We start from the raw sequence: 144,179 nt of genomic DNA on the forward strand, positions 1-144,179 counted from the left end.
TATTGGAATATAATTGCTTTACATTGTTGTGTTAGTTGCTGCTGTATAACAAAGTGAATCAGCTGTACATATACATATATCCCCATATCCCCTCCCTCTTGCATCTCCCTCCAACCCTCCCTATCCCACCCCTCTAGGTGGTCACAAAGCACTGAGCTGATCTCCCTGTGCTATGCAGCTGCTTCCCCTAGCTATCTACCTTACGTTTGGTAGTGTATATGTGTCCATGCCACTCTCTCACTTCTTCCCAGCTTACCCTTCCCCCTCCGCATGTCTTCAAGTCCATTCTCTAGTAGGTCTGCGTCTTTATTCCTGTCCTGCCCCTAGGTTCTTCAGAACCATTTTTTTTTTAAGATTCCATATATATGTGTCAGCATACGGTATTTGTTTTTCACTTTCTGACTTACTTCACTCTGTATGACAGACTCTAGGTCCATCCACCTCACTACAAATAACTCAATTTCGTTCCATTTTATGGCTGAGTAATATTCCATTGTATATATGTGCCACACCTTCTTTATCCGTTCATCTGTCGATGGACACTTAGATTGCTTCCATTTCCTGGCTATTGTAAATAGAGCTGCAATGAACATTGTGGTACATGACTCTTTTCGAATTATGGTTTTCTCAGGGTATATGCCCAGAAGTGGGATTGCTGGGTCGTATGGTAGTTCTATTTATAGTTTTTTAAGGAACATCCAAACTGTTCTCCATAGTGGCTGTATCAGTTTACATTCCCACCAACAGTTCAAGAGTGTTCCCTTTTCTCCACACCCTCAACAACATTTATTGTTTGTAGATTTTTTGATGATGGCCATTCTGACTGGGGTGAGGTGCTACCTCATTGTAGTTCTGATTTGCATTTCTCTAATGATTAGTGATGTTGAGCATCCTTTCATGTGTTTGTTGGCAGTCTGTATATCTTCTTTGGAGAAATGTCTATTTAGGTCTTCTGCTCATTTTGGATTGGATTGTTTGTTTTTTTGATATTGAGTTGCATGAGCTGTTTGTATATTTTGGAGATTAATTCTTTGTCAGTTGCTTCATTTGCAAATATTTTCTCCCATTCTGAGGGTTGTCTTTTGGTCTTGTTTATGGTTTCCTTTGCTGTGCAAAAGCTTTGAAGTTTCATTAGGTCCCATTTGTTTACTTTTGTTTTTATTTCCATTTCTCTAGGAAGTGGGTCAGAAAGGGTCTTGCTGTGATTTATGTCATAGAGTGTTCTGCCTATGTTTTCCTCTAAGAGTTTTGTAGTGTCTGGCTTTACATTTAAGTCTTTAATCCATTTTGAGTTTATTTTTGTGTATGGTGTTAGGGCAGCATACATCTTCACAAAAAATTCGCTCTTGACTCTACACACTCCTGCAGCTTCTGCTTCATTACTTTATTTTTATTTTGAAAACATTTTTAAAATTTTTATTTATTTATTTTTATTTTTGGCTGTGTTGGGTCTTCTTGCTGTGTGCAGGCTTTCTCTAATTGCAGCGAGTGGGAGTTACTCTTCATTGTGGTGTGCGGGCTTCTCATCGCGGTGGCTTATCTTGTTGCGGAGCATGGGCTCTAGGCATGTGGGCTTCAGTAGTTGTGGCACATGGGCTCAGTAGTTGTGGCACACAGGCTTAGTTGCTCCACGGCATGTGGGATCTTCCTGGACCAGGGCTTAAACCTGTGTCCGCTGCATTGGCAGGTGGATTCTTAACCACTGTGCCACCAGGGAAGTCCCTTCTGCCTCATTTCTTTGCTCTTAATTGCAACAAAAGTCTTTTGCAAACTTATCTATATTCATTGTCTCCAATTTTTCCCTTTTTGCTCCCTTTTGCACTTATTCCAGTGAGGTATTTATCACCACCAGTCCACTGAGGCTGCATTTTCAAGATCACCAATGACCGGGCCACCCCTGATGTGCAGGAACTCGGAAAGATATTTTTTAAGGGCTCTTGTCTACCTAAACAATTTGATTTTAAAATGTATTTCAAAATTTATGGGCCCATGTGAAGTGTTGATATTTAATCAATGAAGATTTAGAATCATCAATAGAAGTATTTACATATTTGTTCATTGTATTAAGACTGCACATGAAGACTCTTCATAGAGTCCAGGCACCAATTATTCCTGTTCAGGTGCAGGAAACATCTTTTTATGCTCTTTTGGCTTATGTTACATCTCTCACAGTGAGAAAAAGGCAGCAACACAATAGCGATAGTAATTGCTCACAATGCCAGAGCTCTTTGAAACCTGTTTGTATTGAAACAGTATGGTTTTGGGTTTGGGTTTTTTGTTTGTTTTTTGTGCCTCTTCAGTCCTCTAATCCCATGTATTTAATTCTGGTTGTATCATTACTCATGACACTGCAACATGGATCATGGCATCTGTGCATACTCTCTCAAAGGGTGTCTCTGTGCTTCATTGATGATGACCAAAAAATGCAAGCCTTACCAAGCCTTGTATGCATGAAAGTATGAATGATAATCAATTTTCTGATTATGTTAAATTTTCTGCTTGAAATTTTATAATGTTAGCATAGAACAACACATCTTCAAACCACATATTCTCTTGAATTCTTTAGGCTGTAATCACTGCATTTTTAAAATGTAATCATTTTTAGTGTTGCCTGCAGTTCTGCTTCCAAACACTACCATCAACAGGGAGGAGAGGTAAGGAGACATGAATAGAGCAAGAAAAACAGTCCTGGTAAAACAAGAAATGTTTATTCCTTGTTGGGCATAGCTTAAGACTGACCTGGGAAAGCACACTATCACCATACCATTTGGAGGCAAGAGAGGACATTGGTTGGAAGAGCCTGTTGGCATTGCAACGCAATAGTCTTAAAAGCCTTCAGAGGAGGTATGCACATCCACCCCAGGAGGACTTTCTGATGTATGGTACAAAGCTTGAGGAGGGCAGGGGATGACAACCCACAGTGGCAAAGGGGTATACAGGGTAAAGAATGCCTGCCACTGTCCCACACCTTTGAGTGCTCTAAATCAGAGATGACACTATGGTTAGAACACAGATGGGTGACAGCTGAGGTATGGGCCCACACATGCAGCTCAAGTCTGAGTAGTGGCAGTGGGTCATTAGTAGCCCAGTGCCCTGTGTCTGATGTGAGAGTCACCCTAAATCAGTGTGTCAGTTCCATTCTGGTGACTCAATCTCACACAATTCCATATCAGCCAGTAGGAGCAATTTAGTTGCCAGGCTGCCCTCCCAGACCAGGGCCCAGCCAAGAGTCCTCAGAGGACCCTATTGGCACAAATCTTGGGGTTTCTCAAGACAACAGGTCAACCCTACAAGTGGAGTAGAGGTTGAGAGAGTGCCCCCACAGTGAAAGAAACCAAGGATTGGGGTCCACACATGTTCCTGTCTAAAGACAGGGGCTGTCATTTGTCCCCAACCCCTGGGGTCTACCATGACTAAGTGAGCCCTACTAGAAGAGGAGATCAGATAACCCCATTTATATTTTTCCACTTGCATTGTTGCCCAAGCTTTCTCTCCAGGGATCCTCATTTTTGTTCAAGACTTGACCTTACCCTTGATCACTTTAAGGCCCAGATATAAAATTCCTCATTGTGGGGTTTCCCTGGTGGCGCAGTGGTTGAGAGTCCACCTGCCGATGCAGGGGACATGGGTTCGTGCCCCAGTCCAGGAAGATCCACATGCCGCGGAGCGGCTGGGCCCATGAGCCATGGCCGCTGAGCCTGCACGTCCGAGCCTGTGCTCCGCAATGGGAGAGGCCACAACAGTGAGAGGCCCGTGTACCGCAAAAAAGAATAAAAATTTAAAAAAATTCCTCATTGTGAAGAATTAATTTTTATAGTCTTTGGAGATATATATCCCAATGATTCATTAGGAAGTTTGTTTTTTCCAAATATGCTATAGAGTCACAGAATTTCCAAGCTTGAAGGGATTTGAGACATTCATAAAATCATAGACAGTCAGATCTGGAGGAGCTTTAGGGTCATTCAGATCAATTCTTTGTTTCTGAATTCCCTCTTTCTAAGACTCCTTTCTTGGTTTCCATAGCATCCAATACCCTACTTTCCCTCCTATCTTTCTAGTCACTCTTTCTCAGTCTCCTTTGCAGGCTACTTTTTCCAGAGGTAAACCTTCATACTCTTCTGCTCACTCTAGATCCCTAGGTGAGCTCATCCAGGCCCATGGCTTTAAATACCATCTATATGCTAATGATTCCCAAATTTATATTTCCAGCCCCACTCTCTCCAAGAAGTTTCAAGCTCATATATCCAACTGTCTATTCCTTGCCACTAGTATATCTCTCAAACGTCTCAAACTTGAAACGCTTAAAAATGGACTCTAGAGTTTACCTTTCACACATATCAATGAGTTCCTCCCTTAGTATTCCAATCAAAGGAAATGACTCCACAGTCCATGTAGATACCAAAGCCTGAAACCCCAGAATCCTTATTCTTACTTACTTTCTTTTCCCTCAGTCTCACATCCAGTCTGTTAATAAATTCTTTCCATTCTTCCCACCTTCTTTCAAGTACATCTATTTCGCTTAATCTCCAATAACATTCTTATCCAAGCCATCATCATCTATATCTCCTCTGGACCACTCCAGTAGTGTTCTAACTGTTTTTCCCTGTTCCAATATCACCTCAATCCATGCTCTGTATAGCAACTGGAGGATTCTTTCAAGGTGTGAATTTAAATCTTGAATCATCGAATGATTCCCACTTACCCACAATAAATTCCAAACTCATTACTGCTTCAGATGGCTCTGTCACCTCTAACCTCATCTCATACAGCCCCTCTTGCTCACTGTGCTCCAGTATTGCTGGCCTATCATTGCCTTGAACACACCAAGCTTTTTCTACCCGCAGGGACTTCACATACTAAGACCTCTTCCTGGAATATTCTTCTACTAATTTCTTCTTTAGGTCATAGCTTGTCATGGTTTTAAACACATCTACAAATTCTTGGGCTTTAACCTATCAAAAGGTCGAATCTGATTTTCCCTCCCCTTGCTTCCAATGAATAAAATGCTGCAGAAGTGACCCTGTTTAAAGTGACTCTTGACTTCTAAAACTAGGTCAAAAAAGGTGATACAGCTTCCAACTTGGTTCTCTCTCGGGAGACTCACCCTTGGAACCCAGCCACCATGAAAGGAGCCACGTGGAGAGGCCACATGCATGTGTCTTAGCTGACCGCCCAGTTCAGGTCCCTAGCAACAGCCAGCATCAACTACTAGACATGTAAATGAGGAAGATTTCAGATGAGTCCAGTCCCCATCCTCCACGCTGCCCCAGTTGATGCTAGGTAGAACAGAGACATGCTCTACCAAGCCCCACCTAAATAACAGATTTGTGAGCAAAATAACAGCTACCATTGTTTTAAGCTGCTAAGTTTTGGGGTCGTTTGTTGCATAGCAATAGATGTCTGGAATACAGCCGATATGTCCCCTTCTCAGAACTGCCCTCCCTGACCATCCTATCTAAGTGTCTGCTGATTCCATCCACCACTAATAAATGATTAATCATTATTATTAACTTCAATGCCCAGCCTAGTGCCTGGCACATAGGAGGTGCTCAGTGAATATTTGTGGAATGATCGATTAAGTGAGTGGATACTCTTGTCACATTTGAAGCTATCAGTCATTAATAAGATGGAAGTTTGTTTAATCATTTGCAGGGTGGTAACATCAAACATCAACTCAGATAGAGGGAAGGGGAGTTACAGAGCATGCTCTCCTGGTGCTGCTGCATGGGCAGGGTGGGCAGACTTGATGGCCACCACTCAGGGGCCTAGATAACTAGAAGTCACTAGGGCCTGGGAAGTAGAGAGGGAGCCCCAAAGACACTAGTCCTGGTGTCGATGTAGCAGACAGTCTGCCTTATCTGCTATTGAGGAAACAAGTGACTCTCCTTGTTATTTGTTATGCCTGCCAGCACATGTCTTTCTCAGAGGTGGCATATTCCCAATTTGGAAAACAGAAGACAGGTGGACTGAGGCAGAAGAATTTCAGAGAATCATTCTTGCAAGAGATGCTTCACTTTGGCAGAGTTGATAATGACAAACCTCAGATGATTGAGTTTCAGGCTGGTTCCTGGGGGCCCTGTTCATTGCTTTCCACTCCAACTTGTGGTTTCCTTGGTGACAGGACAGCTGCTGGGCAGATGGTGGCTTTGGGACCACCTGACTAGCTTTGAAGCTAACTGACTCTGACAGCTTTGATTGGAATGAAAAGATTTAGGGTTCCTACCGGCTTTCTTAAATTAAACCCTCCCTCCTGGAGTGAGTTTGTTTATAGATGTTGCATTAGATTAAGGGATTTTCCTGTGACAAGAGAGTTCCTTTACCATAGATGTTGACTAGTTGGGGTTGCTGGCAGGTTTTCTGAGGTTGGGCTGAGCAGCCCAGCCAGGCAAGGCTACACCCTCATCTGTTCCCCCAAGCAATGCCTCTCAGTGGTGTGTACCAATCAGGTCTCAATAGGAAAACAGAAACCACACCAGTTATTTTGACAGAAAGAATTTAACCTAGGCAATAGGTGATACAAGTACTGGAGGCTGAAAAGGTAAAAAACGAATTTCAAGATAAACACAGAGGCAGTAGCTTCATCAGGCAGCTCCATCTCTGGGACTGCAGAGCAAGGGGAAGAGATTGGGGTCCTAATCCTTTAGGAGTTTGGCAGATGGGCTCTGCAGAGCTGGACCTCCAAGGAGGGGCAACTGCCTAGCATCTGTGAGGCTGGTGCTGGGAGTGTAGAAAAAATTGGAAACTGGAACACATTGCTATTAGAAAGAACAGTCATTGCTAGAGTTATGCTCATGGGAGCAAGAAGCAGTGAGGAAGGAGCGATTCCCTGCTCCCTCCTCCAGCCTTGTAACCCACCTTGTTGACAGAGCCTAACCTGGAGCTAGCTGGCCACAGAGAATTGTGGTTTTTAAAGTCACAGCCCCAGTGTCACAGAGTAGAGTGTAAAAGGGTGGGTCTGAGCTGAGAGACATTAGCTTCATAACCAGCACAGGATTCTGAACAAAAGGATCACAGTAGATGACAAGATAGAACACCCAGGCCACAAATACCCACACCTTCTCTTTCACTGGTGGAAATCACCCATGTTTACTTAGTTCTTTGCACATTACAGAGAACTTCTTACATTGTCTTATGTAAGACCTCCAGGATCCCAGCATGACATGTGAAGGAGGTGGGCTCTCCACAGATGGACACTGGGCCACACCCTGGCTGATGGTGGGGGCAGGGGGAAGGTGAAGTGGTAGCTGCTTACAAACTAACTCTAGAAAAGCAGAAATATGATGTTTCTTCACTTTGTTGTGCTTGTCAGTTTTAAGTCTTTTCCCAGTTCTGCCCACCACCACCATACTCTCTTAAGGTTCAGAGTTCTTGCATTTACAACCCTTCATTTTAGTGCCTAATATATCTTTTTTAAACTTTTCATATGGAGAAATTCAGTGAAAGGTAAAAGTAGATAGAAGAGTACAATGAACCCATATGTACCCATCACCCCAAACTTGTTCTATCCAAAATCCCATCTATTTCTCCCCTCCTGTGTTATTTTGAGGCAATCTCAAGTATCATTTGGTTTCATCATTTAATATTTCAGTGTATATCTCTTTAAATTGATTCTTTTAAAAAATTACCTCAATGCCTCTATTAAGGAAGATAAAAATTCTTTAATATCATCAAATATCCATTCAGTGCTCTCATTTCCTTGTCTCCTAAATATCGCTTGTGGTGCTTTGGGAGGGACCCTGGCAGGAGCACAATGTGAGACAGGACAACAGTGGACCTGGCTGTGGCCCAGACCAGGTGAGTGCTAAAGGTTCAAATGGGGGAAAAAATGGTAGGAGATGCCCAGGGAGCATGGGACCATGAACCAGCACTGAGCAGAGGGGACAGAATCCTCTCCTGTTCCTTCCCAACCAGAGGGAAAGGGGAGATTTGAATAAGAAAGCACTGTCAGAGAACAGCCAAGTTCATTTTCCTCCCTTCTCTCCTGGGAACCTTCCTGGCATACTCACTCCCAACACTTTTGTCTCCCTTCACAGCCTGGAGGCTCCTGAAAGGGAGACAGTTTCTCCTTCACCTGCTCATCTGCAATGCAAACAAGGTACTTGGTAAATAGTAGGTGCTTGAGAAATGGTTTGCTGGGCACTACCTGGCCATTGTTGGAATACAGGGCAGGCTACTGCAAAATGTGCCTCAATGTCCTATTGGTTATTTTGAATTAAAGTTACTTAAGAAATGCCCAGTGTAAGAGGGACACTCTGTCCCTCCCTTCTGTCTCCCTGAGGGCAGGAAATAAAGGTGCACTCCTGCCTCTGAAGGTAAAGTTCCTTATCTCCAGAGACAGGGAATTTAGGCCCAGAAGCCTATATAAACAAACCTTGTATGAGTGAAAAAGTGTTGCCTGCCATATCAGTAGACAAATGATATTGCAGCCATCAAGCCGTGACCTTACAGTCACCCTGATGGTGAACCCTGAGGGAACTCAGAATAGAAACAGGATGCCCGCCATCAAGCCATCAGCCACTGCAGCCACCCCACAAGTGTGCATCCTGAGGAGACGCAGGATGAGACACACAGGATACTGGCCCCAGATAGCTGAGGTCCATATCAAAGGAATGATTTCAGTGAGCCCAGATTCTTGCATCTTCCCATACATAGAAAATTGCTGAATTCCTTAACTTGAGATGTCTGATTTTCTTTAATTAACAGTAATCTTTTGATGTCCCGACTACCTGGTCTTTGTTGCAGATCTCCTGTGTATCCTGGCTCCTCCCTCACCTCTTCAGGGCAGTCCCTCAGAGACATCTGAGAGGCTGAGACCCAGGCTGAAGTCCTCAGTTTTGCCTGCCAAATAAAACATATTTCGTAACTTTTAGGTTGTGCACTTTTTCAGTTGACACTTATTACTTCTTTAATTTACTACCCCAAGCCCAAACTCTGTATAGAGATTTTTCACTAATTGGGCACCCAAAACCTAACTTTTTTTGTCTTGTCAATTCCTCACAAATGTATTCTTTCTTTGTCTAAAAGTATTAAAGCTGCCTGCTTTGGCCACTTCTTAGGTCCCATTTCAGTGAGACCTCCATGAACATTAATTAAACTTTATTTATTTTTCTCCTGTTAATCTGTCTTGTGTCAGTGTTATTATTGGCCAGCCACAAGGACTCAGGAGGGGCGGAGGGAGAAATTTCCCCCTCCCCCACACTGCTCAGCTCAACAGAGGGAAACAGGGTCGCCAAGTTGGGAGCCTGCAGATGCTGGCGCCAGACTGCCTGGGTTCTAGCCCTACCTCTGCTACTTTCTAAATGAGCAATCTTAGACCTCTGTACCTGGGTTTCTTCACTATAAAACAGAAATTTATATTTTAAAAATTATTTTATTATGTACCTTTGAGGTAATGTGGATAAAGTACTTAGAACAATTCTTGACACCTAGTAAGTGTGCTGGAAAAGCCACGCACTTGCTGGTATCGTTATTATGATAGATGTCAACTGAAAAAAAAAAATGCACAACCTAAAAGTTGAGAGCTGTGTTTCATCTGGCCGACTTTCTGAGGACTCAAGCCCAGGAAGCAGTCTTTCAGCTCTGAAGGACTGCTGCAAAGAGGTAAGGGAGGAGCCAGGTTATCTAAGACTTTTTGAAACAAAGACCAGGGAGTCAGAACATCAAAAGATTACTGTTAATTAAAGAAAATCAGACATCTCAAGTTAAGAAATTTAGTGCCTTCTATGTATGGGAAAATACTAGAGTCTGGGCTCATGGAAATCATTCCTTTGAATGATAGCTAAGGCCCCACCTTAGCTATCTGGGGCCAGCACCCTGTGCTTTCCCAATCTGAGTCCCCTCGGTGTGCACCACTGGGGGTGGCTGCAGTGTGTGACCACTGGGCAGCCTGTTTGTTTCCATCCTGAGTTCCCTCAGGGCTCACCTTCAGGGGTGGCTACAGTGGCTGATGGCTTGATGGCTGCAACATCCTTTATTTACTGATATGTAGGTGGCATTCTTAGTCCACACAGATAAATAACATTTTGTGTGTGGGCGTGTTGTAACTGTCAGCCATCAGCAGAGGTGTGACTCCTTCACCTGTTGGCATGAGAGGCTTAGATATCACCCAAGAGGCACCGCAAGGCAGCAGTCCCCTTCTCCCTCCCAACTAACATTCCAGAGCTATCTGCAAGGAGGCCCAAGAGCTCGGGGAGGCGAAGTCCCCCTGCCACAGCTATGTTTTGTCCCAGAGATGGCAGTGCGTCCACTGGGGCCCAGGCTGCTCTCTTGCCAGGGACCTGCCTGACGCCGGCTGTGCGCCCCGCCGGCGCAACGGGGACTACTGCCCAGGACCACCTGTGAGCACCGGGCGCCATCTGGAGGCCACCTCAGAATCTGCGGGGATGCCACGTGCACTTCGGGTGGTGGCAAGGTCCTTTCATTCTATTTCATCCTCTAAATCATTTATTAAGCCACTGCTGTGTGTTAAGCTCTGGCAATGTAGGCAGAAGTAAAGATAACGTCTCTTCTCCCATGGCATTCATGGCATGATGGAGAAGACAAACCCTCAACAAATGTGCAATACCAAGGGCTGGAAAAGAGACAGATATAAAGGAAGGAATAGCTAACACGGTCATTCCCCGAGAAGTTTATTGGTGCCAGAGACAGTCCAAGGCAATAAAAATAAAGAAAGGAACGAAACAGTGCTCCTGCTCCCAGGGAGCTCATTGTGTGGAGGACAGACAAGCAAATTTAGAGGTAAGGTGTAATAGGAAACAGCAAATCTGACTCCATATTAGATCTTTTTTTTTTTTTACTTTAATCTTTGTTTTCTGATGGTTTTGCTACAAGTTAATCACTAAAGGGATGTTGTCTATACCTTAAAGTATACATATGGCCCATCTCTGGAATCCTGCCCCCATGCCTGAATGTTAAACTAAAATATCTTTGTTCAGCTCACAGAAAACTTCCTGACCCTTCCCACCTGTGAATGGCTGCAGGGAAGAAGAAATTAATACATGCCCTCCTGGAGTCTGGCCAAAACCAGGAAATAGTTGCAACAATTTATGGCCTTTTCACTGTACCTCCTCATCTCCCCACTTTGTTCTATAAAAGAAACTAGAATCGAGACCCTGGCAAGATGATTCTTCAGTAATGTCACAGTCCACCGTCTTTTTGGACTCCTGGCTTTCCGAATAAAGTCATGATTCCTTGCCCCAACACCTTGTCTCTCAATTTATTGGCCTGTTGTGTAGTGAGCAGTAGGAGCTTGGGCTTGGTTGCAAGGGACAGAGCTAAGAAGGAATTAGAGGTGTCCAGAGGGAGGTCAGGGAAATTTTCCAATTTTCCAGTCTTAAAGAATGGGCAGGATTTTGCCAGGTTGGGAGGTGGGGGAGGAGTATCTTCTGTAAAATTGTGGAAGCAAAAAGATAGGATATGGGTTGGAGAGAGGCAAGTTTCTGTGTCTGAAGAAAAGAAACACAGAAGAGAAGTAGTGCTGGACCTGGGACTGGAAAAGGAGGTGTGGTCAGGTCCTGAAGGGCTTGGTTTGACAGGTGAAAATGTTCAAACCTGATCCAAAGGGCAGCAGGGAGGTTCTAAAGCAGAGCTCTGTGCAATAGAAAGCTCACTCCGAAATGCAGAAGTGAAGATGGGAGAGAAAGCTAAGAGCTCAAACCTATATGTGCCAGGGACATGCAGAGAGAGCGCTTGATATCCAGTTTTATTTTTAATCCTCTAAATTGGTCTATTGGTTAAGAACTATCATTATTCCAATTTACCAATGGATAAAAGAGGCAGCCATCAAATGCCCACTAGATTCAAGCTAAGTTCAAAGTCAGCCAGCTGTGGAGCCTGAGCTCTTCAGCGGATGAGCAAAACCAGGGGTGCTGGTGAAAGGGGCAGCATTGCAGTGGGTAAGAGTAGAGTCAAGGCCTGCTTGGTAGGTGGAACCAACAGTATTTAATGATTGTCAGATCTGCAAGATGAAGACTAGGAAAGACTGACAATGAGACTCTAATAAAAAGTTTGTTTTTGAGATAATTTTTAGACCTGAAAAAACTAATTGGTCATCCAGAACAACCCCCTGTTCTACCCATGCTCCCGGCACTGCATCAACCCCCATGCATCTGTACCTATATTTCTGCCTCCCCCGACCCTGCCCAGGAAGGATGAGGCTGCAGTTCCCAAATGCAGGCCTCCATTGGATCCCAACCTTGTGCCTACTCACGGCCACCACTTCATCCATTGGCTCATCTCAGACCACCTGAATAATTTTTTATTTTTCTACTGAATCATATCCCAAAACATACGCCCACTATAATTTCCCCCATCCTAAAACAAACAAACTTCCTGACCCCAAAATCTCACCCCACCATCACCACTCTATTTTACTCAGACTCCACTTTCTCTCCTCTTATTTTTTCTTGAATCCATTTCATCAATTTCATTCCCACAACTCCACCAAAATTGCTTTTCTTGTGATCAATAATCACTCCCCATTGAGAGTTTTCATCTTAGGTGACCTGTCAGCAGCATTCAACACACTTGAGTCAGTTCACTCTCCAAAATGAGCTCAAACTGGGCTGTCACAGAACCTCACAAAGGCACACTCTGCTGATCCATGAGTCCTAACACCAAATGCGTCGTAATTAACCTGATCATGAACCTGTTTTGGGCTCACATGGAAGATCCAAGACCCCCAGCTAGCAATTTCCCTTCCCTCCTCCATCATTATTTATTCACTCTCTGTCTCTACTGGGTCATTCTCATCATATTAAAAACATGCTACAGCTCTATTTACAATAGACAGGACATGGAAGCAACCTAAGTGTCCATCAACAGATGAATGGATAAAGAAGATGTGGCACATATATACAATGGAATGTTACTCAGCCATAAAAATAAAGGAAATTGAGTTATGTGTAGTGAGGTGGATGGACCTAGAGTCTGTCATACAGAGTGAAGTAAGTCAGAAAGAGAAAAACAAATACCATATGCTAACACATATATATGGAATCTAAAAAAACAAAAAAATGTTCTGAAGAACTAGAGGCAGGACAGGAATAAAGACACAGATGTAGAGAATGGACTTGAGGACACAGGGAGGGAGATACGTAAGCTGGGATGAAGTGAGAGAGTGGCATGAACATATATACTCTACCAAATGTAAAATAGATAACTAGTGGGAAACAGCTGCATAGCACAGGGAGATCAGCTCGGTGCTTTGCGACCACCTAGAGGAGTGGGATAGGGAGGGTGGGAGGGAGACGCAAGAGGCAGGAGATATGAGGATATATGTATATGTATATCTGATTCACTTTTTTATAAAGCAGAAACTGACACACCATTGTCAAGCAATTATACTCCAATAAAGATGTTAAAAATAAATAAATAAATAAAAAATTAAAACATGCTGCAATTCTTCCCATCTTGAAAAATAACCTGTCAGTCCTATATCCCACTCACTTCTCTGTCTCATTTCCCTGCTGCTGTCTTACAGAACTCTTCTAAAGACTCAACTATGCTCACTGCCTCTAGTCTCCTTCTCTGCCTTCTGGAAAACACCTCACCCTCCCTCAAACTGCTGCGGACCATCCAGATCAGCAATGACCTCCCTCTGCAAAATGCAATGGTCAGCAGTGCAGCTCCTTTCCTACCTCATCTTCCAGGCCTCTCAACTTTGGAAATTCTTAAAATTTAGTCTGTAACGTCTTTTTTCTCTCACGTTTTATTCATTTTTAAGGTGATCTCATCAAGTCCCATGATTTTCATATATTTATTAATTTAGGACTTCTTAACTGTTGTCCCTCACCTTAACTGTCTCCAGAACTTCAGTCCCACATACTCAACTACTGACTCAACATCTCTGTCTGGATAGCAAATTAGCAGCTCAAACTCCACATGCCCAAAACAAAACTTATCTCCTTTCTTCCCTTTCTTCCTTACCTCTTCCCTTCTTCTCTACCTTCTTCTCTTTCTTTCTTATCTTTTCTTTCTTTACTTATAATAATAGGGAATTTCAATCATCCACAAAAGTAGATAGACAGACTGGTATAACAAATCCCCACGCACCCATCACAGAGGTTCAACCATTACTAACTTGTGGCCAATCTTGTTTATCTTCCCTCCAGCCCTGTATTATTTTGAAGCCAATCCCAGACATAGATACTGCATCATTTCAACTGTGCTTCTTTCAGTGTTTATCTCTAAAAGATAAGGCCTCATTTTTAAACACAATCATCTTACCAATAGGCAGTCATAGAAAATAACAATTTCTTAATGTCATAGCCAGTCAGTATTCGCATTTCCAATAGACTAATAATTTTTTGGTAAGTTTGTTTGAATCAGGATCCAAATAAGACCTACACAGTGTGATTTTTTTAAACATCCTTATTGGAGTATAATTGCTTTACAATGGTGTGAGAGTTTCTGCTTTATAACAAAGTGAATCAGCTATGCATAAACATATATCCCCACATGTCCTCCCTCTCGCATCTCCCTCCCTCCCACCCTCCCTATCCCACCCCTCTAGGTGGTCACGAAGCACCGAGCTGATCTCCCTGTGCTATGCAGCTGCTTCCCACTAGCTATTTTACATTTAGTAGTACAAATAAATCTATGCCACTCTCTCACTTTGTCTCAGCATACACTTCCCCCTCCCCGTGTCCTCAAGTCCATTCTCTACATCTGCGTCTTTATTCCTGTCCTGCCCCTGGGTTCTTCAGAACCAATTTTTTTTGATTCTATATATATGTGTTATAATATGGTATTTGTTTTTCTCTTTCTGACTTACTTCACTCTGTATGACAGTCTCTAGGTCCATCCACCTCACTACAAATAACTCAATTTCATTTCTTTTTATGGCTGAGCAAAATTCTATTGTATATATGTGCCACATCTTCTTTATCCATTCATCTGTCCATGGACACTTAGATTGCTTCCATGTCCTGGATATTGTAAATAGAGCTGCAATGAACATTGTGGTACGTGACTCTTTTTGAATTATGGTTTTCTCAGGGTATATGCCCAGTAGTGGGATTGCTGGGTCATATGGTAGTTCTATTTTTAGTTTTTTAAGGAACCTTCATACTGTTCTCCAGAGTGGCTGTATCAACTTACATTCCCATCAACAGTGCAAGAGGGTTCCCTTTACTCCACATCCTCAACAGCATTTATTGTTTGTAGATTTTTTGATGATGGCCATTCTGACTGGGGTGAGGTGCTCCCTCATTGTAGTTTTGATTTGCATTTCTCTAATGATTAGTAATGTTGAGCATTCTTTCATGTCTTTGCTTGCTATCTGAATATATTCTTTGGAGAAATGTCTATTAGGGCATCTGCCCATATTTCGATTGGGTTGTTTGTTTTTTTGATATTGAGCTGCATGAACAACTTGGAAATTTTGAAGATTAATCGTTTGTCAGTTGCTTCATTTGCAAATATTTTCTCCCATTCTGAGGGTTGTCTTTTCATCTTGTTTATGGTTTCCTTTGCTGTGCAAAAGCTTTTAAGTATCGTTAGGTCCCATTTGTTTATTTTTGGTTTTATTTCCATTTCTCTAGGAGGTGGGTCAAAAAGTATCTTGCTGTGATTTATGTCACAGAGTGTTTTGCCTATGTTTTCCTCTAAGAGTTTTATACTGTCTTGTCTTACATTTAGGCCTTTAATCCATTTTGAGTTGGTTTTTGTGTACGGTGTTAGGGAGTATTCTAATTTCATTCTTTCACATGTAACTGTCCAGTTTTCCCAACATCACTTTTTGAAGAGACTGTCTTTTCTCCATTGTATATTCTTGTCTCCTTTATCAAAAATAAGGTGAACATAGGTGCATGGGTTTACCTCTGGGTTTCTATCCTGTTCCATAGATGTGTATTTCTGTTTTTGTGCCAGTACCATACTGTCTTGATTACTGTAGCTTTGTAGTATATTCTGAAGTCAGGAACCCTACTTCCTCCATCTCCGTGTTTCTTTCTCAAGATTGCTTTGGCTATTTGGGGTCTTTAGTGTTTCCATACAAATTGTGAAATTTTTTGTTCTAGTTCTGTGAAAAATGCCATTGGTAGTTTAATACGGATTGCATTGAATCTGTAGACTGCTTTGGGTAGTAGAGTCATTTTCACAATGTTGATTCTTCCAATCCACGAACATGGTATATCTTTCCATCTGTTTGTATCATCTTTAATATCTTTCATCAGTGTCTTATAGTTTTCTGCATACAGGTTTTTTGTCTCCTTAGGTAGGTTTATTCCTAGGTATTTTATTCTTTTTGGCACAATGGTAAAGGAGAGTGTTTCCTAATTTCTCTTTCAGATTTTTCATCATTAGTGTATAGGAATGCAAGAGATTTCTGTGCATTAATTTTGTATCCTGCTATTTTACCAAATTCATTGATTATCTCTAGTAGTTTTCTGGTAGCATCTTTAGGATTCTCTATGTATAGTATCATGTCATCTGCAAACACTGACAGTTTTACTTCTTCTTTTCCGATTTGGATTCCTTTTATTTCTTTTTCTTCTCTGATTGCTGTGACTAAAACTTCCAAAACTATGGCGAATAATAGTGGTGAGAGTGGGCAACCTTGTCTTGTTCCTGATCTTAGTGGAAATGGTTTCATTTATTCACCATTGAGAACGATGTCAGCTGTGGGTTTGTCATATATGGCTTTTATTATGTTGAGGAAAGTTCCCTCTATGCCTACTTTCTGTAGGGTTTTTATCAAAAATGAGTGTTGATTTTTTTTTTAATTTTTGAATTTTATTTTATTTATTATTTTATTCAGCAGGTTCTTATTAGTTACCCATTATATACATATCAGTGTATATATGTCAATCCCAATCTTGCAATTCATCACACCACCAGCCCCCTCCCACCTCTTTCCTCCCTTTGTGTCCATACGTATATTCTCTACATCTGTTTCTCAATTTCTGCCCTGCAAACCAGTTCATCTGTACCATTTTTCTATGTACAACATACATGCATTAATATACAATAATGTTTTTCTCTTTCTGACTTACTTCACTCTGTAGGACAGTCTCGAGATTCATTCACATCTCTACAAATTACCCAATTGCATTCCTTTTTATGGCTGAGTAATATTCCATTGTATATATGTACCAGATCTTCTTTATGCATTACTCTGTCAATGGGCATTTGGTTGCTTCCATGACCTGGCTATTGTTAATAGTGCTGCAATGAACATTGGGGTGCATGTGTATTTTTTAATTATGGTTTTCTCTGGGTATATGCCCAGTAGTGGGATTGCTGAGTCATATGGTAATTCTATTTTTAGGTTTTTAAGGAACCTCCATACTGTTCTCCAAAGTGGCTGTATCATTTTACATTCCCATCAACAGTTGAAGAGGGTTCCCATTTCTCCACACCCTCTCCAGCATTTGTTGTTTGTAGATTTTCTGATGTTGCCCATTCTAACTGGTGTGAGGTGGTACCTCACTGTAGCTTTGATTTGCATTTCTCTAATAATTAGTGATGTTGAGCACCTTTTTGTGTGCTTCTTGGACATTTGTATGTCTTCTTTGGAGAAATGTCTATTTTGGTCTTCTGCCTATTTTTGGATTAGGTTGTTTGTTTTTTAGATATTGAGGTGCAAGAGCTGTTTATATATTTTGGAGATTAATCCTGTGTCCATTGATTCATTAGTAAATATTTTCTCCCTTTCTGAGGGTTGTCCTTTCATCCTGTTTATGATTTCCTTTGCTGTGCAAAAGCTTTTAAATTTCATTAGGACACATGTGTTTATTTTTTTTTAATTTCCATTTCTCTAGGAGGTGGGTCAAAAAGGATCTTGCTGTGATTTATGTAAAAGAACATTCTGCCTATGTTTTCCTCTAAGAGTTTTATAATGTCCAGTCTTACATTTATGTCTCTAATGCATTTTGAGTTTATTTTTGTGTGTAGTGTTAGGGAGTGTTCTAATTTCATTCTTTTACATGTAGTTGTCCAGTTTTCCCAGCACCACCTATTGAAGAGGCTGTCTTTTCTCCATCATAGATTAGTTGACCATAGGTGTGTGAGTTTATCTCTGGGCTTTCTATCCTGTTCCATTGATCTATATTCCTGTTTTTGTGTCAGTACCATACTATTTTGGTGACTGTAGCTTTGTAGTATAGTCTGATGTCTGGGAGCCCGATTCCCCCAGCTCTGTTTTTCTTTCTCAAGATTGCTTTGGCTATTCAGGGTCATTTGTGTTTCCAATAAATTTTAAAATTTTTAGTTGTACTTCTGTAAAAATTGCCATTGGTAGTTTGATAGGGATTGCATTGAATCTGTAGACTGCTTTGAATAGTATAGTTATTTTCACAATATTGATTCTTCCAATCCAATAACATGGTATATCTCTCCATCTGTTTGTAACATCTTTAATTTCTTTCATCAGTGTCTTATAGATTTCTCAATGAAGGTCTTTCATCTCCCTAGGTAGGTTTATTCCTAGGCATTTAATTTTTTTGTTGTAGTTGCAATGGTAAATGGGAGTGTTTCCTTAATTTCTCTTTCTGATTTTTCATCATTAGTGTATAGGAATGCAAGAGATTTCTGTGCATTAAATTTGTATCCTGCAACTTTACCAAATTTATTGATCAGCTCTAGTAATTTTCTGGTGGCATCTTTACGACTCTCTATGTATACTATCATGTCATATACAAACAGTGACAGTATTACTCCTTCTCCTCCAATTTGTACTCCTTTTATTTCTTTTTCTTCTCTGATTGCTGTGGCTAGACTTCCAAAACTATTTTGAATAATAGTGGCAAGAGTGGACATCCTTGTCTTTTCTTGATCTTAGAGGAAATGTTTTCAGCTTTCAACCATTGAGAATGATGTTTGCTGTGGTATGTCATATATGGCCTTTATTATGTTGAGGTAGGTTCCCTCTATGCCCACTTTCTGGAGAGTATTTATCATAAATGGGTGTTGAATTTTGTCAAAAGCTTTTTCTGCATCTACTGAGTTGATCATATGGTTTTTATTCTTCAATTTGTTAATATGGTGAATCACATTGATTGATTTGCGTAGATTGAAGAATCCTTGCATCCCTGGGTTAAATCCCACTTGATCACTGTGTATGATCTTTTTAATGTGTTGTTGGGTTCTGTGTGCTAGTATTTTGTTGAGGATTTTTGCATCTATGTTCATCAGTGTTATTGGCCTGTAGTTTTCTTTCTTTGTGACATCTTTGTCTGGTTTTGGTATTAGGGTGATGGTAGCCTCGTAGAATGAGTTTGGGAGTGTTCCTCCATCTGCTATATTTTGGAAGAGTTTGAGAAGGATAGGTGTTAGCTCTTCTCTAAATGTTTCATAGAATTTGCCTGTGAATCCGTCTGGTTCTGGACTTTTGTTTGTTGGAAGATTTTTAATCACAGTCTCAATTTCAGCGCTTGTGATTGATCTGTTTATATTTTCTATTTCTTCCTGGTTCAGTCTTGGGAGGTTTTGCTTTTCTATTTTCAAATTTAGCAATTTGTCCATTTCTTCCAGGTTGTCCATTTTATTGGCATAGTGTTACTTGTAGTAATTGCTCATGATCCTTTGTATTTCTGCAGTGTCAGTTGTTACTTCTCCATTTTGATTTCTAATTCTATGGATTTCAGTCTTCTCCCTTTTTTTCTTTATGACTCTGGCTAATGCTTTATCAATTTTGTTTATCTTCTCAAAGAACCAGCTTTTAGTTTTGTTGATCTTTGCTATTATTTCCTTCATTACTTTTTCATTTATTTTTGATCTGATCTTTATGATTTCTTTCCTTCTGCTAACTTTCGGGGATTTTTGTTCTTCTTTATCTAATTGCTTTAGGTGTAAGGTTAGGTTTTTTATTTGAGGTGTTTCTTGTTTCTTGAGGTAGGATTGTATTGCTATAAACTTCCCTCTTAGAGCTGCTTTTGCTGCATCCCATAGATTTTGGGTCATCGTGTTTTCATTGTCATTTGTCTCTAGGTATTTTTTGATTTCCCTTTTGATTTCTTCAGTGATCTCTTGGTTATTAAGTAGTGTATTGTTTAGCCTCCATGTGTTTGTATCTTTTACAGATTTTTTCCTGTAATTGATGTCTAGTATCATAGCGTTGTGGTCAGAAAAGATACTTGATATGATTTCAATTTTCTTAAATTTACCAAGACTTGATTTGTGACTCAAGGTATGATCTATCCTGGAGAATGTTCCATGAGCACTTGAGAAGAAAGTATATTCTGTTGTTTTTGGATGGAGTGTCCTATAAATACCAATTAAGTCCATCTTGTTTAATGTATCATTTAAAGCTTGAGTTTCCTTATTTATTTTCATTTTGGGTGATCTGTCCACTGGTGAAAGTGGGATGTTAAAGTCCCCTACTATGATTGTGTTACTGTCGATTTCCCCTTTTATGGCTGTTAGCATTTGCCTTATTTATTGCTCCTATGCTGGGTGCATAAGTATTTACCATTGTTATATCTTCTTCTTGGATTGATGCCTTGATCATTATGTAGTGTCCTTCTTTGTCTCCTGTAATAGTCGTTGTTTTAAAATCTGTTTTGTCTTATATGAGAATTGCTACTCCAGGTTTCTTTTGATTTCCATTTGCATGGAATATCTTTTTCCATTCCCTCACTTTCCGTCTGTATGTGTCCCTAGGTCTGAAGTGGGTCTCTTGTACACAGCATACATACGGGTCATGCTTTTTTATCCATTCAGCCAGTCTATGTCTTTTGGTTGGAGCATTTAATCCATTTACATTTTAGGTAATTATCGATATGTATGTTCCTATTACCATTTTCTTAATTGTTTTGGTTTTGTTATTGTAGGTCTTTTCTTTCTCTTGTGTTTCCTTCCTAGAGAATTTCCTTTAGCACTTGTTGTAAAGCTGGTTTGGTGGTGCTGAATTCTCTTAGCTTTTGCTTGTCTGTAAAGGTTTTAATTTCTCTGTCGAATTTGAGTGAGCTCTTTGCTGGGTAGAGTAATCTTGATTGTAGGTTTTTCTCTTTCATCACTTTAAATATGACCTGCCACTCCCTTCTGGCATGCAGCTGTTAACCTTATGTGGATTCCCTTGTATGTTATTTGTTGTTTTTCCCTTGCTGCTTTTAATATTTTTTCCTCATATTTAATTTTTGTTAGATTGATTAATATTGTCTTATCATGTTTCTCCTTGTATGAATCCTGTATGGGACTCTCTGCGCTTCCTGGACTTGATTGACTCTTTCCTTTCCCATATTAGGGAAGTTTTCAACTATAATCTCTTCAAATATTTTCTCTGTCCCTTTCTTTTTCTCTTCTTCTTCTGGGACCCCTGTCATTCGAATGTTGGTGCATTTAATGTTGTCCCAGAGGTCTCTGAGACTGTCCTCAATTCTTTTCATTCTTTATTCTTTATTCTGCTCTGCAGTAGTTATTTCCACTATTTTATCTTCCAGGTCACTTATCCGTTCTTCTGCCTCAGTTATTCTGCTATTGATTCCTTCTAGAGAATATATAATTTCATCTATTGTGTTGTTCATCATTGGTTGTTTGCTCTTTAGTTCCTCTAGTCCTTGTTAAATGTTTCTTGTATTTTCTCCATTCTAATTCCAAGATTTTGGATCATCTTTACTATCATTACTCTGAATTCTTTTTTAGGTAGCCTGCCTATTTCCTCTTCATTTGTTTGGTCTGGTGAGTTTTTACCTTGCTCCTTTATTTGCTGTGTGTTTCTCATTTTGCTTAACTTACTGTGTTTGGGGTCTGCTTCTCACAGGCTGCAGGTTTGTAGTTCCCGTTTTTTTTGGTGTCTGCCCCCAGTGGCTAATGTTGGTTTAGTGGGTTGTGTAGGCTTCCAGGTGGAGTGGACTGGTGCCTGTGTTCTGGTGGATGAGGGTGGGTCTTGTGTTTCTGGTAGGCAGGACAGCCTCTGGTGGTGTGTTTTGGGGTTTCTGTGACCTTATTATGATTTTAGCAGCCTCTCTGCTAATGCATGGAGCTGTGTTCCTGTCTTTCTAGTTGTTTGGCATAGGGTGTCCAGCACTGTAGCTTGCTGGTCGTTGAGTGGAGCTGGGTCTTAGTGTTGAGATGGAGATCTCTGGGAGAGTTCACCATTTGATATTCCGTGAAGCCAGGAGGTCCCTGGTGGACCAATATCCTAATCTCAGCTCTCCCACCTCAGAGGCACAGGCCTAATACCCAGCCAGAGCACCAAGACCCTGTCAGCCACACAGCTCAGAAGAAAAGGGAGAAAAAAAGAAAGAAAGAAGGAAAGAAAAATATAAAATAAAAAGAAATAAAGTCATTAAAATAAAAAATAATTATCACAAATAAAAAATTTTAAAGTAATAAAAAAAAGAGAAAAAGAAGAAAGAAAGAAGAGAGCAACCAAACCAGAAAACAAATCCACCAATGATAACAAGGTCTAAAAGCTATCCTAAAAAAAAAAAAAAATGGACAGACAGAACCCTAGGACAAATGGTAACAGCAAAGCTGTACAGACAAAATCACACAAAGAAGCACACACATACACACTCACAAAAAGAGAAAAAGGAAAAATATATATGTATCGTTGCTCCCAAAGTCCACCGCCTCAATTTTGGGATGATTCCTTGCCTATTCAGGCATTCCACACATGTAGGGTACATCAAGTTGATTGTGGAGATTTAATCCACTGCTCCTGAGGCTGCTGGGAGAGATTTCCCTTTCTCTTCTTTGTTCGCACAGCTCCCAGTGTTCAGCTTTGGATCTGGTCCAGCCTCTGTGTGTAGGTCGCCTGAGTGTGTCTGTTTTTCACTCAGACAGGACGGGGTTAACGGAACAGCTGATTCGGGGGCTCTGGCTCACTCAGGCCAGGGAGAGGGAGGGGTACAGAATGCGGGGCGAGCCTGCAGAGGCAGAGGCTTGCCTGACGTTGCAACAGCCTGAGGCGTGCCGTGTGTTCTCCCGGGGAAGTTATCCCTGGATCATGGGACCCTGGCAGTGGCGGGCTGCACAGGCTCCCAGCAGGGGAGGCGTGGATAGTGACCTGTGCTTGCACACAGGCTTCTTGGTGGCTGCAGCAGCAGCCTTAACGTCTCATGCCCATCTCTGGTGTCCGTGCTGATAGCCGTGGCTCGCACCCGTCTCTGGAGCTCGTTTAGGCGGTGCTCTGAATCTCCTCTCCTCGCGCACCCCGAAACAATGGTCTCTTGCCTCTTAGTCAGTTCCAGACTTTTTCCTGGACTCCCTCCCGGCTAGCTGTGGTGCACTAGTCCCCTTCAGGCTGTGTTCACACAGCCAACCCCAGTCTTCTCCCTGGGGTCTGACCTCCGAAGCCCGAACCTCAGCTCCCAGCCCCCTCCCGCCCCGGCGGGTGAGCAGACAAGCCTCTCAGGCTGGTGAGTGCCGGACGGCACCGATCCTCTGTGCAGCAATCCCTCCGCTTTACCCTCTGCACCCCTGTTTCTGAGCTCTCCTCCGTGGCTCCAAAGCTTCCCCGTCACCACCCCACCCCCACCCCCAGCCCCCACCCCTTGTCCGCCTGCAAAGGGGCTTCTTTTGTGTGGAAACCTTTCCTCCTCCACAGCTCCCTCCCACTGGTGCAGGTCCCGTCCCTATTCTTTTGTCTCTATTTTTTCTTTTTTCTTTTACCCTACCCAGGTACGTGGGGAGTTTCTTCTCTTTTGGGAGGTCTGAGGTCTTCTGCCAGCGTTCAATAGGTGTTCAGTGGGAGTTGTTCCACATGTAGATGTATTTCAGATGTATTTCTGGGGAGGAATGGGATCTCCAGGTCTCACTCCTCCGCCATCTTGAGGCTGCCTTGTGATTTTTTGATGTATATTTTAAGCCTTTTTTAATCTACAGGTTCTTCCTCTTGTCCTTTTTCTTTTCAACTTACTTGTTGAAACAAGGCCATTTCTTCCACAGAAGTTTCCTCATTTTGGATTTTGCTGAATGCACCCCATGGTTTAGTTTAACATGTCCCACACTCTTCTGTATTACCTGCAAATTGGTATTTGGATTCTAGGCATGGAGGTTCAGCCTTCCATCAGGAGGCACACAATGTCTGTTTCTCTCTCTTTTTGTCATATTCAGAGCAGTTTATGCTCATTGCCTGGGCCTAATACCTCATTAATATTGTCAAATGGTTATATTCAAATTCTATCATTCTTTTTCATTCATTAGCTGGGATACTTCTGTGAAGAGAAACTTACCCTCATCTACTATTTTGTTACCCTATGGTATAGTTTATATAGGAAAAGCAGGATAAATGCTTGATTCTTTCCTTTTATTAACCACTTTTCAGAATAATGGGTTGGTCCCCTATCATTTTCCAACACAAACAAGTTAAGAGAACAATTTTCATATCATCATAAACATCTTTGTTTTAAACATCTTTGATGATGTTTAAATCCATTGCAGTCTGATCCTTATTGATGCTCCCATTATCCCACCTTTAGCAAATGGTTTAGTCCTTCTGCCAGGATCATAATTGTCTTTGATAACTTCCTGGCTACCTGATGTTTCAAGATGCCCCAGGATCATCTGCATTTCCTGCCCCTGATCTGGGATCAGCAAACCTGGGACATGATGTTTGAAGACCATAATCTGGGTGCTAAGGTGACTGTTGCTCCTGAGTTGGTTCAAAATAGATCTCTTTTCTCCTCAAAACCTGCCCCTCTCCTAGTGCTTTCCCCATCTCAGTGGATGACAACTCCATTCTTCCTGTTACTTAGGCCAAAATCCTTGAGTCAGCTTTGATCCTCTCTTTCTTTCACATTCCCTATCTATTCTACTAGCAAGTTTATTGACTTTATCTTCAGAACGCATCCAGACTCTGACAGCTTCTCACCTCTGGCACTGCTACCTGCCTGGTCTATCATCTCTCACCTGATTTATTTCAATAGCCTCGTAACTGTTTTTTCTGTGTCTGCCTATTCTCTACATGGCAGCAAATGTACTCTTTTTAAAAACATAACTCAGCTCTTGGCATTACTGTGCTCAAAACCATTTCCAATGACTTCTCACTTCACTTGGAGCAAGTTCCAACGGCCTGACAATGATTTGTAAGGTCTTCTTTTGAAAATATTTTCACTTTATTTTTATTCCATATTATATTCCATATTTTTATTCCCATTATTATAAACATGACTTGACCTCATTTCAAAATGAAGAGAAAAGAGTGATCATGATTTGTCTCGAGAAAGTAAAATTGCTAAAATGAATATTTTAGAATTCAGAATTTGGTACTTTCCTTAGTGGTCCATGAAACACAAAATAATTAGAGATTATGCATTACCATTGGAGCTGAATTCAGAATGAAGATCATATTCCATAATTGAGTGTCTGGTGCAGACAATGCATTGTATGCATTGTCTCTAATTAGTATTATGCTACGGGGAAACTGCATTATAGAACTCAATACAGTTGTATGATTTCTGTCTATCAAGAAGTTTTATAATTTAGTCTTTATATTCATTTAGATAAAGGTAATATGCTTGTACAAAACCTTTTTATCTTCCTCTTCATAAAGTAGCTTTATCATATAATTTATAAAACATATAATTTTTTCATGTATTAAATGATATTTATTTTTTAAATATAGGGGAAGGTGGCTACATTTATTGAGAGGCTTAAAAGGTAAAATATCTTTAATTTAATAATCATTTTTAAAATGTTCTTAATGTCAAAACTCATGCTCTTGATTTCTTTCTTTATGCTCTTGTTTTCTTAAACAGAGTACATCAATAATCATCTCATTTCTTTTGATTCTTTGTAATTTTCATCATTTAGTGGCACATTTTCCACCCTAATTTAGTGTAAGGATAAGTTCAGAACCTAGTGAGCTATATAAAGTGGAGCTGCTTGCCACCCCTCCCCTCCAAAGTGTCTTAAAGTCCTTTGCTTTGTGGTGTCCATGTGCCTGAGTTTTTGACTTTTGTTTATCACCCTTCTATTTGCTATAGGGCTGTTATCTGTCCTTCATTCTTTCTTGTATCCATTTATCCAGTTTTTAAAAATCATGCTGAGAGACTGGAGAGAATCCTCAGACAGAGCATCCCTCTGTAACAGAGCTCAACTTAGGCAAATCACTTCTGCTATAATTGTGTGGGGACAGGGTGGAGGCAGTGTGGTTGACAGGAATAAATGGAATGGCATATGGCATATGAAAAGTACCTGGCTTCCAGCGATACCCTACTGCATTTGTATTGACTGCCCGAAGGCTTTCCTTATCAGTGACAGCTATCCTCCTGGATAAATGAAATTATTTGCCAAGTATTTCAAAATATCACTGTATTTTGATTATTATATAACCAAGAATCATACATCTGAAAAGTTTCACAGCCCCACACTCAAGGCAAGGAGTAATGCCTGTTGTGTGCATTCATTTACTCCATAAGAAGAGGCAGGGGCTAGAAAGATGATTACATGAGCTATAAAATATAATATCATCACAACTACCACAAAGCCCGTTCATTCAAGGTATGAGACTGAGTTACTAAATCAAGTTTCATATGCAGACATTGCATATCACCTGAAGGTTCTCTAACCTGGGTGTTGAATGACTGAATGAATGAGTGAGTTGAGGCAAGAGGGAGAGGGAACATCTGGATATGAGGTTGGCCATCTGGAGTAATTTACTGGTTGTGGAGTTCCAGGGGGCCTAGAGGAAGGGTTGAGAGGAGGAAGGAGTGAATGATTAGATCAGAGAAAGAAAGTTCTGGGCAGTCTGAAGATGTTGGGGCTATAAAAGAGAAAAGAACTCTAGGAAAGGAATGTTTGAAACACTGACTGATGAAATCAGAGTTGTCATGTGAGGTGTGTTTTCCCACTGACCCTACACAGGGTGGATACTGGAGCTAGTGGACAGAAGATTTTGCTCTGCCTATTTGGGGCAGGCTCTGCCCAGCGACAGTGGACTTGTGCAGTGAGGGGCCTGGAGGCCTCTCCTTTAGCTTTTGGTGGAGGTGGTACTGATCCCTGACCTCACTCTGCCTAGTGAGGTGTTGCCAGTGGGAAATATTACATAGCTCTCCCCGTTCCACACTCTGATTAAATGTCCTCTCCTAGCCTTCTACAAAAGTATCCCTCATCCAATTTACAGATAAGTAAGGATTCAGCATTGAATCATCAGCAAAAAAAATTTATTCTAGAGAGCCAGAAGAGACAATGATATAAAGGCGAAAGAAACAGTGTGAGCAGGAGAAAAATGAGAACTCTAGGGTTTCCACAAACACAGAGGGAAGAGAACTTGAAAGTCTCTGTATTCAAAACAAAGCCAGGCGAGGCCCCAAGCACGTCAGTGAGAGGCTAGGCTACCCAGGCACGAGTTTCACAGAGTGCACTTCTTCAGAGCCAGCCTGCTCTCTGCTCCCACTACAGCATTCAGGTGGGAAATCTAAATTATTGAGTTACAATAAACCTAACTGACTATTGAGTTGTTATTGATTTACAGTACACCACTGTGGCTTTTCTTTTAGACTGTCCAGGGTGAACCACCTACCTTGAGAAGTCTGGCCATCTCTTTAAGATATTCAGTCCTCTCTAGCTGTAGATGGGTGCTGTTGGGAGCACCTATGCAGGATGGGGATATGCAAAATGGGAACCCAGAGGTACTAGAGTTGACGGTGGAGTGAGCAGCTGCACAGTGCCCTGAACACACATGGCAGACAAAGCCCTCTGCCCACTCTCCCTATACCTCACTACTCTCACCAGGAGGGGACAAGCCTTCTTAGCAACTTCTTCCTCCCTCCCCCCTTCTCCATCCCCTCCTCCTTTGAAATCTTGTCTATAATGTAGGAAGCAAAGGAAACACACACAATTTTAAATCAATCTGCTTGTTTGGAGAATCTAAATAAAAAATATCCATCCAGTGCCTAAGGCTGGAGCAGCTTCCAGTCTTGAAAGTGAATTAGAGACCCAAAGAGGAATTTTGGGACAGGAATCATCAGGAAGAGAATGGTGGGATGGTTCCCGCAGTGGGGCCAGTCCCCACATGCCCCCACAGCCAACCACACAGGGTGTCTCCGAGGCAGAGCTCCTGACAGCCCAGGCATGGGGTGCCAGTATGTCCTCCAGGGCTGCCCTATGTTCAGCAGGGTCTGGGCAGCATCTGGTGCAAGATGGGATGGGTTCCTGGACAGGGCTGTGACAGGCTCCAGGTAGCAGGGGTTCTTCAACAGGCTGGGCTGGCTCAGAAAGCAGTGTGCTTAAAGACTAGAGGCCTTTCTCAGGTGACACTGGACTGTCCCCTCCCAGGGATTCCTGCTTCATCCTTAGGAGGGGAAAAGCACCCCAATAATACTTGACATTGGACATCTCATTCTCTTGATGAGGGAGGGCTCAGAGCTAATTTCAGTACTGTGACATTTCTTGCATCCAAATGTTGTGAAGAAAATTCATACTTGCTTCTGCATAATGTATATAAATTAAATAATGCAAATGTACAAAGGTCATTTTCCAGATGTTTTTGCTGTATGGAGCATGGGGAAATGGCCTTACGGCAACATCTGAGGCCTGGAAATTTGTAGAAAGTTGCCAAGGAAAGCGTCACTTGGTCCTGCTTGGTCCCACCCAGATAGAAGGCAGAGCTGGTCCCCTGGGGCAATTCTGGCACCCCAAGGTGAGGATATTTCTGGCATGACTGAGTAAACTAAAAATAGAGTCTCAGAAACGCACCCTTCCCAGTCCCCAGGGTCAGCAAGCAGCTGCAGATTGTTCTGGCATTTCCCACTGCTTATTAAGAAGGAAAACATTTAATAAAACAGAGAGTACACATTTGTTCCTCAGCGGACCTGAAGTCCCAGCACTGCCAAGGGTACTGATTCCTGTTTATTTCCACGTTCCAATTGGCACCATTCATGCCTGCATTCCCTGGAAAGGGTTTTGCAGCCTGGAGAACAGAGACCATCATGGGAGAAAGAAACGTGTTTATCACTAAATGATAGGAGGCAAAAGGCCACATCATCTCCTGCTAATGCAGAGAGGAATGCCTCCTCCCCGCCCCCACTGCCTGTGGGTGGGACCCTGAGGGCCTGTTTTGTGAGGTTTCCTACGATGCTTGTACCTAAGCCTGGATGACCACCAAGGTGCAAGTATTTTCGGGTAACCACACCAGCAGCAGACGGAGCTTACAAACAACAGAACACAAAAGTTCAAGCTGAGTGAGGAGCTTAAATCCCCTTATTTTACAGAGCAGGATGGCAGGCCAGATGAGTCATCCACACAATCTACAGTGGCACATGTCATCCTTTGTCCATACCAGTGCTCTTACCAACCTAGGGCAGTGAGTGCCATGTGAAATCTTTGACATTCATTTCAATATTAGGAAACAGACAAACAAAAACTGCTGTCCAAGAAGAAAACAAAGGCCATCTATAATTTACCACCAAGAAACTCAGAAGTAACTTATGTTAATCATCTAGAACTTATCCACAGTCACTCTGCCTCTGTGCTTGTGCCTCTCTCTCTTTGCTTAAGTTTATGCACTATACCAGAGAAATACAGAGTTTTTAGATACCTCTAGAAGGGTTACAGCATTGCCCATATACTAGGACACAAAGGAAGACTTGACAAATTCCAAATATTGAATATCAAACAGACCATGTTCTCAGACCATAATGCAAAAAAATTAGAAAAGAATAACAAAAAGATAGTTTAAAAAACATATTCCTGGAGACTTCTCTCGTGGTGCAGTGGTTAAGAATCTGCCTGCCAATGCAGGGGACATGGGTTCGAGCCCTGGTCTGGGAAGATCTCACATGCCATGGAGCAACTAAGCCCATGAACCACAACTGCTGAGCCCACGTGCTGTAACTACTGAAGCCTGCATGCTACAACTACTGCAGCCCACGCACCTAGAGCCCACACTCTGCAACGAGAGAAGCCATTGCAGTGAGAAGCCTGTGCACCACAATGAAGAGTAGCCCCCGCTCACCACAACTAGAGAAAGTTTGCACGTAGCAACAAAGACCCAACGTTGACCAAAAAAAAAAAAAAAAAAAAATACTGGAAACTAAATAAGAGAGTATTGAATTTTATAAGATGAAAAAAAAAGCATATACCACATTAATTACTTAGAATTCCAGTGAAATGGCAATGTATTAAAATTTGTGGGACTTAAAAACAGTAGATGGAGGGGAATTTATAACTTCAAATATAAGCTGAACAGTTCACTTAAGAAGCTGAAAAAGGAGCAACAAAGCAAGCTCAAGAAACAAGAAGGAAAAAAATACGGTGAAAAATAAATGAAGGAGAAAAAAAATTAACAAAATTCATAAGCTAATTATTTGGAAAGATTAATGAAATAAAATTCTGGCAAGATTGATCAAGAAAAGGGGTGAGAAAGAGACATTATACATTGAAATATGCAAATATACAATAAAAGGGGAACAATTACAGACACATAAAAATAAAAGAATAATGCAAGAACCACTCTGAAGTAGTCTTGCTAAAATACTGAATCTATCAATACATTTGATCAAGAATTAAGATTAAACTACCAATTTACAGGAATACAGAGAACAGGGGAGCATGCCAAACTAGAGATGCAATCATGAGAAACTCTAGACAATGTGATTTCTTCAGAAGAGAGGAAAACAGAGTTGGAAGGGAGCAGAAGGCTATGAGAGATTAGAAGACAGGTGACCAAGCACAACATGTAGATTTTGTTTGGATTCTTATTTTTAAAAATTGTATTGACATTTATGAGACAATTGGAAGTCTAAAAACTGACTCGGTGTTTCTTGACATTGAGGAATTATGAGTATTTGGGGAGGAGGTGATGGCATTGTGGATAGGTTGGAAAAAGAGAGTTCTTATCTTTATACCGGAGCATTTGTAGTGGTCATGATAAAATGTCTGAGGTTTGCTTCAAAATAATATGAGGAGATGAGCATGCGGCTATAGACCAAATAAGACTGGCCATGAGTTAATAACTATTGAAACACAGAGGATTCAGTAATCTATTCTGCATACTTTCACATATGTAAATGAAAAAAGAGAGAAAACTGCTCGGCCTTTTTTGTGAAGTTATGTAATTTTTATTTAAAAGCAGATCAGGACAATACAAAAGAAAAAAATGATAGCCTCATTTCACTTATGAATAAGAATGCAAAAAATAATTCACTTATGAATAAGAATGCAAAAAATAAAATACCAGGTGAACTAATCCAACAATGTACTAAAAGATATAATTTATCCCAGCAATAAAGGAAGATTTTCCAGAGAATGCATTGATGCTATTTATTACAGTAAAGCCTAAAGGAGAAAACACATGCATCTCTTTCAATAGATGCAGAAAAAGCCTTTAATGTTGTACAACATCTGCTTAAGATTTTATAATAAAAAAAAATCTTAGCAAACTAGGAATAGAAAAAAGAAGTTCCTTAAATTGGTACCCTAAAACCGACATCAAACATTTTTCTCAATGGAGAAAATTTAGGCACGTTTCTTTTAAGATTGGGAAGGAGACAAAAATGTACTACTGGGACTTCCTTGTTGGTCCAGCGGTAAAGAATCCACCCCGCAATGCAGGGGACAGGGGTTCCATCCCTGGTAGGGGAATAAGATCCCACTTGCCGCAGGGCAACTAAACCTGCGCGCCACAACTACTGAGTCTGCGTGCCTCAACTAGAGAGCCCGCTTGCTGCAAACTACAGAGCCCACGCACTCTGCAGTCCATGTGCCACAACTAGAGAAAGGAAAACCCACATGCCACAACTAGAGAGAAGCCCATTCACCACAACTAGAGAGGAGCCCACGCGTCACAGCAAAGAGCCTGCGTGCGGCAGCAAAGATCCCGTGTGCCACAACTAAGACCCGACACATCCAAAAATAAAAATAAATAAGTAAATAAAAAAGAAATTTTTAAAAAGTGTACTATTACTGCTACTGTACAGCAGTGCTAGAGATCCTAATCAATGTGGTAAGAAAAGAAAACAAAAAGTTTTAGCAACTGAATGGAAAAATAAAACAAATTATTTATTTAAAAGTATGGTAATCTACATAGAAAAAAACAACAGAATAAATAACCTACTGCAATTAATAATAAAATTGAGCAAGTTTATCAGAAACAAGATCAACATACACAAATTCCTAACTTTTCTCTACACCAGTGATTCCCAGCAAGGAGTGATTTTGCCTCTCAGGTAGGACTGATAAATTGGACAAATAACATTTAAAAGGATACCCAGTTTAATTTGAATTTTAGATAAGAAATAAATAATTAAACATGTCCCATACAATAATTGGGACAAAATATTGGGTTCAGTGTTTTATGTGGGTATCTCACTCCCACAGGACTTTCGGCAATGTCTGAAGACATTTTCAGACATTGAAGGGAAGGGTTGCTATGGGCATCTGATGGTGTAAGACAGGAATGGTGCTAACACCCTACACCGCACAGGACAGCCCTCACAACAAAGCCCCAAAGCCCTCACATCCAGCCCCAAATCTTAACAGTGCTGAGGCCAAGAATCCTTGTAATAATCAACAAGAACATATAATAAAAATAAAGGATTTGGGGCTTCCTTGGTGGCACAATGGTTGGGAGTCCACCTGCCGATGCAGGGGACACGGGTTCGTGCCCCGGTCTGGGAAGATCCCACATGCCGCGGAGTGGCTGGGCCCGTGAGCCATGGCCGCTGAGCCTGCGCGTCCAGAGCCTGTGCTCCGCAACGGGAGAGGCCACAACAGTGAGAGGCCCACGTACCGCAAAAAAAAAAAAAAAAAAAAAAAAAAAAAAAAACCACGAAAGAAATTGGGTCATTTGTAGAGACGTGAGGAACGGTAGGGGGGTGGGATGAATTGGGAGATTGGGATTGACATATGTATAAAATAGATAACTAATGAGAACCTACTGTATAACTCAGGGAACCCTACTCAGTGCTCTGTGGTGACCTAAATGGGAAGGAAATCCAAAATAGAGGGGATATATGTATACGTATAACTGATTCACTTTGCTGTACAGTAGAAATTAACACAACATTGTAAAGCAACTATACTCCAATAAAAATTAATTTTAAAAAAGCACGCACACAAGACACACAAATAAACTGCACATCAATACAATAACATGGCTGCCACTTGTGAGTGGAGAATGGACAAGAGGATAAAAGGCAATAAGAAAATAAAAAAGCAAGAAGGCTCCTTGCAAAGACTAGAAAATGCCTTGAATTGAGGGGGGGCGGGGTGTGAAGTAATCTAGCCTTCTGCCCCTGGTGCCCCCCAAAAATGAAAACAAAGCAACAAAGAAGGGAGTGAAAGGTAAGACAGGCTGGCAGAGGCTGGAAAAGCTATTTCCAAGCTGGAAGCAACCTGGGTGCAGGAAATAGATTTCCCAGTGGTGAGGAGCCCTACAGAGGAGGTGGGAGTTGGGTAGGGAGAAGACTGTGGGAAACCCATGAGTACGGGTGGCCCAGAGGCTTTCAGGGTCTCTGAGCGCAGAAACCTGAGAAAACTCCCTTCTGAGCATCTTGTCTAGTATTATAATCTATGGGGAAGTAAGGGTCTATGTCCACCCAGGAGCCCCACTGGGAAAAGGGAGGGCTCTTCTCCGAGGCTCTGTGATGGAGCAGCAGCGACCTAAGGAGGGCGGTGCTGCCAAAGTTGCCCTGAGCAGCTGGCAGCTGAAGCTGGCAGGCCCAGCAGAGTGGCCGGCTCCAGAGCCCCACAGGGGTGCCCAAGTCGCAGAGGTGGGGAAATCTGACGGACGGCTGCTGAGGAATGGGGCTAAGGCCCCATACTGTTTGTAACATACTTTCAGCATACTGTCAACATTTTCTATGATACCAAATATCCTTCAGTAACACAGTAATGGTTTTACAGGGTACATGCACCTCACTTATTATTAGCTCCAGGTCCCACCCTCCCCTGCCTCACAGGTAGGGTCAGTCAACGGGAGACACTGCAGAAAACTAGAGGGTGGGAGGGAGAAGACAGGGTATTTCTAACCACCTCCCACTCCAGCTCTGTGGTTCCAGCTTTCGGAATCTGGCCCAGCCGTTGGGATAGAAGTGGGTTTTTTTTGATGTTGCTAATCTCTGGGTTGCTCCTCTATACTGTGGGACTTCTCAGCTCTCCTATCACCTGCATAACCAAGTCCTTGTGTTAAAATCTGTTCGAAATAACTGGAGTCGATTGTCTTCCTGACTGGACCCTGGTACAAGGTAGGCAGACCCACGGTATGGAGTTCCCCTATTTTGTTATTTTAAGTTATACAGTCGCCAGTACCCTTAAAGCTAAATCTTGATCTCCAACTATGTGTACTTCCTCTGCACAAATTTCTAGAAAATTACACAAAACATGGATATTGACTATTTCCCTCCTAAATAATTATACCTTGCATTTCCACCAATAGTATATGAGAATGCTCCTATAATCTCAGCAATTTGAAGTCATAAAAATAGGGTCTAATTTAAATTTCTTTTCCTTTACCACTAGCTAGGTTGAATTTTGTGTTTTGGCTATCTCTAGCATTCTGTTAGCCTTGATCTGCCTCCCCCTTCAGTTATTGTCAAACAGGGCCATGTCAAAGTCAGTGGGTATCACCAGGAACTTGTGAGAAGTTTATTTCCTAGGTTTGTATTTTGCTTATTAAGGAGAGGGTTTGAAAGACTGTAAGGATAAGACAGAGGCAAGTGCTTTTTAGATGCTCATATAAGTAAGGGCTTTACATCCTGAATGTGAAACACATATGCCTATATGGAGACTACCCAGAGTCTCTGAGGGTTCTGCTACATCTCAGCCAGTAGACTGCTGGGCCAGCCGTGGTTCTTCAGTGGTGCTTGAGATCTAGGGGCTCAAAGACGGCCTAGGAAAAGTCACCTACTTTCCCGTTCCATTGGGACTGTGTTTCTGGAGTGAGAAATATCTGGGGTCAAGGCCAAGAGTTAGCTACATGCCTGTCAAGCACATATAGTCAAAATCAAAACACTCATCAACTACTCAGATGGGCCAGGAAGTACTAATATGCTCAAAAGATGACTGCACTCTTGAAAAATGCTCACGAATCACACACTGAATATTTTGAAAAATGTTAAAATTTATTAATAGTTAACATCACACAGTTAATTCAACTAGTTCTTTATTGTACATGACAACATCTTCACTAGACTGAGGGCTCAAGGATTTGAGATGATCTGCTATTGAGCACATCCCAGTCCAAGACTGAGAGGCAATGTATTTACACGGGCAAAGCAGCGTCAGCAAGGAACTGTCACCTAACTGTGGGAACACAAACATTCAAACTGCATTTTCCAGCTTTCCTTTTTGGAAACCAAGGACACATCTTAAATAGCCACACACACAGCTCTACCTTTTAGAAATGTGCAATTTCATAGATGGTGCCTAATTTTCAAGTTTAAAAGTTAAGGTTCATTTCTATTTCTTGGGCATCCTTTAATGAGACACAAATCTAGACACTGTTCCAGTACAAGTTTGATAAATGTGCAAAAATTGGGTGCTGTTGAGTTGCGTCTTTCCTTTTTTCTGTTTTGATCCTCGTATCCTACTCAACATTGTTAAAAGGCCATCCCCTCTTTATTATGAAGTATTCAGGTTTAACGTGTGGGGGTGTGATCATTTTAGGGCAGAAGTGGGCTTTCAGATTCAGAATTAACTGCACTCTAAACAGCAGGGTAAGGAAGGTTTTATGTCTCCCCTCACCACCACCCCAACCCCGCACCAAGCAGTTTGAAATAAACACTTCTTGTAAAAACAGCTCAGTGTAAGGAAGTCTGTGGACAACACCTCTTGTAGAACATTTACAAAACAAATTGAAGGCGAACTTTGCTAGGAGGGCACAAATCCACCAAAAGTGTTGTCCCTGAAGTTTCGTTTGTTTGATTGTTTGTTTTGGTTCGGTTTGCTATCAACAATTAGACAATTTTTTCAACGTTTTTGGTGGCTTCCTTTGTATTGTTAGAGAGGTTTAAAATACTAATAACTGCCCTAAGGATGAAGATTTCTAAGCAGAGTCTATTTGAAAGGATTCCTGTTTCCTTTGTTAGCATCTCATGTAATATGGCTCCAGGAAAGTCCCTAGACTGAGCAGCCAGTTAGCGTGGTTTCTTCAATCCATAGCCCCAGCCTCCTTCACTCTGTCCCCAGCCACCTTCCAAGTTTCTGAGTCTGCAGGGAAAGGAGCTGGCAAGGAGCTGCTTGGCCATTCGCTCACCCTAAAGAGGCTTTCCTTCTTTTCCTGAAGATGAATGAGGTATTTCTAGGAACCAATCAGTATCTTCATCTTCCATCCTTTAACTACACTGATCTACTAATGAGACCCTGTGTATTTACAGACATAACAAATTAACATATAAATACGTTACATACAACCGACCGTTACGTACAGTGTCAAAATGAAGGAGCAGATGTACTTCATGAACTAAATAAATTTCAAATATAAATTAAAATGAAAATACAGTGTTTCCACCTCTGCAGGAAAAAATTTTTAAACAGACCAAAAAGTCTTCCCTTCCCCAAAGGTCCACTGCTTATGGATGACTTGTGAACCCACAAGGAGATGTGACAACAAGCCCACTCACAGGACTCTTAGCTTTGGTTTTGCTTGCTCAGACTCAGGATGCTTTGATTCCAGGAACAGCATCCACTGGAACCCACTAGGCAAACGCTTAAAGATGAGGTTGAAGAGGGGCTGCCACATGGCTATCCATGGGTTTCCCCTACATTACCGCCCCTCCTCCCTGCCTATGGGAGAATCAGGCTCAAGTCAGTGGAGACCTCCCAGATCTCTGAGAGGAGAAATAGCATCAGCTTCCATGCTGGGGGATGCTCTCCACCTAGAAATGTCATGTTCAGGCTCCAAGGTGAAGCAACCGTAGTTTTTCATTAGTGTCCCCACCCTGTAGGGTTATACAGGGACATGGAATTTGGCCAGGGGGATTACTAAAGGTTAAATTTTTTTTCAAGTTTTAAGAGAACCCATGGTAATGGTTGTGACAAGTGGGAACAAATCCTTACTTCAAACTGTATTATCTCAGGAGGGCTAAGCCTTGGGTACCAAACTCTACAGTGAGTAGACAGAGACAAAACCCAGTCCGATAAGGTCCTCTCTGCCAAGGAAAAGCCAAGGGGTCCGTCTCTGACACAAGGGGATCAACTTATAATTTAAAGCAGGAAAGAAGGGAAACCAGAGGAAGTCCTTCCAATTTCAGGGGCTCTACCGCTGTCCAGCCTCTCGGATGCGGCAGGCCACAGCAGTGATGAGAGCCGCCCCCTTCCCGCTGCCATCCTCCGACTCCAGGAAGGACACATCACATTTTGGAGCCAAGTCCTTCACCGTCTCATGCATGACTTTGGCAAAGCTGGAAAAGTTGGGAAGGAGACAGAAAAAATACCTTAGTCACAATTGATTTGTATCCTCAGAGATGGGACTCTAAGAAGTGATGCTGGAAACCCAGGAATAATTGAGATGGGAAAGAGGATGACAGCTACCATGAATGAAACATTATGTATTGTGCTTCAGAAAACTGAAACTTGGAGAGACCAGCAACATGCCCAAATTCTATGTCACAGTGGGCAAGTGGGAAGCTAAGATTCAACTCTAGGACAAAAGTCTGAGATTCTGGCAAGCTGTGTTCTTAAAACTAAGCAGTGAAAGAGAAGTTCAACAGTCGTGGACGCCACAAGCATACCTTGCAGAAGTGTATATATAACCTGTTCATCAACTCTGGAGGGAAGGGTGAAGCGCCACATGTGTGATATTCTATTATTTTCCAGAGGTATTAACTCACATCAGACTCATATCTAACCCAAAATGTCATTAAAGGCAAAAGGAGCAGACTTAGGAGGGTGTGTTGAGAACAGAAATCAGAGATTCTTCCTGATATGGGACTAGAGGAAGAAACCGTTCGTCATCATCTCCCCACCAGAGCAGGGACAAGTTGCTCCTCCCCATCTGCAGAGCTGAGAACAGAGGCTCCTAACACCAAGCCCCAGTGCTGGTGGCTAGACTTCTGTCCCCCTTCTGACCCTCACTTGGGACTGAGGTTCCTATTTTCACAATGACACTGATCATCAACAAGAGAAACTTGGAACTTCTCAAGGTCCAGTCTTTTCACTAACTGTGTAGACTCTGGGCAAGTTTCTCATCTCCCTGAAACAATCATGGTGACAGCAGGTGACAATTCAATCGATGAGTCTCTCCATCCTACCTCATGTCCAGGCAAGGGGCACAGCTCTATTCTTTTAACTTTTAGTTGAAGAGCTTCTAGGGGAGAGGGACTGAGGCACTTCCTAATTTTAAAACAATTTATTCAACATATGCAAGTGAGGGAAGAAAGGAGAAGAGAAATAGTGATGAGAGGAGAAAAGGGAGAAGAGATGGAGAAAGACAGGAAAAAGAGTAAAAAGAAAAGGGAATTCAGTACTTCCATACCACAGGTGAGGGTGGAAAACTTCTTCTACAGAGGGCCAGACGATAGGTATTTTGAGCTCTGTAGGTCATATGGTCTGCTGTTATAACCGAAAGCAGCCATAGACAGCACATAAACAAGTGGGTGTGGCTGTATTCCAGTAAAACTTTAGTTACAAAAACACTTGTGGCTATAATCTGCCAACCCCTACCCTAGACTGTAGAAAAAAATCTTGATCCAGAGTTCCGGCATACATTTACTAGAATGTTGACAGGAGCACTGCTTGTAATAGTCAAAACCTAGAAATAACCCAAATATCCATCATTAGAATAAATTATAGTATAGTCATTCAGAGGTATGCTATACAGCCTTGAAAATGAATTAACTATGATTGCAGACTTCAGTGTGGGTGCATCTCAAAACCATAAATGTGGTGTGAGAAAAGCCAGTCAACAAAAGAAAAGATGTCATATGGTAAATTCAAAATTAAGTAAAACTAAACAATGTAGATGCATACGTAGATATATGGAGGGGGAAAAGAAAGCAATAGACTTAATCACCCCAGCACTCACTCATGGTAGGGGGGAGTGAAGGGTGCAATTGGGAGGGGCTCACAGGGGGCTTCCTAGCTGGGTGGTAAAACACACACCTACTTCTAGTTATTAATCTTTAAACTATAATATATATATATTATATACACTCTTTGGAACGTCTGATAATTTGCCATAAAATAAAGAGAGAGCGAGAGAAAGGAAAGCAAGGAAAGAATGGTGAGAAAGAGGGAGAAAGATGGGCAGGAAGAGTGGAAATCAGGCACTCACTGAGGATGTAGCTTGTAGAGGGTCCCATCCACGCCCACTGTCACTTTGAGGGTGTCCAGCCCACGGTTCTCTCGTATCTTGTCCACCACGGCGGCCATGCCTGCACCACAGAGTTGGGCTGCCCGCCGCGCCACCACAGTGCACACCTCCTTGACAATGATGCTGTCATCACAGGTGCTCTCGAGCCCTAAGTGGTGCAGGATGGCACGGACCTGCAGCAGGGCCAGGCAGTCACTGGGCCAGGAGGAGACAGTGAGTGGTCAGTCACATACCTAGAGGGCATGGTGGCCTGCCACTCCGGGGCCTGGCTCCTTCATCAGAAGTGGTTCTGGGGGACCTGGCCTTCTGAGAGCTGGGGGTAAAAGCCACTGCCCCTGAGAGGTGGTTCCATTCTTAAACTCAGTTCAGGAACTAGTGCTCATCTCACTGACCCTCACAGAGAGAACACGAAGAAACAGCTCCTGATGCCACTTTGCCCAGGCAAGGTAGAGCACTGCTGCTACAAAACTGACACTCAAAACAAAAGGAGATTCACTGTCCATGTATTCCACTTATCTGGAAATATTGACAGTAAAGACAGTGATGGTGCTCGTATGCGACAGTTTTCAGTTGCAAAGCCCTTTCCTGTCCAATCTCTCATTGTTCACAGGTCAGCAGAACAGGCATCACCCACCAACATTAAATGCCTGTTCTATTTCTCCTCCCCCACTCTGGGTTGTCTGAAATCTACCTGTGCACTATTTATGAAACAAAGATAAATAAAACTATAAGAAGAAAATAAACAGACATGCAAACTAGAACAATATTCTATTCACTGGTGCAGATGCCCTAGGGCCCCACTCATGTACGCCAACCAGTTCCTGTTTTCCTATATGCATGAGAGTAATAATGACACAGCATTAATTTTTAAAAGGCTCTGAAATTCAGTATTCTAATTTGGAGCAGACTTCTCCACCATTAGACTGGAGGAAGAAGGCTTTGCTTTAATGAGCCGCCACAAGGCATGTTTCTGCATTGCCTGACATGCCAACCTCACTCAATCCTGGTTGCCTTATTACAGCAGCCAGCAGTTAAGAAGAACCCTTTTGCCAAGCATAAAGTGCTTTAGTGGGTTATCTTCCTCTGTGCGTTCCAATTTACATTCTATGAGCAGCTATATTTCTTTCTACCTTTGAAATTGGTCTAAAACCCAACAATACTTCTTTGCACAGGCTCATCCAGCTTACCATGATTTTTCATGAGAATATTATATATTTTCCCTTAAAATGCCAACTGTTCATAACGTACTTTAAAACAACACTATATAGATACAAACATGTGAACTACTAAACTGACCTTTATGTAAGCCACACCCTGATCTTACTTGAACTGTGGAAATCCCAGCTTGTCTGTCCATGAAAAGGAGGATATACAGTCTATCCTATTCCAGGCCCTAAATTCTCACCTCTCAATCTGAGACAGGAACTTGGTTTCAAAGATTCCCCGTGTCTTGAGCCGCTCCGAGATGCGGCCACGGAAGAGCAGCCCATGTTTGGTGAAATCGATGAGGATGTTACGAACAATTTCGCCCAAGTACATGCCACTGATCATTTTCTCGAACCTGCAATGCAGGTAATGTTCATGGAGGTTAAGAAGGAAGGTGGTGGGATGTGCTGAGATACACCAGCTCCGTCACCCCCATCGCATTAGAAGGTAGAAGGCATACAAATTCCCCTTCGTGGGAAGGAAATGCTATTTGACTCACTGAGGCAGGATTCCTGGCATCCACACATACTGACTCATAGCCTTCAGTAAAACGTGTCCTGAGGCCCAAGGGGTTCCCTGAGATTGACCCCATTTTGTGGTTTCATTTCCCTTCCAAGGCTTATTCCCAACTCCTCAAGAAGGAACGCACACCCAAACCCCACCACACTTCCAGAAGGGTAAGATGCTGTCTTAATCCCCTGCGTTGCTGAGAATTTAGCACGCTTTCTCTTCAGCCTAATCACTTATTGCTCAAGTAACTAGTGCCAGCTGGAGACCCCTGTTCTGGCCACTAGAACGAAACATGACTACTCAATGGCATGAGGGTCTTCTGGCTCTACCTAGTGCCTTTAAAAAGTCAATGTTCTCAGTTTCAACCAAAACCCCATCATCATTCAATCTTGTCTTACTCCAGCCTGTTTCTTTCATTAATGTTGCCTGCCTGGCTCCTGGAGGCATTTTAGCCTGTGACCTCTACTATAAACAAATATTTTGCAAAGTATATTCTGCAGAAGTATGGTCCCTGATTAATCTAGTTAGGAAACACTACGTGCAACCTCTTCCTAATGAGATCCCACCATACCAGGGGCTTTGTGATGCTGGGGCTACCCCCTTGTCCAGTATGACAGTAAAGGGTGCTATATACTGGATGGATGGAGGAGAAAGAAGTTTGCTTCTATTGCTTCCTATTCCTATCTGCCTCACCCCAGCAATGCTTCTTCACCCTGATGGCAGCAGGTGGTTCAACTGTCTGTTTTTCCTCAAGTTCCAGATCTAGGTTTTAATACTCTCTCCCACCTGTTCTCCTAGTCCTCAGGGTAGGAGCTGATTGCTACATGTACTAACTGCTCCTCAAAAAGCATCCCCTTTTTGTCTTTTCATCCCTCTAAAACCTGTGTGACCAGTTCCCTATATGATATTCTCCTTGCAACATAACTGTTGTGATTTGTTTTCCCAATTGGACTTCAAGAGCATCACAGTCCAGCAGGGGGAAAAGGACTTAACCCAGAACTTTCCAGATGTATTTGACAAGAAGCCCTTTCCAAAGAAATCTCTTCTATTAACATCTCAAGAGAATGAGTGTCCCGGGATTTGCTGTTGTGGAGGACCAGATCACTCATCACTGTTCAGCTCTGAGATGAACAGACCAGGGCCTACATGCAGTCGGGTACCTACCTCTGTTTGCCAGGGTTGAGGGAAAGTTCATCCACAGCTGCATCAAATTCTGTGCGGAAGTCATCTAGGCATCCATTGTCCCCGAAGGCCCCCCACTCCATGTTGACACACATCCGCCCCTCTTCCCCTTCCACCAGCTCAACATTCCGCATCTCCTCCATGTAGCAGGCATTGCTGCCCGTGCCTGCCAATCAAGAGATGTCAGTCAGGGCCTCACTCTGCACTTGCCATCCTCCCACCCTGGGTTGTGTGTCCCCACACAGGAAGGACAGCCCGAGTCCTTACCAACAATGAGGCCAACTTCACAGTGAGGGTCTTCATAGCCACAGGTCATCATAGTCCCAACTGTGTCATTCACCACAGCAACCACATCCAGGTCAAACTCCTGAGAGCAACAGCAGATCCCAATCCACAAATGAACCACAATATTCTCCCTTCAGACCCTTGCAAGGGAGATTTAAATGGATCTAAAACTTATAAGGCAGGGCTCATTTTCTCTGCTCAAATATCACCTCTTCAGAGACCTTCCCTGGTTATGCTGTTTAAAAGACTGCCCTTCCCCAGCCCACTCACTCTGTCCTCACCCAACTTCATCTTCCTTCATAGCTCAAGAGCACCTGACATTAGCTCATGGGATTGTTTATATAACAAGAGCGTTCTGTGGGCGTTCCTGAATCCCCAGTTGCCAAGAGCAGGGCTTGACACACAGCGTACACTCACCAACTGCTGAAGAACTAGGTTAACTCTCCCTTTGACCAACACAACTGCACTTAACACTTCCCCCAGCTCTGAACACCCAGATCACTTCGGGCCTCATGTCACGCCTCTCCCACCTCTCGCCGGTGGATGGCTTCCTTCAGCAGTGTAACCACGTCCTCACCCTCGCAGCCAGATGCCTTGAAGCCTTTAGTCCACTTGAGGAGGATGCTCTAAAAATCACACATGGGCAGGGATGTGGATATCAGAGAAGGGCTCCTGGGTCATTTTCTAGTTCACAACCTCACAGGTTATACAGATGCCCTTTAAAAACCAATCATCTCACCCACAAATTATTCTAAACCTGTTTCACCTACTAGGAGTGCCTACTATGCAACAGGTACTGGGCTAGGCACAACCCATGTGTTACAACGTTTAATCCTCACAGCACTTTCGTGGAATGTTTATCATTATCATGCCCATTTTACAGGTAACGGTAGCTCTGGAGTAACTTGCCCAAGGCCCACAGCTTGCAAGAGAGGAGGACTCACCCCCAGGCCCAGCAATTCCAATGGATGGGCTCATAAGCACCATACGATGGCCCCTGCCAAGGAACTAAGTTCTAGATGCTTGTTTCTTTCACTGGGAAAAGGAGTCTGCCCTGTACATCGTACAGAGGGGCGGGTTTGTGTCTCTAAATTTTCAAACTCTAGTACGAAGTGAACAAGTACCCTTCGCTGTGTCAAAGGGCCCTCCAGGAGCAGATACATGGCGGCTTTGAATATGGAGGACTGTTTCCTATACTGTTCCCTCATTCCCTCTTTGCTGCCATAGCCTATCAGGGAACAAGCACCAAGGACCCCCAGGCCCCCTTCCTGAGAGATCAGAACCTATAAGTGGGCTGTGTGCTCACTATCCACCCCCCTTGTATTGTTTCTCCATGACTTGCTTGGTTGTTTATACCAACCAGCTTGGCATTTCATGGCCCAGGAGTTTGGTCTTACAAGTCCCGCTGTGTTCAGATCCCAGGAAATTTGGAAAAACAAAGTACAATCTCAGCAGTGGCCTGGTTTACACACCCACATCCAAACAACTATGTGCTTCTCTCCACCTGATTTTCTTGTCTACAAATTAGCTTGACGTCTCCGATGAAATTTTGTATTTGGCACTTTCAAGCGTACAGAATGTTCGAATTACATTATTGCAGGTGGTCCTTAATAATAAGACATGGAGAGGCCCCAACAGCTGAGGAGAACTGCCCGTGGCCACCAGCTAACCCAGGCAGCTTGAGGCCTCTGGACCTCAGCACCTGCTGGTTTTCCCATCAACAGGGTGATCTCAGCAGAGCAGAATCCAGCTTACAGACAACAACAGACAAAACCCAGCTTCTGCTTCATTTGTTCTTAGTTTTCACAGTTCTAGACTGAATACATGCTCCTTACAGAAACTTAGAACCTATGGTATAAAGTCCAATACAATGACCTGGAATTTTACAATTCAAGCACTAACAGAAACAGTTAACATGCCTTGGGAGCCACTAGATAAATATATAAACATATATACATGTTGCTATACTTGAAAAGTAAGATAGTGCCTGTTAAAAATATTTCAGTAGGAAAAGTCTGGAAGCATATACACTGGAATGTTATGTTTTTATCTTCCTATTAATCACGTTTTGTATATTTCTATATTATAGAGATTATACTTCGATTAAAAATATTTTTTTAGTCTTACCACGAGTGTTCTCCCAAATCATTGAAATTCCTTGAAAAAACTAGTTGCTGATATGAGGCAGTGAATGACTCATGATTTAACTATTTCCCACTGTTGGACAACTTGGTTTGTTTCTAATGACTGTTATAATAAGCAATGTTTCATTAAATATCACATAAATATTTATACACGTTTGATAAGTCCTTTTGGTAAATTGATGCAAATGTGAAGGCTTTAAAACCCAATGCATTGACACTGAAAAAATATATGTTGAGACAAAGAAGTTGGAAAAGCTAAAAGCAATTCTGGACTAGCTAACACTGGACAAATGTTAACAGCTGTTGGGAAATACTGGATTAGGCAGGGTTTTTATTGCGGGACTTCCTAAAACCATAGGAAGTGCACGTGCTAGTGCACGTGGTGAATTTAACCCTCAGAAGGGAGGAGTAAGAGGCATTTACAAAACTCAGCTGAGCAACGTAAGGCCTCCTGTTCCAGGGACGCTGTTGGAAACGCAGGCCTTTTCCCGCCACTGGGCCAAGCCCACTGTACCTATGACTGTTCCCACCTACATGCCTTTCTCCATACTGCCAGGCCTGCCTGCCTTTCTTCCTCAGCAGCTCATTCTTCTGACCAAGTATTCCTCATGCCCTCCGGGTATGTGCTCAGATTAACATCATCCTCAGGGCTTCATCATTCCACTGCTGCCACATTCCAAAGAGCAGCTCTTGCTTTTCTGAGCTTGCTTCCTCAGTCCAGTTTGTTTGTAGGCACCTATAGCAGGAACCATGCCCTTTGTACCCTGGTAACTCCATCCACAGCATATGTCCACCTGTACCAAGCATGTAAGCTTCTAGAACACCGATCGAGACAGAGAGAAACAACTGCTTAAATAAGAGTATTCTGATATCTAACATACCAATTATCTGCCCTGAGTAAGCCTAGGCGTTGCCTACTCAGCTCTCCTAGGCTTCAACACACCCATGTCCAGAATATGTGGGAGCACCAGCTCTTCAACAACCTGCTTCATTCATCCGAGGCAAGGTGACAGGGAATGAAAAGCAAAGGTGACACTAGAGAAACACCAGGGCAGCCAAGGGAGATGGAGTGAAATGTCCTGAGCCCAAAACAGGAGCCTCAGGAGCAGCTGAGCATAATGGACAGCATGGACTCAGGTGTCAGGAAACCGGAATGAAATCATGACTTAGCCACTCCCAAGCTATATGACCTGCAAGATAGTTGGCATCTCCGCAGACATTGTTCTCCTTTCTGCAAAACGGGTATACAAACACCTACCTTATATGGTTGCTCTAAGGGTTAAATGAGATTACGCACACAGGAAGCCTAGGAGTACCTCGCATAAAATGCTTTAAAAATGTCAGTTGTTGATATTATTAGCATCATCATCATTATTCCAAAGATTGTTACCTGCTTGACCTCTATCAGCTCTGACTTGCTCATTCCCATCAACAAGCCCTTCCCCATGATTGGTCACTCATGCCCTTGTTTTCTTCCTCTCAGCTCAGCATTCTCCCCTGCTCGAACCTCTGGCTGGTTCAGAGTCAGTACAGCCCATAGGAGAGTCCTCCAGGAAGGCACTATTACCTCGTCCAGGCTGTTCTGCTGGCAGGGGAAGGAGAAGGTGAAACCCAGAGGCAGGGACACGCCCTTCATGCCCATGTACTCAAGGAAGTCGGCAATGCACTGGACAATGTGGTCAAAGAGCTGCAAGCAGAAATTGGGCTCTGAGAGGAGGAACCCTGGCCCGGGCGTGCTGCCCCACCAGGGTCTGAGCACCAGCTCGAGGCCTCCACCCAGGAGAAACGCCAGCTCAGGCATGCACCTAAGCAAAGGCCAGCCCAGGGCCCTAGCCCATGTAGCCCTCCCCAGGACCACGGGTGAGCAGAGAAAGCACTGTCCTCCCAGGTGAGAAGTGGGTGTCTCCTGGGGTCCCCTCCCAGAGGTGCCACCCTGCCTCACCTCATCCCCTGTGCCATGCATGACCTCCCGCGGGATAGAGTAGATCTTGTTGTGCATCTCCACTCCACGTCGCTTCCCATTCCGCACGCGCACCAGCAGGACCCGGAAATTGGTACCCCCAAGGTCCAAGGCCAGGAAGTCACCTTTCTCTGGAAAATAAGCCCAGGAAGATGGTGGGTTGGGGCTGGAGAGAGTGACAGTCTAAACACCTTCCCCTAATGGGGAGCTCTCCCAGGAGGCCCTGGACAACCTCAGGGTGACGGACTGTGAGCTCCACCTAATGATAAAGAAAATAAGATCCCCGGGGCCAGAACCCTGCTGGCTCCTTAGTGGTTCTCAAATGAATTCAAGTTGTGGGGCCCCAGGAGTCACAATGAGCTCCAGAGCTCCAGAACACAGGAAAGAAATGGTGATACAGTATACTCCAGGATATCCAGACACGCCACCTGTACTAAATCAAAGGCCACCTCACATAAGTCTCTAGAATACAGAAGGAACAACAGAGTCCAACTCTTTAAAGGAAACTGAAGGGAAATGTTTCTAGAATGAGAAAACCCTCCTTTTTAGGACAGTCACAACGCACTACGTGTGTCACACACAGTTTCCATGCAACCCTCAGGCAGCCCTAAGAGGGAGGCATTGCATTCCCCTCTATGGAGGAGAGAGATCTGGCTGTGCTCAGGGCCACACAGCCTGAAGATGGTAGAGCTGGGACTGAGTCCCAGTCTCCATCTCTGGAACCTGTACCAGCTGTACCACACTGGACTGGTCAGTGATCATTTTTCTGAATTGGGAAAAGACCTTCATTTCTTAGATTGCAAGACCTAGAGCAGGGCTCAGCAATCTTTTTCTGTAAAGGGCTGAGCAGTAAACATTTTAGGCCTTACGAGCCACAGTCCCTGCTGCAACCATACAACTTGGCCATGATAGCGCAAAGCAGCCATAAACAGCATGTAGGCAAATGGGCGTGGTTGTGTACTAATAAAACTTTATTTACAGAAATAGGCACTGGGTCAGATTTAGCCCATGGACCTCAGTTTGCCAACCCCTGGCCTCATAAGAGCTAACCCTGGAACCAAAATTCCCGATTTGAATCCCAGCTCTGCCATTTTTCTAGCTGTGTGAAGTTGGGCAGATTTCTTAATTTCTCTGTGCCTAGGTTTTGTGCAAAACGTAGTAGCTTGTTAACAAACAAAATGAACTACTAATCTCTGTTAACGGTTAAAAATTAAATGAATTAATATGTGTAGAATGCTTAGAGAAGCACTTGACACATAGTAAGCCTTCATTAAGTATTTACTATTATCACCATTCAGTTTTAGCAGAGGAATGCCTTGGTTGGGACCCCTGAACACTAGAATTTCCCAGTACTAGAGCTGAAGAAACATGGTCAACAGTCTGGCCTGAACACCCAGTGCTAAGGCTAAGGGAGTCCTCCCACAGCGACTGAACCCTGTGGTGAGCTGGGTGGCATACCTGTGCCATCAGGGGTGGCACACACATAGGTGGGCAGCATCTTGACGGGGGCAATGGTGTGAGTCTCCTTGCTCAGACCTCGCTCCATTTCTACCTTCATCCTCCTCTTGACCTCCAGCAGCTGCTCACGGCTCAGCTTCAGAGACTCCAGGGTCTTCTGGCGGGCTCGGTGTTGATCGGCCAGCCGGTAGGCCACTGCTGTCACCATGGCTGCCCCCTTGCCACTGCCGTCCTCAGAGCGGAGGAACCGGATGTCGCAGTCGGGCACCAGGCGCCGCACGGTCTTGTGAAGACGCTTGGCGAAACTGCAGTCACAGACGTGGGGTAAGAGGTGGGTGTCCACAGTTAGAGTCAATGGTACAAATGGTGGGGGCAGTAGCTCACCACCTCAGCCCAAATGACACCCTAAACATCCTCTCCCTACTCTTTCCCAAGTTAAGGGTCACTGTATAAAAGCTCAGCTATTCAACTGCGACCACCCTGCTAAAAGGAAGGGTGGCCTTCTGGGAAGCCAGTGTCGCCTGCATGCACTCACAGAAGACTCCCTTCCCATAGGCCACAGTTCCTTTGCCCAACTTATCAGCCTCAGGTGATTCTGACACCAACTACTATTCATATTTCATCCTTCATTTCATTAGATGCTGCTTATGAAAGACCCAAAAAGGAAAAAGTCAAGATGCTCTTCTGGACTTTGGCCTCTCTTTGGCCCATTTCTGCCAACAATCCTAGAGGTGTCTGAACAGCTAAAGATAATAGGTGTGTTCAGCAAGAAATTCTCGTGCGGTGGTTGCTTGGAGCCATGGTCCCCAGGGCCTACTCCAAGTGTGGCCTATAGGCCACCAGCATCTCTGGGGGCTGTTCGAGATACAGGATCTCAGGCTGAACACAGACCTTCTGAATCAGAATCTACCTCTTAACAAGATCCCCAAGTAATTCGTGTACAGCTTAAAGTTTTAGGAGCTTTGGACTAGGAGCCTAGGGAATGGAATGGCTGAGACCGTCCACATCTACCTTCAGTTAATGAAGGCCCACTGACCTGGCACTCATATTAGGTGAAAATGATGGGATAGTAAGTGGGCACAATTGAGAGAAATCCTTCAAGTCCCAACTGAAATTTGAGTATTTCAGCACTTATGACCAAGGGATCAAACCATGGAGGGCAGGGCAGGATCAAATCAATACCCAGGTTAGCCAGAGAAGCTGGAAATAAGAGGGTGCAGAAAAAGAGCCCCTAGAAGCCAGGAGAGCTCTGAGTAAAGCCCTAGTTGGCAGCCTTCAGAAATAGCCTCTACCCATGCCAAGGAAAACACACTCATAGCTCCCGCTTGCCCCACTGGGAGCTTTTATTCTACAAAGAACCTCAACTCTGTGGTCCATCTCCACCACCCCACAGTGCAAAACCGGGTTCCTGTGGAGTCAGGTCTATCAGAGGCCCCGAATGCTGGCTCACTGGGGATGCTTCTTGTAGACAGAACCGTCCACCCCGATGGTGGAGCGCAGCCGCTCCTCGCCCTTGTTCTCCTTGATGCGCCGCAGGACGGCTGCCAGCGTAGCCGCGCACAGGCTGGCTGAGCGTGTGGACACGATCTGGCAGACCCGGTGAGTGGCCACACAGTCCTCCTGTGTCGGGTCCAGGCCCAGCCGCACCAGGATCTCACGGGCCTTCCGGATGCCATCCTTCTCCCTGGGAAACAGAAACAGCGTGTGGGCAGGGGTCCACTCACTGTGGCCAGTGGGCGGGGTATGTGGGCCGACATAGAAAGCCCTCGGCTCCAGCAAACACTATGTCCCAGGGAGGGCAGACACCCACCTCACTGCTCTGTCCACCTATGGGGGCGGCGGTGAGCAGTGAATAAGGAGGAGAGGAAAGCACAAGCTGAGTTCCTCTCCCAGACACACACACACACACACACACACACACACACACACACACACACACACACACACACACACACACACACACACACAGTACTTCAGGTGCCCATAATTAATTTTTCTCACACACATCCTACGGGAGGACGAGGCCCTGGTCTTGGGGCTTTACGCACCAAGTTGTGCGTGTGTGAGTTTGCCTTTCTCAGGTTAGTGGGAATGGTTTCCCTCTGACCACAGGAACCCAGCTGTGGAGCCCATCCTATTTTCTCTCTATAAGGCAGTCAGAGTCTATTGCACTTCACAATGGAGTCAGCACTGCTTTACTTTGCATCTAAAGATGGCGATAAAGGGTTGATGCTATGAGATTAGCCCTCTTCTTAGGGGAACTAAGAGCCACACAAATATGAAGACTGTCATCCCCTCCAACTTTAACAAGTAGGTACAGTTCCTTCAAGAATTCCACTTAAAACAAAGTCATTTGAACTGTCTCACTGCTCTCTTTAGCACCAAAATCACCTCCTCTCCACCATCTGGTCCCTGAGACAAGGCCTCATCAAGCGACAAGTGGAAGTCTCAAGGACGGGAAACCAGGCCCAACACTTTGGTTATTGTTAACTGAAAAACAAAAATCAGGCCATCCTCACTCCCACTCCTGCCACTCTGTGAAGATGTAGGTAGGCCTCAGCCCTACCTTTTGGAAATAAATGGGTCCATCTCAGGGCCACACAAGGACCTATTTTTCTGTTATGAAGCAGGGGTCAGGACAGAGCCCTTTTTGAAAATCACCAATAGGGAATGAAATGTCAGAGCTTCAGGAGAAGGGAAAGGAAGTAGATGCAAGTGAGTCATTAAAAGACCCACAGGGAGCCTCCAGCATTAAGCTTAGGTCCCTGGGCCAGGCAGGAACACAAGTGCAAAAGCACGAGTCCCTGCGTGGGGGCCAGCTGTCCCCAGCACCATGAGTCACTTTGGTAGTCAACACGTTCAAAACAGACAAGAGTGGAGACTATCTGGCTGGTGACATCTAGCCACAGGCCTGCCATGTGAGGCCCAGGCCTCACCACTGGGTGAGACCCTCCTGCCGTCCACATTTGAAGGATCAAGGGTCCATGCGTCTTCCTCATTCCACGGCCACCTGTCCACCCTTCTGGGGTCCCAGTGAACAGAGAAGGACCCGAAGCTTACCCTTCAATATCTGAAACATCTTTGGTCTCAAAGTGGCCCGTGGCGAGGAGCTCAGGGCTGAGCTTCCCCCCGAAAAGCAGCTCCTCCTTGGCCATCTTCACTAGGATAAGCCTCACGAGCTCCCCCATGTACATTCCACTGATCATCTTCTCAAATCTGCAGGGAGAGACACACCAAAAAAATTAAGTCTCTGCTGCCAATGAACTCGCTACTCCCTTGTGGAAGCAACATGCACACACGTGAGGCTGATGCAGGACAAAGCGCTAACTTGTGTGGCACTGACTAGGAGTGAGAGATGTAGAGAAGTGATGGTATTTCCTTCTCTAGCAAGGAAATGCTCTTTTAAAATGAAATCTTATGTAGAACCTCAATATTTATTTACAAGAGGAAAAAAAAAGGTCAATCTGATTAAATTTGGGGCACAGGGCCAGCAACTCATAACCTCACACTGTCCCTCCCCATGCAGGCCATTTGTGGATTCCTGAGAAAACTGTGAAAACAACCTGGGGTGGGAGGACGATGAAAAAGAGTAGAAGGACAGGTTGGGACAGGTGAGAAGGAGTACCAAGTGTCAGGTGGTCTTGGGAATCTGGGAGTGAGACATGTTGGAAGTTTCCGAGGAGGAAGGTGACTGGATAGCTGAGAGGGCAGTTGGGTAATTTATTTTTTCAACGCTAGGTGACACTGTTTTCTTTACAAGATCGTCTTTCTGGCTTAGATATGTGACAGGAGAAACCAAGCCCTTACAATTCTTTCTAGCAAAAAAGGCCCTTTCTTGGTATCTTAGAAAGGATCTAGGTCCTAGAGAGAGGAGGCACGCAGGGCCTTGGGCCACTAATCTACGCAGGCCTTCAGAGGAGGCCCAGAGCAGGGGTGTGGATGGGATTCCGATGTCACCTGGTGCAAACCAAAGAGAGGAAGCCGGGCCCTCGGGAAGTGACTTGCTCAAGACCCAAAGCCAGGTATGGCAGAACCGGAGCTAAGTGGAGAGCTGGCAAAACTGCCTGAACAGAAGGTATGTTTAAAATGTTTAAGCACCAGCACAGGCACGCTGCCTGAGAGGTAGCCCAGCTTCAACAGTAAGGAACCCACAGGTCTGCTTCTGCACCTGCTCCAAAATAGCTGGTTCTACGACACATAGGGGAGGGGGCCAGTGGGGCTCTGAAGTGTGAGTGGTAAAAGTTTTTATTTCAGTTTTTAAAAACACTTTGTTTCAGTCAATGTTTGGAAAATATTTATTTAGAAACATATAAAGAGTGAAAAAAAGTTCCTCCTCAAGCCCAGTAATAACTTCAGGGACAGCTGACACGTTGGTACATGTCCTCCCAGCATTTCTTTTTTTCTTTTTGAGCAGTTTTTTCAGTCCATGAATTTCCCACCAGCCATGGCAGACACAGCCAGTCTATGAAATGGACTCATGTTTCAACATGTGAGAGAAGCTTGTGACTTAAATAGACTGTGCTTTGAGGAAGCAAGGACTCCCCCTGTAAAGAAAAGGCCTCTCTTTTATAAAGCTGGTTTATAGGTTGGATTTTCCTCTCCAAGCAGGGATTGGTACTAGAAGATTTCCTACAACAGTCACAACACCAGTAAGACCAGAGTGGGCATGGGAATTCCCTGGTGGTCCAGTTGTTAGGACTCCACGCTTTCACTGCCGAGGGCCCTGTTCAGTCCCTGGTTGGGGAACTAAGATCCCGCAAGCCTCGAAAAAAGACCAGAGAGGGCCTGATTGCTCAAAACGTTTTGTAACTGCCTTCAGAGCTTGCAGCAATCCCTGTTTCAAGATCTTTAATAAGGACATTGGGCAAATGTTTGTGAGAGTGAAATAATGTTTTGTAAGAATCAAAAGTAACTAGAGGGCTTCCCTAGTGGCGCAGTGGTTGAGAGTCTGCCTGCCGATGCAGGGGACACGGGTTCGTGCCCCGGTCTGGGAAGATCCCACATGCCATGGAGCGGCTAGGCCCGTGAGCCATGGCCGCTGAGCCTGCGCGTCCGGAGCCTGTGCTCCACAACAGGAGAGGCCACAACAGTGAGAGGCCCGCGTAACGCAAAAAAAAGAAAAAAAAAAAGAAAAGTAACTAAAACCCAAGTCTGACCAGGTTGGAGAGACTTCAGGGGTCCAAAATGCTAGAGCCCCTCCTCCAGGCCACTCCAGGATCCTGGCTGGACCACAGGTCCAGGGAAGGTGGCCGAATGGGCTCCTTAACCAACTTTTCTACATGCCTTGGGTCTGGCTACGGCTGGAGCAGGAGGCCCTGGGACTGCTGCGACCCAGCCTAGCTCATAATAGGCAACGCTGCAGGAGTCTGAGTCAGAACCTCAGCCAGTAATTAGGAGCCAACTCTCACAGCTTCATCCCCTGAGCAGTGACAGAGCTGGGAACTACAAAAGGAGCTTTCAGATCCCTAATCTTTGCCATCTCAACATGACTTTTCTTATGTGGTGCACAAACTGTTTCTATGGACAGCTTACAAACCGAAGGTGGAAAGAAAGAGCAGGGCCGCACACTTCGAATACGAAGAATACGACCTTCTAAATTGACTGCTCTGAGAGATCCAGTCAAATCATTACCCATAATCTGTTTTGTCCGCTTGCTCTATCTTTTTTAGAGCGCTCTCAGCAACTGATAGTCACAATGTATTAGGAAGCACAACATTCCCATCAAGCAGTGGGTGTCTTGGCAACTTTTGGGGGCTATGAGGTTGTAAAGTAAAAATGACAGCCACCCCCGGACCTGGCCAGCCCCCACCTCGGCTCTGGAGCCCACCCCCCGAGCCCACCGCACACAGGGCAGCCGCTTACAGTTGCTTCCCGGGGTTCAGAGAGCCCATGTCGATCTCCTGGTCAAACTCCGTGCGGATGTCATCAAGCACGCCATCATCCCCAAAGGCTCCCCACTCCATGTTGATACACATACGGCCCTCATCACCCTCCACCATGTCGATGTGGCGCATCTCTTCCATGTAGCAAGCATTGCTGCCCGTGCCTGGACAAAACAAGGGACTGCTCGGCACCCACCCGCACCATCCTCCCCCCAAACCCCACATCTCTCCTAAACCTCCGTCCTGAGACCACCCCAGGGTGGCTGGGATTCCTCAGTACAGACCCCCAACATCCCAACATGGTCCAACCCACTACCACCCACAACTCCACAAGTCCTGGCTCAGCCCTCCAAAGTGACCGCACCATTATCTTCCAATATGAAGTATTCAATACAAAGGAACATCCAGGCCATGGACCCCTCCTCTCTTTGCAGCCCACCCCCGCAATCCATCGGCCAGCACTGCTCCTCACACCCAGTGCTCACGCACCCACAATGAGACCAATCTCGCAGTTCTGGTCATCATAACCACAGGTCATCATGGTCCCAACTGTGTCATTCACCACTGCCACAATGTCAATATCAAAGTCCTGCAGGGATAAAAGGGGGGCTTCTGACTTTCACTGTCACAGAAAGGTTACAGATGTGAAGATGAAGAGAAAGAGCAGTAAGACACACAGCTCAAGTGCAAGGCTAGAGCTGGAAACTGGGTCCAGATCCAGTCTAACAGCAGCATCTCACTTTCCACCCTGCTGGTCCTCATCTTGGAGGGCTTCGCTGACAGCAGCCCTGCAGTCTAGTTCACAGCCATCACTGCACTGAGAAGAGCCCATCTTATCATTTTCTTCTCATTCTCTTTTTTCTTTTCTTTCTCTCCCTCCCTCCCAGAAGGTCTTGTCCTTCTGTGACAAGACCTTTATCATGTCCTTTCTCTACCTTGTTCCACCCTGATATCAATATCATCCCAACTTTCTCATTTGAAAATGATATTCGAGTCTTCTTCAGATTAAGAACTAAAGGGTTTTTCTTGTACCAAGGCTAAGATTAGTTGTCCATCACGCTAATATGAAAACCCCAAAGGCATTTGATCATATATAAGATCACTGGCGTGCTAACTCTCTCAATATAGGTATGTCATTATGCAGCACACCTTAAACTTATACAGAGCTGTATCTCAATAAAACTGGAAAAAAATAAAGATTATTGAGTAACATAGCAGAGAAGAAGACAAGAAAACTTCTCATTAAGAACCACAAAAGATTCTCATGCTGATTTGAGGACAGACAGGGAAAGACTTCAGAGTGAACCCAAAAGAAAGTAAAGAGCCTCCAGACCCCAAGCTCCTGCCTCCCCATCTCTGCTGCCCTACTCACCCCTCTCCTCTGGATGGCTTTCCGGATCAGAGTAACCACATCTTTCCCTTCCACACCACTGGACTTGAACCCCTTGGTCCATGAGACCAGGAAACTCTGCAAAAGGACCAAGGAATATTGATTCCCCACAAAACTCAACCACACTCCTCATCATTAGGAGACCTCGTCCATGGGGCTAAACTAAAGTCATGACTGAATTTGTATATTTCTTCCCGACTAGTCTAGGAAGGAGAAACTCTGTCAATGACCAAGAAAGGAGACTAAATGAATGATTTATTGCCCCCAAGAAGTGGAAAGAGCAGGTTGTAGAAATGCCAAAATAAGACACTTGTATCCTAACGTCATTAACTTTCAACGATGTCTATCATAACACTTTAGAACAAAGGAGTCCCAGACTAATATCTCACTCCTTCTTCCCTAAGAGGGATAAGGATAATGTGCAATGTATATGGTCCTGCAAATTGCCATTTGACAGTGATAAAGACCCCCTCTTCTCCGATACCCCTTTACCATCGCTCTCACACATACCTACACAAACTCTCCCAGAAGGACAGAACTCCCAATACTCAAACATTGTCCACTCAATCCATCACAGCAACCTCCTTTACAACCTCCATTGTAAAGGTAGCAGGTGGCTCAGAGTTCTTCCCAGTCCTCCCAGTCCAAAGAATGAAGCAACAAAAGTGTCTGAAGAACTCATCTTACCTCGTCTAGTTTTGTTTGGAGACAGGGGAATGAGAAGGTAAAACCCAACGGGAGCTTCTTGTCTTTGATTTGTAGCTTATCCATGAAGTTGGCCAGGCATTCAGCAATGTGGTCAAACAGCTAAGGGCATACAACACAGGAAGATGAGCAGGGAGGCAGAATAGCTTAGAGATTAAGAGCATGGACTTTGGGCTCAGAAAGGAACTAGCTTAGCTGAATGTGTGCAAGATATGTATCCCCTCTGAAGTTTTAATTTGTTCATCTATAAAATGGGGGTGATAATTGTACCTGCCCATGAGTTACCAAAAGAATTAAGCGAGTCAATACATATAAGGATTTAACACTAGTTAGTGATTATTAAATACTGTCTTCCACTTACACCATTTATCCAAACCACCGTCAAAATAACTGCATTAGGCAGGGTAAATCATAGCCAAAGCTAATCAGAAAGTCATCGCGAGCCCTGGTAACGGAATATCCTTTGGTGGCTCTGTCAGAACCTCCCTTGACATGGATGCACAGCTGATTGTCTTACCAGAAAGGGCAGCCCATCTCACTGCCAAGAAGTATTTTAGCATCCCTGTCTCTTGTGATTGGGGGAGGGGATGGGACATTCTCTGTTAGCATTCTATAAATGAACTTAACGAAAATAAGTAACTTTTATATTTTTCCTCCCTCTAGAAAACCAGTTTCCTGGGGGCAATTCCAAGAAGTTAGTTTTGTTTTCTAACTTCAGTATGGAACACCCCAGTGAGTCCACAAAAAGCACTGAAGAATAAATAGGGTTTTATGAGTGGGCAGCCTCACAACCGTGACTATTCTAAGGAGGACCCAAGGCCCCTAAGAAAAATCCTAAGCCTAAGAAATCATCCAGACTTTCAATCTGCCCCAAAGCTCGCAGCCCCATGGCTTCCTTTTTGCCCACTCAGCATCCCCGAAGAGAAATTGGTGACCATTCCAGACACTTAGAGACTGAGGCCAGGAACATTCTGACGCAAAAAGTAAGCAAAGGTCAAAAAGACTGAGGAGCAGACATAGAGAATGGACTTGAGGACATGGGGAGGGGGAAGGGTAAGCTGGGACAAAGTGAGAGAGTGACATGGACTTATATATACTACCAAATGTAAAATAGATAGCTAGTGGGAAGCAGCCGCATAGGACAGGGAGATCAGCTTGGTGCTTTGTGTCCACCTAGAGGGGTGGGATAGGGAGGGTGGGAGGGAGGGAGACACAAGAGGGAGGAGATATGGGGATATATGTATATGTATAGCTGACTCACTTTGTTATAAAGCAGAAACAAACACACCATTGTAAAGCAATTATACTCCAATAAAGATGTTAAAAAAAAAAATAAAAAAAGACTGAGCAGAATCCAAGGGCCAGGTTGACCAGATGGCAAAATCTAAAAGCCAAGGGAGGTGAAAGTGGACAACATTCCTTTCCTTCTCTGGGCAGAAGCAAGGAAGATTCCACTAAACCTGGGGTCCCCAAAGTGTGGTCCACAGCAGCATCACCATCATGTTACAAATGCAAATTCTAGGGCCCAAAGCTAAACCTCCTGAATCAGAAGGTGTGGTAGAGCTCCAGGTGATCCTGAAGCAGTGGTTTGAGAACCACTGCACTAAACCAAAAGAGGGTTTGCATTTACAAAGGAACTGAGAGGCTCGGGGTGGCAGGGTAGATTGAGAGATGCACTGGCTCCCCAGATGTCTGGGGTATGCTCCGTAAGAGGCTAGAAAGACAAGCCCCTCCTAGAAGGGGGCCAGCTCTAACTGAACTTCCCACATCGATCCTGTCTCTCTGTCTGATCATGTGCAAAATTAACCTCAGGTGATGCTGAAACTCTCAATTTCCAAACCAAAACATTCTCAAGAGCAAATACTGGGCAATGACGGGGCTCTCTCACTAAGAGGATCCCCAATGCAAAGTGCCAACTCCCTTGAGCAGAGATCAAGTATTTTAATGTGGAAATAGGGTTTCTAGACAGATACTCAGAGAGTTCTGTTCCGTTGGGAAGTTGATCAGAGACAAAGTTTACAATAGGGTTAAACAAATTCCCAGCACCTTCTTCCTGGTACTCTAGTCAAAATGATCTTTAGTACAATAGTTTTTATCTAAAAAAAGGAAGTTGCAGAAGCTGTGCAAAGAGATAAGGCCAATCATCAGAGATGGGGGGAGGGGTTGGAAAAAGTAAAATGGTTTCCCCTCATCCAGCCCTGATCACTGCTCTCTTTCCAATTGCACTACCAACAGGGGAAGGCAGAAAAAAAAAAGAGAGAGACAGTGAAGAGGCATTAAATAATGTGTTGCCCAATACAGTAGCCACTAGTCATCTGTGGCTATTTCAATTAATCAGAATTTTAAAAAATTAAAAAGTTCCTTCCTCAGTCACACCAGCCATATTTCAAGTGCTCAATACTACACGTAGCTAGTGGCTGCCTCACTAGACAGGGCAGATATCAAATGGTTCCATCACCATGAACAGTTCTATTGGACAGTTCTGAGTTAGAAGAACCTACAGCTCTTTAAAAGAGGGTAAAAGGAGACCATCTGCTTCCCTTAAAGGAAGACTATACCCTTTTCGGTTAGCTGATGATCTAAGGATAAGATACTGGGAGAAACAGCTAACATCTTCCTGCCATAAAAAGGCTCAAAGAGCATCATTTTATGAAGGTAGAAAGGTTTCCTCTTCCTTATTGGTCTGACAATGTGTTCACTCCCTTTCCCACAGGAAACACCTTTAAAAATCTAAAGTGGCTGCTATTACCATTTGTAATTCACTGCTCTCATGTGGAAGTTCATGTGGCAGAAGACAGACTCTGTCCAGGGACCCACACTGCCCAGGTTCACAGATCTTCAAAAACTTTTGCAAGTTTTGAGTTTGGTTATTTGGTCTTGGTTTTAACTAAATTTTATTTTTTAAATCCATTTGTTTTCCTATAGTTAATTAAAAGATTGATACCTAATATTTTAAAAAAGAAAGAAAAAGGAAAAGATAGGAAAAAAAGCATCAGTAATTCCACCACTAAAATAGCAACAATGAATTTCCTTCCAATCTTTTTACCAAGTGTTTTCTGCTGCTTTTAGAACAATAACATTCTTTCCCTTTCTTAGGATGGAATAAGCACCTATATTTTCTAGCTTTCTTTGTTTCATTTTTATATAGCATTTTTTCCCATTTATTTGAAGGATTCTTAATATCACAGTAGATTCATAGTTTCTTCCAGATGGATCTGATAGATTCTTTTGGACTAACACATTTTGTTTCAGTATACTGGAGCCATGTGACAACCTCAGTGCAGCTCAAATCCCACTGTCCCAGAGACTCAGCCTCCCGTGTCCAACCCCACCATTAAAACAAGGAAAACAGTTTTACCCTCAGGGCCACCCCCAAGGACATAAAAGAGTCTAAAGATATCTCCCCCATATGTCCTACTCATGGTCCAAAATTCCTTTCCCAGGTGGCCTGCTGTGGTGGGAAGAACAGTGCACTGGAAGTGAGAAGGTTCCACCTCCTCCAAGCTCTAAGGCTCAAGAGATGACCATGCAGGAAGAGCATCTTACTTAGATTTCATTTTCTCCATTCGCTCTTTTATTGAGTACATATTAGGTATAATAAAATACAGCAGGAACAGCCAGCACTCAGGAGTGATCCCTATAGCTATGAATGTCTTTGGTGATTCCTCTCCATGGACTGAGAGCAGCTGTAGTAGGAGTAGAAGGAACATCCCAAGGAAGCTTTTTTAGAGCAGGTGAAAGGGGATACCCAAGAGCAGAGAACAATGGCTGGACCTGTGGCCATCACCCACCAACAAGCCAGATACTTCTGGTGTGGTAGCAATGAGTGCCCCCTCTGTAGGAAGGCTCTCCTGGGAGAACTTTTGAGAGGGAGAGCCCCAGAGGGCCTGCCCTGCAGGATCTCACATCTGCATGAGCACCAGCCCCTTTGGAGAGTGCTTCCTACTCTGGAAGCAGGGGCAGGTAGTAGGGACCCTGGACCACCATGTTGCCTAGTTCCAGGAAGCACCCATGGACTACATAATGTGGCCTAAAAAGTGGAGCCTCCTAGAGTTGGACAAACACAGACTCCTGTCATATGAATCTGACTTTGTGTCTTGCCTCTGGCCCCTCCCACCCCTGTAATCTAAGGCCAAGTCACTCAATCTTTCAAAGCCCAATTCCACATCTAGGAAATGGAGATAGTAGGAGCACCCAGCCTTAGGGCTAGTGTGAGGATAAGATGAGGAAATCCATACAAAGCGCTTTCACTCAGCCTGACTCCCGTCAGCTCTTCCTCTTGGTGGCTGCTCATCCACTTCAACACAACATGTATTACTTTCTGTGGGATGATATGTGTGTCTTGGTGGTCCAGTTGGACTTGAAGCCCTGGAGGGGAAGGACCAGGACTTTGATTCCCAGCAAGGATCAGTGGCCCAATGTCTAGTAGATGCTCAAAACATGTTTGGACACTATCATGACAGCAACTCCATCCTTGCTCGTTCTCTTCTAGGTGTTACTGAGAGGACTCTTACTTGGATTTCACATTTCTTCTCCATCCACTCTTTTTATTGTATGTGCCGAGTACAAAATGTGATTCTAGAGGTCACAGAGATATGGGGATGACTAAGCATAATTTGGGGCCAGTGTGGAAGCACACGGAGCCCACTGCAGTGCCAGGTAGAACAGACTCCCAGAAGCTGTATTTTAGTGTTTTCTCAACAGGCTGAGAAAGCAAATAACCAAAAAGGCAAAGAGGCAGGTTCCATTTCATGCAATGCTATGCTAACAACTGTGAGTCAGAGGGCTACAGAATGACCACCGTGGCGGGTGGCAGTGTCAAACCACAACCGTGTATTCTTGACACTAACCATAGGTGTCCAGGTATACTGGCCCAGCCTCCTGGCAGCAGGCTTTCCTCAATAACCAGTGCATGCAAGCACACCTCAGATGAGATGGAAAATCAAAATCCCTCCCACTAAAGCACATCCAGACCCTGGGGCCTTGTGCACACACTCCCTGCCCTCTGGCCGTGTGCACCTCTCCTGATGGAGGTCCCCCACCTAGCCTCCAGGCATGGAGGGGGATCACCCAGCAAAGAGAGGACGGGGAATCTGAGCCTCAGTCAAGATCTCCTCCCTCCAGACCACAGAGAAGGAGCAGTATCTGCTCCTGTGGGGCCCAGAGCCCCAGTGGCCACCCCAAGAGATGGGTCATACCTGGGTGCCACTGCCTCGCATGATGTCCTCGGGAATGGCGTAGATCTGGTTCTCCATCTCAACCTTCTGGAGCCCATTGTCTGTTACTTTCACCCAAAGCACACGGAAGTTGGTCCCTCCAAGGTCCAGAGCCAGGAATTCTCCATGTTCTGCAGCGAGAAGGACCACTATTAGTTCGGAAAAGACAAGGTATAACTGTTTCACAGAGACCAAAACTTAAAACCCAAGAATCCTGCCATAAACACTGGTCATCTCTGGGTGATGACGTGGCCAGCGGGTCTTTTTTCTACACACTTTTATGTATTGTCTGATTCTTTTTCTTAATGCTAAACACTTCTATATTACTTTCAGAATTCACGTAAAGAATCAGACAGTTTCACATCCAGTGATAGGGTGCCCACCCCCTCAGAGCTATTTCCCAAGTGCTTTCAGCCAAGTCCCCATCAAACTCACAGGGCCCATCAAGCCCTGCACCAGGAGAGTAGGCCTCAGGTTTTGGGGTTTTTTTTTTTGTTTTTTTTTAAATTAATTAATTCATTTCTGGCTGTGTTGGGTCTTCGTTGCTGCGCTGCTGCGCACAGGGTTTCTCTAGTTGCATTGAGCGGGGGCTACTCTTTGTCGCGGTGTGCAGGCTTCTCATTGTGGTGGCTTCCCCTGTTGCGGAGCACGGGCTCTAGGCATGCAGGCTCAGTAGTTGTGGCTCTCGGGCTCTAGAGCGCAGGCTCAGTAGTCGTGGTGCACAATCTTAGCTGCTCCGTGGCATATGGGATCTTCCTGGACCAGAGCTCAAACGCATGTCCCCTGCATTGGCAGGTGGATTCTTAACCACTGCGCCACCAGGGAAGTCCCCCAGGCCTCAGTTTTGTTCTTCATGGCCCCAGGACACCCAGCACGCTGCTACAAGCTTGTGGCCCCCTGGGCCTTTTGCCAAATTGTAATCCCTGAACAAAATGTACTCTTTTATGTTTGTATACAGTGACAGCAACATCTCTCGGCAGGATGAGGGTCACAAGATGGAGTGGAATGGGATCCAGCTGGCTATAAATTAAGAGGCCCAGCAAATAAGTCAAGTAGGTGTCCCCACCAATAAAAGATCCCAGGTGCTGACTTAAGAGTATATAAGACAAGAGTCAGGCCACTCAGAAAAGCCACAAGGCTGGGGCAGAGTGGGGAGAAGGAGACTCCACAGACACAAGGGGGTCAAGATCTTCAGGTGTCACCAGGAAGGCACAGTCCAGTGTCCCCAGGAAATAAGCAGTGCAGAACAGGAAACGTCCAGATTCCAGATGATAATACCGGCTACAGGGACACACGCCATTGTACAGCACAGAATGGAAGTGCTGAAGAGGCTCGGAGGCCAGAGCCAGCGCTGGGGCCCAGCGGGGCAGGCAAGGACTGGGGAACAAGGCGGGCTCGTCCCCTCAGCAGCCTCTTCAACCAGTACTGCTCCACCAGTCTTCCAATGTCCTGCCGCACACCTTCTTGAAGGATACATGATTATTTCTGGGGGGATTCACTTGTTGGCATGTTTGTCAACACTCGGCCACTTTCCTGATGGGAGACTTGCCACTGAAGTAGGGGAGAATGGATCAGATGGTCAGGGAAGCGCTCTGACTAAACGAAACAAGGATTTATTCTGACCCACTTCCTCTCAGCGGCAATAACTGTTTGGCCCTGAGAAAAACTACATCTGCCCAGCTCCCTGAGGGCACTTACCCACACAGTCCCTACAGTCCAGAGGGGCAACTTGGGGTGGGCATCATTCACCCGACATTCCGTGGGGACTTGCCTCCACACAACAATGGCTTGCTGGTAACAATATACAGAGACTGGCTCTGGAGCCCACATTACCTGCATCAGAATCCCAGCCACATTTTGGCCATGGCAAATTCCTGAGCCTCTGAGCCTCAGCTGCCTCATCTCTAGAGAAGGAACATCATACCTCATGTGGTTGAGGTGAGGGGAAGAGCAGATAATGTGCCTCAAGTAACCAGCACAGTGCCAAGAACTCAGGACACACTAAATAAGTACTAGAAACTTTCCATCCAGGCTCTCGGCAAACACTGCCTGACACCCACACTTAAAAGTCTCCCAGGGGGCTTCCCTGGTGGCGCAGTGGTTGAGAGTCCGCCTGCCGATGCAGGGGACACGGGTTCATGCCCCGGTCCGGGAAGATCCCGCATGCCACGGAGCGGCTGGGCCCGTGAGCCATGGCCGCTGAGCCTGCGCATCCGGAGCCTGTGCACTGCAACGGGAGAGGCCACAACAGTGAGAGGCCCGCGTACCAAAAAAAAAAAAAAAAAAAAAAAAAAAAAAAATGTCTCCCAGGCCCAGTATTAGGACTGCCTCTCAGACTGAAAAAAGTAAAAGCAACATTCTGAGGCGAGACTGAAGAAACCTGTCCAAGGAAAGCCATTGAAATCTTCTCCAGTGACTTTAGCATTCCTCCTCAGGGGTACTATTTTCCATCCCTTCCCTGGCATCTGGAGGTCCCCCCAGCCCTCTAGCTACAGTCGCTAGATAGCTTGGGTAACCTCAGCCCCATCTGGGGAGACTGCCCCTCTTGTGGCCATGGATGACTTTTCCAGGCACTCCAGTTCTGAGCCTCCCCTGGTAGTGGGACGTCAGCCAGTTCGTAGGGAAAACTATGTGTGGTTGCCATGGGGGATGAAAAGGAAAATCAGAGATGAACTGCCTGCATCAGCACTCTGCCCCAGGACACATGAATCTGCTGAATCGGCAACCGTGGGGGATTGAGGCTGCCGAGGCTGCCCCTGGTTGGTCACGATTTAAGGCCAGCCCAGCTGGATTCACTGGAGAGGACAGCTCCGTCAAGAATGGTGGTTTTGCAGTATTTGCTGATGGACTGAAGGGAAACCACAAATAATACAGTGCTGCTGATAATTCCGTTCCCAGGAAGGAATGTCATTCTTTTCAGACTCCACCAGGTCAGACATTCCTCTGCATCCCTCCTCCCTGATGCTCCCTCCATAAACACACAGGATCACAACTACCAGAGCCAAAGACTTTATTCCTTCCAGAGTCCAATATCTCTGAGGCAGGCCCAGCATCATGACTCCTGGAGCTAAATCCTGAGGTGACCCCTTGGGACAGTGGATGGACCCCTACCCTAGTGCCTGCCTCTCCACCACCCATGAGAGGCCCTCACACAGAGAAGCAGCAAGCTTTGCTTTGAATTCCAGCTCAGCTGCTTCACTACCTGTGTGGCTTCTCTGAGCATGTCACCTCAGCTGCAGAACAGGGCACATAATGCTGACTTTCCCAGGGGTCATGAGCTTACATGAAATACAGAACACATTATGTGAATATATAGGTATACTGTAAGCCATCAATAAACAGCTGCTGCTGTCACTGTTATTACTCCTTTGATTATGTAGCTCCTCTCGTATCCCTACCGACTCCTATCCTACTCCTGGCCCAGGTCCTACCTACACTGTCAACCTTCCGGGACACCCCAGAAGCCCAGAGCAGAGAGTGTGTGATGTGGTGTGAAGGAGGATGGCATCTATGGGCCTGGAACCGTCAGACTGGACGGGCAGGAGTGAGGCTCTGGGGCAGGAGAACATGTCTACAGCATGTTTCTTAAGTACACAGCCACAGGGCAGACAACCCAGTAAGGTCCAGCGAGATCATTCTGCTGAATGAGTATACTTGGTATTCGAGGCAATGTATTAAGAAAACATCTCATATTGCATCTGCTTATTGATGGTTCATTTATTAAACAAAATATTTGAGGAGACCATAAGACCAGAGGTAAGATTTCTTTTATTGTTAAGCATGCTGTTATGTCTAGAAAACATTTTTAATATCTGATTTTTAAAATGTTCAAACAGTACAAAAGTGGAAAAAATGAAAAGCAAACATCTCTTCTCTTCCCCATGCCCCAAAAGTAACCATTATTAACATTTCTTGAGTGTCCTTAGATACATTTATATTATAAAAACAGGGAAGACTGTTAACTGACACATTCTAAGAAAAGAGTTTGAATTGCTGGTTCTAAGGATTTATGTGTTTGATTACCAAAGATATTAGCAAATTAACTTCCTAAAAATTCTCTCCAAATTCCACATAAACCAACAGGTGGGTGTCACTGTCACCAGTGTCCTATGTTATGTACAATTAATCTTTGCCAACCTCATAGGTCAAAGTGGCAGCTCATTTTTTAAACTTGGTTTCTTTCCTTTGTGTAGGTTAGACATTTTGAATTATTGACTGGCATTGTGAATTCTTTCTTCTGTGAATTTTCTGCTCAAATGTTTTGTCTTTTAAAACTATATATTTATTATTTTCTTAATAATGTAAAAGAGCTCTTTGCATATGAATGAAACTAGTTTTGTTGGTTGTATATCTGCAATTATTTTTCTCCAGTTGGATATTTGTCTTCACTGCCCTTTCTAAATCTCTCCAGTTACTTCTAAATGTTGTCACCAGCACTGCTAAAATAAAAGAAGCAAGGTTTCACCATAGGTTTATTTAAAAGATCAAATTCATCTTATACTTTCTTATGTGACTTTTTGAAAAAAATGAAGCCCAGAACCCTGTCTTCATCTCTCTTGTCTCTGGGACACAGTTCAGACTTTTCCACTTGCATCTGGATTATTGTGGCAATAAAACAATGGAAAGACAGAGGCAGGTGTGGAGGAGGTTTAGTTAATTTAAGGCCCACCATGTAGATATTTTTAAAAGAAGAAAAATATGTTGTGTGATATTCATAAACATTATCTCATTAATCCTCAACAACCTTATTGGACATCATGATCCCAATTTCCAGATAAGAAAACTAAGGCTCAGGTCAAGTAACTGAAACCAAGATTTAAATCCAGGTCTAGCTCTCTAGCAAAGTTTTCTACTGCAGTGAGCAAGAAGGCTGCTCATGAGAAAGTTGTAAATCCTCAAATAAGGAATTCTTCATTATTGGGACTTCCCTGGTGGTCCAATGGTTAGGGCTCCGCGTTTTCACTGCTGAGGACCCGGGTTCAGAGCCTGGTTGGGGAACTAAAATCCTGCAAGCCGCGTGGTGTGGCCAAAAAAAAAAAAAAAGGAATTCTTCATTATCGATGCCAAGAGCATAAAACCCAAAGGTTGCCACAGGCTCTAAGCCGGCCTGCGTGGCAAAGGAAGTGACACTGTGGTTCAGAAGCTGAGTCACTTAGTTAAGATCATACAGGGGTAAACAACTGGTGGATTTGACCCCAAGTTCATCTGACCCCAGCACCCATGCCAGTCCCTATGCACCTCACCCATATCTCTCGTGGTGCTGGTTCCTGGAAGCTGAGGATTACCTGACGCAGAATCCAGGCTGGAAGCAAATAAGCCATAAAGTGATGAAAAAGAAAGCAAAACTGCCCTAATCTTTATCAGTAACTTGGCCCATCCCTCTGGGCCAAGTGTCCTCAAACTTGAGTGGGAGGCGGCAGACACACATCCACTGGCAAGAGGTGACACACACTTCTCCCCAAAGGAACCCAGGACCTGCTAAGGCTTTTCGAGGCAGGATTTTTCAGTAGCCGCAAATTGGTGCCATCTCATACAATTATACCAAACCTCCGTTCCCACCTTACTGGACACTCCCCAATCTCTCTCTGATGAAGGTTCTCCTAATTAAGAACATCCCCCTCCAAAAGCAGACAAAAGAAGAGGTAACAACCCTCTATCGAAAGGAAATAAGGGGGCTTCCCTGTTGGCGCAGTGGTTAAGAATCCGCCTGCCAATGCTGGGGACACGGCTTCGAGCCCTGGTCCAGGAAGATCCCAAATGCCACAGAGCAACTAAGCCTGTGCGCCACAACTACTGAGCCTGCGCTCTAGAGCCTGTGAGCCACAGCTACTGAGCCCACAAGCCACAACTACTGAAATCCATGCACCTCAACGAACAGTAGCACATGCTCACCCCAACTAGAGAAAGCCCGCACACAGCAACGAAGACCCAACACAGCCAAAAATAAAATAAATAAATTAAAAAAAAAAAAAGGAAATAAGGACTCATAGTTAAGAGGAACTGGCAATAGGAGTATTAGGTCTTGCCACCCTCCATCGAATTACCCAATGGTTAAGATTCAAGTTGCTGGGCTTCCCTGGTGGTGCAGTGGTTGAGAATCCGCGTGCCAATGCAGGGGACAGAGGTTCAAGCCCTGGTCCAGGAAGATCCCACATGCCGCAGAGCAACTAATCCTGTACACCACAACTACTGAGCCCGCACTCTAGAGCCCGCAAGCCACAGCTACTGAGCCCGCGCACCACAACTACTGAGCCCACGCACCACAACTACTGAAGCCCGCGTGCCCAGAGCCCGTGCTCCACAACAAGAGAAGCCACTGCAACGAGGAGCCCGCACACCGCAATGAAGAGTAGCCCCCGCTCGCCACAACTAGAGAAAAGTCTGCGCACAGTAAAGAAGACCCAACTGCGGCCATAAATAAATAAATAAATAAATTTATTTTTGAAAAAAAGGATTCAAGTTGTTCCCTCTGGCAGAGTTTGTTTGCTGACTCATTTCCCATCCTGGACTACCACTCTGCCCACTCTCAGTGAGGTTCTTATCAAGGTCAGCGAGATAAAGGGGTTTCAATTTCTCCTGGGAACTCACCTGTCCCACGGAAAGGCTAAAGAGAACTAACATGGCATCTAAGTAAGTAACCACCTGAACATGATAGTCACTGTCATCTCGGTTGATGGGACATCAGTAATGTATTTGAGCAGGCCCTAACTCCAGCATTATTCAAGTCACTCACTCACAATGTCCAAGCAATTTGTGAGGGGTGAGGGCCAGACGAATTTCCCAACAGTCTATTTTCAATCACTAGGTATTTGCCACTAATTAAAATAGATCACCACCTGTTCCTCCCATCAGGAGCTCAGAGCAGTGTGCCAACCAGTGCACAAAGGACGACTTGTGAACAGAACAGGTCTGGTTTTGTTTTGCATTTTTAAGCAGCAGTGCCCTTTTGTCGAAGGCAACTGTGTTCAGAAGTGGCAGAGCACTGCCTTGTTAAGGCTAGAGCCAGAGCCCAGTCCCTCACCCTGGGCAGGGCTTCTTCAGGTGATCAAATGGACCTTTTCGGAAGCCTCCTTTAGACAAGTAGCTTTGATGCAGCGTTCCCAGAGCTCTGAGGATCCTTGAAGGTGCCATAGTGCCTGCTAGCACTCCGCGACAGATGGCTAAGAATGTACGGCATGGACTCCAATTGAGAGGACAACTAAAAGTCTCTAGGTCTTGAGTAGGTAATCCAGCAAAACTAACTTTGCCAGACACAGGTTTCAAGGCACGTATTTCCCAAGTACCTGGAAACACCACAGTCACTACCACCTCTGGCAGCCTCTTTTTAAGTTCCAAGATTTTGGATACTCCATTATAGTACAACAACAAGACGCTGAATGCCAAAATGTAGAAACAGAGAAACGTAAAGCTGCTTCAGTTGGAGGGAGGGGCCTGGAGCACATACCACTTTGTAAGTGCCCCCCAAAACTCCCAAAACACCGTCAGAAAGCACCACCCTGCTGCTTTTATACTCAGGAAATGTTTCTTAAGCTCAAAGTACGTGCCACTCACAGAGAAATGTTATACTAGCTCCACAGATGTGAAACTACTCTTCAAAGGATTAAAATATGATTATCTTTCAATACTGTGTAGGCATCGAGTGTGTTAAGATTTTCAGGCAGGCCGACACGGGTTCAAATCCCATTTTAACATGTATTAGCCATATAAATACAGGTAAATTATTAGAAATCTGATACTCAGATTTCATCATCTGTTAAAAGGGGACAGTAATAACCTCCTGTCTAGCCAGCACCTCCCCATCACTCGCCAGGACACAGAGACACAGACACACAGTTTTTGGTCAAGAATCAATGCAATGAATGCGTAAGGTGTTTGGCACAATGCCTGGTGTATGTAAAATGTTTAATAAACTCCAGTTACCACTATATGGAGGCTACTTATCAATACAATCTTCATTTTATATTGTAGGCACCATATAAATCCACTTATTAATTTGCATGTATGCAAGCTATTAATCTATGTCCCCACGACACAGCTGTTGATACAATGCTGAGCAACCCAGATAAGGGCTCCTTTCAGAGTAAAGTGCTCCTTTACCAGCCTCCATGCACCCTATCACCAGCCTGGTCTCTCTTTATCATATCATGTACTTGCATTATATGACCTAGTATCATTTCCTTTATGATGACAAATGATATCCTTATGTCCCCAGGATAATGTGCACTCTTCAGAAGTGGGGCACAAGGCTGCTCAGCACATTGCTGCCCCACAGAGGACCAGCCTCAGAGGGGATTCTATTGAATGAACTGAACAGCTAGGCCTGAGTTACAAATAGAAGAATGAATGCATTGTGCTAGCAGTGTTGGGGGCCTCTAGTGATATGCCTAAGGGCCCAGGCTTTGGAACACAGATGGCTGGGTTCAAATCCCAATGCTTCTACTTGCTCATTATGTGACTTTGGGCCAAGTTGCCTAATCTCTCTAAATCTAGTTTCTTTTTCTCTAAAACAGGGTTTATGGTGTCTACCATTGAATCACTGTGAGAATTAATGAGATAGTTCAAATACAGTGCTTAGCATAGTACCTGGCATTTATAAGCCTACATTTTAAAATTATCATCATCATCATCATCATTCCCTGCTCTCGAAGGAATGAAGTTTAGCCAGAGGGTAGAGATACATTCACCTGCAAAAAATAATTCACAATTCATGGAAGTGGGGAAGTATCAAAAGATCAATACAGCAAAGGTTTCATCTCACTCTGTCTTAAGACATGCTTATATCTAAACAATCTTGCCAAGACAATGAGGGCAATAAAGATACTACAAAGATAATTTATTTCTAAATTGGAACGCTGGAAAAAAAAATTTGTTAAAAATGTAAATTATTTATTAAATAAATAAATCAATTGGAATGCTGGAATATCTGTAGATTTTTAGTTGGGTCTACTTGAGCTTCTTATTATAATGGTACAAAGTCAATCCATATTTATGGTCAATTTTAAAAGATAATAACCTGATTTGCTCCAGAAACTTTTGTTCAGCAACATGAGCCAATGTAAAGCATGAATCTTATGGCCTTGGAGTCAAGACTACCTATGCTTAAAGTCCAACTGTGCCACTAACTGTACACAGGTGACCTTGGCAATCTCTTTTAGCCTCAGTTGCCTTATTTTTAAATTGGAAATGTCTCCCTTGTAGAGTTTGCATGGAGAGTAAAACAGATTGTTTCCATAAACAGACATCATGGGTGCTCATTAAATGATATCAGCTATTCCTGCATTTCCTCTTAAGATGGAACTGTCCTCTGAAAGCCAGATGCCTTGTGATGTGTGTAATGGGCCCCCTGACAGGGCTGTGACTGGGGCTGGTACTGCAATCACATGCATAGTTCAGCTTAGGTTAGGGCTGCCTACAGAGAGGTCAAGATGGTGAGATTCCTGACAGATACAAATAAAGAATTTCTCTGTTCAACTCTGCACTGCCAAAAACCAAAAGCGTGGGGGGAGTCACAGACAATAATTATTGGGGCAAGTGGAACTCTCATACAGCATTGGTGGGAGTAGAAAATAGTTCAACCACTTTGGAAACCAAAGTTCAAACCACTTTGGTCTGGGAGTTTCTTATAAATTAAACACATCCCAAACCCTATGACCCAGAAATTCCACTCCTAGTTGTTTCCTCAAGAAAAGGAAGAAAACAAAAACATATGTCCACAAAGAAGCTTGTGCAAGAATGTTTATAGTAGCTTTCATCAAAAACTGGAAACAGCCCAGGTGGCCATTGTCATATAGGATTCCAATCACACCACGGAATCAGCAACCAAAAAGGAGCTACTGATATACACTACACGGATAAAGCCCACATTTTGATGGGTAAATGAAGTCTTGCATAAAGAGTAAATACTATATGATTGTATATACGGGAAGTTCTAGAACAGGCAAAACAAATACACGTGGAAAATTTAAAACAGTGATTACTTCTGGGGGTTGGGGACAGGGACTGCCTGGGAAGGTGCAGCAGGGAGCTTCCTGGGCTGATAATGTTTTCTATCTTGATAGGGGTTGTATTAAACAGGTATACGTACTTGTCAACTCATCAGATGATATTTAAGATTTGCATCTCGTACGAAATTTTACATCAAAAGAAAAAAGAGCAAATATTGAACTCTGGTTAATAATGGGCCTGCTGAAGTTCTGGGGTTGAAATGAACTGATTTCTGCAATTTACTTTGCAATGCCTCAAATAAAACAAGAGGGACTGATGGGAGGAAGGATAGAGGAGTGTGATAAAACAAATCTAGTTAAAATATCAGTGTAGACTCTAGGTAGTCTGTATACGGATGTTCATTATACAATTCTTTCAACTTTTTTAAACTGTCTTAGAGAAAAAAACAAATAAGGAGCATTTTTTATATACATACCAGCTGACACCAAATTCAGTTACCTAAGTAAGATATTCTTGAACCATTTACATTTTCATTTTTATCTGTGCCAACTATGTTTCTTTGCACTGCATGGTCCACACAGTCTACGAAGCACAGATATTTTAAAATCAGCCCCCACAGGGCTCTGACTGTTGACATTCTCTTCCTTCTCACAGAGAACTCAAACCATAATTTGGAAGTTCATATTTCATGTGTGTAATGGAAGCCTCCATCATAAACAAATGGCCTGAAACCTCCTGAAGTCTCTCCCACGTTCTCTACCAGGTCTTTGATTACCATTAAATAGCTGAGACCTGATTTATGAAAGCTGGAACCTGGTCCTTGCTCCAAAATGCAGGTAGGGCCTCCAACGATGGGGATGAACCCTCACACCTGCTCCCTCCAATCAAAAGGACCTGGGAGATTCACTCACCCTCTCTCAGTAAAATCGGTGCTGGCTGTGAGTCTTGCCATGGTGGCTGCATAGGACTGTGTTTACAACACACATGGGAAGGTAACATAACCGAGTCCCCCTTAATTCTCAGAGAGCCAACCCTCTGATGTTTCTTCTTTTTACAAATGAGAAAATGGAGGAATAGGGCATAAATGAACTGCTCTAAAGCACACAGCATGAATTCAAACCCTTTCAAACCTAGAATTCTGATCTTCACTCCTCACCACACACTGCCCTGAAACCACCTCTCACCCCTGGCAAGAAATAGCCAATTTTACAAAGGTCTGACCAGGACAAAACTGGGTAAGAAGCATTTGACAGTGGCTTTCACACTGCAAGCTGAAAAAGAAATTAGTGAGACCTGACTAGAGACAGTTTTAAAGTATAGAAGATAATAGATCTGGGGCTTCCCTGGTGGCGCAGTGGTTAAGAATCCGCCTGCCAATGCAGGGGACACAGCTTCAAGCCCTGGTCCGGGAAGATCCCACATGCCGCAGAGCAACTAATCCTGTACACCACAACTACTGAGCCTGAGCTCTGGAGCTCGCGAGCCACAACTACTGAGCCCACATACCGCAACTACTGAAGCCCACTCGCCTAGAGCCCGTGCTCCACAAGAGAAGCCACTGCAACGAGAAGCCCACACACCGCAACGAAGAGTAGCCCCCACTCACCGCAACTAGAGAAAGCCTGCGTGCAGCAACGAAGACCCAACGCAGCCAAGAATGAATGAATGAATTTTTTTTAAAAAAAGAAGATAATAGATCTGTCACATTCAAGAATAAACATTAGTTCCTGAAACTTGTTTTCGTTGTATATCAACATTCATATGTATGTGTTTCTTGCTGTGACTATGCAGTCCAAAAAAGTTAGAGAGCCACTGACTAAGTCCCTTTAGAGCAGAGGTTTAGATCTGAGGTTTAACTTCCCAGATATGAAAAAGTAACACTGGAAAGGGCTGAGCAACATTCTGAGGAAGGCTAGCCTGGGGCAGGTGCCACTTGAGCAAGGTCTCTAGCCTTCTGTAGAAGAGAAGCACAGTCACCAACAGCAGCAACAGTGCCGGGACTGCGGCCTTGGCCGGCAAGCAGATGCACCAGCCAAGCCTCACAGGCTGCGTGACCACGTCCAGGGGAAAGGCAGTGGTCCCTGCACACAACGGCTCTCTCGTTTCTCCTCTCAGCACTTTACTGGGGTGCCAATAAAAAGAAGAATGTTCATTTTTGACAGGCTTTATCTAGTGAAGAGGTACTGGTCCTCACTGCCACATTCCATAACACACAGCCCAACTAACGAAATATAAAACTCAAAACCTTGATGTTGAACACTTTCAATTATATTCCCTCATGTTCCCCTCCCAGTTCCATTTTCTTTCTCTTTCTCCAGAAGCAACCCCTATCATTTATCTGGTACACATTTTCTAGCTTATATCCTAACAATTTTAGGATGTGTGTGTGTCCATGAGCAACATATAGCATTACTCAGAGAAGTTTTTTTAAAATAACATTCAACTACTATGAGGTACATGTCCTTCTGCAATTTTTCACTCTTCGTTTTGTAAATGTATCCATATTTATACATGGTCATTTTTGTGACACGCTATATTGTATCCCTTCATATGCACAGTCTATAAACTGTTCCCAATATGCTGTCATTATAAGCGGCACTGCCATGAACATTCTTAGACATGTCTCCTCGAGTTCACATGGGAATCTGTTCAAGGTATAGTTGGAAGTAGAATTGCTAGTTGTCATATACATATATTTTCAACGCAACTAGTCACTGCCAACCTCACACTCCGGACGAAACACTACCAATAGCTCGATACATATCCTTGAGACGTTACACACCTGTACACACATATATAGTTTTATGTGTGTATATATATTCTGTAAAATCACACACGTGATTTTACAGAATATGAATTTACATAAATCTATCTCATGCTTTATGATGGGTTGCAGAGGACTGTTTTCTGCATTAATTGACCAGTGCCCAACTGATGGACATTAAAGGGGTTTTCCCTCATTACAGTAAGTCAAGGAACTTTGTGCGTAAATACACTGACACACTAGCTCCAGGACATGTGTAGAACAGACCAGGACTGCTGGATCCACCTCTTATTTTTACAAAGGAGAAAAGGCTGAGTCCCAGAGAACTGGGATGAGGAGCTGGCCCACAGACCCTCCAGCAAATGAGGAATGAAAGGGCTGGGGACCCCATTTCCTACAGTCTGGTCTCTAGTACTCTAGGGGGCACCTGTTCTGCTTAAGCAAATAAAACATCCCAATACACAGTATTCCTTTCACACACTGCCTCCGTTTACACTGTAGAATCTGAGGTTATAAAGAGGTACTCTGGGTATCACAAAAGTCATGTAAAATCTCCCTGCTTCTGTGTGGAAAGAAGGTCAGGCAGATAAGTCTTGCACCAGACCCCCCCACCCCAGGAAGCCTACAGGAGTCAGCCTCTGGCTCCTGTCCTCAGTCCAGGCAACTCAAATGCATAGAAGCCAAAATCATGCCTGCTGCTCCACTGTGGGTAGAGGTGGGACAAGGACAGGCTCCAAGGACTCTGGCCTGAGGTCAGAGAAAGAGACTTAATGACCACACAATACAGCAACGGATGCAAACTCTAAGAGGCAGTGGGAGGTCTCCACGCTCCAATCTCAGGAAAACGAGAATAGGAAAAGTTGGCCCCATACCTAGTTCTCCCCAACAAACTTACTTACTCATCTGCCTATAATCCAGGCCAGACATCCACTCCCAACCCCATTTCAAAAAATTTCCACTGAGCATATGCGTCCTCTGGCGCTGAGTGTACAGGCTCACACGTGCACATACACACATAATGTATCAAGCTCAGTCTTGATGCCTGGCGTTTGGCATACATGAGTTTGAATCCTGACTCAGCCTCTCATTAGCTATATGACCTTAGGCAAGTTATCTGACCGTCCAGGCTCCCAACTCCTCATCTTTAAAAAAAAAAAAAAAAAGTACTCAAAATTTGTACCTACCCTATAGGGTTTTGTGAAAAGTAAATGAGTTACTACATGTAGATGCTCAGAAAAGCTGTTAGCCCATAATATATATTTCGAAAATATTTAGGATACTTGCTTAGTGCTAGTGCCTTAAATAAAGACAAGGTCCCTGGTCTTAAGGAGCTAGTAAATTTATCAGAATGTCATAAAAACAGTACAAGCAGGTGTGGCTGCCAGTCAGAGGGAGTGGTAAGTATAGTAAATGGGCCATTCTAGAGGGCGAGGGATATCTGAGAATTGGAGGAGGCCTCTCACCTCAAGAAGCTCTTTGAAGGGCTGAGACACACACACTCAGAACAATCCTGAACAAGGTCACACCCTCAACGTTGGGTTCCAAGGCTTTAGCAAACACATACTTATTTTAGAAATTGTAGAAAGGTACAAAATCTTGTTAGATGAACAGGTCCCCAAAGGCTCTCACGCAAGCAAGCCTCAGGGACACAGACGTGATGGAGACACTGAAGGCATGTGGTACAAACGAACAAGCCCTGTCCTGTGCCTTGCCCCGCCCACCCCTCCCCAGGGTTTCTCTGCAGATGCAGATGCTTCACCAGCAACCAGCCAGCATTTTGGACTTCTGTCCTCCCTCCGGTTCTCAGACTCTGTGCTTCCTGGTTCCTCCATCACCCTGGCAGCTGCCCCCGGGCTCTTTCTCTCACCCTCTATATATAGGTAGCCATCCCACACCCTTCACCCCTCGTGGCCCGAGAGGTACCTCATCTCTAAAATGGAAGGTTGTCATGAGGATTAAATGAAGCAAACTGTGTGAAAGTGCTGGCACAACTTAGTTCCGTTCCCTTCTCTGAGGATGTTGCCACCCCTGGGCAGCTGGGCTCAACACCCTGGCATCACCTTTGAATCCTCTCTGGTCTCTGCCCACTACATCCCACCAGGGCCATGCCCTATGCTCTACCATCCACCCATCACCACCCCCCCACCCGCTCTGCATAAACTGCTAATGATGTGCATTACCAATACAGTTCTGCTCACACCCCTCAAAAACTTTCAGTTACTCCCCAGTGCCTATTACTGAAGAAAGACTCAGTGTTTCAGGTGTGCATGCAAGGCCTTCTGAATCTAGCCCCAACCCACCTTCCAACTTCAGTCTCCATCATGTCCCTTTTCTCCAGTTTAATTAAATCACTTGCTGGGCAGTGCATCATGAAATAGACTCTGTATCCAAATAAGGGGATAACACAAAGCTTGACAGGTTCTAATTGCACAGTTTCAGAGCCTTTAATACCTTAATATGTACCATGTCTCTTTCACATTCTTCCAAGTTTATTTGGACTTCTAGTAGTCTTTATTCATGGAGTTCAAAACACAGTCTAGAACAACCTATACCACACTGTTTCTCCAACAAGTCTGTGGAATGTGCCAGTTAGATGGGCCCAAGAGTGACTGACATGGCCTATGGCCGTGACCATATTAGGCACGTTTGTTATTCATCACTTTCATTGTGTGCAATCTCAGTGAAGCTCTAAAATCCCAAACTGAGCCAAACAGCCTTTCTCAGCACATGGATGGGAAACAAATGGCTGACAGCAGTACCCCAGCAGGGCTGACAGAGATTTACTTCTCCTTGACTGCCAGGACTTCCATTCAAATCCCTGCATGCTTAAGTTAACAAGGGTTGGCTTCTGAGGCTTGAAACCAAAGAACCTTCACTGTCGTATATAGTTCTTTGGGTCCCTAAGCAAAGTTACCCAAATCTCTCCCAGGCAATGGAGCACCCAGAGCCTTCTCCCAGGGGTATAATACCTGTCCCATCTGGAGTAGACCTCACAAAGGTAGGCAGCATTTTTACTGAAGCAGTGGGGTGGGTGGTAGCTCCAAGCCCTTTCTCCATCTCCTTGCGGAACCGCTTAGCAATCTCCAGGAGGGTCTCATCAGAAAGACGCATGTGGTAGAGATACTGGTCAACCTGAAAGAGAGGAAAATGAGAGTAGCAACCTATATGTTAAATGAATTATGGTATGCATCTACATCATGGAACATCACTCAGCTCCTCAAAAGGATAAAATCTGTTATGTACGGAAGGTTATTATTAAAGACCATTTAACCAGACTCTATGACAGGACTTGTCTTTAAAAAAAAAAAAAAAACACTAAACTACAAATTAAAATTAAATTTTATTTCGGGAGAATGTTAAAGACCAGGGGAAAGGCCAATTAGGGAAGAGTTCTTTTCAGATAGGTTGAGTTTAAATGCCTATGACAACATCCCTGGAGCTGGGGTTCATTACTGGCCCTCATCTCTTGTCCTCCCCCACACTCATAAGGCCAGTCATGCCAACCCTATTAGCCCTCACCACAGGCCAAGCAGCCATAGCTTCTTGCCTGGACTAATAAAATCCCCGATTCTACAATACTATTCCCTCTTCCATCCATTTTCCATCCCCAGACAGACTACTATTCCCCTGCTTAAAGACTTTCAGTGACTTCCCATTGGCGCCAAACCCTAAATCCTTCCAAGGCCCTACCTATATAGCCAGGCCTCTCCCACTCCCCATCTTACTGTGTGCCTCTGCACTCCTTGTGCAGATCAGCCTTGGTTCAGTCCCCCAACTCACCCAACTTGCCCTTCCCTGCCTAGAAGACTGTTCATGCAGGCCCCATAGATCCTCACCTTGCTCTTCATCTGCGGATCCCTTACCAATTCTTCAGGCCTCTCTGCATGGAGGCCTTCTCTACTGTCCCTAATAAAACAATCAGGCTTCACTGTTTTTTCTGCAGACTCAGACTTTTCCCTTCACAACACCATCCCCAATTTGGAAATACATATTTATTAGGGTCCAGATCATAAGCACCAAGGGCAAGAAGAACCATGACTATTTGTTCACCCTTGCATTCCTGGAGCCTAGCACACTGCCTGACACATTAACAGAGGCTCGATACACATGGTAAAGCAACCTCCCCCATCCTCAGAGGCAGAGGCAGCTCTCCCTAGTCATTTCATTTATCTTGCTTCCAACATAAATTTACAAGAACTTTTCCCAGATTTAACACCAGGAGAAGGAAAAACAACAGGAGTCCCCCTCAGACAGTCTGCTTCTTGAAAGCTCTCATCGGCCCCACCTACGGATATTCCCAGTTTTCTCCTATAAGGAAAAGGTCTGATAGAAATCCATCCAAGGAGGCGCACAAGTTTCCACAACATCCCTGTTCTCAGCAGCAGTGTCCAGGACGGGTAAGGCTGCTGGCCACAAAGGGTAGGAGTAGAATCAGGACCCTTGGGCCAGGTCATAGCTGTGCCCTCAAGGTATGAGGGTGGTGGTCCTGGCACTCCCAGCCTCATCAGCAGACTGGGGGACCAGAAGGGACCCTGGTCTTCCCAGCTCCAAAACTCCAGGATTCCCAAGGGCAAAGCGTGGCTGATGACCACTACCACTGCTTGTCATGCAGGGTTTTAAATTCGCAGAAATGAGGATTTCCCCCAATTCCCTTGCTGCCAGCTTTTATTAAAGAGCTACAGCAGACATCTAACTCCATTGGTCTAAACCAGGACGACGCCAACCATCAACTCTGTTTTCTGGTTTCAGGCTCCTGGCACCTCGATGGCCTTGAGCCCACTATCTGCCTCAGCCTCCTGGGGCAGTGGGGCACCAGCCCCCACCCCAAGCTGGGTCACTGATCTGGGCTTCCTACAATCCTGGGGAGCCAGGGTGCTCCTGAGGAGGTTGGCCTAACCCCATAATGATATTTGAGGCTCCCAGGAGGAAAAAGCATACAGCCTCAGACAAGTTCTCTCCCTGTTGGTGCAGTGGGAGACAAATTGCTGGAGACTCTGAGCCCAAGGCAACGTAAATCACCGCAGAGGCCTCCTGTTCCAAACCCAATGACGCCTGGGCTGGCCCAGGAACACTACATTATGGCTTACGCATCTCAGTGCTAGCATACAAAGTCCCAGCCACCAGACCAGAGGCTAACGCCAAGTCACGTCCAGGTACAGCCTGAGACGCCCTCAGAGGCAATAGTAATAACGGCAAACCCTTCAGCAAAACCTGTTTTCAAGGTTTTATACCCATTAACCCATTTAATCCTCATAACAGCCCTGTGAGGTAGGTAGTGTTATCTCCTCCATTCCACCAAAAGGGAAAGGCAACATGCCCAACATCACACAGGTGCAAAAGCTAAGCCAGGACTGGACAGGGCAGCCCAGCTCATCTGTGCTCTTCTCTGCTCTGCCTGATGAACGCCCCTCTCTGCTGAACAGCAGGGTCTATACAGGCCAAATGGCACTACAGCACATTCAGGCTGGCCATGTCCACTAAAAGGCCATCTTCTATTCCAGTCATCCCACCACACAGATAGGAAGGGCAAACAGTGGAGGGCATGGCCCATGGGGCTGCCCTGGCAGATGAGAAGGCAGCGGACATATCTCTGGACATTATCATGAGTTTGACACATGACTAAGTTGGAGCTCCCACGTTACTACTTTCCCAAAGAGAAGAGAGGTCCAGAGGCCTCACTGCCATCCACCCCCACCTCCATGGATGGCTCCGGATGTTGCAAAGGAAGCAAGAGAGTTCCTGTGTGGGAAAGCAAAGCCTGTACTGCCTTGTTAAGAGGCTGCACTGTCACTTCTTGGAGTGTGAGGTCACGAGCACAAAAGAGCAAATGTGGAATGGCCATAATTCTACAGCGGCCATGCTTAATTTAACTCTGATGTTTAAACTGCTACAAGCCTTGTTGGAAATCCAGTCTTAACTCTCAAAGAACCTAACAAGTTAAACAGTCAGACTTTACTCAAAGAGATTATAATCATATTTAAGTGTTCAGTGACAGATGAAAACGATGATGATCGTTACAGTAGCTAAACATTTACCCAGCATTTCTTACCTGCCAGAAACCATCCTATGGGTTTACTGACTTGACTTCCTTTGTTCTTTTGTAATACTTCTACAACCCTGTTTTACAAGTCACTTGGTGAGGGTCAGAACTAGGATTCAAACCGAGGTGTCTGGCTCTAAAGCCAGGCCCTTAGGACCACCACAGTCGCCTTTCCTGTGGACCCTCTTAGTGCGGGAGAGCACCCTCTGCCCTGTAGTTTCTTGGATAACCTCAGTGCTTTGATTTCCTCTCCATCAGATGAGACTAAGAGAAAGGATATGGGACAGCTATGAAAAATGCAACTATAGCACCTTGGCCCGAACTTCTTCTCTTTGGGCCATGATGACGGGCATGATGATGTATCCTTCCTGAGTTTCTTAGGGCCACTCAGGAAAGGCTGATTAATCACCTGATATTACAGCTTCCTAAACACACCACTGAGGCCCACCTAGCCTTGGTCAGAACCGCTGTGTTGAGTGAAGGGTAGCCAAGGGAAGCAGAAGTTAGAAACAAGAAGCAGTCTCCATACGAAGACCTTTTTCCTGGATTGGGAAGGAAGAAAATGAACTTGGCATAATCCTTCCAACTTTCACTCACAGTGCAGCCAGAAGGAGGGAGCACAAGGAACGAGCAAAGTCATGGGAGAATGTCGTTCATGTTACCAAATGTAAACAGCATAGTAAGACTATGGCAAAAAATACTAACTCTTAGAAGGGATCTTGGGGTAATGTGAGTTCAAAATCCCACTGAACATAGCATTTGAGTTTATCTAGTTTGTCCCTTTCACCCCAATAGTCATAAGGCCTAGGTTTGAATGCTTCCAAGCATGACAGGCTCACCACTTCTCAAAGTTGGTCAGCTTCTACTGTTGGTCAGCTCTAGTTATTAGAAAGCTTTTCCTCAATCTGACATAAATCTACTTTCTGATCATTTCCATCTATTCTCTATTCTGCCACTTGGGATAATAGTTCCCAAACTTGGCTGCACATAAGAATGACACACTAAGAATTCCAAAGATCTATTCCAGACTAATCAAACTGACACTTTTAGGTCTGTCTGGGTGCTCAAACATCTCCCCCTCTCCTTTGGCTGGTATCCACCATGTCAATAATGTAATAATGATGGGCTATGTTCTGGTCAACACTGCTCAAGGTCATTTTTACCACTTTCTGCCTGGGATCTTTGAAAGTCATTACTTAAGACATTAGGCTAAAGTGTGAAATAATCCTGTGTTGATCCTGGGTGCTGGGAGTTGGAGAGACAAACCCTGTACTTGTTGAAAACAAATTTCAGTTGTTGGAAACTATCAAAGTAGAAACATTCAAGCCAACCCTTATTTAGTAGCTGGTTGTGGTGAAGTACAGGCTGTGGCATCAGAAAAGTCAGTGTTCAAATCCTGGCTCTAGCATTTGTACAGGTGTCTGAGTCCCAGTTTCCTCCCTCTAAAATGGGAGGACTAGCACTCACAACAGAGTCACTGGCATAAATGAGGTGACATATGTAAAGCTCTCCATCTATCTAACCTTTTTTGCTACCCATTTTCCTCTTCTTCTCCCAGACTCATCTCTGACAAGTGGTACCCTCAGAGGATCAAGGACATTTCTTAACCCTACTTAGTCATATTGGGGTTAGCAAAACAGGGGCTGGTTCCCCAAATTGCTCCTTCTCTTTCTGCGGTGGGTGTGTGGCCTATCACACTGGGCTGCTCCTCTTTAAATCTCTATCAGGAATAAAGAAGGAAAGGAGGGGGCATTCCAGGCTGGGGAAACAGAGGCAGGCCAGAAGCAAAGCCTGGCTGAGGTATGGGAAGGCCACTTGCCTACCCAGAAACAAGGGACTAAAGAGAGATAGTAGTTTTAGATACATCTATTTAGCAATCTCGAGATTAGAACTTCCTCATTGAGCAATTCTGGTCAATTTCTTTCTTCCCATAACATACCAGTCCATGCCTGCCTCCTCTACAGAACTGTGGGTACAGGCAGAAGTTCTAAAGAGAAACTGGAAACAAGCAGGACCCTTTAGGGCCTTCCCAGGTACAAAAGCCTTTCCGAGTCCTAGTTCATGTTTGTGGGAAAAAGGCTTCAGCCTCCTAGACTTTCGCAGAGTTCTAAAGGTCGGATTCAAACAGTTACTAACTAGGGAAGGGAGGGAATGCAGAAACAAAGGAGGAGCAGTCAAGAAACAATAGTGAAGCGATAAAGCAGAGTCCTGGTTCCTCCTCAAGGGATACACATAACAATTATCTCTGAGTACTTCTGCAAGAACTAAGGCCCCCATCCAGATAGAGGATGGGAACTTAAGGCTCAGCACAAGATTCCTGGAGCACCGCCCAGTTACCTCACCACCAACCAATCAGAAGAAAGTCACATACCTTGTAGCCCTCACCCCAAAATTTGCCTATAAAAACTCTTCCCTGAAAACAATCAAGGGAGTTCTAGTCTTTTAAGCACAAGCCCCCCGTTCTCCCTGCATGGCCCTTGCAACAAACCTTTCTCTGCTCCAAACTCCAACATTTCGGTGTATTTGGCCCCACCGTTTGTCGGGCATGTGAACTTATGTTCAACAACAAAATTAACCCCATACTATTTATGAAATAAGATAACACTCCAAATGGAAAGCCCATCTTCTTAAGTGCCCACAGTTTCCTCCAGACTAGCACTGAAGAGGGGAAACTGTCATAGCAATGATGCAAGGAATGGAGGAAGCAGAAGATCACCCTTGTAGAGGCTCCACCTCAAAGAGGGCAGTGGCTCAGATGTGGCAGACACAGCCCCAGCCTGGTATGAGGAAGCCCAGAAAGGAAACCCTGGATGTGAGAGCTAGAAAGGAACCTCAGAGAAACTGAGGCCAAGGTAACAGCCTTGACTAAGGTCACAGAGTTGACACTAGAATTTGGATCACCCAGATCCCTTACTCTATTGTCAGAAACAATAAATGATAATCCTACCCCCAATCATCCCCAAGGGCCTGTATCATCTTGCAGGCCAATTCCAGTTGAATGGCTAGTGACCTTCCCCGGGTTGTGAGGACACCCTATCTGGTCCCAGTGGGAAAATGGTCCTGATCAAACTACTTACATCCAGAAAAGAACAATATTCCAACGCTGAGACTTTGTTATATAAACTGCCATAAATCCTACCTTGAATACCTTAAGAGGTCTCAAAGGAAAGTATAGAAGAAACCTTAAATTTCAACATCTAAATCTGTAAGATTCCTATCATACAACCCCTGAATCGCTGACCCCAGATTCTCTCACTTTACAGTCTGTGTTGAAAACCAATTACATGCAAAGCACTATAGTATACAGGAACATAATTTAAAAAGAAATCAGCTGTGGAGATGGATAGTGGTGATAGTTGTATGTGAATGTGCTTAATGCCACTGAATTGTACACTTTAAATATATATACAGTTGACCCTTGAACTACACAGGGGTTGGAGTGCCAACCCTCACACAGTGGAAAATCCACAGTCGGCACTCCTTATACATAGTTACGCATCCAACCAACCGCAAATCATGCAGTAATGTAGTACCATAGAATATATTTATTGAAAACAATCTACATATAAGTGGACCCATACAGCTCAAACCCATATTGTTCAAGGGTCAACTTTACACACACACACACACAAATGTTTTTTAAATTTTTTTAAGAAATCAGGATTCCTGTTCTCTAGGACTTTACGAGAGAGCACAGAACTCAACTCACTATAGACTCAATCAATGTCTCTGAAATGAATGGAGGGATGGGTCTTAGGAGTTAAGAAAGGCAAGAACAATGCAAAGCAGCCCATGGGAAGTGTCACATGTATGAGTAAGTGGCCTGTGAGACTGGCATTCAGGGGAGAGTTCTTCCAGGCTAAGAACATACATATCCAACATACATGTCACTGGATGTATGTTGACGTGGAGACAGTAGGGAGATCATGTGAAAAGGCTCAGAAGGTGTGGGCAAGCCCAAGATCCTAGAAGGAGGTTATGAACTTTAGAACCAGAAAGCCACTCACCTCACTACATTGCATTAGCTCCCTTTTGCAATGCCTTCATATTAGTATGATTTAATCCTATCACCTTTAATCATGGGAAGGAAGAATCATAAAGATCACCCCACTGTGTAAAGTTGCTGTGTTGTTCACTGATCAGTCAATTCTCTGTAGGGTTTAGTGTCAGGAGAAAGTCTGCCCAGAGTCACTGTGCTTCCTGCTACAGGCCAATGAAATTAAAACAACTGACTCAAGGAGAGCTGTCCTGGGCTTCCCTGGTGGCGCAGTGGTTGGGAATCCACCTGCCTAAGGCAGGGGTTGCAGGTTCGAGCCCTGGTCTGGGAAGATCCCACATGCCTCGGAGCAACTAAGCCCGTGCACCAGAACTGCTGAGCCTGCGCTCTAGAGTCAGAGAGCCATAACTGCTGGGCCCATGTGCCACAACTACTGAAGCCCACACACCGCAAAGAAGAGTGGCCCCCGCTTGCCGCAACTAAAGGAAAGCCTGCGCACAGCAATGAAGACCCAAAGCAGTCAAAAATAAATAAATAAATTTCTTTAAAAAAAGGAGAGCTGTCCTTTTTGCCTTGACTATCAGGAAGCTCAGGGCTCCGTACTCGACTTTAACGCACTAAGTTTTTGATAATCATTTCTGCCTGTTCCATGACTCTTATTCTCGAAGTCCTTTCAGTGAAAGCTGAACCATATCACCCGTACCACCTAATTCTTTTAATAAGTAGGCAGAAAATAAATAATACATAATCGAGCAAACGCTCATCAGTCATCCCTACAGAACCCACCCTCCTGGTAGAAGGGTGAATTCAAGTGACCAAACTGGATAAGACAGCAATCCCATAAGCACAGTCAGAGCCAAGGACACAGGAACACCCTGAGGCACTATTGCACTGCTGGACTTCTTTCTCCAGTCTTTGGGTATTTATTTTTTTTTTTTTTTTTTTTTTTTTTTTTTTTTTTGCGGTACGCGGGCCTCTCACTGCTGTGGCCTCTCCCGTTGAGGAGCACAGGCTCCGGACGCGCAGGCTCAGCGGCCATGGCTCACGGGCCCAGCCGCTCCGTGGCATGTGGGATCTTCCCGGACCGGGGCACGAACCCGCGTCCCCTGCATCGGCAGGCGGACTCTCAACCACTGCACCACTAGGGAAGCCTGTCTTTGGGTATTTCTGATTTAGTACCTAGAACCTTCTCTCCAGGAGGTGCTGAATGAACTCTAGCTAATTCCTACATTTTAGCTGCTTCTGGACCTCAAGCAGACCAACTGACTGAATTTTAGCTTTCCTAGCACTCGTGTTTTTGTCCTAAAGATACAATCAGGTGTATATATATATTATATATATATACTGTATATATATAATATATATGTATATTATATATATATATATGTGTGTGTGTGTATATATATATATATATATTAGACCAGACTCCAAGGATTCAACCTAGCCTCCTAGAAAGAAATTTAGGAAGAACCACACCCTCTTGAAGTGAAGGGCTTTGACTAATCTCATCTGCTTTAATTCAACTATAGTCAAAACAGGGTTAGAGAGGCAGGGGCAGGGTACTATACAGCAATGAGAAGGCAGTACTTACCGTCACATCCAACTACATATATAGATGAATCTCACAATATAAAGTTGGGTAAAAAAAGCCAGATACAAAAAGGAACAGATCATATGAGTCCATTTATAGTAAGTACAGAAACAGATCTAGGCCGGTAGAAGTCAGGATAGTGATTATACTTAGTGGGGGGTATACCTGCTATTGTTGGTAATAATTTGTTACTGGATCTGGGTGGTAGTTACCTGGTGTGTTCAGTTCTCTATATAAATTATACTTCAATTTAAAAACATAGGAAGGAAAAAGGACAAGGCACTGATTAGGCCCTAGTCTACCTACTCACATGGTCTGGCCAAAGAGGTCAAATCAGAGGGGAAAGCCATAACCTAAATGCAGCCGTACATAGCCTTCCAGTGACTCTATGTGCTGACACATGCTTGCAACTTAGTTTCAAAAGAATTTCATATCTTCCATTATTCCTTTGCCAGTGTTTCACTGCAAATCTTTGACAAGGAAACCAAGGTTTGAAGAAGCTTCCCCAAACCGCAGGCCAAAGTCCCTGACAGGACCCATAACACCCAGTGGCCAGATGAGTGCCCTAACCCGGGGCATAGGTGTGCCCACACAGGGAAAGCTAGGTAACTACCATCAGTGGCCTCATTAATAATAGTGTCTTCACAGACTCCTCCTGGGAGGACCGAGACTGTGCAAAGAGCAGCAAGTTTATCCTGTAATGTTGCCAAGCCAAGGCCAGATGTTTCCGATAAGATTTAAAAAAAAAAAAAGGATGAGTTGGGGAGGAAAAGACAGAGCAGATCCTGGATTCTTTAAGCCTCCTGTCCTCTGAAACACAGCTAACGAAGTGACAGATCTGCCTCGACACTTTTTTCAGATGGGACAAGGCGGACCCCCACTAGGGCGGCGCGCCACCTCAGGGAGATTCCAGCTGACGCACTGCGTACTCACATGGCTGGAGCAGCGCAGGGTGAGTGTGGAGCTCACTGAGGAGGCTTACAGGCCACTCCTCCAGGATTCTGTTGCACCGTGAGTCACAGGGTTTCCTGTTCTTCCAGTTCTTGGGCTGCATCAAGTTACAGCCAGACAGACCTCAGGCAGTAGCACCTGTCTGGGGTCCAGGAGACAGGCATTTGGGACGCCTGTCCCAGGACCCTCCTATCCTCAGACTATGGGGCAGCAGTACAAAGGAATAATATGTCCCCATTCGCCTGCACATAATGATTGAGCACTAAATTGAGTGTGCCAGCGCCAGGCGCTGAGGATGCCGGGATAAAGAAGACCCTTCTGCCTGCAAGTGTCCAGTCTATTGGTGGGAGGCAAATAGGTCAACAAGTTATTATAAACTGAAGGAGTAAGGCAGAGAGTAAGCAGTTTCTTTCACTATAATAAAAGACAGATTTACAATCACTTAAATCACATACATCAGTACAATTCTGAGGAGTTTTTGTCTTGAAAAGGTTAAACATATGTGTTGACCCCATGCCTAGAATGTTCTCCTGCTCTGGCCTAACAAACTCCCACTTGTCCTTCACCCCAAATACATTCCCCAAGTTCCCAGCTGGTTATACTAACACACTTTTGACACTTGTGTCTCTTGCTCTCACTGGTCCCAGAAGACTAAAAGGCACTGACTACATGTTCCCAACTTCATATTTGTGATGCCAGAGCTCTCTCAGTACTGAGATACAGTAGATGCTCAAGACATATTTGTTATGGTGACATCAAGGGGTGACAGGAATGCCGAGGAGAGGAGTGAGAGAGTAACTTGGGTAAAGGGGAAGAGCTGGCTACTGCAGACTGCCCAGGTGCTCAGAGCCTGGCCTTGTTCTTCAGGCCTGGGCCCACACTGCATGTGATCCTGGCAGCAGCAGAGTTTCCTCTCCATCTACCTAGCTGCCCTGGCCAGTACCCCAGATCCCCTAGGGGTCGAACTCTGCCTCCCCTGGCCAGCCCCATGTCAGGGACCAGAGTCTGCCCCTGAGCCCATATGCCCACAGGGGCATCTGAACTCCCCACTCTTGTCTGCTGCCAACTGTCCACCTGCTGGACCAAATCACTTTGGGTCTGTCTCTTTATACCATGTCCAGCCCCAGAACTTCCCAGTCTGCTCTACCCACCCCAGACACACCCACCATAAGCAGGGCAACCATATATCCCAGTTTGCCCAGGACAATGTTTACAGTGTGGTAGCAGCATAACTGTTAACAGTGTCTCCTTTTACTCTCAAAAGTGGCCCAGTTTGGACAATAAATTATAGGGTCACCTTAGGTACAGGCCACAAATCAAATCCTGCTCATGGTTCTTAGGGAGCCCACACCTGAATGATGAGAAGAGCCCATTCTATGCCAATGGCGCTGAAAGGAATCTGGGTTTCCTTTCAGGAAATGGTGGAGAAACTGGGTTCTTGGCTGGTCCCTTAGTACATGGCACCCGGTTTCCTCAACTGCAAAATAAAGGTTTGGACGAGATGATCTCAAAGGTCCCTTCCCAACTGACCCTGGACTGATAACCCCATGAAACTGAAAGACAACTGGCTATCTCCAGTTGTCCCAGGCAGCCCCACACTGGGGCTAAGTGCCTGGGCTCTGGAATCATACTGCCTGGGTTTGAATTCTGGCTTGCCCTTGAGCAAGGTACTGTCCCTTTCTGTGCCTTGGTGTCTTCTTCTGAATAATAGGTAATAATAACGTCTACCCTGGAGGGCTGCCCGAGGACGACCTGAGTTGTAGTAGAGTTCACAGACAGAGCCCAGCACTTCGCGAGTGGTGTACATGTTTGTTAATTTAAGACCTTTGGGAATTGAGGGGAAAAGAGGACTGGTGGGACATGGCTGGAAGGCTTCATTAGAAGGGGTTGAGACAGGACAATATGGGAGGAAGCAGGAGGAACTTTTGTCCCTCAAATGGGAAAAAGGAAAAGCGACAGCTTCAAATGCCCTTACTCAGCCCAAATCAAAGCTGTCCAATGGCTTATCTGGTTTCACTCCTTTATCAGACAATACGGTGCTGCCAGAAGGAAGAGGTTGGGAACAAGGCCTTCCAAGAACATAGACCATCTCCAGGCCTCCAGGGCAGGGATGCTGAGCTGAAGGTGAGAAGAGGCAGGAAGGCTGGCTGAGGTGGATGGGCACCGAGGGTTCCCAGAGCCAGGTTCTCAGGTCTGACTCACGCTCCAGGGAAGGACTCTTAAGGAATTGCTTAGAGATCCACAGACAACAGTGCAAAAAGCATGGTACTTCAAGGAAAACGAGATTGTCTAGCTCCTGCTCCCATGGAAACAAGGCCAAGACTCCCAACCAAGTTTGGACAAGACAGAGGCTGTACAGGGATGGGGGGAGTAGAGTGTGGGTTCCACACTGAGGGTCCTCTCCGGCTTTGTCGAGAACCCCAAGCACCTCAGTGTCAGAAGGGGCCACACTAGACAGCCCAGAGTCTACATAGGAGGGGCAAAGAGCTCTCTGCTGAGAACCAAGATGGCCAGGGACTCTCCATTCAATGTGCCAGAAAATGTGAGAATGACTGTTCCCTTCATTGAAACTCCAGGGGTCAGTGGGACTGAAACCTACCATGACCCGGTCCTGTGACTCAACAGCACAGGGCACCCCAAGTGGTTCCCCCAGTGGGAAGCCAGAGTCTGGGGCAGATGTGAGGAAGTGTGAGCAAGCATCTCATTGGCCAATTTCAGCGTAAGTGGCCTCAGCAACTGCCATTGGAGCCTCTGTGATTCTGCCCTCCAGGGGAGGTACCGACAGGGAGTGGACTAGACTTCTACAGGGAGAAGGGGTTGAACAAATGCTGTGACTATTCAGTGTGCAGCTTTGTCTCTCATGACTTCCCAAGGAGGACGCTTCAAGCTGAGGTGTACCAAAATGCCCCAGGCAACCCAGAGACTCCCCCCTCCACCCAAGGGGAATGCTGTATCCCCAGAAGACCAGAAGGAAAGCAAGTTAGAGGAAGAGCTCAAAAACGGGTCTCCTATGCCCAGAAAAGAGAAGGTTTTAGAAGTTGGATGGGGCAGTGAGGAAGCTTCCTTATTTCTCAGCTTTAGGAACTTTCCATCCTTCTGTCCGCCCTGTCCTCTGCTCTAATCCAACATAAGACAGAGAATATAAATGGGCCAGAACCCATATGCCCTAAAAGTCCTTAGGAAAAAGAAGCAGGGCCTCTTTTGCTTCTGCCCAGAGGGATAGCGCAGTCAGGTATCTGAGAGTGTGTCTATCTCTATGTACTAATATTTGACACATAAAGTGTTGACTATGTAGCAGGCACAGCTCTAAGAACTTCACATATATTCACTCTCTCTTAAATCCTTACAAAGACCCTATTAAGGTGTTATCCACTCTCCATTTTATAAGCGGAAGAAACTGAGGCCTAGAGAGGTTAAATAACTGGCCCAAGTTCACACAGCTGGTTTGTGGTGAGCCAGGATTCCACCCCAGGGAGCCTGGCTCTACTTCTCAGCACACAGCCTCTCCCAGTGACTGCTGGACTGTCCCTCAGTGGGTACCAACGGCCCCTTCCCTCTGCTTCCTGAGATAGGAGTTCCACCAACTCACATGCCTGCCTTGTTCAGAAGCCTGGAAAATGCCTGGCTTTCAGGGAAACCCCAGCAACAGCCAGGGTGAGGTTCTCCTGGGGTCAGCTGAGCAAACTTCTCTCCCACTGGCTTCCTGGAGTGCTTACCTTGCCCACATTTTTCTGGCTGAAAACAGAAAACATTACTCAGGTAACCCACACTTCAGCCAGGGGTCATGGACATCTGCTAACTACTGTGGTCTGCAGACCTCACCTTAAATTCATCTTTTGTAAAAGGCCACTCCCCACCATGACTATCCCATGACATGGCACACTGAGAGCTAAGAACTATGGTCCTAGTTGCAGCTACTACTAAGTAGCTGTATGACCATTAGCGATGCACTATAATACTGGAATGGGGGATAGACCATGTTCTTCTGATGCAGTTTCTCAACCTATAGATATTTGGGGTCAGAAAAGTCTTTTTTTTTGGCAGGGGGGCTGTCCTGGGCATTGTAGGATGTTTAGCATTATCCCTTGCCTCTGCTTACTAGATGCAATGACACGTCTTCATCCACCTGCCTGTGAGGACCAAAAATGTCTTCAGACACCACCAAAGTCCACCTGGGGGATGAAATCACTAATAGTTGAAAACCACTGCTCTAAAGGAGTAGTTAAAAACAAACAAACAACAAAAAACCACAGGCTTCGCCCCTGTAAATTGGGGTAGGGTAAAAACTCTTGCTCTTTATGATAGGCTGGGTAGCCCCTCACAAGATTATCCAGCCCAAAATGTCAATAGCACCAAGACTGAGAGACCTGCTTTAGAGGTAAGCAGGAACAGCTACCTGTGATCTATGGTGTGAGATATTAAGTCGCAGCCAGCGAACTCCGCGATTTGATTTGCCACACCTCCACCCCCACTACTTTTGAAAGTCAAAGACAGACAGCACACAGTGTTGGAAAACAAACCAAACTTGCTGACTTCAAAACTCAACAGTGATAATGAGGAACCAGTTATCAAGAGCCACCTTTTAAACCGGAAGTATCTGAAAAAAGGAAGCCAGTTTTCTGGGGTTCCTGAGCTCTTTTAGTACATCAGATCTCCTTACTACGGCTGCCAGATTTTGAGAAAACTGTTGTGGTTTGTGTTGTTTTGAGTCTCCCTGGAAAAGGGTCCCTAGCTGCCCTCAAACTCCTCAGGGTGCTAGAAAAGTTCAACTTTGAAAAGTGATGTTAAAAAAAAAAAAAATGTCGGCTTTGTCTGAGGAGCCTCAGAGAGAATTTTAATTCATTCAGGGGTAAAGAAAAAAGAGCTTCTTGGCCGCTCTCTGAACTAGAAATTTGACAATACAAAACAAATGGATGATTAGTAAAAGCTACAAAATATTCCTGCTACCATCAATTGTCTTCGGAGCAGGAAAGGGACTTGGTACTAAGATACTAAGTTGAACAAATGAGGCAAATTGTACCTGTCAATGTCAGTTAACTCAGCCAAAAATAATCTTACTAAGGTTTTAATCAGTACTTTACTCCCATACTTTCATCCCCTATCTGAAGATTAATGGCACATAGTAGGTGCTCAAAAAATATCAGTTGAGATTCCCTTGAGGTCCCTAATTCCCCATCCCATGAGAATGACTGCCATGACCCTTTACTGGATGTAAAGTACCTATTTCTAGAGCCTCATCTCACCAGACAGCTGAAAGGTGTCGTAGTCTCAATTTCCCACATAGTAACTATACCCACAGTAGGTTCTCAAAAAACATTAAACTCTTATCTCTTGGGGGTTCTGTTGAATCTTTCTGCTTCCAAGATATTCTCCCCTCTCATTAAGTCCAGAGTTGAAAGCTACCCCTCACTAATGTAGTAAAGAGCCCAAGTGAACTATCTATATTCCAAGATTGTATGTCACCAGTCTGTGTGTGTTAAAATAATCGGTTAATGGCTAAAGGAAGGCATGTATACTTCATTTCACTTCCATGGTTAATCCTGATTATCAAGTTTAAGAGACAAAAATCCTGTATCTTGTATACTATTTATAGCTCAATTAATCAAAAGAATCCTCTAACTCTGCAGACAGGACAAAAACCCTTGATTGCTGGAGGACAGTAAACACCCTTTTTCTCTCTCCCCCTCTCTCCCTGCCTCCCTTTCCCCTCAGGATCAGTCTCACGCCAAGCCTCAGGCCTTGCTGAGGGAACAGCTCACTGTCTTTCCCTCCAAGGGTCCCTCCACCCTTGGATACCCACCCCTTCAACCCAGTACCAGCACCCCCCCAGCTGCCTCTCACCCTCTTCCACTTCCTGCAGCCCTTGCTCTGCTTCTTTTCCCAGGAAGGTCCACTCCTTCATTCTTGGACTCACTGAACACCTCACCAGTGGCCATAAACTGGCTATAAAGGTGAACAGCTAGGATTCTCCCTGCCCTGTAACTACCAACTCCAATGTATGATGGAATGGTGACCAGGTGTGACATTTAGAGGAATGGTGATTCAAGTCTTCGGGAATGCAGATAGAGAAGATGAGGCTGAGGTGAGGGGTGGGGTCAGGGAGCAATCAGTATGCAGTCTTTTTTTTTTTTGGAGGAATATTTGATTTACAATGTTGCCTTAGTTTCTGGTATACAGTAAAGTGATTCAGTTATACATACATATATACATATTCTTTTTCATATTCTTTTCCATTATGGTTTATTACAGGATGTTGAATATAGTCCCCTGTGCTATATAGTAGGACCTTATTGTTTATCTTTTTTTTTTTTTTTTTTTTTTTTTGCGGTATGCGGGCCTCTCACTGTTGTGGCCTCTCCCGTTGCGGAGCACAGGCTCAGACGTGCAGGCTCAGTGGCAATGGCTCACGGGCCTAGCCGCTCCGCGGCATGTGGGATCTTCCTGGACCGGGGCACGAACCCGTATCCCCTGCATCGGCAGGCGGACTCTCAACCACTGTGCCACCAGGGAAGCCCCTGTTTATCTATTTTATATATAGTAGTTTGTATCTGCTAATCCCAAACTCCTAATGTATTCTTCCCCCACCCCCTTTCCCCTTTGGTAACCATTAGTTTGTTTTCTATGTCTGTGAGTCTGTTTCTGTTTCATAAATAAGTTCATTTGTGTCATATTAGATTCCACATATAAGTTGTAGTACACAGTCTTCTGAAATGATCCAGTCTGGCTCCAGAAAGAGACTGGAAACACACCCTAGGAGGCCTCTGAAGTAACCCAGAGACCAGCTGACCAAGGTAAAGCAATCAGAAAGGAAAGTCAGTGAAATGGGTCCAGGGCTCCCAGTCAGAATAATCAGAGGGTACTGGTGCCACTAATCTGACCAAGAGAAGAGCTACCTGCATTTCTGGACATGCTGGGTGAGGGTGCTGCCAGCATCCAAGAGTGAACACAGACACGGGCCAGGATGGGGTCTTCTGATGGTCCCAGAGGCAGGGGGTGTGGTCAAGAGCATGGGCCTCTGGAGCCCAAATGCATGGCTTCAATTTCCAGCCTTTACAAAAAAGCTAGTGACCTTGAACAAGTCACTCTGTGCCTCAGCTCCTTACCAGTAAAACAGGGATGCTGATAATAGTATCTACTTCATGGTGTTGTTATGAATGTTAATAAGCTAACATATGTAAAGAGCTTAAAACCACCTGGTACACAGTAAATGCTATATGTGTTTGCTCTTGAGTTTCAAAGTGTCAATCAGCACAAAACACTAGGCTTGTCTATCAGGGGACAAGTGATTCTGATGGGGCTAGTTTTGGGCAGGTGAACCTAAACTTTCCCTGCCTCAGACTACAACCCATATTATGTAAAATAATAGGGATTTCAGAAGAGTTCAAATCAAGGCCTTTTCAAAAGACTGTAAAACTAAAGCTTCAACCTTCTCTCCTAATTCTTCCTTCTAGTAGCAACTTTAAAAGATCCTTCCATAATATTCTCTCTGATTCTCTCCCTATTTCCTAACTGCTGCTGGAAACAGGCAGCTTTGCTCACCTAAACTGGGAGGCCAAGTCCCAGCTTCCACACCTGCTGAGTTAAGGCCTGACTCAATTCTGCCCCCATTGGTAATTTGGAGGAAATACACCCAAGTGTCCCTGAGACACTTGACAGGCTGCAAATGTAGAGAAGACTACAAGAAAGACCTTTTCACATGGCTGTGCTTAATCATCACAACTCCCCAAAGTGAAGAAGGTTGCTGTTGTCATCCCTGTTTTACAAAAAGAAATTGGCGGTCCAAAGAAGCAAAGTGACTTGCTCAGAGTCCTGTGGTTAATAAACCACAAAACAGTGATTAGAACTCATTTCTACATGCCCTGGTTAATTCTCTTTCCAGTTTGGGACTAAAGCTATGACCCCTCCCCATTCCAGGCCAGGAAGGTTCCAGTCCTAGCCTCCATCCTCTGGTTTCGGGGAGGGTAAATTTGTGGTCCTAGGTTCCTTCCTCTGGACAGGGGGTGAGTAAATTTAAATGTCCTGGGGCAATATTCAACCAACTGAGAAGACCTCTCCTGAATTAATGGTCCTCCAGCTTTGTATTCTAGGACTTGCCAAGAGATGACTGTCACAAGGGTTAACTCACTTCTTGAGCAAAGAAGTCCAACAAAGTTGCCAAGGTCCTGCCGGATCACAGACACGTTCTTAAATAAACTGAATTAAAGTGCAGAGCAGAGCCTTATCCCAGGATTGAGTTAGAAGGTAACAGCCACTTACAAGCAGACTAACACTCAACTAAACCAGCGGCCCTCTGCTCCCTACTCCAGTCTGAGGCTAAGTAATGTCACGGTATTTTGGGGTTCATCTACCACGACTTTGAAAACACTGTGATGGCAACCCACCTTCCTCTCCTTTGCTCTCAGGATCCCCAGAATGGGAGTATGAGCAGGTCGCCCCACATAAAGATAACGTCAAAACATTTGCCCAAAAATGTGTTCCCATTGAGATACAGAAATTTCAAGTATGTAATTGAGCAACGCTCTGTCATTGACTCACAGATCTGGACACCCTCCACCCCCGCCCCAGCCCACTCTCTCGTCTCAAGTCCTAGCTGAGGCCCAGGGCCAGGAGCCAATCCCGAAATCCCGAGCGTTTCAGAAACTCAATTCTCCCCAGAGAGCGCCTGGGGCCCAGCCTAGCCCCACCCACTCTCCATACCCAGAGGCACAGAGAGCGAGGCTCCCCGGCGGGGCCAGAGGCTTTGTCTTACGGAAAAGACCTGGCCCGAGCAAGAGCTCGGACTTAGGCGGGGTGCTGCTGAGACAGAAGCGGGCAGACAGGTCAGGGCTCACGACAGGGAAAAGCTCGTTTTCAGAAGGACAAAAATCTCCAGGAAGACGGCAAAGAGGGGAAAAGGGGGTGTTGGTCCTCTCGGAGAAACTTTTAGGTACACCAGAAGTAACATCCAAAGTCCACCCCCCATTTGGGGGGCGGGCCCGAAGATGGGGTACTCAAGGCAGGGCGGCCCCGAGGCAGGCGCTGGGAATGGGCGTTGGGGGGGCGTACGCCCCTCGCGGAGCCACAGTTCCGGGCGCCTCAGTTCCGGGAAAGGGGTGCGGCGGGCGGAGTTTCTCTGACCCTTTCCCAGCTTCTTCCCGCGTGGTCTTCTCCCCAAGCCCACCTCCGCAAGGCCGTGAGGAACGCTAGGGGGAATCGTAGGTCCCCAAAATGTGGTCCTTTAGCGCGGGAGGAACCCAGGCAACCCCGCGCGGCAGCGGAGCCTTCCCCCAACTCACCCCCCCCCCCCCGCCACGATTCTCCCCACGTGCTCTGGCCGGAACTCAGGCAGCTAAAGGGGGGCTCCTCCCACGTGGGCCCAGCAGTCAAAGACTACGTGCCGGGTGGCCCGCCCCTCCAAAAAAAAAAAAAGCGCGAGCGCGCGCAGGGCCGCAGAGAGGGAGAGCCGCGCGGTGCGCGAGCCCCGGAGCCTCGCACGCGCGCACACGTCTGCCCGTGCCTAGCGGACGTGGCTCCTCCAGCCCAGGACTTTCCCCGCCGCGCTGATATTTTCCGCGTCCGCGGCCCGGAATGGGAAGGAAGCGGGTCCCCGCAGGGTCTAAGAGGAGAGTCCCAGCCGGCCGGGACCCCGGAGAGAGGGCCGGGGACAAAGCAATGTTGTCAGGCAAGCCAGCCGCCCCCGCCCGCGCTTACTTACCTTCTGCACTTGGTCATGGTTGAGCTCCGTAAAGAAGTAGGCGAGCAGATGCGAGGCGATCATCCTGCTGCGGCCCGACAGCGCCGAGATGGGAAACCGAGGCTGGAGCGCTTGCGGGGGAGGAGGGCGGCGCGGTCTGACCGCTTTGTCCGGGCTTGGAGGCCCGGTTGGGAGCGATGAGTCCGGGAGGTACACAAAGAAGGCACACGATGGCGCGCCCAGCTGGAGAGTTTCGGGACTCTAAAAACAGGTTTTGATAGTCACAACTGCTGAAGGACCAAGAATCACTCCCAGCGACGTGCTGGGATGCCCCCACTGTCAAGGTACTAACTTCAGCCACAGAATCACTAAGGCTTAACTTGAGAAGAATAGCAGCTTGGCTCCACTAGGGCGACAGGACCTCTCCGGCTCACACGCGCGCTGCTCTCGCCAGCGGATCTTCTCGGCTCGGTGACACGCTGGTGCTAGCGGCGGTCCGGGACTCCTGCGCTGGAGTTTCGTGCAACAATGTGGCTTATTGAGGGGTTGCCGGCTCGCGGGCCGCCGGGTCAGTGACGCGCGCACGCCCATTGGCTGCGCGGGGAGGGTGTGTGTGCCCACGGGCCGCCCGCCACCGCGGTGCAGCCAGTCAGAGCGGACGGCCCGCGGGCGCGGCCGCTCAGACACCCGAGCCGGCAAGCTGGAGGGGCGCACCCGGGGCAGGGGGAGGGGCCAGGCAGCATGGATGAGACGTGTGGTCCGTGGCAACAGGCTGGGGCGGAAAGGCGCATGAGCCACCGCCGCGTCAGGCCCAGCTATGGGGGGGGGGCGCATAATCACAGACCCGGAGTGTGGGGTGACTGGAAAGTCGGGTCACCGGACTTGCACACGCCCTGGGCGGGGAGAGAAACACTGTCTGGCATCTCGGGGTCATGTGAGGGGCCCCCGCTACTGGGTCACATTTCTGAAGCATCTTAGTTCTCACCTATTGTGGCTCCAGGCGTCCGCGCAATGCTGATGCAAAGTGAGCCGCCGCAACTGCTGCTCACTTTATGCCGGGCACCACAAAACTGAATGGATGTGAGTTTTACTAACCTTGTTTTACAGATGAGGAAACGGAGCCCTTAAGAGACTTGCCCAAGGTCACACAGTTAATGAGTGGCAGGTAAGGGAAGAAACCCACGTCCGTCTTTGAGGCCCTATTCTTTTCCCTATTATCCCATCCTGCCACTGTAAGAGCCGGGAAGTAAAAAGCAGGAAAAGAACTTTGTCTGCAGCTGATGCGTGGGTGAAACTGGGTGGGTGATAAGTGCGTAACCAAATGATCCTGGACGTGTGTGGGGTGGGGTGGCTTATGGATGCTGAGAGGAGTAGGAGTCACAGCCACAGCTAATGCCCGGCATCAAACGTTTTCTTTTTTTCCTTTTTTTTTTTTTTTCCTAATTTTATTGAAGTATAGTTGATTTACAATGCTGTGTTCATTTCTGCTGTACAGCAAAGTGATGCAGTTATATATTCTTTTTCATATTCTTTTCCATTATGGTTCATCACAGGGTATTGAATCTAGTTCCCTGTGCTATACAGTAGGACCTTGTTGTTTATCCATCCTATATATAATAGTTTGCATCTGCTAACCCCAGACTCCCAATCCTTCCCCCCTCCCCCCCACCTGCAACCACAAGTCTGTTCTCTGTATCTGAGTCTGTTTCTGTTCCATAGATACGTTCATTTGTATCGTATTTTAGCTTACATACATAAGTGATATCATGTATTTGTCTTTCTCTTTCTGACATACTTCACTTAGCACGAGAATCTCTAGGTCTACCCATGTTGCTGCAAATGGCATTATTTCATTCATTTTTATGGCTGAGTAGTATTCCATTGTATATACATACCATATCTTCTTTATCCATTCATCTATAGATGGACATTTAGGTTTTTTCCATGTCTTGGCTATTGTAAATAGCGCTGCAATGAACATCGGGGTGCATGTATCTTTTCAAATTATAGTTTTGTCTGGGTATATGTCCAGGAGTGGGATTGCTGGATCATATGCTGGCGCCAGACTTTTATACATGGTGGAAGCCAGCAAGAGTGAGTGCAGCCTATGGGAGACTGGTGACTGTGCAGAATAGCAAGCCTGGGGTTGGAAAGGTCGCAGGGGAGGGAAGGTGAAGGTTTGCAGTGTCTCCTGAGGAGTTTCTCCTTCTCTCATAAACAGTGGGGTGCTATCTGCAATGTATAATAATAATAATAAAACACAATATTAAATGTTCATTGTTGGAAAATAAGAGTATACAAACAGAAAAAAACATAAACCTCCATGATCTAGCCTCCCAGCAAAACTTCTTGAAAGCTGTGTACCCTTGCCAACTACACATTCTCGCCCCTCCCTCCCTTACTCCAATCAGGCTTGGGTCCAAAACTGCTTTGGTCATAGTCACCGTAATGACCTACAAAGTGCCAAATCCTCTGTTCCTTTCTCTTTTCTTTTTTAATTTAACTTAATTTTTTATTTGATGTATAGTTGATTTACAATGTCATGTTAGTTTCAGGTGTATGGCACAGTGATTCAGTTTTGTGTGTGTGTGTGTATTCTTTTTCAGATTCTTTTCCCTTATAGGTTATTACAAAATATTGAGTATAGTCCCCTGTGCCACACAGCAGTAGGTCCTTGTTGGTTATCTATTCCTATCTCTTTTATATGCTTGTCTTACTCCACCTCTCAGGGATGTTGTGCACAGTTGACCAAATCCCTCATCTGAACACACCATCCTCTGCTAAGCCAGGGAAGCTCTACCCTCCTGGTTTCCCTCTAACCTCACTCTCCAGGTTCCTCAACCCCCATTTTCACTACTGGTAAATGCTGGCATATTCCAGGGCTGATCTAGTTACACTCTCTCCCTGGCGTTCCCTGCCAGCCCCATGACAGTTATATCATTTACACGCTGATGACTCACAAATGTAAATCTACAGCGAGGGCCTCTCCCAGAGTTCCAGACTTATTTGTCATCTCCCACTGAAGTGACCAGCATCTCCCACTTAACATGTCCAAAGCTGAACTCAACTTTTCTTCCCAAATCTATTCCTTTCCTGGTTGTCTCAGCAAATTGTATCACCATCCCCCCAAATCATCCTTGATTCCTTCCTCCCACTCACCTTCATATCCAGTTAATCCATCAGCAGTCAGTTTGATCCCTAAAATAGATCCTATTAATTGACCTCTTCTCTCTGTGTCCTCGGACATCTCCTAGCCAAGCCACCAGCAACTCAGCCAGAGCCAATACCACATTGTCCTACCTTGCCCCCTGCTTCCATTCATGCCTACCTCCACCCTGACCCCTATAGTCAGTTCTTTACTCAGGGGCCAGAGTGACCTGTAAAATATAAACCATTCTGTGTCTCTCCCGGGCTCAAGTTTAATGTCTTCCAAACTTAGAATAAAATTCAAACTCCTGACAATGGCCTCTAAGTCTTTATATGATATGGCCTCTGCCTCCCTGTCCACCCCACTCTACACTACTTTCCCCAGTACACTGCTTGGCACTCACACTAGTATGTTTTCCTCGAAAATGTCAAACTCTTTCCCACCCAAGGGCCTTAACTCTTCCTTTTTCTTCTTTCTGAAATATTCTTCTCCAGATCTGTGTCCAGCTGTCTCTTCCTCCATATTGAGGTTCAAGCAAAATATCACCTCCTCAGAGGACTTTCCCCTGACCAGTTTATCTCAAGGAGTTCCCCAAGTCACTATCACATAACTCTGATTTCCTATTGATTTTCCATATATTCTTTAGGGCAGGATCTGTACCTATGCTGTTTCCTCATATCCACAGGGTCTAAAATGGTGCCTGTCACCTGGCACCAATAAATATTTGTTGGATAAATGAATAGAAAAAATCTTAGAGATAACCATTTTTCACATTTTTTATAACAATTCATACACCCAACATCTCTCACCTGATTGCAACAGTCTCATAACTGGGCTTCCCCCTTTAGATATAGAAACACCATAGATATATAGGTTTAGCTATCCAACAGAGATTCTTAGGGAATTTATGTGATCTGATTTGCTTTTTTAGGGCAATAATTGCCCTCCATGTGGATACAGGGGAAGGAGATCAGAGACCAGAGGCAGAAAGAGGCTGAAGCTGAAAGATAGGACCAGGGCCTGAACGAAGGTAAGGGTGGGTAGGGAAGTCAGGCTATAGGTTTAGATGTTTCAAAGTCTGAGGTGGAACTGATGGCTTTGGCTAGGAGTGGGGGAGGAAAAAGAGGATACCTACTGCTTAGAAATACTTGGAAACCCAATAGTCCAGTGCTACAAAACCTGTTGACCCCAGGCAGATGGGACTAAACCCAGTGGGTCATGTTAGCTATGATCGCTTCTCCACACACTAATTTTAGAGCCTTTTCCACACTCCCCTCTTTGGTCCCATTTCATGAACCAGATAATAATCACAAGGTAATTTAAGTGCATATTATCTCTTACAAAGCTCCCAATCCTGGGAGGTGGCTGGAGTAGGTATTGTTATAAGCCCCAACTTATACATGGGAAACTAAAAGGTATTACTCACTCAAGGGTGAGACTTACATCTTTGACTTTTCTGGCTCCAAACTCCATGCCTGGAATTTATTATTTATAGATCCTTAGATCTCTCTCTCTCTCTCTCTCTCTCTCTCTCTCTCTCTCTCTCACAGACACATACACACACACAGAGAGACACACACAAATGTTGAAGAGTAATAACACATCCATGTAATTTACATTCCACAACCCCAAGAGAGAAATCAATCAGCAAATATTTATTTACTTTTTTTTATTTATTTATTTATTTTTTTTGTGGTACGCGGGCCTCTCACTGTTGTGGCCTCTCCCGTTGCAGAGCACAGGCTCGGACGCGCAGGCTCAGCAGCCATGGCTCAGAAGCCTAGCCGCTCCGCAGCATGTGGGATCCTCCCGGACCAGGGCACGAATCCGTGTCCCCTGCATCGGCAGGCGGACTCTCAACCACTGCGCCACCAGGGAAGCCCAGCAAATATTTATTAAACAAACCCTTGCTATGTTCAGGACAGTCTGTTTTTACACAAGGCTGGCTCTTGCCTCACATAGGACTGACCTGAGCCTGACTGTTAGGCTTCAGGGAGCTGCCCTGGGAAGAGGCCACTTTGCTAAGAGACCTCTACTTGCCAAATATTCCTTTTTCTAATTAGAATTTATCAAGTTTGCAACATGTTATAAGTAATGGGATTTCATGGAGAATTTTAAGACTGAGCGTGGGCCTGCCCTGAATATAAATATTAGGACTACTTGTATTGCATTGTCTTTAATGCTGGGCATTAATAATCTGCATAATCTCTTGTGTTTCACAGTTCAATGTATGAATTTGAGGGATTGGGAAAAAGAGGCATTTAGAAGCAATTAAAATTGAAAAATAGAAGCCACAGTGTACACAGCAATCTAATTTTATCTGTCACAGTTGCAAACTGAACCCATTCAAGCTAGTTTAAGCAGAAAAGGAGTTTACTGAAGAATCTATAGTCCCTTTCAGGATCTTCAGCAGAGCCAGAGACTCAGACTCAGAGGCTAGCCATCCAAGCATGTTGTGCAAGTTATACCATCAAACTCCACTGGTAAAAATGCTATCGTGGTGGCCACTGGGCTCAGACATCTCTGCCCAGCTCCTGATTCTGGGCATAAGATTTTACATCCAGGACGTGCCATAGACACCTTTGACAGTTAGATGTCTGTCTCTCATCATCCTTGCTAGAAGGCATTCGACACGGCACCCCTTTCTTTATGGTATTTGCTTCTGAACTGACATCTTACAGTTGGTTGCCAGAGCCTGGGCCACATGCCCAGGCTCGATCTTCAAGGAAAGCTGGGGAAACAGGCCCATGGGGTCAGGAGACACAACATGGAGAAGTCCTAAATTAAGAGGGTGTTCAAAGGGGCTGGGCAGGCCCAAAGCTTGACAACACATCCACCATACCCAACAGTCACTGAATGTGCTGCATTGCAAAGTTTAAGACAATCCACAGATTCAATGCAATCCCTAGCAAATACCAATGGCATTTTTCACAAAATGAAAAATTCTAAAATTTGTAGGGAAACACAAATAGCCCAAATGATCCTGAGAAAGAAGAAAAAAACTGAAGGTATCATGTGCCCTGATTTAAAACTATACCACAAAGCTACAGTCATCAAAACAGTATGTACTGGCACAAAAATATACACATAGATCAATGGAACATAATAGAAAGCCCAGAAATAAACCCACACTTATATGGTCAATTAATCTATGACAAAGGAAGCAAGCATATCAAGTGGAGAAAAGACAGCCTCTTCAATAAATGATGTTAGGAAAACGGGACAGCTACATGCAAAAGAATCAGACTGGACCACTTTCTCACACTACATACAAAAACTCAAACTGGATTCAAGACTTAAGTGTAAGACCATAAAATTCCTAGAAGAAAACATAGGCAGTACTCTCTTTGACATCAGTCTTGGCAATATATTTTTGGCTATGTGTCCTTAGGCAAGGGAAACAAAAGCAAAAATAAACAAATGACACTACATCAAACTAAAAAGCTTTTGCACAGTGAAGGAAACTATCAACAGAACGAAAAGGCCATCTACTAAATGGGAGAATATATTTGCAAGCAATATATTTGATAAGGCGTCAATATCCAAAATATACAAAAACACACACAACTCAACAAACAATCCAATTTAAAAATGGGCAGAGGACCTAAATAGACATTTTCCTAAAGAAGACATACAGTAGGCTAACAGACACATGAAAAGATGATCAACATCACTGATCATCAGGGAAATGCAAATCAAATCCACAACGAGATATCACCTCACACCACCAGAATGGCTACCATCAAAAAGACAACAAATAGAGACGCGGGGAAGATGGCAGAAGAGTAAGACGCGGAGATCACCTTCCTCCCCACAGATACACAAGAAATACATCTACAAGTGGAACAACTCCTACAGAACACCTACTGAACGCTGGCAGAAGACCTCAGACCTCCCAAAAGGCAAGACAGTCCCCACGTACCTGGGTAGGGTAAAAGAAAAAAGAATAAACAGAGACAAAAGGATAGGGACAGGACCTGCACCAGTGGGAGGGAGCCGTGAAGGAGGAAAGGTTTCCACACACTAGGAAGCCCGTTCGCGGGCGGAGACTGCGGGTGGCAGAGGGGGAAGCTTCGGGGTCGCGGAGGAGAGCACAGCTACAGGGGTGCGGAGGGCAAAGTGGAGAGATTCCCACACAGAGGATCGGTGCCAACCGGAACTCACCAGCCCGAGAGACTTGTCTGCTCCTCCGCCGGGGCCGGTGGGGCTGGGAGCTGAGGCTTGGGCTTTGGTCGGAGTGCAGGGAGAGGACTGGGGTTGGGGGCGTGAACACAGCCTGAAGGGGGCTACTGCACCACGGCTAGCCGGGAGGGAGTCTGGGGAAAAGTCTGGAGCTGCCGAAGAGGCAAGAGACTTTCTTCCCTCTTTGTTTCCTGGTGCGCAAGGAGAGGGGATTAAGAGCGCTCCTTAAAGGAGCTCCAGAGAAGGGCGCGAGCCGCAGCTAAAAGCGCGGACCCCAGAGACTGACATGAGACGCTAAGGCTGCTGCTGCCACCACCAAGAAGCCTGTGTGTGAGCACAGGTCACTATCCACACCCCCCTTCCGGGCAGCCTGTGCAGCCTGCCACTGCCAGGGTCCCGGGATCCAGGGACAACTTCCCCGGGAGAACGCACGGTGCGCCCCAGGCTGGTGAAACATCATGCCAGCCTCTGCCACCGCAGGCTTGCCCCGCACTCTGGACCCCTCCATCCCCCCGGCCTGAGTGAGCCAGAATCCCTGAAGCAGCTGCTCCTTTAACCCCGTCCTGTCTGAGCGAAGAACAGATGTCCTCCAGTGACCTACACGCAGAGGCAGGGCCAAATCCAAAGCTAAGCCCCAAGAGCTGTGAGAACAAAGAAGAGAAAGGGAAATCCCTCCCAGCAGCCTCAGAAGCAGCGGATTAAACCTCCACAATCAACCTGATGTACCCTGCCTCTGTGGAATACATGAATAGACAACGAATCATCCCAAATTGAGGAGGTGGACTTTGAGAACAAGATTTATGATTTCTTCCCCTTTTCCTCTTTTTGTGAGTGTGTATGTGTATGCTTCTGTGTGAGATTTTGTCTGTATAGCTTTGCTTCCACCATTTGTCCTAGGGTTCTATCTTTCCATTTTTTGGTTTTTGTTTTTTTCCTTAAAAAATTTTTTTTTCTTAATAATTATTTTTTATTTAAATAACTTTATTTTATTTTATCTTACTTTTATTTTATCTTCTTTCTTTCTTTCCTTCCTTCCCTCCTTCCTTCCTTTGTTCCTTCCTCCCTCCCTCCCTCCTTTCTTTCTTTCTTTCTTTCTTTCTACTTTTTCTCCCTTTCATTCTGAGCCATGTAGATGAAAGGCTCTTGGTGCTTCAGCCAGGATTCAGTGCTGTGCCTCTGAGGTGGGAGAGCCAACTTCAGGACACTGGTCCACAAGAGACCTCCCAGCTCCACAGAATATCAAATGGCGATAATCTCCCAGAGATCTCCATGTCAACACCAGCACCCAGCTTCACTCAACAACCAGCAAGCTACAGTGCTGGACACCCCATGCCAAACAACTAGCAAAACAGGAACACAACACCACCCATTAGCAGAGAGACTGTCTAAAATCATAATAAGTCCACAGAGACCCCAAAACACACCACCAGACGTGGACCTGCCCACCAGAGAGACAAGATCCAGCCTCATCCACCAGAACACAGGCATTAGTCCCCTCCACAAGGAAGCCTACACAACCCACTGAACCAACTTTAGCCACTGGGGACAGACACCAAACACAACGGGAACTACGAACCTGCAGCCTGCAAAAAGGAGACCCGAAATACAGTAAGATAAACAAAATGAGAAGACAGAAAAACACACAGCACATAGAGGAGCAGGATAAAAACCCACCAGACCTAACAAATGAAGAGGAAATAGGCAGTCTACCTGGAAAAGAATTCAGAATAATGACAGTAAAGATGATCCAAAACCTTGGAAATAGAATAGAGAAAATGCAAGAAACATTTAACAAGGACCTAGAAGAACTAAAGATGGAACAAGCAATGATGAACAACACAATAAATGAAATTAAAAATACTCTAGATGGGATCAATAGCAGAATAAATGAGGCAGAATAACGGATAAGTGACCTGGAAGATAAAATAGTGGAAATAACTACTGCAGAGCAGAATAAAGAAAAAAGAATGAAAAGAACTGAGGACAGTCTCAGAGACCTCTGGGACAACATTAAATGCACCAACATTTGAATTAAAGGGGTCCCAGAAGAAGAAGAGAAAAAGAAAGGGACGGAGAAAATATTTGAAGAGATTATAGTTGAAAACTTCCCTAATATGGGAAAGGAAATACTTAATCAAGTTCAGGAAGCACAGAGAGTCCCATACAGGATAAATCCAAGGGGAAATATGCCAAGACACATATTAATCAAATTGTCAAAAATTAAATACAAAGAAAACATATTAAAAACAGCAAGAGAAAAACAACAAATAACACACAAGCAAATCCCCATAAGGTTAACAGCTGATCTTTTAGCAGAAACTCTTCAAACCAGAAGGGACTGGCAGGACATATTTAAGGTGATGAAGAAGAAAAACCTGCAACCAAGATTACTCTACCCAGCAAGGATCTCATTCAGATTTGATGGAGAAATTAAAACCTTTACAGACAAGGAAAAGCTGAGAGAGTTCAGCACCACCAAACCAGCTTTACAACAAATGCTAAAGGAAATTTTCTAGGCAAGAAACACAAGAGAAAGAAAAGACCTACAATAACGAACCCAAAACAATTAAGAAAATGGGAATAGGAACATACATATCAATCATTACCTTAACTGTAAATGGACTAAATGCTCCCACCAAAAGACACAGATTGCCTGAATGGATACAAGAACAAGACCCATATATATGCTGTCTACAGGACACCAACTTCAGACATAGAGACACATACAGACTGAAAATAAGGAGATGGAAAAAGATATTCCATGCAAATGGAAACCAAAAGAAAGCTGGAGTAGCAATTCTCATATCAGACAAAATAGACTTTAAAGGAAAGACTATTAGAAGAGACAAAAAAGGACACTACATAACAATCAAGGGATCAATCCAAGAAGAAGATATAACAATTGTAAATATTTATGCACCCAACATAGGAGCACCTCAGTACATAAGGCAAATACTAACAGCCATAAAAGAGGAAATTGACAGTAACACATTCATAGTAGGGGATATTAAAACCCCACTTTCACCAATAGACAGATCATCCAAAATGAAAATAAATAAGGAAACACAAGCTTTAGATGATACATTAGACAAGATGGACTTAATTGATATTTATAGGACATTCCATCCAAAAACAACAGAATACACATTTTTCTCCAGTGCTCATGGAACAGTCTCCAGGATAGATCATATCTTGGGTCACAAATCAAGCCTTGGTAAATTTAAGAGAATTGAAATTGTATCAAGTATCTTTTCCGACCACAACACTATGAGACTAGATATCAATTACAGGAAAAGATCTGTAAAAAATACAAACACATGGAGGTTAAACAATACACTACTTAATAACGAAGTGATCACTGAAGAAATCACAGAGGAAATCAAAAAATACCTAGAAACAAATGACAATGGAAACACGACGACCCAAAACCTATGGGATGCAGTAAAAGCAGTTCTAAGAGGGAAGTTTATAGCAATACAATCCTACCTTAAGAAAGAGGAAACATCTCGAATAAACAACCTAACCTTCCACCTAAAGCAATTGGAGAAAGAAGAACAAAAAACCCCAAAGTTATCAGAAGGAAAGAAATCATAAAAATCAGATCAGAAATAAATGAAAAAGAAATGAAGGAAACGATAGCACAGATCAATAAAAGTAAAAGCGGTTCTTTGAGAAGATAAACAAAATTGATAAACCATTAGCCAGACTCATCAAGAAAAAAAGGGAGAAGACTCAAATCAATAGAATTAGAAATGAAAAAGAAGAAGTAACAACTGACACTGCAGAAATACAAAAGATCATGAGAGATTACTACAAGCAACTCTAGGCCAATAAAATGGACCACCTGGAAGAAATGGACAAATTCTTAGAAATGCACAACCTGCCAAGACTGAATCAGGAAGAAATAGAAAATATGAACAGACCAATCACAAGCACTGAAATTGAAACTGTGATTAAAAGTCTTCCAACAAACAAAAGCCCAGGACCAGATGGCTTCACAGTCGAATTCTATCAAACATTTAGAGAAGAACTAACACCTATCCTTCACAAAGTCTTCCAAAATGTAGCACAGGGAGGAACACTCCCAAATTCCTTCTACGAGGCCACCATCACCTTGATACCAAAACCAGACAAGGATGTCAAGAAGAAAGAAAATTAGAGGACAATTTCACTGATGAACATAGATGCAAAATCCTCAACAAAATACTAGCAAACAGAATCCAACAGCACATTGAAAGGATCATACACCATGATCAAGTGGGGTTTATTCCAGGAATGCAAGGATTCTTCAATATATGCAAATCAATCAACGTGATACACCGTATTAACAAATTGAAGGAGAAAAACCATATGATCATCTCAATAGATGCAGAGAAAGCTTTTGACAAAATTCAACACCCATTTATGATAAAAAACCCTGCAGAAAGTAGGCATAGAGGGAACTTTCCTCAACATAATAAAGACTATATATGACAAACCCACAGCCAATATCGTCCTCAATGATGAAAAACTAAAAGCATTTCCACTAAGATCAGGAACAAGACAAGGTTGCCCACTCTCACCACTCTTATTCAACATAGTTTTGGAAGTTTTAGCCACAGCAATCAGAGAAGAAAAGGAAATAAAAGTTTTCCAAATCAGAAAAGAAGAAGTAAAGATGTCACTGTTTGCAGACAACATGATACTATACATAGAGAATCCTAAAGATGCTACCAGAAAACTACTAGAGCTAATCAATGAATTTGGTAAAGTAGCAGGATACAAAATTAATGTACAGAAATCTCTGGCATTCCTAAACACTAATGATGAAAAATCTGAAAGTGAAATCAAGAAAACACTCCCATTTACCATTGCAACAAAAAGAATAAAATATCTAGGGATAAACCTACCTAAGGAGACAAAAGACCTGTATGCAGAATATTGTAAGACACTGATGAAAGAAATTAAAGATGATACAAATAGATGGAGAGATATACCATGTTCTTGGATTGGAAGAATCAACATTGTGAAAATGACTCTACTACCCAAAGCAATCTACAGATTCAATGCAATCCTTATCAAACTACCAATGGCATTTTTCACAGAACTAGAACAAAAAATTTCACAATTTGTATGGAAACACCAAAGACACTGAATAGCCAAAGCAATCTTGAGAATGAAAAACAGAGCTGGAGGAATCAGGCTCCCTGACTTCAGACTATACTACAAAGCTACAGTAATCAAGATAGTATGGTACTGGCACAAAAACAAAAAGATAGATCAATGGAACAGGATAGAAAGCCCAGAGATAAACCCACGCACATATGGTCAACTTACCTTTGATAAAGGAGGCAGGAATGTAGAGTGGAGAAAGGACAGCCTCTTCAATAAGTGATGCTGGGAACACTGGACAGATACATGTAAAAGTATGAGATTAGATCACTCCCTAACACCATACACAAAAATAAGCTCAAAATGGATTAAATACCTAAATGTAAGGCCAGAAACTATCAAACTCTTAGAGGAAAACATAGGCAGAACACTCTATGACATAAATCACAGCAAGATCCTTTTTGACCCACCTCCTAGAGAAATGGAAATGAAAACAAAAATAAACAAATGGGACCTAATGAAACTTCAAAGCTTTTGCACAGCAGAGGAAACCATAAACAAGACCAAAAGACAACCCTCAGAATGGGAGAAAATATTTGCAAATGAAGCAACTGACAAAGGATTAATCTCCAAAATTTATAAGCAGCTCATGCAGCCCAATAACAAAAAAACCAATCCAAAAGTGGGCAGAAGATCTAAATAGATATTTTTCCAAAGAAGATATACAGACTGCCAACAAACACATGAAAGAATGCTCAACATCATTAATCACTAGAGAAATGCAAATCAAAACTACAATGAGATATCATCTCACACCAGTCAGAATGGCCATCATCAAAAAATCTAGAAACAGTAAATGCTGGAGAGGGTTTGGAGAAAAGGGATCACTCTTGCACTGCTGGTGGGAATGTGAATTGGTACAGCCACTGTGGAGAACAGTATGGAGGTTCCTTAAAAAACTTCAAATAGAACTACCATATGACCCAGCAATCTTACTACTGGCCATATACCCTGAGAAAACCATAATTCAAAAAGAGTCATGTACCAAAATGTTCACTGCAGCTCTATTTACAATAGCACAGAAATGGAAACAACCTAAGTGTCCATCATCGGATGAATGGATAAAGAAGATTTCACACATGTATACAATGGAATATTACTCAGCCATAAAAAGAAATGAAATTGAGCTATTTGTAATGAGGTGGATGGACCTAGAGTCTGTCATACAGAGTGAAGTAAGTCAGAAAGAGAAAGACAAATACTGTATGCTGACACATATATATGGAACTTAGGGGAAAAAAATGGTTTTGAAGAACCTAGGGGTAAGACAGGAATAAAGACACAGACCTACTAAAGAATGGACTTGAGGATATGGGGAGGCGGAAGGGTAAGCTGTGACAAAGCAAGAGAGTGGCATGGACATATATACACTACCAAACGTAAAATAGATAGCTAGTGGGAAGCAGCCGCATAGCACAGGGAGATCAGCTCGGTGCTTTGTGACCACCTAGAGGGGTGGGATAGGGAGGGTGGTAGGAAGGGAGACGCAATAGGGAAGAGATAGAGGGATATATGTATATGTATAACTGATTCATTTGGTTATAAAGCAGAGACTAATACACCATTGTAAAGCAATTATACTCCAATGAAGATGTAAAAAAAAGAAGATAACAAGTAAATGTTGGTGAGGATGTAGAGAAAAGGGAACCATCCTCACTGTTGATGGGAATGTTCATTGGTGCAGCCACTATGAAAAACAGTGTGGAGGTTCCTCAAAAAATTAGAAATAGAACTATAATATGATCCACTAATTCCACTTCTGGTTATTTTTCCAAAGAAAACAAAAACATTAATTTGAAAAGATATGTGCATCCCTATATTCATTGCAGCATTATTTACAATAGCCAAGATATGGAAGCAACCTAAATGCCCATCCATAGATGAATGGATAAAGAAGATGTATATACATACAATGGGATATTACTCAGCCATTAAAAAGAATGAAATCTTGCATTTGTGACAACATGGATGGACCTAGGGGGTATTATGCTAAGTGAAATAAGTCAGACCTCTACCATATGATTTCACTTATATCTAAAAAACAAAGCAAACGAAAAAACGAACTTTAAAAATAGGGTATCTGTATTCAATAGGAAGGAGAAAATAGTCAGCAGGCTAAATGACACCAGGATAACTAACTATAAATGAATTGACCTGGCCGGATGATTCACCCTCTCCACACACATTCTGTAACCCAGTGCCTCTCCACAGATGTATTCAGTGTCACAGTAAATGAGGAAAAGGCCACTAGGAAATATTGCCATGAGTCCCCCCTGCAGTGCCATCCTAAACATGAGGGCTATCATGTCTGATCCCCTCATCCCGATGGCCACAGGATTATGTATCCCCCAAACAGTTTGCCTGAGAAGAGCATGGTGGCATGCTGAGGGTGACGTAGGAACACTGTGTGGTCTCAGGCCTTTCTGAGCCCTAGTTACCTCTCTGCAAAGTGGAAATCATGAGACAGAATATACAAAGACACTAGTTCAGAGCCTGGTACATGGTGGATCCTGAATACCAGTTACCTAAGCACATCACTCATAATATCAAGTTTCTATGCGGTAAGAACTCAGTGATTAAAGAAAACTCCAGATGTCAGAAACAGCAAATGCCCCGTCTTGGGGACATAGGAGAGATTGGTTTGTTCTGAATGACATGCAGTGCTCTGGCCTAGAGAGCAGATTTCAGTGGGGATTGGCAGGAGGGAGGCTGGGCAGGTAGGCAGGGAAGGCTCAACCAAAAGGGAATAGAATCCCATCAGCACTCAAAAGCACAGCACCTAGGCTGGAAACACTATGGAGGATAGACTGGTGGGAAGTGAGACTGAAGTCCTGGGGAAAGATGCTGAAGGCCACTACTAGGCTTATGACAGAAGGACAGAGATGTGAAATTAGTGAGAAAAGTATGAGATAGCCCAAACAGAACATAATAAAAGATTGAAAGTGAGGGGTGGAGACGGGAAAGACTCCAAGACAGTGGTTCTCACCGTTGGGCTGCTCTTTGGAAAAATGGTGTACCATATATAAGAAAAAGAAATTTTAAAACCCTTGAGTTGGACTTCCCTGGTGGCACAGTGGTTAAAAATCCGCCTGCCAATGCAGGGGACACAGGTTCAATCCCTGGTCCGGGAAGATCCCACGTGCCACAGAGCAACTAAGCCCGAGCACCACAACTACTGAGCCTGCGCTCTACAGCTCACGAGCCACAACTACTGAAGCCCGCATGCCTAGAGCCTGTGCTCCGCAACAAGAGAAGTCACCGCAATGAAAAGCCCACGCACCACAATGAAGAGTAGCCCCTGCTCTCCACAACTAGAGAAAGCCCGTGGGCAGCAACGAAGACCCAACGCAGCCAAAAATAAATAAATAAATAGATAGATTTATTTTAAAAAAAAAAAAAAAAAACTTGAGTAAAGGAGACAGAGAGTTCAAAGGAAAGGAACAAATGGCTATTTGATGTATGAAAAATGATTAACGTCACTCAGAATAGCGAAAATGCAAATTTAAAACATATTGATGTACCATTTTTCACCCATCAGCTTGGCAGAAATCAAATAATCATAACACACCCTACCACCTACCAGGGAAAGAGCTACTCTTTCTTCCAGCACATTGCTGACAGGAGAACACAGGCTCCATGAGGTCAGTTTGACACTGTCCATCAATTACAAGTACTCTTGCCCATTGATCCTGAGATCCCATTTTTCTTACAGGTATACCTACACATGTTGTGTAAGTTTATTCACTGGGGCATAATTTGTCATAATAAGGCCGGGGGCAACCTAAATCCTATTATTTGTGGACTTGTTAGGTAAATTAAAGCACATCCACACAATGGAATTACTTAGTCATCACATATTAAAGAACAAAGAGGCTAAGTATTAATATGGAATGATCAGTAAGATACAGTTAAGTCAAAAATACAAGATGTAGAACAGTGTGCATACAAAGTTATCATTAGTGTATAAAAAGGAACTGAAAATAAAATAAACATGTACCTGTGTAGTATAGTCATAAACTTTCTTCTGGATAGAGGAACTGGGTGATTGGTAGACAGGCATAGGAGAGAGGCTTTATTGTGTAATCTTTTACACCAGGTGCAAGTATTATTTATTCACCCAAAAAAAGGGATTAAATTAATTACCTACTAGTGTGAAGGCAACACCATCGAGTGAAAAGGACTGGGGGTTAGACACCTGAATCCACCAAATGTGAAAAGTTTAAGTTAAAAGGAAACGATGCTCAGCCCACACACTGGTCCAATTACATCAGAATCTTGTGAGGAAGGTAGGGGGAAACCAGGCATCAATAGTTTTTAAAGTTCCCCAGGTGATTCCAATGTGCAGGCAATGGTTTTAAAAAAACAAAAAAGAAACAAACAAAAACCCCATGACAGTGGCAACTCTGGTGTTTTGGCTTCAGTACTTGCGGGGGATCAGCTGAGCCTGTGTCAGTCTCAGCACTGAAATCTGACTCCTCCACCCCATAAGCACAGCTTGATCCCTTTGCACTTCTCTGTATCTGTTTCTGGCCCAGCATCATCTGGTCCTTATCTTTGTAGCTTCCTCACTCCTGCCCCCTAGACAACAGGAGCTCAGTTTTCTTATGAACTTGCCAAAAAGCCAAGTTAACTTCCTAACCTCCTGTCACTTCAGTGATGGGAAATGTATTACTTTTAATTAAGAAGGCAATTGTCCCAGCAGGAATGAGTGAGGGCCCTCTCACCCGATGACTTCAGTTTGGATGTTTTCAGATTCAAGGAACAGAACACTCTGACTCCAACAATAAAGATACTTGTTGTTTCAAATAAAAAGCTTCCTGGTGGTGGGCTGGGCTCCAGGCTGGGTGCATTAGGGCTCTGGCCCCACTTCTCTGAGAATGTCTTGGCCTTGTCTTGCTCCCTGAATTGGCTTCATCTTCATGCTGGTAGCAAGATAGCTGCAACGTGTCCAGATTTCATCCACAAACTACAAGATCCAGAGAAAGAGAAAGGACCTGCCTCCCCCTGGGTTTCTTTCTTATAAGGGAAAAAAAACATATCCTGAAACTCCCAGCAGCCTTCTTTCCCCTTAATCTCATTAGTCAAATTGCCACATAGCTATTCTAAACCTTCTAAATCTTGAAAGAGGAGTAAGTTTATCATGGTTGGTTTACACCAGTGGTTCTCTGCTGGGAGGGTGATTTTGCCTCCCAGGAGACATTTGAAAATAACTGAAGACATTTTGGGTTGTTTCAACTGGAGTTGGAGGTGTCACTAGCAAAGATGCTGCCCAACATTCTATAATCACACAAAAGCCCCAACAACAGAGAATTATCCAGTCCAAAATGTCAAGAGTACCAAGACTGAGACACCTGGCTTAGACCAACCAGGGGCCATCCCTGGAGCTGAGGACAGGGTTACCTTCCCCTAGCCATTTGGTGGACCCCAAACAATATCAGGTTTTTTTAGGGAAAAGAAGGGATGTGGTAGGCAGCCAACAATGTCCCCTATATTACTTCTTCAAAGGTTTTGGGGTCCAGCACCTGCCTCCTGCAGAGTAATCCAGACACAGAATTTATAAACTGGTGGAGAAATCAAAACAGAATACATGGAACTATAGCCCCAGAACCCAGTGAGGCTAACACTCGTGATTTAGTATTTATATTTTTGCAGAACTAGAAAGCTGGCACTCAAAATGACCACAGGGCACTTGCTCATTGGTCAATCAAAGAACATTAAAACTTTGCTTCTCTAAACCTTATCAGAGGGGACAGTGTGGCATCACTGTCGGTAGGATTTTAGCCATCAGAGAAAATATGTGGTTGGCTGCTCCACTTGCAACACTGATGTGTGTCTCAAAGAGACATAGAAGTTCAGGGAGTCAAGATTAAAGTATCGGGCTTCCCTGGTGGCGCAGTGGTTGAGAGTCCGCCTGCCGATGCAGGGGACACGGGTTCGTGCCCTGGTCCGGGAAGATCTCACATGCCGCAGAGCAGCTGGGCCCGTGAGCCATGGCCGCTGAGCCTGCGCGTCCGGAGCCTGTGCTCCGCAATGGGAGAGGCCGCAAAAGTGAGAGGCCCGCATACCGCAAAAAAAAAAAAAAGATTAAAGTGTCAGCTAAAACATCCAGAACAATGTATCCCTGTTCTTATTTTTTAGCTGAGACAGTTATTTGTCCAGTATCTCTCTGGCCTAAAAACAAAACCATTAATTACAAAGACAAACTTTTTAGAGCAAAGAGCAGGGTTGACATGCCATCCTGGAAACTGTGTATGTCTGTATAGATTTCTGATTACTAAGCCTCTGGAAATATCTTGAGAACTAACTCATGCCTACAGAATGGGCACAAACTTCTGGTGTCATCAGGACTCAGCCACCCCCAGTGGACGGCAGCTGGTTTCCATGCCAACATGACTCTATCCCAGAATTCTGTTCTATAACTTAGTTTTATAAAACCTAAAACTTCATTCACCCCATGGTTCATATCCCCATAAGTTATAGTCACTACTGGTGGTAGTCATTAGCTCTAGTCACTAAATGTTTCTAGTTCTCCCTCTAAGTTCATGGTAGGATTGCATAACCCCATTCCTTTAAATTTAGATGTGATCATGTGACTTGCTTTGGTCAATGAAAACTTCAGCAAGTGCACACCAAAAACTGAGCTTTGGCTATATCATGGAAGCACAGAGACAGCCTCTATCAATCTGGATCCCTAAGTGAAGATGACATGGAGCAGATGTAATGTCAACCTGTAATGTTGGTTTTAGGAAGTATAAACTACTTTATCCTGACTGATACCATCCCCAAAATGTTCACTCCCCTCCAGTTGTTTGTTTCCTCCTGCATCTTCTCCATGTATTGCTCCAAGTTTGCTGTCCTCCATCTAATTTCCTACCTCTCTTTTCACATCCCAATATCTACAGTGTGTCTTCTGGAGCCCCAGTTTTGTACCAGAGAAATTCTCCTGCATCCTTAGCTTCTCCGCAGAATGTGTCCTTTACCTCTGGACCTTACTTGAACCCTGGCTCTCCTCTAGAGGCTTCTCTTCCTGAGGGTTGGCAGGTGAGATCGGAATTCCCAGTGCCAATGCTGGCTCTATTCTTGAGTAAAAGTCCCACTCCTTTAAGACTCACAGCCTCCAGCTGGGTCACCCCAGGTCTTTCCTCATTTTACTGACATCCTGCCCTCTTGGGCACCTGGACCATAGTCTTCCTGTCTTCTCCAAGTCCTGCAGAATTCTGGGAGATTTCAACAGCCCCATGGACAACTACCAAGCACCCCAGCCTCATAGTTTCTGGACCTTTCCATATCCAGCGACCTCCACCCTCTTTGTATTCTGGTCATTCTCTCTGAGGCTACATCCTGAACCTTGTCACCACTCAGAATTGTTTCCCTTCTGCAGTCAAAGCTATGATGACCACTGTGGAGGTATGATGAAATGGCTCAGTAGGTTGAGTTGCACTGGATTCTAAGCAAACTTCCTCTTCCCAGACTATGTCCTAGAGCAGAGGTTCTCAAATTTTAATGATTTTTTCTTATCACCTGGGGACCTTGTTAAAAGGAAGACTCTGATTAATCAGGTCTGGAGTGAGACCTGAGATTCTGCATTTCTAACAAGCTCCTAGGTAATAGCCATGTCTCTGGTCCATGGACCTTACTTTGAGTCACAAGGAGCTAAGTGTCCATGAAACCTGGCTACCCTGTGCTTTCTCTTCTTCCTATGAGAAGAGCTCACCACTACCTCTTTGAGTTCTAATCAATCCCTGTATAACCTGCCCCCAAAATAGAGACCTGCCTCAAGGAGTCCAGTGAACTGTGAGTTCTGCCTGGAGTTTTGCATTTTGACTTTTAATTTTTAAAAGAATCTCAGATGTAAATGGTTCACTATTCTTCGATGCATAGCACACTCTCATCAGCCCATGATAGGTCCTGCTACTTGTAGTTTATTTCTTTTCATTTTCATTTTTTTAACTCTTCAACCCTGATAGCTGCACCTTTTTCCTCCCCAGAGCTTATCATAGGCCAGCACTCTAGTATGTTTGCTATAGGTCATTAAACATGCATGCATTCAACCTTGTAAGATGAGTTGTGTATGCTTATGTTTTTAAACTATATAAATGATGTGCAATTTACAAAGAAAAAAACATGAGACCTTCCTATGAGGTCTTGTTGTGGGCTTCTTCTGATGAGGTGGCTGAGATTCATGACCCCCTTATTTATATAGCAAGAGAATGAGCCCTTATTATTTGAACCAACCCAAGAGAGTCTCTATTTCTTGCAACCAAAATAACTCAAGGAACACACTACATCATAGGGTGGTTGTGAGCTCAACTGAGAGCAAGATGTGGTGTCTAGACATCCCCGGCCCATTGCTCCTAAAGTGTCAGACCCTCTTTTGTTGTAGTTGGCAAAGGACTGGATGATGAGTGATTTAGGCCAGGATTAAGAATTCAGTCTCCATATGGCCCAGTTAGCTTTGCTAGATACCAACAGCGCCCCTAACACTAACCTAAAATACTGTTGTAACCCCTTTGACATAATGATAGAAGTTAAAGAGTTTAAATCATGATTAGACAGACCAGAGACAGACCCAGAAACAGACCCAGAGACATATAGGGGTTTAGTATATGCTAAAAGTGGTTTTTCAAGTCAGAGAAGAAAAGATGGATTAACTAATAAATAGTGTTGGAGCATCAGGGTGATGATCAGTAAAGAAAAATTAATTTGGATTATTATCTTACTGCTTACAACAAAATAAATTCCAGATGAAACAAAGATTTATATGTTAAAAAATTAATTGTTAGAAAAAATCATGGGAAAATTTTTGCAGTAACCTCCAATTAAAGCTTTTCTAAGCATCACACAAAAACCCAGATGCCTCAAAAGAAAGATGAATTTAGCTACATTAAAAAAATTTTAATTCCTCAAGACAAACCTACCATAAACAACCTTCCTTAAAATATAATCACTTACAATTCAATAAGAAAAAGACCATTATCCTATTTGAAAAAATGGGCAAGAATATGAAGAGTTCATAGAAAAGAAAATATAAATGCTCTAAACATATGAAAATATACTTGAGTTCACTTATAATAGGGAAAATGCAAATTAGAGTTACAATAGTGATACATTTCTTCAGCTCACAGATTGACAACTTTGAAAGATTTTAGAAACTACACTGACAAAGATGTATGGGAATAGACACTCTTGTAAGTTACTCCAGACAGCAATTTGACAATATATCAAATTAAAAATAAACATACCTTTTGACTTCTAGGAATGTATTCACAGATATACTTGAATATGTGTGAAATTACACATCATTTTATTAATGCAAATTATAAATTTGCCTAAATAATGGAACACTACATGCATCTATAAAAAGTTGTAAAGCTTTTGGATTATTGAAGCAGAACATGTTCAAAGGAAAGAGAAGGCTGCAGAACAATGTAAGAGTGGGGGGAGGGGAAGGAGAGTGAAAATATATGCATGTTTGTAAGTACATAGAAGATCTCCAGAAGGTTATGCAAGAAAGTTACAGAGGGGAAGTGGGGACAGTGTGGGCAGGGGAGAGAGACAACATTTCGTGTTTACCTTTTCATACCTGCTGAATTTTATAGCATGTGCATCATTATAAAATATAATGAAATTTTAAACAACAATTAACAAATATACCTAAGGCAGTTTTTTCCAGCAGAACTCTGGTGTCCATTAAGTTATGCTTCTAATTTCTATTGACTGTAGATACAAACAAACAAAAAAGGAAGTAGAAAGAGACTATAGAGAGGGTCTGTTTTCATTCTGGGGTTTGGTTTCTCTAGGCATTTAGTGATGAAGTAATGCCTGCTTTCTTAAACCACAAGAGCATGAGGAATAGCTCTCACTCCCTCATGAGAGACAGCTACAGTGTAGCCTCAGAGAGTGGGTGTCAGGTCACAAAGCTAACCTACTGTTGGTGAGAGTGAGCGCTAGCTGGTGGGGGCAGGCAGGAGGTGGAGGCTCTCTAGCCAAGGCAGTCGGCAAGCCCAGAGGGAAGGACGCAAGCACCGTGTTGATTCAGCAGTCACCCCCAAGGCGAGGGCCAGAATGCCGGAGACCCCTCTGCAATGCAGGGCCCAAAAAGAGAGGGCAGCCTTCTGGACATGGAGCCTTCTGGGCATGGAGAATGGAGCACCAAAAAGATAAATAAGTAGCAGAGGCAGAACACAGCAGCTTGAAGGGGCAAAGAATATCAGGGTATGGAATGAGGGTGTAAGAGGAGGGAGAAAGGCAGAGGTTCAGCCTGGCTGAGGCAGAGAATACCCATCTGTCTCCATTTTGTGTCTGGTGAACATCCAAGAGATAAGGCCTAGTACTGTGCAGGCTGAGTTTGCATTCAGGGTAATAATGGTGTGTTAATATTTATTCCCACTTAGAGCACACAGTTCTATGAGCTTTGACAGATGGGACTCTCAGAGAAGCACCCAGCATGTCACGCCCTCATGCTTCAAGTTCTCTCAGTATTGGTGCCATGCTGCTGCTTCATTCATCTTTACCCAGCCTGTAAGACCCTGTTCCCCTTGCCCTGTAGGCTTTCATTCATTCATCCATTCATTCAACAGGAATTTATTGAGAACCTGTTATACCAAGCACTGTATTAAACTCGGACAGACAGTGGTTAACATAACAAATATGATTTTTACCTTCATGGAGCTTACAGCATTTTCAAGACAGTAAAAAAGTAAAAACCCAAATAAATATATAATACAAATTATGATACATGCTATGAGGGCAGAGTGTGGTGCACTGAGAGTGAGAAGCCGGCAGCCCATTTTGAATTGTGTGATCAGGAAAGAGGGCTGCCTTGATACATAGCCTCAGTGGACACTGCATGATGTGCAGGTATCCCAGATGCCAGCCAGGCAGAGTGGGGCCAAAATGCCTTCCAGGAGAGGGAGCAATGTGCTCAAAGGCAACAGAATAGGAAACAGTTTGGCAAGGACAAGTCACTGCGGGAAGTACAGAGTAGGGGCAGCATGAAGTAAGGAGTGTGAGATGAGGCTCAGATTCATGGCAAATCTAGAGGGCTATGAGAGGAACTTTATGTTCTAAAGGGTACTAAACAGTGAGTGACACGATTCAATGTATAAATATTTTAAAGCCACTCTGACTACTGTCTGGATCATGGATTGGAAGAGAGTAGGTAACCAGTAAGAGGCCCTTGAGTCAGCTGACAAAAGATGAAGGATGCAGCAAAGGGTGATGGCTGCAGAGAGGAAGAATAGCGCAGAGTCAAGACATGTTTGGAGATAGAACCGACAGCACTTGCTGGTAGATTGGATGGGAGAAGTGAAGAATGACTCCAGGTTTCTGGCTTAAGCAAATGGATAGTACCATTTTTTGAGGGGAATATGGGGAAGAATGGACACAGCAGGTAGATCCAGGGTACCATCTTGGACATGCTAAGTTGAAATGCTTGTGTTAATCTAAGTGGAGATGACAAGTAGACAGCTGGTTCTATGACTTTTTTCATATCAGAGATCTGGCTGGAGATAAAACATGAGAGTTGTCTGCATAAGACTGTATTTAAAGTCATGGGAAAGGATGAGATCCCCTAGTGATGGAGTGTGGACAAAGAAGCTTTAGTTTCTAACGTGTTTGAAATTTTTGTCTCCCATTCATTATCAACCATGCCATATAAACTTTTTCTGAAGCACCTAGGAGCAAGTCTCTATCTTTGTATTTAGCAGTATGGACAGGTGAAACTAATTTCTTTTCTTACCAGCAGATGTTTGACCAACTCAGTGTTTATGATGTCCTAGAGTCTCAGCTTTCTCTCTCATGTGAGAATCCTTGACTTATTCTCTACTTCTTTACCTCTGATTCTGGGTCTATTCACACTTTGATTAAAAGGTTTTTTGATTGGTTAAGACATAATAATATTACTCTATAAGATTTCAATGATGGGTTAGAAACAGAGGTGAGGATACAAGAGAATCAGTTTGTATGGGTTTCAATGGATCCAGAAGTTGGATGACCAGCAGGCCTCAAGGAGAACTCAAACACTGCAGCTTTGCTTACCAGGGGTCTGCCAATGTGTCTCTGTGGATCTAACATTTATTTTTTTGAATTAATTAATTTATTTTTTGGATCTAACATTTATATTCCTCAATAAGGAGTATTTGGTTGGACTTGTTTGGCCCATTCAATATAGGTCTCTTTTACTGAGCTAATTTTTTTTTTTTTTTTTTTTGGCGGTACGCGGGCCTCTCACTGTTGTGACCTCTCCCGTTGCGGAGCACAGGCTCCGGACGCGCAGGCTCAGCGGCCATGGCTCACGGGCCCAGCCGCTCCGTGGCATGTGGGATCTTCCCGGACCGGGGCACGAACCCGTGTCCCCTGCATCGGCAGGCGGACTCTCAACCACTGTGCCACCAGGGAAGCCCTGAGCTAAGTTTTTCTTCAAGCCACCTCACAATGGGTTGAGCTGCATGATGTTCAGTCTATACCTAGTTGCCTTTGGTATGGATAACAATCCCTGATTCTGTCAGTCATTATCCTGGAAACAAGGTTAGTTTCATTCAATGTACAGGCCTGGGTCACTGCAACAGATGCAGCTTCCACTTCAGCCCTCTAGCCTCAGAAGAGGCTGAGGATACACCCTCCTTTAGAGGGTGACCTTTAGTTGACCTGAAGGAACTACAGTTCCTAGTCCCATCTTTAGGGCTGTTGCTATAACTCATCCTCATCTGAAGGTGTCAGAAGGTGAATCTCCATTCCAGTGATATTATAAAGTAAGTAGACTGGTGGCTTAGGAGGACTTCCCAGGTGTGGAAGCTTACTCTCTTCAACTACCTCATAAAATCTTTCACCAGGGTGTATTACTGCTCTATTTTACAACTCTTATCTGCAAAGATCTATATGCATTTTATTTCTCTCAAACTTGAGAAAATTCTTTAGGAGAGTTTTTGAACATTCCTTATACACCTCTTAATTATAAGCTCAGGATTTGGGTCCAAATAAATAACATTGATCAAGTTTTACAAAATTTCAAGCTAGAAAGGGACCTGAGAGATTTGAGGTAAAAAGAATCAAAGTAGCTTGAAGATCTGAACAATGAGGGATCATTAAACTGTGTATAGACAAGTGAAACTTCCCTTTAAGAGAGCACTTCAGATACATAGTGGTCAGATCTTTGAGACGTTTTAAAGAATGCCAGTGTAATAGAAGATTTGACCTTTTAGGTCAACTGGAAAATTCACCTGTGTATTATAGGTCCAATGGGAGAAAGAGATAGGAAGTGAAGGAAATTAATCACCCAATTAGCTCATCATTATTAGAGCCTTGTCACATTAAGGGACAATTCTCCAGAGTTCTCTGGCATTTCTGCATATCTTGGGATCAGAGCTCTGCCTGCCTTTATTCCAGACTATGTTTTCAGGAATATATATACAGCAAACCACCTTGAAGACAGAGATGGTGTCTTCCTCCAAAGTATGAGACAAATTTGTTTACTGTCCAGTATGATAAAAATAGTGTCTCCCTAAAGGGAACCCTCGTACACTGTTGGTGGGAATGTAAATTGGTGCAGCCACTATGAAAAACAGTATGGAGGTTCCTTTAAAAAAACTAGAATTAGAGCTACCATTTGATCCAGCAATCCCACTACTGGGTATACATCTGGAAAAAAAGGAAAACTCTAATTTGAAAAGATTCATGCACCCCAATATTCATGGAAGCACTATTTACAATAGCCAAGACATGGAAACAGCCCAAGTGACCATCAACAGAAAATTGGCTTAAGATGTGGTATAATACACACACACACACACACACACACACATATATATATATATACATGTGTGTGTACATATATATATATATACACACACACATATATATATACACAAATATATACGTGTATATATATATATATACACAAATATATACATATATATATATATAATGGAATATTACCCAGTCTTAAAAAAGAATGAAGTATTGACATTTGCGGCAACATGGATGGACCTAGAGAAGTAAGTGAAGTACTTAGTGAAGTACCACTTAGTGAAGTAAACCAGACAGAGAAAGACAAATGATATCACTTATATGTAGGATCTAAAAATATACAAATGAATCTATATACAAAACAGAAACAGGCTCACAGACACAGAAAACAACTTATGGTTACCAAAGGGGAGAGGGAGGGAGGGACAAATTAGGAATACAGGATTAACAGATACAAAACTACTATACATAAAATAGATAAGCAACAAGGATTTACTGTATAGCATAGGGATTATATTCAATATCTTGCAATAACATATAATGGAATAATCTGAAAAAAATAACTGAATCACTTTGCTATGCACCTGAAACTAACACAACATTATAAATCAACTATATTTCTATAAATTTTTTTTTAATTTTAAAAATAAAAATGATAGTGTCTCCCTTCAGGACAAAGTTCAGGTAGGCTTACTCTCCAGTATAAAAGATCTGAGTTCCCTAAAATTGGGGTTCCTCTCTTAAAATGTAACCCACTACATGTGCAGGCATTACTTGGTTCTTTCATAGCACCCTGTAGAAATTGGGGTTTGATGAAACAATGCAAAAATGATGTTACTCTAGCTACTACTATTGCTGTGAGTAATAACCTGTCCTTTGTCTCTGGCCCAGGAATCTTATGTCTTCTGCCAGCATCCATGAGGCAGTCTTGTAGCTTTCAAGTCAGATAAAATCTCAAACCCTTCACAATTCTTGACTGTTTGGCACCTGTGAAGGTAATTTTAGCACAGGACTTAACAGCAGTGTTAACGATATCAAGAACCATGTTGGATCTTTCAAATAAAACTTCCTTGACACCCAAATGGAGGAGTTCTTTTATTTCTTCAGACTGTCACACTGCATGAACAAATACATAGTACTGCACTTTTTATGAGACTCTAAATTCGAAATCTTCTTTCAGAAGTTCTTCCAAAAAGTCTCAGCACTGAACGAAGTTTTGGGGACAAGAAATAATGATCATCTGTAACAGTGGCCACACAACTGGACCAGATGTTTTTAAGTTCTCCTCACTGATGGCAGCCAAGAACCTCACCCCTCCACCATACCAAGAGCTCTCCTTCCTCCCTCCTGACTAAAGCTGGACTCTGCTTCCTCACCACTCCCACTGCTTTTCCCTCTAAAATCCTTCAAATCCACCTGCTTCTTTCATCTCTGCTGCCTCCTCCAAATCCAGACTCTCGTCTCTTTCTAACCTTCCTCTCAGCTTTCACCCTCTCCCCTTCCAACCCAGATCCTACATGGCCATCAGAGTTTACAACTTCCTCTGATCCACATCACCTTCATCAGGGGCTTTCAAACCAGGAAAACCTGATAGACAGCTGTTTGTATCTGTTTGATATATTGGAATTCTGTTAAGATTATTTTGAGGAAAAAAAAAAGAGTTCCATTGCTTTAAAACTTTTTGAAAAATGTTAGCCTGAAAGATAAACTTCAAGCCTTTAGCTTATCATTCAAAGCCCTTCATAATATTGCCATGTCTCCTAACCCTCCCTCCATCCTCAGAAGCCCTACACTTTAGTAATTTTGTCTACATCCATATCACCTAAAGTTGTTTGGGTTTTGGGGTTTTCTTTTTGTTTTGTTTTGTTTTGTTTTTTTACCACACTGCTGCTTTGATCAAGCCTCACTGCACATGGTGTCAAGTCCAAACTACTTAAGTTTGTAATCATCACTCTCCCTGTCCTACTCTCCTCCCTGGCACAAACTCTCCCCTCTGGCAAGCTTGGTCTCTTCTCAGTGGAAAATGGGGTCTTATGAGCCTCCTTTGAACCTTTGTTTACATTATGGCTGCACCTTTTCTCTCTGCTGTCCTTCCCTTCCACCTAGGAGTGCCCCTCCTCCACCGCCCCAAATATAAGATATGTATAACTACAGTGGCCAAAGCCACCTCTGATCACTCCAGCCCATGGAGAACACATAGTGGTGTGTGTGTGTGTGTGTGTGTGTGTGTGTGTGTGTGTGTGTGTACCCAACCTATGCTTTAACTCCATGGAGGTAGAAACATCTCAACATACCCCACACTGCATCCTCTCTCCCCCAACCCTCATACACAAACTTGTATCTGGCAATAGCAGATTCCCAGTAAACAGATGTTGTTTCATGGAACTCAGGAATCTTTCCTTCTGCTTTCCCCACTTTTCCACTCGAGTAACACAAATTCCTGATGCACCATATTATCTCTGATTCTTGACTCAAGCTATGTGCTCCCTTATCGCCTTACTTTCCAACTTGAAATGCCCTGTCCTCTTCTACTTTCATTACCTACCCAATCCCTACTTATTCTCCAAGATGCTGTTCAGTCACCACCTTTTTATCTAGCCCAAGTTCTGTGTCATCCTATATGATAACTTCAACTATGAGGTTGATTCATTCTATGTCTGAATTCAAAGTTTCTTGATCTTATCATTGATTTAATAGAACCACATCAAATTTTGTATCCTACTAACAGATATTACCTCTAATACCTTTTTCATCATAGCACTTATCACCTTATATCACAAATGTCTGCTTCTGTGTCTGCCTCATGCTAAGAGATGATAAATTCCTTGTGTCTTTTATCCATCTTTGTATTTTCATCACACAGCATATTCTATGTGTTCAACAAATATTTGTTAAATGAAAATGTGAGTTTTTGCAGCTACTTAGCTGTGATAGTTAGCTTTATGTGTCAACTTGATTAGGCTCTGGTGCTCTGATGTTTGGTCAAACTATCTTTTAAATGTAATTACATTTAAATCAGTAGACTTTGAGTAAAACAGATCACTCTCCATAGTCATCCAATTAATTGAAGTCCTTAAGAGAAAAATACTGACATACCCCAGAGGAAGAAGGAATTCTGCCTCTCTGGAGAACACTAATACATCAATTGTGGTTATAGAAGTGAAGGTAGCAGTTAGCTAGGATGATCCAAAGTTGGCAATTGGCAGGGCAGTTGGAGCAAAAGGACAAAGGTAAGGGAATTGAAAGTTTGGGCATAAGAGTGACTGAAATAATGGGTTGTGGAAGCTTAAGCTGGGTGGGAAAGACAAAGGAGTCAACCAGAAGAGGGTCAATGGATGGTGAGAAAGTAGAAGGATGGCAGGACCAGAGATCTCAATGAGACTGAAGAAACAGGTGTGTAGACACAGGTCTAAGAGTCAGAGAAGAGTGCCATCTGAAGTGCTAAATGGGTATAAGATTTCTGAGATGGTGCTGGTTCTGAACATGACACCATCCAGATGTGGTCATAGAAATGGAGAAGTGAAGAAGAGTGTAGAACCTTCTAGTAGTAAGGGTTCTACAGAGAAACGGAACCTATAGGATGTGTGTGGATAAAGAGAGGAATTTATTTTAAGGAATTGGCTTATGTAATTGGGGGGACTGGCAAATTTGAAATCTGCAGGACAGACCAGCAGGCTGGAGGCTCAGGGAAGAGTTTATGTTATATTCCATATACCTTATATTCCATAAACATCATTTCAAAATTTTACTATTATAAGAAGTATTGAAATAAACATCCTTGTATAAAATAGGGTGAATTTTTCTAAGTATTTCATGTATGTACAACTTTGTATCTTAATAAAACACACTGTCTTTTTCCAAAACATATATCTCTGGACTGTGGATCAACCAAATGAGTGTTGAAATTGCAGAGCATGATGCCAGGTGGAGAGGAAGCATATGGGCCATGATCCTAAATCTATAAAGTTTTTTTTTCTTCCATGTTCTCTCTCTTGACTTGCCATGGTGTTGGGATTTTTAAATTTATTTATTTAATTTATTTATTTTTGGCTACATTGGGTCATCCTTGCTGCGTGTGGGCTTTCTCAGGTTGCAGTGAGAGGGGGCTACTCTTTGTTGTGGTTCACAGTCTTCTCAATGTGGTGGCTTCTCTTGTTGCGGATCACAAGCTCTAGGCATCCGGGCTTCAGTAGTTGTGGCACACGGGCTTAGTTGCTCTGCAGCACATGGGATCTTCCCGTACCAGGACTAGAACCCGTGTCCCCTGCATGGTGGGCAGATTCTTAACCACTGCGCCACCAGGGAAGCCCTGCCATGATGTTTTTTTTTAAAAAAATTATTATTTATTTTATTTTATTTTATTTATTTATTTATGGCTGTGTTGAGTCTTCATTGTTGTGCACAGGCTTTCTCTAGTTGTGGCGAGCAGGGGCTACTCTTCCGTGCGGTGCACGGGCTTCTCATTTTGGTGGCTTCTCTTGTTGCGGAGCACGGGCTCTAGGCACGTGGGCTTCAGTAGTTGTGGCATGTGGGCTCAGTAGTTGTGGCTCACGGGCTCTAGAGTGCAGGCTCAGTAGTTGTGGCACATGGACTTAGTTGTGCCGCAGCATGTGGGATCTTCCCGGACCAGGGCTCAAACCCATGTCCCCTGCATTGACAGGCAGATTCTTAACCACTGCACCACCAGGGAAGTCCCCGTGTTGTTTTACATTTGCTATTTAATGTCGTTCTGAGTACAGAAAAAATTAAAAATTTAAATTATTAATATAAGGTATACTGTTCATCTTTATGTGGAATGCCAGTTTTATATGAAAATGCAAGAGCATTTTAATCGTATAACTCACATGCAGAATCACTAAAATTACAGAATCTGTATTTTTTAGTTGGTACATGCTACAAAATGAGTATTTCATTTTTATCAGAACAGAACCAACTCACCTGTTTTAACTTCCCTTCTTAATGTATACAATTCTACCTACCTTAGGCTTACTGATGAGTAATGAAGGACTGAAAGGAGAAGGAACTTTGCTTTCTACATCATCATTTTCAGAATAAGTGGTTGGCTGATGCAGTAAGAAAGGATATGATAGTGTTCCTCAATTGTTTCTGTTTCTTAAAATGCCTTCTTTTCTGCATGTGAAGCAAGTCCTAGTTGAAATGGAAAACGTGGCTTCTGGGGCTATAAAATAGAATTCTGTGCCCATGGGGCATCATGAATGCCATATGGATGGGCAGCAAGGACTAGCAGACACATGTTGTAAGTATCTCCTCTGTTCATGTTCATGCTCCATTGTCTCATTGGACTTCACTTACTAAACACAAGTTCAAAGATAAAATTATTAAGAATTTCAAGATGGCAACAGCGGATCATTAAGCCAAGTGTGGGGCCCTTCTGAGCATGGAGTCCTGATGTAGCTACCCAGGTCACATGCCCATGAACCATCAATGTCGGTGATGGAACAAAGTGACATGGTTCTCAAAAGATTGGTTTCTGAAGAACAAAGGAGACAGCAGAGGAGTGATGTGTTAGGAAAGACTTTTGAGAGCAGTGATAACCTTTGCTTCCTGCTAAATATCCCAGGAATGCTGGAAAATACTATATATTCTCTGCTTATAGGATACAAAACTTTAATATAGATCTATTAAATAAATCATGAGATCAGGAAATTTTTAATCCAGATATAGGTGGATTGACCTCATGGTTAAAATTGCCCAAGATGGCACAGAATGTGAGCTGGGCAAAAACACAATAATCTAGGATCCTAGAACCTCAAGGACTAGGAAGAAAATCCACAAAACACACTGGTAAGACAGGCGGGTACTGTCCCAAAGGAGAAAGGGTTTTAGAGGAAGGTGAAGGAAAATGTTTCAGGAAGAGCAACAAAATGCTAGAAGAATTCTGACAACCTGCCCCCACTCCCTACATGGTAGCTGGTGAATGAACAGCCCAGTGCTTCCCAGAGAGAACCAGATTTCCAAAAGGCAGGGGAAGGTTTTGTTTGTTCATTTTCTTTTATTTTAAAGAGATTCAGGCTACAAGGAGGTTTCTGGGGAGACCTTAAAGATGGCCAAGGAATAAGATGTGGAGATCACCTTCCTCCCGATAAATACATCAGAAATACATCTACATGTCAAACAACTCCTACAGAACACCTACTTAATGCTGGCAGAAGACCGCAGACTTCTCAAAAGCCGTGTGGCTGACAGGGTCTTGGTGCTCCGGCTGGGTGTCAGGCCTGTGCCTCTGAGGTGGGGGACCCAAGTTCAGGACATTGGCTCACCAAAGAACTCCCAGCTCCATGTAATATCAAATGGTGAAAGCTATCTCGGAGTTCTCCATCTCAACACTAATACCCAGCACCACTCAACGATCAGCAACCTACAGTGCTCAACACCCCATGCCAAACAACTAGCAAGACAGGAACACAACCGCAATCATTAGAAAAGAGGCTGCCTAAAATTATATAAGGCAACAGACACCCCAAAACACACCACCAGACACGGTCCTGTTCACCAGAAAGACAAGATCCAGCCTCATCCACCAGAACAAAGGCACAAGTTCCCTCCATCAGGAGCCTACACAACCCACTGAACCAACTTTAGCCACTGGGAGCAGACACCAAAAACAACGGGAACTACAAACCTGCATCCTGTGAAAAGGAGACGCCAAACACAGTAAGTTAAGCAAAAGGAGAAGACAGAGAGACACATAGCAGATGAAGGAGCAAGGTAAAAACCCACCAGACCAAAAAAATGAAGAGGAAATAGGCAGTCTACCTGAAAAAGAATTCAGAGTAATGATAGTAAAGATGATCCAAAATCTTGGAAATAGAATGGAGAAAATACAAGAAACGTTTAAAAAGGAACTAGAAGAACTAAAGGGCAAACAAACAAAGATGAACAACACAATGAATGAAATAAAAGATTCTCTTGAAGGAATCAATAGCAGAATAACTGAGGCAGAAGAATGGATAAGTGACCTGGAAGGTAAAATAGTGGAAATAACTACTGCAGAGCAGATTAAAGAAAAAAGAATGAAAAGAGTTGAGGACAGTCTCAGAGACCTCTGGGACAACATTAAATGCACCAACATTTGAATTATAGGGGTCCCAGAAGAAGAAGAGAAAAAGAAAGGGACTGAGAAAATATTTGAAGAGATTATAGTTGAACACTTCCCTAATATGGAAAAGGAAAGAGTCAATCAAGTCCAGGAAGTGCAGAGAGTCCCTTACAGGGTAAATCCAAGGAGAAACATGCAAAGACACATACTAATCAAACTATGAAACATTAAATACAAAGAAAAAATATTAAAAGCAGCAAGGGAAAAACAACAAATAACACACAAGCAAATCCCCATAAGGTTAACAGCTGATTCACAGCAGAAACTCTACAAGCCAGAAGCGAGTGGCACAATATATTTAAAGTGATGAAACAGAAAAAGCTACAACCAAGATTACTCTACTGGGCAAGGATCTCATTCAGATTTGACAGAGAAATAAAACCTTTACAGACAAGCAAAAGCTAAGAAAATTCAACACCACCAAACCAGCTCTACAACAAATGCTAAAAGAACTTCGCTAAGTGAGAAACACAAGAGAAGAAAAGGACCTACAAAAACAAACTCAAAACAATTAAGAAAATGGTAATAGGAACATACATATTGATAACTACCATAAGTATAAATGAATTAAATTCTCCAATCAAAACACATAGACTGGCTGAATGCATACAAAAACAAGACCCATATATATGCTTTCTACAAGAGACCGACTTCAGAACTAGGGACACATACAGGCTGAAAGTGAAGGGATGGAAAAAGATATTCCATGCAAATGGAAATCAAAAGAAAGCTGGAGTAGCAATTCTCATATAAGACAAAATAGACTTTAAAATAAAGACTATCAAAGAGACAAAGAAGGACACTACATAATTATCAAGGGATCAACCAAAGAAGAAGATATAACAATTGTAAATATATATGCACCCAACATAGGAGCACCTCAATACATAAGGTAAATACTAACAGCCATAAAAGGGGAAATAAACAGTAACACAATCATAGTAAGGGACATTTTAAGACCTCACTTTCACCAGCGGACAGATCATCCAAAATAAAAATAAATAAGGAAACACAAGCTTTAAATGATACATTAGACAAGATGGACTTAATTGATATTTATAGGACATTCCATCCAAAAACAAAAGAATACACTTTCTTCTCAAGTGCTCATGGAACATTCTCCAGGATAGATCATATCTTGGGTCACAAATCAAGCCTTGGTAAATTTAAGAAAATTGAAATCATATCAAGTATCTTTTCTGACCACAACACTATGACACTAGATATCAATTACAGGAAAAAATCTGTAAAAAATACAAACACATGGAGGCTAAAAAATACACTACTAAGTAACCAAGAGATCACTGAATAAATCAAAAAACACTTAAAAACAAATGACAATGAAAACACGACGACCCAAAATCTATGGGATGCAGCAAAAGAAGTTCTAAGAGGGAAGTTTATAACAATACAATCCTACCTCAAGAAACAAGAAACATCTCAAATAAACAACCTACCCTTACAACTAAAGCAATTAGAGAATGAACAAAACAAAACCCAAAGGAAAAGAAAAAGGAAAGAGCAAAAGGAAAGAAATCATAAAGATCAGATCAGAAATAAATGAAAAAAAATGAAGAAAACAATAGCAAAGATCGACACAACTGAAAGCTGGTTCTTTGAGAAGATAAACAAAATTGGTAAACCATTAGCCAGACTCATCAAGAAAAAAAGAGAGAAGACTCAGACCAATAGAACTAGAAATGAAAAAGGAGAAATAAAAACTGACACTGCAGAAATACAAAGGATCATGAGAGATTACTACAAGCAACTCTATGCCAATAAAATGGATAACCTGGAAGAAATGGGAAAATTCTTAGAAAGGCACAACTTCTGAGACTGAACCAGGAAGAAATAGAAAATATAAACATATCAATCACAAGCACTGAAATTGAGACTGTGATTAAAAATCTTCCAACAAACAAGATCCCAGGACCAGATGGCTTCAAGGAGAATTCCAACAAATATTTAGAGAAGAGCTAACACCTATCCTTCTCAAACTCTTCCAAAGTATAGCAGAGGAAGAATACTCCCAAACTCATTCTACGAGGCCACCATCACCCTGATACCAAAACCACACAAAGATGTCACAAATAAAGAAAACTACAAGCCAATTTCACTGATGAACATAGATGCAAAAATCCTCAACAATACCCTAGCAAATAAAATCCAACAGCACATTAAAAGGATCATACACCATGATCAAGTGGGGTTTATCCCAGGATTGCAAGGATTCTTCACAAATCTATCAATGTGATAAACCATATTAACAAATAGAAGAAGAGAAACCATATTATCATCTCAATAGATGCAGAAAAAGCTTTTGACAAAATTCAACACCCATTTATGATAAAAATCCTCCGGAAGGAAGGCATAGAGGGAACTTACCTCAACATAATAAAGGCCATATATGACAAGCCCACAGCCAACATCATCCTCAATGGTGAAAAACTGAAAGCATTTCCACTACAATCAGGAACAAGACAAGTTTGCCCACTCTCACCACTCTTATTCAACATAGTTTTGGAAGTTTTAGCCACAACAATCAGAGAAGAAAAGGAAATAAAAGGAATCCAAACCAGAAAAGAAGTAAAGCTGTCACTGTTTGCAGATGACATGATACTATACATAGAGAATCCTAAAGATGCTACCAGAAAACTACTAGAACTAATCAATGAATTTGGTAAAGTAGCAGGATACAAAATTAATACACATAAATCTCTTGCATTCCTCTCCACTTATGATGAAAAATCCAAAAGAGAAATTCAGGAAACACTCCCATTTACCATTGCAACAAACAGAATGAAATACCTAGGAATAAACCTACCTAAGGAGACCAAACACCTGTATGCAGAAAACTATAAGACACTGATGAAAGAAATTAAACATGATACAAACAGATGGAGAGATATAACATGTTCTTGGATTGGAAGAATCAACATTGTGAAAATGACTATACTAGCCAAAGCAATCTACAGATTCAATGCAATCCCTATCAAACTACCACTGACATTTTTCACAGAAATAGAACAAAAAATTTCACAGTTTGTATGGAAACACAAAAGACCCCGAATAGCCAAAGCAATCTTGAGAAAGAATAATGGAGCTGGAGGAATCAGGCTCCTGGACTTCAGAATATACCACAAAGCTACAGTAATCAAGCCAGTATGGTACTGGCACAAAAACAAAAATACACATCAATTGAACATGATAGAAAGACCAGAGATAAACCCACGCACCTATGGTCACCTTATTTTGTATAAAGGAGGCAAGAATACGCAATTGAGAAAAGACAGCCTCTTCAATATGTGGTGTGGGAAAACTGGACAGCTACATGTAAAAGAATGAAATTAGAACACTTCCTAATGCTGTATACAAAAATAAACTCAAAATGGATTAAAAACCGAAATGTGAGACCAGACACCATCAAACTCTTAGAGGAAAACATAGGCAGAACACTCTATGACATAAATCACAGCAAGATCCTTTTTGACCCACCTCCTAGAGAAATGGAAATAAAAATAAATAAATAAACAAATGGGACCTAATGAAACTTCAAAGCTTTTGCACAGCAAAGGAAACCATAAACAAGACCAAAAGACAACCCTCAGAATGGGAGAAAATATTTGCAAATGAAGCAACTGACAAAGGATTAATCTCCAAAATTTACAAGCAGCTCATGCAGCTCAGTAACAAAAGAACAAACAACCCAATCCAAAAATGGGCAGAAGACCTAAATAGACATTTCTCCAAAGAAGATATACAGGCTGCCAACAAACACATGAAAGGATGCTCAACATCACTAATCATTAGAGAAATGCAAATCAAAACTGCAATGAGGTATCACCTCACACCAGTTAGAATGGCCATCATCAAAAAATCTACAAACAATGCTGTTGAGGGTGTGGAGAAAAGGGAACCCTCTTTTGCACAGCTGGTGGGAATGTAAATTGATACAGCCACTCTGTAGAACAGTATGGAGGTTCCTTAAAGAACTGAAAATAGACCTACCATATGACCCAGCAATCCCACTACTGGGCATATACCCTGAGAAAACCATAAATCAAAAAGAGTCATGTACCAAAATGTTCATTGCAGCTCTATTTACAATAGCCAGGACATGGAAGCAACTTAAGTGTCCATCAACAGATGAATGGATAAAGAAGATGTGGCACATATATACAATGGAATATTACTCAGCCATAAAAAGAAATGAAATTGAGTTATTTGTAGTGAGGTGGATGGACCTAGAGTCTGTCATACAGAGTGAAGTAAGTCAGAAAGAGATAAACAAATACTAACACATATACCTGGAATCTAAAGAAAAAAAATGGTTCTGAAGAACCTAGGGGCAGGACAGGAATAAAGATGCAGAGGTAGAGAATGGACTTGAGGACCCGGGGAGGGGGAAGAGTAAGCTGGAACGAAGTGAGAGAGTGGCATGGACATATATACACTACCAAATGTAAAATAGATAGCTAGTGGGAAGCAGCCGCATAGCACAGGGAGATCAGCTCAGTGCTTTGTGACCACCTAGAGGGGTGGGATAGGGAAGGTGGGAGGGAGACGCAAGAGGGAGGAGATATAGAGATATATGTATAGTTGATTCACTTTGTTATACAGCAGAAACTAACACACCATTGTAAAGCAACTATGCTCCAATAAAGACGTTTAAAATTTTTTTTAATAAATAAATAAAATAAGGAGGTTTGTTTATGATAACCAATGGTTCCAGAGATATGTTGGAATGAGACTTGAATTCTAAGTGTAAAAGACATTTGAAGCTAGGTGGGACTAGCTGGGCTGAAGTCCAGAAGGAAGTCTTACCTTTCTAAAGTTATTATCTTTCTAAAATTTAACTGCTAATCATTTTGCATGGCTCCCAAACTCCTCTCAATGCAGCCTCCCATCTTTCACTCCAGCCCTTAGTGCTTACCACTGCCCACCAATATAACAAGGTATTCATCAATATTAGCTCTAGGTGGCAGAAGCATGGATGATTTTATTCTTCTTCTTTTTACTGTCCCTGTAGTGAGTTGAATTATGTCCCCTCCCCCCACAATTCCTCCAATCCATGTCCAGTCAGAACCCCAGAATGTGACCTTATTTGTAAAAAGAATAATTAGTAAAGGATCTCAAGATGAAATAATCCTGGATTTAGGGTGGGTCCTAAATCCAATGCTTGGTATCCTTATAAGAAGAGGAAAAGACAAAGATAAAGAGTAGAAGGTAATGTGAAGAGGGAGGTGAAGACTGGATTGATGCATCTACAGGCCAAAGAATGCCTGGGATTGCTGGCAACCAGGAAACCAGGAAAATCTAGGAAAGGCATAGCTTTCCCCCTCATAGACTCCAGAAGGTATCAACCTGCCAAGATCTTGACTTTTGGACTTCTGGTTTCCTGAACTATGAAAGAAGAAACTTCTGTGGCTTTAGGCCACCCAATTTATGATAATTTGTTACAGCAGCCCTAGGAAACTAATACAGTCCTATATTTCAAATTTTTCGTATTGATTATATATTACTATATCCTTTAACTTAAATCAAAGTTTTATGGCTCTACTTTTGACTGTTAAGTATTATGTTCTTGTCTGTCTTTCTAGCCTCCCCTCCTACGCCTTCTCACCTCAGAACTTACTCTTACTCTTTTCTTACAATGGACCATCTTGCAGTTTCACTATATGCCATGTCTTTACATATTCTGTCCCACAGAACCAGCTTCATGGACACATAACCAGGGCAGTCATACAGGGCTCCACACTTAGAGGGCTCTCTGGTTGGTTGGAGTCTTGAAATTCTTAATAATTATATCTTTGAATTTGTAAGTGAAGTCCAATGGGGTAATGGAGCATGCTCAAAGGCTCAGAGCCTCGGCTCATGTGTGATCCCACTTCCACCGCCTACTTGGGATGAGTTTTTGGCCATCTGCTCCTTGCCCTGGAGCCCACTATCCCCCTTCCCACTTCATAACAACTGCTGCCCTCTGCCTGTGTGATAACTGGGTCATTGCCCAGGTCATTGCCTCCATTGCCCTCCAGCCCCAGGGCAACGAGTGCATGAGTGAGGAGGGTCAAGGTGAGGTGTGCTTCCTGGAGGAGGTGGTGGTGACCATCCCTGCCCTGATCTGGCAGTGCTCTGGTGATGATTTTTGGCAGATGACTCAGTAACGGCCCCTTTCCCACCCCTGGCACAGGTTCTCAGCATGTCCCTGCACAGAGGTTGCAGTCTCTTGGGGGAAACCCATCAGACCTGAGTTGGGGCAGTGAGCCCGTGGGAAAGGGAGAATGATTTCTCAACCCTCTGGCCAGGCCTCACTTTGTAATGGGCCCTACAAACCATACAGCCGACCCTGCTGTTTCCTCTTACTGAGATGCCCTCCACCCCTTCTCTCCCTGTTTAACACAAAATAATAATAACCATAGTATTAACTATTATTTATTGAACTCTTTACTATATACTAAACACTTTAGACTGTAAGGAAGGTAAGACCTACAGGGATGGTTGTATTTCTAAGTAAGGTTTCAGAGTAAAGTAAATGCAGGTAAAGCAGAGATGGTTTCCAGGTGAGAGATCTGAGAGTCCGAGGTGTTGGAGCTGTTGGCCCTGAGGGATTTATAGCAATTCAATGCACCCCTGGCCTCCTTGTTCTGTGGGGAGGCCCAGGTGGGAGGCTCTGTCCTTGGATAATGGGAACAAGCAGGAGCAACTGCAGAGTCTGGAGAACTAGCAAGGAGCACACTGTAACACCCTAAAACTAGATGACCCAGTGCCTTTTGAGGACCTCTTTTGTGTTACTTCCAGATCTTTTTTTTTTTTTAATTTATGGCTGCATTGGGTCTTCATTGTTGCATGCGGGCTTTCTCTAGTTGCAGCGAGCGGGGGCTACTCTTCATTGCTGTGCGTGAGCTTCTCATTGGGTGGCTTCTCTTGTTGCAGAGCACGAGCCCTAGGCGTGTGGGCTTCAGTAGTTGTGGCGTGTGGGCTCAGTAGTTGTGGCTCATGGGCGCTAGAGCACGGGCTCAGTAGTTATGGCACACGGGCCTTAGAGCATGCATGCTTCAGTAGTTGTGGTACATGGGCTCAGTAGTTGTGGCTCACAGGTTTAGTTGCTCCATGGCATGTAGAACCTTCCTGGACCAGGGATCGAACCCATGTCCCCTGCACTGGCAGGTATTCTTAACCACTGCACCACCAGGGAAGTCCCAGATCTTTTTTAACCCAAAGTGAGAAGCAACTAAATTTGAGCAAGCACTGTGAAGTTTGTCCCTCCCAGATGCTTCTCTGACTGTAAATAAAATCCCAACTAATCATTCAACTGCAAGGCCTCACCTCGCTGCCATTATGTCAGAGAAGAGGACCTATCTAGGGCTTAGAGAACCAACCCAGGGGACCCCACACAAAAGGGTGGGCTAATAGATGATTGAGGCAACTGGTTATTTTTTGCCAGCTCACTAGGAGCAAGGAGCACTGTCCCAGCTTAGGCATGCTTTAAACCAGTGGTTTTCAGGTTTCAACATGCAGGCTAATTAAAACAGAGCTGGGCTCTAGCCCCAGTTTCAGCTGCAATACATCTGGGGTGCGGCCTAAGAATTTGCATTTCTAACAAGTTTCCAGGCAAGGCCAGTGCTGCTGGTCTAGGGACCACATTTTGAGGACTACAGCTTTAAACCCAGAGCAGAGTAGGCTAAGGGCCTTTGAAAAGAGGACTCCACAAGCACAGTCCCCAGCACAGCTGTCATCAAGCTCCCACCCCATCTCCTCCCACAAATATTCCAACTTCCAAACGCACCTGACCTCTTGTAGTTATCCAAAACCTCCCCACTATTTCACATGTCCATGCCTTTGTTTTCTTAAATGCAGAACCATATAAAAATAAAATAAGAATCAACTCTAATTCTGCTACCCAAGAGATAACTGACACTGATATTCAGCTGTGCCTGGTTAGAAAGAATTGAGTGAGTTGCCAGCAAGTTACTTTGGAGCAAAGACTGCAAATAAATCTTTCAAGTGCTGGCTTTTAAATGCTCAAGTGTAAAGCAGCAGCACCGTTGCCTCAGGAAAGGTGGTACAAGACATTCTTTCATGTCACAAGGATTGCTCTTCTAATGAAGGTTTGCCAGTTTTTGAAATAATATGTCCTTCTTGTGTAGCATTTTACAAAACACATTGGAATATGTTGTCTTATTTGGGTTAAGCATTTGCTGAAAGAGGGTTTGTGACTTGTTCAAGGTTTAGTAAACATAAGTCAAGACAGAAATCCTTATCTCTGGGCTCCGGGCTCTGCTTTTCCCATGTGGTGAGGTTTTCTACCAAGGTCTCATAGTTGTGACCACAGCATGTTGTCCACTTCCTGAGGTGGTCTCCTGACAATTATAGTTACATTGTTTGCCACTTCTAGCAGCTTTTTCTCTTATAGAGGTGTACCTTCCCCAACTCTGTCCCCCACTGTCCCCAGCCAAATACCCTGGGACAGAAAGTGTAGGGAGCTCAAAACCATCATCTCCTAGTCATTCTCTCCTGGTCACCTCTGTACCCTGTTGCCAGGCCCCCTCTCCCCACCACCCCATTTTCCTCCTCACTCTGATTGGTGGTCACAAAGGGAATATTCAGAATTAAACTCTTGGATGGCGAGGGGTAGTGGGAAATTATGGAAGCCATCTGGTCCAGGAGACCCTGGAGCTGGAAGCCTGAAAGCTGTCCACTTACTCACTGCGTGAACTGGGACAAGAAACTTTTTTCTTTGTAAAAGGTGGGTGATAATAGGATGTAACACTGAGGAACTGAGGAACAGATTTAAGCAACTCTCATTAACAGCTGATGAAAACAATGGTAAGGTCCCTAAAGCTCAAGGAGAAGGGATGAGCCTCTGATGGGGGAGAGGCTTTGGAGTCACAGGGAAAAAGTGGTGGAGAAGGTAGTTGGAGCCAAAGATAATGGTTATCAACAGGCTCTTAGCTCTCCCAAAGTAGTTTGGGCCCAGATTATCTAAGGGTATTAAAATCTCATAGGTTGTCTTCCGCGTTCTACTTGCACTTATAAATGCTCCCTCTCCCTCAGCCTCCTTCCTACAAACAGACAGACAGCTTCTCTCTCTCTCTCTCTCTCTCTCTCTCTCACACACACACACACACACACACACACACACACACACATACACAGAGAGAGAGAGAGAGAGAGAGAGAGAGAGAGAGAGAGAGCGCCTCCTGTGTGCACACATACATTACTGCTAAAGACCCCTCTTTTAAACTAGTGGTTTTCAAACTTTAATATGCATTAAAATCACTTCCCTGCTCTTCAGCTACATCGTGGAAAAAGACATTGTCACAGCTGCCTGTGAGTGATCCCAAAGTTTCCTCCACTGACAAGGACAGCTGGGGGTTCAGTGCTCCACCACTGTGGTAGAGTGACCTATATAGAAGTAGCCATCAGGACTCAATGCACAGGGACTGCGTCTATCCCGAGTCATAACTTAGATATCCTCTCCACATGTCCAGGTAGTATGGGGTCTTATTGTTTTAAATCAGCTTTACAAGGTATGATTCACACACATTTAAATTTACCAATTTTAAATGTACAATTTAATGAATTTTGACAAATATATACAGTCATGTAAGGACCACCACAATTATATGGTATTATATATCACCCCTCCAAAATTCACCCGGGCAACTGGGTTGCCCCCAGCAACCACCAATCTATTTATATCCCTATAGTTTTGCCTTTTCAAAAAGTCATGGAACATGCAGTATGTAGCCTTTGTTTTCTGGTTTCTTTCAATAGCATAATGCTTTTGAGAGTCATCCATTTTCTTGCTTATATTGATAGTTCATTCCTTTTCATTTCTGAGTAGTATTCCATTGTGTGGATGTGACACAGTTTGTTCATCTGCTCACCAGTTGAGAGACATTGGGTTGTTTCCAGCTTGAGATAGTATGAATAAAGCTGCTATAAATATTCCCACACAGGTCTTTCAGTAAAACATTTTTATTTCTCTTGGTTTAATACTTAAGAGTAAGGTTGCTGGGTCATATGGTAAGAGTATGTTTAAACCTTCTAAAAATCTACCAAACTGTTGTCCCAAGTGGCTGTATCATTTTGCATTCCCACCAGCAGTGTATGAGGTTTCTATTGCTCTGAATTCCTGTTAAAACTTGGTATTGTCAGTTTTTTTAAAGCCACTTTAGTAGGTAGGTACATAGTGATGGCTCATTATGGCTTTAATTTGCATACTCTTAGTTACTAATGATGTTGATCATCATTTTGTGTGATTGTCATCTGTACCTCGTCTAATGTGAAGTATCTGTTCAAATCTTTTGCCCATGTCTTACTTAAGTGGTTTATGTATTCTGGATACAACCCTCTATCAGATATGTGTTTTTCAAATTGTTCCTCCCAGTCTGTGGCTTTTCTTTTCCTTTTTTAAACAGTGTCTTTTAAAGAGCAAAGATTGTTTTAAATGTTCACTCTTGGGATGTAGGTGAGGTGACTTCAGGAAGATCCTGCCAACTACTTTTCTGACACAACTTCCTTTTCTGACAAGAATCATGAACTGAGGCATCAGGAAGAGAGTCTGCATCTGGATTTCAGAGAGATATTTTAAATTTGTATCAGTTTGCTAGGGCTGCCACAACTCAATACTATAGACTAGGTGGCTTAACAACAATTTATTTCTGAAAGTTCTGGAAGGTGGAAGTCCAAGATCAAGGTGTTGGCAGGGTTGGTTTCTCCTGAGGCCTCTCTCCTTGGGTTGCAGGTGGCTACCTTCTCACTGTGTATTCACATGGTCTTTTTTCTGTGTGCATACATCTCTTGTGTCTCTTCATTTGTCCAAATTTCCTCTTCTTATAAAGACACCAGTCAGAATGGATTAGAGCCCACCCTAACAGGCTCATTTTAACTTAATCACCCTTTTAAAGGCCCTATATTCAAATATGGCCACATTCTGAGGTACTAGGGGTTATGGCTTCAACATAGGAATTTTAGGGGCCAAAATTCAGCCCATAACAGAATTATATGCTCACTTATGTGGGAACAGCCAACAAGGCCCTTAGAATTTAAAGACTCACTCTGATATAGTAACTAATTTTCCTATTTCCATTCTTGCCCCCACAAAACTATTTTCAAAACAGCAGCCATAAGTACTCTTAAAATATATGTCAAATTTTGTCACTTCTCTAATGGCTTCCTGTAGTAGGGTGAATAGTGGGCCCCCAAAGATGTCACATCCTAATTCCCAGAACCTGCAAATATGTTACCTTACATGGTAAAAGGGATGTTGTAGATGTGCTTCAGTTCATAATCTTGAGATGGATAGAAGTCTTGGATTATCCAGGTAGACCTAATGTAATCACAAGTGTTATAAGAAGGAGGCAGGAGCGTCAGAGTCAGAGAAGGATATGATGACAATAGAAGCAAAGTTTGGAGTGATGTCGCCACGGGCCAAGGAATGCCAACCCAAAGTTTCTTTTTTTCTTCTTTCTTTCTTTCTTTTTTTTTCTTTTCTTTTTTTTTTTTCCAGCTGTGCTGTGCTGCTTCGGGATCTTAGTTCCCTGACCAGGGATTGAACCCGGGCCCCGCAGTGGAAATAAAGAGTCCTAACCACTAGACTGCCAGGGAATTCCCACCCCCAAGTTTCTGATTCAGTAAGTCTGAGCAGGACCTGCGGTTCTGCATTGCTAAAAACCTCCCAGTAATACAGATGCTGCCAACCCCAAAACCACACTGTAAGTAGCAAGTGTCTAGAACAGGAAGCTAGAGGTTACAGAGCACCAGGGTCCTAAATCCCACTGTACTGTTACTACCTGACATCAGCCTGTTGCCAACTCAGGTCATCTTTCATCTCTCTCCCTCCAGAATTTGTTCACTCTGACCCGACTTAGATTTCTGCTTGAATTTTCCCTGATATGGCCTGGATAGACCAGGAGGGCATCGAGGAGGAATGATCAGGCCCTGCTTTTGTTCTAGCTGAGCTGGGCCCCAGACGTTCTGAGCACTGGATCTCTGCCACCAGCCTCTTCTACACCCTCAGCTACACTCCTAATTCATCCCTTTCTCCCTTCCTTCTTTTCTTCCCTCCCCTACCCACTGCTTTTTAGTCACTGGAGTCCTGCATTCAACATTTACATGAATTTGCCCATCAGGCTCTCTCTCTGAGTCCATGGCTAGTTCAAGTCCTAAAAACAAGTAAAATTCACTGGTTTCAAAGAGCAGCAGTGGGCTCCACCACAGCCCCACTAAAGAACCAGGAGGCTGGAGAAAGGCTGATGGGACAGTGCCTTCCCAGTGCCCAACATAAACAGAGTCTTGAAGGTTCTGGGGTAGAAGAAGCAAGGAGTAGATGGAAGCACACCCAAGGAGAGAACTGAATAAAGTGTTTGTGATGGGGACCAGTGGTATAAGAAGGTTATAGGAGAAACGAAGGGATCGTATACAGCAGAGGATTTGAAAGCAGTTAGAACACTACCTAGCACCATACACAAAAATAAACTCCAAATGGATTAAAGTCTTAAATATAAGACCAGACACTATAAAACTCTTAGAGAAAAACACTCTTTGACATAAACCACACTAAGACCTTTTTTGACCCACCTCCTAGAGTAATGGAAATAAAAACAAAAATAAACAAATGGGACTTAATTAAACTTCAAAACTTTTGCACAGAAAAGGAAGCCATAAACAAGACAAAAAGACAACCCTCAGAATGGGAGAAAATATTTGCAAATGAAACAACAGACAAAGGATTAATCTCCAAAATATACAAACAGTTCATGGAGCTCAGTATCAAAAAAACAAACAATCCACAGTTAAAAAATGGGCAGAAGACCTAAATAGACATTTCACCAAGGAAGACATACAGATGGTCAAGAGGAACATGAAAAATGCTTAACATCACTAATTATTAGAGAAATGCAAATCAAAACTACAATGAGGTAACACCTCACACTGGTCAGAATGGCCATTATCAAAAAATCTAGAAACAATAAATGCTGGAAAGGGTGTGGTGAAAAGGGAACCCTCCTGCACTATTGGTGGGAATGTAAATTGATACAACCACTATGGAAAACAGTATGGAGGTTCCTTAAAAAACTAAAAATAGAACTACCATATGACCCAGCAATCCCACTACTGGGCATATACCCTGAGAAAACCATAATTCAAAAAGAGACATGTAACACAATGTTCACTGCAGCACTATTTACAATAACCAGGACATGGAACCAACCTAAATGTCCATCGACAGATGAATGGATAAAGAAGATGTGGCACATATATACAATGGAGTATTACTCAGCCATAAAAAGAAATGAAATTATTTGTAGTGAGGTGGATGGACCTAAAGACTGTCATACAGAGTGAAGTAAGTCAGAAAGAGAAAAACAAATACCATATGCTAACGGATATATATGGAATCTAAAAAAAAAAAATGGTACTGATGAACCTAGTTGCAGGGCAAGAATAAAGAGGTAGACATAGAGAATAGACTTGAGGACATGAGGGTGCGAGGGAGAAGCTGGGGCAAAGTGAGGGTAGCATCAACATATACACACTACCGAATGTAAGTAGTTGGCTGGTGGGAAGCAGCATCATAGCACAGGGAGATGACCTAGAGAGGTAGGATAGGGAGGATGGGAGGGAGGCTCAAGAGGGAGGGGATATGGGGACATGTGTATGCATATGGCTGAATTGCTTTGTTGTGCAACAGAAACTAACACAGTGTTGTGAAGCAATTATACTCCAATAAAGATCTATTAAAAAAAAAAAGAAAAGAAAGGTATTATCAACTAAAAAAGACTAGCAATCAAGATCTCTAAATCTTGCCAATTACAAATGATCTTGTGAGGGACACCAAATGTTCAGGGCCAAGAATAGAGATTATCTATTCCAGACCCATTCCTGGTACCTTCTTATCTTGACCTCTCCAACTGCTTGGTTCAGAGAGGCAGCCCCCTCTCTTGAATTCCTGCACAGCTGACATACATACACAAGATTCAGGTCTTATTACAGAATTCACACTGGCTGCCCTTTGACATTTGTGGTTTGGTGATTGTAACCTTTAATTCTGCACAATCTTATTTTATATCCATTGTTTGTTTTTTCAGGTAGAGTGTAAAGTTTTTGAAGGTTGGACCACCTATCACATGGAATGAGAAGCAAATACTAATTTAGAAACTGAGCTGACTTTTGAACCTGATAATAGCAATAATAATGACAAACCTAACTTATCTCGTTAATCCTTACAGCAGCAAATGAATCCTTTAATGAGATTTAAGCTATGAAAACTTAATGTTAGAATAGGAAAATTGACGTGTTTATGGATGAACTGTAAATATGTCTGTGATATGCTTTAAAACACAGAAAGAAAGAAAGAAAGAAAGAAAGAGAAAAAAGAAAGGGAGAAAGAAAGAAAGGAAAGTTAGAGGGCTATATAAACAAGAACAGCAAAAGTTGACGGTTGTTAAAGCTGGGTCCTGGATTCAAAGGGGGTTCATTTTTCAATTCTCTCCACTTTTTGAGTGTATTTTTAAATTTTCATAATAAAAAGTTCAATAAGAGAAAGGTCAGAATGTAATAAATCCTGCAGACAAGCAAGAACTCTTTGAAATTGACCACCTATCCTCCTTTTGGAGGTTAAAGGGAATTATTTAAATGTCCCACATCCACATATATATAGATTTGCCTTTTATCACAACCTCTAGTCCAGCTCAGTGGTTCTTTTTTGGGAGGGGCGGGAGGTGGTAAAATGTATATAACATAAAGTTTATCATTTTTGAGTGTACAATTCAGGGGCGTTCATTAC

The 144,179-nt window shown here is 43.6% G+C and overlaps 1 protein-coding gene across 3 annotated transcripts; it reads right to left on the reverse strand.

The window, feature by feature from the left end:
• Positions 1–34,928: 34,928 nt before the first annotated feature.
• Positions 34,929–96,518, reverse strand: HK2 (hexokinase 2). 3 transcript variants are annotated; one of them, XM_033838129.2, is made up of 18 exons: positions 96,060–96,517; positions 76,756–76,918; positions 61,060–61,208; positions 55,844–55,963; positions 55,139–55,234; positions 54,256–54,355; positions 53,747–53,930; positions 50,945–51,100; positions 49,335–49,568; positions 47,885–48,189; positions 46,409–46,557; positions 46,034–46,153; positions 42,853–42,948; positions 42,305–42,404; positions 42,020–42,203; positions 40,545–40,700; positions 39,101–39,334; positions 34,929–37,229 (listed from the first exon to the last, which is right to left on the reverse strand). In XM_033838129.2, exons 1-18 carry the CDS (start codon positions 96,120–96,122, stop codon positions 37,085–37,087), a joined length of 2,754 nt encoding a protein of 917 aa, XP_033694020.1. In that variant the 5' UTR covers positions 96,123–96,517; the 3' UTR covers positions 34,929–37,084. The 3 variants fall into 3 exon arrangements, with proteins under 3 accessions (XP_033694020.1, XP_033694021.1, XP_033694022.1); XM_033838130.2 differs by lacking the exon at positions 55,139–55,234 and having other exon boundaries at positions 96,060–96,518; XM_033838131.2 differs by lacking the exon at positions 46,034–46,153 and having other exon boundaries at positions 96,060–96,518.
• Positions 96,519–144,179: the final 47,661 nt, after the last annotated feature.

Source organism: Tursiops truncatus, chromosome 14, assembly GCF_011762595.2.
Source record: "Tursiops truncatus isolate mTurTru1 chromosome 14, mTurTru1.mat.Y, whole genome shotgun sequence".
In the NCBI taxonomy this organism is placed as follows: Eukaryota; Metazoa; Chordata; class Mammalia; order Artiodactyla; family Delphinidae; genus Tursiops; species Tursiops truncatus.

Coding starts and splice junctions, on each gene's coding strand:
- HK2 (XM_033838129.2), bottom strand. CDS start 96,122: ATGATCGCCTCGCATCTGCTCGCCTACTTCTTTACGGAGCTCAACCAT. Junction 53,931..54,255: donor CGAGATTGGTCTCATTGTGG/GTGCGTGAGCAC, acceptor TGTTTTGTCCAG/GCACGGGCAGCAATGCTTGC. Junction 51,101..53,746: donor CTGAACCCCGGGAAGCAACT/GTAAGCGGCTGC, acceptor CTCTCCCTGCAG/ATTTGAGAAGATGATCAGTG.